Source organism: Wolffia australiana, chromosome 4 (genome assembly GCF_029677425.1).
Source record: "Wolffia australiana isolate 7733 chromosome 4, ASM2967742v1".
In the NCBI taxonomy this organism is placed as follows: Eukaryota; Viridiplantae; Streptophyta; class Magnoliopsida; order Alismatales; family Araceae; genus Wolffia; species Wolffia australiana.
The window spans coordinates 6389179-6532948 of NC_135838.1; the positions used below are offsets into that span (position 1 = coordinate 6389179).

Here is a 143770-nt window from a genome sequence, read left to right on the forward strand (position 1 = left end):
ATAGATTATATTTCATAACATACAAATAATTTTGGAAATCATTGGTACTAGTGTGTAGTTATGTGTGTTGAGGAGCCAGAAAACTCCTCTAAATGAGTCAGCCAACTTGCCACAAGGACGGCCCCGTCAGCAGTCAAATCGATAGGGACTTAACAAGATTAGCTAGTAAGAAATCAACACGTACCCCTATACTCATTATAAGATTTTGCAGTCACGATTAAATCTAAGTTCAAAGATAGATAGGATGAAAGATAGAGGGCTAGGATTAAATTGTAGATAGGAAACATATTTTCGGTCGAAATTTAAATAAATATGACCATTATAACCATTTATAACTGTCAGGATTAAAACATAGGACTAACGACTATATCTGTTATAATTGTTATAACGAATATGATTGAAAACTTTTTCTATAATTATACTTTTATACGATACTATAAATTACCAACCAATGTCAACAATAAAGTTGACGAAATACAATGATTCCCTAACCGCCATTCCTGGTGTCTTCTCTCTTCTTCCTTATTCAGCTCCTTCTCTTCTATCTCCTTCTTGATTCTCATCTATCTTTGAGATTCTTTCAATGTGTACCTACAACGATTTGGACCCATAGTTCCAATATAGAAGGGGTCCAAATCTTGGGTCTGCTATGCATGCCTGAATGTGTATAGTGTTGGGTTCTAGAGGCCTTGACATGGATGAAGACGAGGATTCCACGCAGCAGAAGACACGTAACGGAATCATAAGGGCATCGAATAAAACCATGAAACGATGTACCTTTCTGCGGAGCACATCTGTGATTTCTTGGATCTCAGAGTGAGTCAAGTCAAGCTGCTCACGTGTGCAGCCTCTATACGTATCCATGCGATCTCCGCATGTCGAATCTCTTCCTCCTCCTTGACGAGCCCCATTCTACCTCCACCGTCGTCGTTATGCCGTTTCGATCGCATCGGGCATAGAGAGGGGATGTGGGGAGAGTGGAGAAGAAGGGGAAGGCCCCTGAACAATTCTGGCCTAGGTGAATTTTGTTTAGGGCCTTCCCCTATTTATGCTAAGTGGGTATTTTTCATAAAACCCCCTAGAACTTAAGTATATCTTTCGACGTCCAAATGGCCATTTACGTGTGACCCTCTAGGCCCATGTATCAATCTATTAACGACTCCAGTGACCCAATAACCTTTATTGGCCTTCCAAATTAATTAATTATATCATCATATAGATTAATTAACATTACGATCAATTTAACCCAATCGATAGGTCGAGTCTCCGACACATGGGGTGCCAAGCTACACCTCGTGTCCTAGAAGATACAAAGGAGTGTGTATCGACTCACTTCATGGAACCTGCTCGTAATCGGTTACCGTGCATGTATAGTCCCTCATCCACTTGACCCTCCTTGGACGACTCAGGGTATGGTCAATTGTCAAACACTAATCGATCATCCGAGTTAGTACTGATGCATTCGGAAATCATCGGGGAACTCTTGTCCAATATTTCATTGCCTTGGCCAAGGACTTCATCGCATCATCTTCGTTGAGCTTTCACCTCTCATACCGAGGGTGGACGATCCCATCTTGACCACTCAATCGCCTTCGTGAACCTCTTGATGTACCCGAACTAAGACCATTTAGAATCCCATGATTAGAGACTCATTGGCCATAGTCAAAGTACAACCGTCCGTCCACAAGACGTCTTTGATGTCTCAGGTCTAAGGACCACTTACACAACTGTGACGTGAATCAACTTGATCGACAGTTTGGTATAATAAAATTCTGGGATTCGTGGGGATCAATTCAATGAACTCTTTTCACTGATGAGCACCCAATATCTATCCTTAGTGTCTCCACGCTAATGGCTACGGGACCGGCCGTACTCATCATATGAGTGAGGCTAGATAGTGCTATTCTATTCAGATACTTTGATGTCCTTATCGCGTATCCTTCGAACAGGAATGTTTAGAACACATGCTTAAAGACTAGTGATCTCTGTATTATCATATCATCATAATTCACTAAGTCTGATCATGTATTCATGGACTTCATTATAAGCATCACACGTGCACTATAATGAATATGTCGTATTAATGAACATGAAACGAGATGTGGAATGTGTGATTGGATTGCCGGCCACATATATTTTCATCATATAGTTTTTGTTGAATCCCACATTCAGTATCTGTTGATCACTAAATACCTGAATGTGGGTTATATATGTTGAATACAACATTCACTATACTGATAACTAATGCCTTAATGTTTATAGTATCCTTTGCATGCAATATTTAATGCATACAATCGATCATAACCTTTTCCTATTTCCATACTTTCCAAGGAAATAATGTAATGAGAAATATAGATTAGGATCATTTTTTGGCTTATTCATCACCTTGAATGCCCGTGTGTACCATATAGGATTTTGTATTTTAACAGTCTCTCAGTCTCAATAAATGTACCTTTATCCTATCCTTGCATACAAGATTTTATTATGAGCATTTGGTCATATTCATTACTGGGCATGCCTCAAGGTGAGACTAACCATTTTGGACTTGATACTTTTTTTGAAGAAATAATGTGCATTAATGCACGTAGGTATTTGACTTTTTTCTCTCCCCTAGCTTATTTTAATTAGCCTTCTTAAGTTGAGGTTAATAAAATTATTCTGTTTGGATTTAAATTGTACTGCACTTCTATGGAAATGCATTCTGTTTTCAACAAGTGCTATGAGAGTCAAAGTGATGGCGCGGCACCGTCCGACACCGCAAGGCCGTCACTCGAGGAGCCAGCACCATCATCAAGCCCGCCACCGACACGTGTCCAACCGACACGACAAGCCGCAGCATCGACGCGCAACCCCGGGTTCAGATATTCGGCGTGAAGACACGCCACCTTCGGAGCGTTTGACTTACTCGTTTCTTACTTTCCCTTCATCGCTTTTCATCTTTATCATCTCGTCGTAGTGAGGGGAAGAACCCATATGAGGATATATTCCCCTCCCATCTACCTTAGTGGGCCTTACAAGACCTTTTATTTTCTTTCCTTTTATTTTCCCTTTGTTGTTTAAGGGGGCCCATTTCATCCTTCCTATATAAGGGAGGGGTGGGCGCCCCCCAAGACTCACTCTTGATTCCATTTTGAAAAATTTATAACGTGTGGAATTCCAAGAGTCACGTTCGTGGAGAAGAAAGAAGAAGAAGAAGAAGAAGGAAGAGGAAGGAGAGGAAAAGGAAGAGAAGGAAGGACTGCCGCCAGCTCCACTGCCGCCGCATTATCCGCCACCGCCCTGCCGTCAGCTTCTCTGCGGCCGCCGTCTGAGTTTTCTGCCGCACGATCGGCTCTGCCGCCATCCGCCGGCCTTTCTGCCGCCAGCAGACACCTCCGCATGACCTGCTTCGCCGTCGACCGCCCGGTCTTCCAGCTGCCCGCCAGTCAACACGGCCGCCGCCCAGACGCATACGCATACTGCTTTAGCTGTACCAAGTAGGTGGAACCCACATGAAGGAGGAATCAAGGGATGCAACCTTACCATAAGGGGGAGCGGTTTTGAAGATTTGTCCACAACCTGACCTTTTAGGACCCAAGTCCTCAACTTGATTTCTCTCTTCAATTTCTATGTTTAAAGACTTCAAAAAAAAAAATTCATGTGCAACCTCTATCAGTTGTGTTGTTGTGTTTTTTTTATCAGGATGTTGACCAAGTTGGAGCAATCATGATGTACGACGCAGCACAACTTATTCAGGATTTTATATCTATCATCTCAACGGCGAGCCACACGTCCATCCCCACTGTTTGCCATTCTCTCCCTCAATTTTTATTTTCATTATTTTCTTAGTTAGGCATTGAGGACCATGCATGTTTTAGTGGGGGGGAGCTAGTTCATTTAAACTGGTCAACTATGACTTATACATTTAGTTTTGAGGAATATTATATGAATTGAACCTGCCTATAACAATAATTAACATGCCTCTACATGAATCAAAATTTTTCATCCAATGGTTTGGGAATATGTGTAGAGAAGTTAAGCTCCTAGAGCGGATCATGAGCATGTTAGAGGTGGAACATGTGATTTTGAGGAATGTGGGTTCAATTTCAAATTGGGGAGAGTGTCTAGTTGGTGATTAAATGATGGAAAGTCAAAGGGTTGAAGCTCTATGCTCCAAAGGTTGAGGGATGAGTGAATTGAGGTCCCCCCTTCCATTAGCTTGAAATAATCGATCCCACGTATGTATTGTGTCTCACCACTATCTTACTCTTATTTCATAATAGGAGTGAGTCATTCTCCAAGTCCTATGCACAGAATACATCGTCTTCACCTACCTCATTGTTCCGCACACTTCACGTTCTATCCATCACAACTTGATTCCACGACCTCATTTTTCCCGCAGATTTCGCATTCTACCGATCATCACCTCGATTCCACTACTGACGATATACCTATCTCCCAAGTATTTCTATCTTCCTTTCAATGGTATCAATCTGATATCGCCTCTTTGCCTCTTTTTCTGTCCATGATTCACTCTACATTATCTAAATCTTATTCTTCTGTCCCTTCTCTCTGGACTAATGTGATTGTTATGACACTCATGCTAGTTGTGATAAGATGTTTGGAAACCATTTAGATGATGGCAAGTGTTTAATTTTTGTCATCCCCTCTTCGATAAAAAAAAGAGAAAGCAAAAATAAGAAGAAGAAGAAGCAGAAAGAAAAAATATACATGTGAGTAAAAAACAAGAAAAGAAAAGAATTTGAAAAAAAAGAAAGAAAAAAAGAAGAAGAAGAAGAAGAAGAGAAAAGGGGGGTTTTGACTTGTGCAAATTTCTTGTGTTAATATTCCATTCATGGTCATATTGTTCTCTATCTTTGTATCATCATATTGGTCCCATCTTTTCTATCTCCCCCATTTCTTCTGAAGATCTTGGGAGTAGGTTATCTTAGGTAGCAGCACACCCATTGGACCATAAATCTATCTCATTGTTAACGCTTACCCTAACCCCTTCACAAGGTTTCCATCTTCCCTATCACAATCTTTACAAGTTCGCCATATATTCTTCTTTTTATCTTCCATATTTTGTGCTCAACAGGAGGAGGAAATGGCTTCTCCTATTCTTGGGTAGGAGAAAAGCTAATGGAGAGACAAGTACTAGGTGGCCGCCACCCCGGGAGAGAGTGATCTTACTTGCGAGAGATGTGAGGCCAGTATCAAATGAGTGAAGGGAGATTACCTTAGGAGTATAGTGTCATACCTAGCGACAAGTACACTCCCTTTTCATCTACGTAGTCATACAAACCAATGAGAGAGGAACCCCACATTCCTGAAAAGGTCGAATCTCAAAATGTCATTTAGTGTTTTATCTCAGCTTGTGATTGATGCATTTACCTCTTCCAACACTTGTTTCTTTAACCAACAGGATGAAAAAATATATATAATTCGGCAAAATACTTAAATGCTGCTAAGGGACTAGCAACGTCTAAGTAGGGGGGTATATGATAACACCCTAAATTCTGTATTTATTACATGTTATTAGCACAATTTTATGCATTTCAAGAGCTTAAAATTTAGACATTTACATGAAAATAGTGTTTTCAAGTGATTTCTGATTTTTCCCTAATTTTTTGTTAATTCTATGAATTTTAAAGGATTTATTGAAGCTCAAAATAACTATTTTTGAATGAAAATGGCAAGTTTAATATTTAATTTCGACATTTATCAGCATGGGGATGAATCAGTGAATTTTCTAGAATTTTTTACGAATTTTTAGGATTTTTCTGAGATTTATTTGAAGAGGAAATGTATTTATTCTAAGGAAAAAAGGTATATTTATAAGAGAAAAAAAGTATTTATATCATTTTCGAACTTTGAAGGGCCTTTTTGCAACGTTTCGTTGCAAAAAGACCCTGAAAACAGCTCTTGGTCGCCACTACAGGCGTAAAGATGTAATTTAAACTCTTCCAGGGTTTTATTGCAATTATTTAATGTATTTTTTAATGTTTTTTGGAGAAACCAGAGGAGAGAGAGTGCGGCAGGGGCATATACACAATTACTTTTGGGCGGCGTCCAACAGCAATTCCAGGCTTTTTAAGGACTTTTCTACAAAAAGAAGGATTCAAAATGCGCCACCCAATGAGAGAGCGACACGTCATGGCGTGTTTGAAAACGAAATGAATAAATAAATCAATTTTAAATCCAATGGATTGAATTGGGTTAAAATTGATTTATTAATAACTTTTGATCCTGAAGTCTGATTGAGGTGATTTTTTTATGGATCTGTTCGTCTTGATCTCCTCTTTCTATTTGTATGGTTGGATCATATCCAGCCTGCATTGATAGATAAATATTAATTACTAAACGGGGGTAAAATGGTGATTTTTACCATATAACCTAAGTATAAAAGCTAAATTTCGAGAGGGAGAGCTCATTCTTGATGGTTCTCTATCACAGCTGCAAGACAGAGAGGAGCCCCAGCCTGGATCAACCCTTTTGGTACTTTTTTCCTTCATTGTATTTGAACTTTGATGCATTTTGAATGAAATTGGTTAAGTTGTTTGTTTCTTCTTCTCGATTCTAATCTGAACTTCTAAATCGCTTGGCTTGAGCGGCATGTACAAGCCCTGATTAGGATTGAGAGGAGAAATTGAGGGATTTACCCAGGCATTCAGTTGCATTACCAAAGAAAAACTCTAAAAAATTTTAGTTTTTAATTCTTAGGAGATTGAATTACCCATTTCAATTCTGAATTACCAAAGTTGCAAAAACAAACCAAACTCAATTTTAAAATTCCCTTTTAACCTCTCTAATTGACCTCTTGGATCCTTTCATTAGGATCAAAGAAGCCAATTTAGAGTCCATAATTCTTCTACTCATCTCACCTCTTCTACCCCCCTTTCTAAATTCTCATCTAATTAGGGTGACTTGATCCTCATTGAAGATTAAATTCACTCTAATTAGGATTAAAACACCAAAAATATCATCAAATTGAATTTCTTACTCGCTTCCCTTGGACGACACTCGTACTTGTCACTACACATCTTAAGTAGAGTTTTTATAAATTTTATTGCTTAAGCCAAAATTCACAACGACAAGGGCTAAAAATTCATAATTTTTACCCCTATTTTCGGCTTATCAGTTATTCAATAAGGAGTTCTTGAAACAAAGAGCAGTGGCACTAGCTAAAGATTGAAGTCTAAGATGACACAAATATGTGCAGATGGTAAGCCAATCACACATTTCATATCTTGTTCCGTATTCATTATAGTCTGTGTTTGAAATTTATAATGAAGTCGATAAATACATGATTGGGCTCAGTGAATTATGATGATATGATAATACAAAGATCACTAGTCTTTAAGCATATGTTCTAAACATTCTTATTCGAAGGATACGCGATAAGGACATCAAAGTATCCGGATAGAATAGCACTATCTAGCCTCACTCATATGATGAGTATGGTCGGTCCCGTAGCCATTAGCGTGGAGACACTAAGGATAGATATTGGGTGCTCATTAGTGAAAAGAGTTCATTGAATAGATCCGCATGAATCCCAGAACTGTATTATACCAAACTGTCAATCAAGTTGATTCACGTCACGGTTGTGTAAGTGGTCCTTAGACCTGAGACATCAAAGACGTCTTGTGGACGAACGGTTGTACTTTGACTATAGCCAACGAGTCTCTGATAATGGGATTCTAAATAATTTTAATTTGGGTGCATCAAGAAGTTCACGAAGAAGATTGACTGGTCAAGATGGATCGTCCAACCTCCATATAAGAAGTGACTAGTCAAGGAAGACGATGTGATGAAGTCCTTGGCCAAGGCAATGATATCGAAGAAGAGTTCTCTAATGATTTTTGAATGCATCAATAATAACTCAGATGTTCGATTAGGATTTGACAGTTGACCATACCCTGATTCATCTTAAGACCATCAAGTGGATGAGGGATTATATGTACACAGTAACCGATGGCAAACAAGTTCCATGAGTGAGTCAATACACACTCTTTTCTTTATTCTACAGCACAAGGTGGAACTTAGCACCCCACGTGTTGGAGACTCAACCTATAGATTGGGTGAAATCAATCCAGCTTTAAGTAATCTATATGTTTATATATTTAATTAATGTGGAAGGCCAATACGGTTTTTGGGTCGTTCAAGTCATAAACTAGACTGAAAAATAGGCCTAGAGGTCACGCGCAAATGGTCTTTGGATATTGGAAGATATACTTAAGTTTTGGGGGTTTTATGAAAAATGCCCACTTAGTATAAATAAGGGAAGGCCCAGAACGAAATTCACCCATGCCAGAATTGTTCAGGGGTCTTCCCCTTCTTCTCCTTTCTCCCCACACTTCCTCTCCACTCTTGATGCAATTGGGACAGTATAACGATGATGATGAAGGGTGAAAGGAGTTTGTAAGCGTGAAGGAGGAGATTCGACATGCTGAGGATCATGTAAATACATCTAGAGCCTGCACACTTGAGCAGCTTGACTCGTCTCGCTCCAGGATCCAAGAAATCATGGATGTGATCTGTGCAGATGTTCCGCGTTTCATGATTTCAATGATGACGTTCAATTTTGTAGTGAGTCTTCTGCTACATGGAGTCCTCGTCTTCATCCAGTTCAAGGCCTCTAGAACCCAACAAAAGAAATGAGATAGGACATGAAACTTCTAAAATAACAATAGGCATGTTAGGAACTTGTACTTTTTGTTATGAAACAAGAACAATAGGGTGTGAATCTGAGATCACATTCAGTTATTAGACCAGATTATTAAGGCCAGTATCATACATGCTAAAAAATTTGATCACAATTTATTAGTCATCATCCAATTATTGGATTCTTAATTCTACATGTACATTCAATATTTGTCTACAATATCAAGCTTTTTTGCCATATACTGATGTATAGTATAGTATTATTTTTTGGGAACTGGATCTTCTTGAAAAGTGCAATTAATTGGGAATGTGCAGATTTATATATGTCATTACAATATTTGCTCTTTTATGCATGTGAAGCATGTTCGAGATCTTGAAAGGAACCTAATATTGCTCAGAACATTTGACTCTCATTTTCTGTACATAAAAAGGTACATATTTTTTGTTGAATGTGGAATTATGAAGGAATCTCATTTTTTGAGGCCCTCAAAAATATCCCAATGTATATCTTACGAATGATAACATTTGTCTTGGGTGATGCTACAATTGCATCATGTTCTCCATGAACTGAAGACATCTATAATATAGGTTTGGACATATGAGTTAGCGAGATGTGGAAAAGATTCCTTGTAAAGACTTTATTTACAGGTAATACAATACCAAGCTAGAAATGTGTGAGACTTTTGTGTTTGGGGAACAAACACGTTGGTGTTTTTAGTGGTACACACAGTAAAAGGTGAATTCTCAGTTGTGTTCACTCTTATCTTTGCGTTCCTTTGATTGTATGTTCCCATGGTGGAGCTTGCCATTTTTTGATGTGATTTTTCTAAGAAATTTGCATAAATTTCTTGAAGAAAGTATCTTCTTCAAGCAATTTATGACATTTTCCTAGAAGATAAAGGTGAAAAATCAAAGCAAGAAATACAAGAACTTGAAGACCGAGAATGGTCTTGAATTCTTCTCAAATGACTTCTGCAATCCCGATGGAGTTGAAGACATTTGAATATAACATATCTGTGTCAGGCAATGGTACCCTAGAGCACATGAAAAGAATAAGATAAGACATAGCAACAACTATCAAAGATAGTGAAATGAGAAGGTAATAAATTGATATCATGTAATAAATGTGTAAGGATAGATCATATTTAGACTATAGATACATGAGTAATGATGAGGAGAAAAGGTTAAGGTATAACAAGGATTAGAAGAGCTATATATCTGTATGCTAACATCAAATGGTCCATGTTAATTATTAGCTAAATAACTCTAGTTTATCATCTAAAATAGTAAATCACATGACTAAATGATATTTCTCTATTATTCAATAAATAGCATAAATATTCCGAAATTCTTGAATTATCATATTGTATTTGCATATTTGAGCTTTTAAGAGTAACCCTACTTGACTCATTAAACAAGTGGGATCACTGTGAAATTTTCTTAATTTTTGATTGAGATGCAAGACTTTGAAACATGATTTGCGAAAACAAAGAAAAGAGAGAACTTGGAGTTTTTTCGAAGCCATTATATAAATAGTCCTACTAGCCTCCCTATTTTTTGGGATGTCTTCCACTTCTGAATGGAAAGTCTATTGACCTTGTAAAGAAGGGTGAAAATGGGAACATGAAGTAATGATGTCTTCTCAAAACCCTGGAATTCAACCATGACATAGTTTCGTTGAATTTTTTCTTTAAGCTCCCTTTTACCTCATGATTACTTCATTGTTTAGATTTTATTCCTATTTTTTGTGAAGTGAAAAAAACTCATCCAAATCTCCTTTGGATCCATTCTTGAGTCATCTAGAAAGAAGTAGACGAATCTTGGAGAATAACATCTGCAGGATACACACCACGCTTTATCAAGGAACAAGTGGTTTGCCCTTTTCTCTTAACCAAAGTTCATCTAAGTTCACCGAGGTTCACCAAAACACAAAAGTACATTTTATAGTCTTTTATTCAGTTGAACTAAATAATATATTTCTAATAAATCATCAAAAAGTATGGGAATTTATTCATTATGTGATTGGGAGTATCCTCAGAAGCAATAGTTTAATTTAAAAATGGATATTATTTTAAAAAAATAGTGAACAAGGTGCAGTATTTTCTGATTTATTTTTGAATGTATGAAACAAATGTAGCATCTCTGAAATATTTTATCTTAAAATAAAAACAGGACAATAAAAATTGTATGAGATTTTTATTTTCCTTGCATATAAGAGGAATCATGTGGAGACATAAGTTTTGAGTTAGAGGCATAAATTTTGTCCAAAATCTTGATGAAGGGGGTGAAGAGAGAACCCATATACACTTTACATGTTCTTCTATTTTATATATGGATGACATTTTATACTAAGATTGTCCAATATATCGGAATGAAACATATAACACTGGAGATTGTCCACCTGATTATCACAAAGAACCATATTAAGATTCCTAACAAGTGAGAAAAGACATGAGTGACCTTAAATAAGAAGAAATGGAAAAGGTTAGTTCAGTATTCAACTTTTATATTATATATCACAGTAAGAATATCAACTACATTGCATCGGAATCATGCATGATGAGGGGAGTAAAGAGTGTACCCATACACACTTTATATGTTCTTCTATGTGTTGTATAGGTGATATTGTATATGAATAATGTCCAGTCTATTAGATTAAAAATAAAATACTGGATATCATCAACCTGAATATCATCAAAGCCATAATACTCAGATTCCTAACAAATAAAAGACATGGGTGACCTTAAAAAAGAATAAATGGAGCAGGCTAATTCACTATTCAACTTTAATATTAAATATCAAGGTAAGACTATTAACTACATTTCATCTCAATCGTGAAGTCAACCTTAATTTAATCCTCAAAAAATCATTCCTTTGATTCATACACATATCATTTTAAAATTGCATTTATTAGGCATTTCATAGCATGCATAAAGCAAGAATATTCTTTCTTAGGAATATCTCAAGTGTTTTTTGTATCCAGTTAAGAGAGTAGTCTAAGTGATATAGGTTTAATGTGGGAAAATGATGAAGTCAAAGGTGGTATAAGGTTTAGATATTCCCTCGGGGAAAATTTGATTACACGAAGTGTTCTAACCAGGCATCTCATGATCCTAAACTACTACTTCCACTTTCTCTACCTCCCAACTTACTTGCACATCACATCTCACGATTAAGTCAAAGAAACCTTGCATGAATGTTTTTACAGAAATGTGTAGAGTTTGTGACAATCCTCTAGCACTTATCTATAGAGTGAAGCTCTTTGTGCATTTGAGGGATATAAAACCACTTGCGAATAAGTTGCATGTCTATTAAGACAACACATGGGTTGGATAAAAAATAGCTATCTAACATAAATCATTCCCAATAAGTCGAAGGGCATTGCGGCAGAAAGTACACCAAACACCAGAAGACTAAATTTTAAAAAATTCTGACCCTTGTATTGTAGCCATTGTATCTAGAGCAGTTATCTAGAGGTTTTACTTTTTCTCTACACTATGCACCATCCTTTGTAGTGGGAGGTGGATAGGGATTTATCCTTAGTATTTTGGTGAATCCATCTCCTTGCCAATACAATATACTAACTTTTATACCGATTAGAACACTGAGATGCCAGCATGGGACTACAAAGTGACATAAAGTAAATTCTTGGGGGAAGGCCTGAACACTTAGACTCTAAAGCACACTAGATTGTACTTCACATAAATACTAGAATCACTAATGGTGAAATTTGATTTTTCTCGAGTGCTCAACTTACTATGTCACAAAACACTTTTGAGGTATTTTATCTTCTCTACGAATGGCATTGATAAAGGAGAAGCAATGTTTGAGTACTGGTGCTATATGACATATTAAAATTCATGAATGCATGTAATCATTTTTAAGGTACTATATGATGGAAATATATGTGGCCGGCAATCCAATCACACATTCCACATCTCGTTTCATGTTCATTAATACGACATATTCATTATAGTGCACGTGTGATGCTTATAATGAAGTCCATGAATACATGATCAGACTTAGTGAATTATGATGATATGATAATACAGAGATCACTAGTCTTTAAGCATGTGTTCTAAACATTCCTGTTCGAAGGATACGCGATAAGGACATCAAAGTATCTGAATAGAATAGCACTATCTAGCCTCACTCATATGATGAGTACGGCCGGTCCCGTAGCCATTAGCGTGGAGACACTAAGGATAGATATTGGGTGCTCATCAGTGAAAAGAGTTCATTGAATTGATCCCCACGAATCCCAGAATTTTATTATACCAAACTGTCGATCAAGTTGATTCACGTCACAGTTGTGTAAGTGGTCCTTAGACCTGAGACATCAAAGACGTCTTGTGGACGGACGGTTGTACTTTGACTATGGCCAATGAGTCTCTAATCATGGGATTCTAAATGGTCTTAGTTCGGGTACATCAAGAGGTTCACGAAGGCGATTGAGTGGTCAAGATGGGATCGTCCACCCTCGGTATGAGAGGTGAAAGCTCAACGAAGATGATGCGATGAAGTCCTTGGCCAAGGCAATGAAATATTGGACAAGAGTTCCCCGATGATTTCCGAATGCATCAGTACTAACTCGGATGATCGATTAGTGTTTGACAATTGACCATACCCTGAGTCGTCCAAGGAGGGTCAAGTGGATGAGGGACTATACATGCACGGTAACCGATTACGAGCAGGTTCCATGAAGTGAGTCGATACACACTCCTTTGTATCTTCTAGGACACGAGGTGTAGCTTGGCACCCCATGTGTCGGAGACTCGACCTATCGATTGGGTTAAATTGATCGTAATGTTAATTAATCTATATGATGATATAATTAATTAATTTGGAAGGCCAATAAAGGTTATTGGGTCACTGGAGTCGTTAATAGATTGATACATGGGCCTAGAGGGTCACACGTAAATGGCCATTTGGACGTCGAAAGATATACTTAAGTTCTAGGGGGTTTTATGAAAAATACCCACTTAGCATAAATAGGGGAAGGCCCTAAACAAAATTCACCTAGGCCAGAATTGTTCAGGGGCCTTCCCCTTCTTCTCCACTCTCCCCACATCCCCTCTCTATGCCCGATGCGATCGAAACGGCATAACGACGACGGTGGAGGTAGAATGGGGCTCGTCAAGGAGGAGGAAGAGATTCGACATGCGGAGATCGCATGGATACGTATAGAGGCTGCACACGTGAGCAGCTTGACTTGACTCACTCTGAGATCCAAGAAATCACAGATGTGATCCGCAGAAAGGTACATCGTTTCATGATTTTTATGGATGTCGGTCGATTCGCAAAAGTCTTCCTCTGCACATCGTTTTAATTTCTTCATCCACATCTAGGCCTCTAGAACCCAACAATTATCATGTCTAAAAATTTAAAGTATGATGCATGTGTTTGGGTTTGATTAATAATTTATTTTCATGTATTGATTCACATTCTATAAATATTTTCCTACTTTTCCTGATTTAGCATGATTTATGCATGTATAAGACAATGAATATAACCTAAACATTCAAATTTGCGTGGCAAACAAAAAGCTTTCTAGAATTATGAAAAAAAGCCAATAGCAGAAGACTCGGCCACAAGAGCTAGGGCATTTTCTAAAATCAAATAAATTTGATAAAGATAGAAAACTTGCTCAAGTATATAGTATTAGCTAGGTCATCTCCGCAGTGACTGGCCTTTAGCTGTAAATTTAATTGCTGACTTATAGTTAAAGAGAAGTAGTAATGATAATAATAAAGACAGTGAATATAGTAAATGAGTAGGCGAAGGAAATACATAATGAATGGGAGAACTAAAATAATATGTAATAGTAATTAATAGTAAATGGTGTGTGAAAGAGAGAGAGAGAGAAATAATAAAAGATATTATTTATATCATTTATAGGCATTAAAGATACTAAAGACGTAAGATATTTGAAATGGATTAATGTTATTATAGTTATGGGTGATACTAATATAGGTGTTGGAAGAAATCTAGAAGATTAGTGAGATAGATAGAATAGTAAAATACTCTTAATAGGAGGTGAGAGGTTATTCATTTAATTAATAGTAAGTTATATGTAAGCTAGTAGATGGATATAATGATAATGGATGTTAAGATATAGCGAATGGTGAAGAATATTTTAATTTTAACAAGGTTTAATAAGCTAAATGATAGGAATAGTTATTTTAATAAGAGTTAAGAAGATGAAAGGAGAAGAAAAGGAGTAGAATGACGATAGAGAGGGAGAGATTATTTAATTAGGTACAGATAAATGATTCTGAGAAGTATATATGTATGCTAAGAGTTTAAGATTAAAAGAGATAGGGGGAGAAGAAGGGATTGTTTAATTTATAAGAATGTATTTTATTAGATATAATGGTGAAGGCTACAAAATTAGATAGGATTAATAAGGTAAATATATTAATATTTATAGTATCATATGATTTATAGATAGAGCATAATGATCTAATGTGGTTTATATAGATATAATATTTATTATATTCTTTTTATATATCTTTATAAAGTAAGATTTTGGAGAGAACAGTAAAAATTGTGTAAAAATGAGCAACACATGTTTGATAAAGTACCTCAAAGAGACCACAATGCTTGAATAAGATGAAATAAGACGTTGGCTGTGATTAGGACTAGATATATGTATTCAAATATGTGACTAGGACTAGATCTTATGATGTTTATTAATCGTAATTCATGAAATTGATTTTAAATTGTATGAAATAATCCATTAATATCTCATTCGAATATTTGTAAATTTGTTATCTATTGAATTTAAGTTTTCTGATCCTAATTTTTAAGATACTTTGGATAATTTTTAAGATACTTTAAGATACAATCAGCTTATTATTTACTGAAAAAGTAATTATATCCAAGCTACAAACTAACTCCATGCATCAAATGGAACTAACGGTAATTTACATTGGGTACCTTAGAATTCAGCAATACATTTTTTGCAATAGTTCTGAATCATAAATTTTCACTTGTAATTTCCTTGAGAACATATAAACCAACGCCTATGACTTACATGGATAGTTAATCTAAGTACTACTTACATGAATCCAAAAGAATTTATGTTGATTCACCATAAGGTAACTCAAAACATACCTCTCTCATTGTTTGTCATATATTTGAATGATTAATTCCCATCTTATATTTTCTTTAAGACTTATTAACCAGCATTAAACATTTAGAGCAATATAACCAAGCTGTGTAGCATTTACATCCATCCGAATTAGCTAATGTAATTTCACATTAGGGGTTCTCAGTATTTACATGTATAATTGTTATTCACATTATTAATGCAACCCACCATGTTAGATTTTCCACAATAATTATAAACCAACATTTATTTCCTAGAACACTAGAGTAAAGTTACATACTAACACATCCAAAGAAGTTAGTGGTATTTTACCAAAGGATAGGCCAGGATTTACAAATCTCTTTATTTCTAATATTGTTAAAGCATTAATTCATCATCTCAGTTTTTCTTGAGGACTTATTAACCAATATTAATTAATTGGAATAGCATAGCTAATCTATGTAGGAAGTACACACATCCAAATGAGTTAATGGTATTTCACCCTGGACAACTTAATAATATATTCTCATAGAAATAAATGTACACCCCTTCACAGCCTATGTTATATGCAAACAACTACTTCTAGATGATGTGGAGTTTCCAAATTGAATTCAATATATGAATAATGTTTTGTAATCATTTAAAGTCACCACCAAAATGAATATCTATTTGAGAAGTACAGAAACATGAAAAAAAATTAAAATATATTATTTATCATGATTTAAACTAAAAAATCTCCTGCTAAAACAACAGCAATCACATGGAATCTTTCTCAACAGTTCCGCTTAGACGAAACAAAGCTTTGAATTATTTTGGGGTGATTAATGGATACAATCAAACTTACAAGAACAATGATATGTGCAATCCCACTCACAATATAACTCAAGAAGCTAACAAATGTGCATACGAATAATTGTACAATCCTACTGTGAGTTTAAGCATAAGACACTAAGAGAGCATTCAAAATTCTGGTTGAACTTCCTTGATCCTAGAACACATATTCAACCAACTATACCTCGAAAACTAAATCATTCTCTGAAATGCCAAGTATAGTGCAGGGACACTGACGGGACGGTTTTTCGTCCTAGGACGAAAAGATTGTCTCCTACACGAGGTTGGACGAAAACCAGGACAGAAATTCGTCCCAGGACGAACAACGGAATTTCCGTCCATCCCTTACCGTCCATCGTCCGAGACCTCCTGAGGCGACGGTTTTTTCGTCCGACTGGACGAAAACCGTTCTGTCCATTAGTCCCGGGACGAATTTTCGTCCAGGTTTTCATCCAACCTCGCGTACGGGACGATTTTTTCATCCTGGGATGAAAAAACCATCCCATCCCCGTCCCTGCACTGATTCCAGATGTCAGCAGGGATGATCTTCGTCCCGCCCGCCCCCGTCCCTGCACTGATTCCAGATGTCAGACGGGACGATCTTCGTCCCGTCCGTCCCCGTCCCTGCACTGATTCCAGATGTCAGACGGGACGATCTTCGTCCCGTCCGTCCCCGTCCCTGCACTGATTCCAGATGTCAGCCGGGATGATCTTCGTCCCATCCGTCCCCGTCCCTGCACTGATTCCAGATGTCAGACGGGACGATCCTCGTCCCGTCCGTCCCCATCCCTGCACTGATTCTAGATGTCAGCCGGGACGATCTTCGTCCCATCCGTCCCCGTCCCTGCACTGATTCCAGATGTCAGACGCAACGATCTTCGTCCCATCCGTCCCCGTCCCTGCACTGATTCCAGATGTCAGACGCAACGATCTTCGTCCTGTCCAGTCCATTATGTACATCCCGGACGATTTGGTAATATACTGCCATGCATTCTCCCCCACAAAAACATCAATAAATAAAAATCAAGCTCTTTTGATCTCTTAATTTCCACAGAATGAGTTGCAAACTTGCCCTTAAGGGGGATTTCTTCTCTTTCTCTATGAACTGAAACAGTATATGTATAACTCAGAGAAAGCCAGTATAGAACTCAGGCTTACATTAGAACCTTCCGGAGTGCTCCAGAGACTCTCTCTCCTTCTCCCTCTCCGTTCCTACAAAGCTACGAGCAAAACCCTTGCAACCCATTTCGCAAAATTCGATTTTGGAGCCGAAGCTCGTCGGAATGGCGATCATCTCCGAGGTAGAGGAAGAGGGTACCAAGCGGAACGCGACGACGTCGGGCGGATCTGAAGCGTCGCCATTGGAGGCGATCCTGCAGCCCATACTCTCGAGGAAGGGGGCAAAGGGCCTTCTGGAGCTCGTCGCAGACTTCCTCAGCCGGAAATCGGATTGCTTCAAATCTGAATCCAGCTACAAGGATCTAGTCGCTGTTCTTACCGCAGCTAAGGCTAAGGCTTCGAAGGAATCTGCTTCGGAGAAGAGGGCACCGTCTTCTTCGACTTCCGCCCCAGTTTCGGCACCGATTTCCGCTCAGACGTCGTCGTCTGGAGGAAAAGATGGTACTGTTTTGCAAGAAAAGGGCGATGGCAAAACCGCAGTGGAGAAAGATTCAGACGCCGGCACTTCGAATGTGAGAGGTAACTGTTGGTCTGCATTTGTTGGTCGAATCTTGATTTTTTTTTCTGTGGCTTTGTTTCTTGATTTCGCTCACTGGTTCGTCGTTCATTGATTCTTGTGATTGGAATCGTTTTTATTCTACTGTTTTTATGTTCTTGAAGCTTAATGTTTGAGCTTGGAATTCGTAGATTCTGGTATAACTACGCTGATGTCTTTAAAGTTAATGGAAGAATGGAAATATGTTATTTGTTTTGAAAGTTTCATTTTGTATTTCATTTTCAATCTGCATCTCTTTCGCCTCTTCTTCTTGTACTCCGACATCCAGCTGGTTAGTATTTTTTTAGTGTTCTAGTAGGGAAAACATGGCTTCTCTTCGATTAATTACAAGGGACACTGATTAAATGCCTTGTTATTTCTTCCGTTTTTTAAACAGCACAAAACTTTTGGATGATGTAAATCTTGAAGGAAATCAATGGTATTCCATATAGAAAGATGTGGAAACTTTCAAAATATCCAGATTGTATGACAGAGAGGAAGAGATGGCAGAGAGGGAATGGGGTAGATGTAATAATGTGGATAGATCAGAGATCCCAAGGATCAAGCTTTCCCCTCTTCTTGATTGCAGGCCTGCTCCGGCTCCCCGGCCTCCAATTGTAGTCTGCAACTGATTCTTGAAGTCAGATATTCAATACCCCTCCTCCTGGCTTGTGCTTTATTTATACCCTCCCGGATCTTCTCATTGACCGAGCCTTCTTTTCCTTCTTTGGTAATTCTTTTAAAAGAAGTGGTTCGTATCAATACTCTCTTTGTGCAGATGAATCTTGTAATCAAGCTTGCAGTGAGGGAAAGAATTCTGGAAGCGTTCTGCTTGTTCCCATTAGCTTCGTATGTTGGAAGATTTTGCCATTTTAGTTATACCTCTTGCCCCTGGGATGTGTTCTGAACTTGGAGACTGTCATCTTGAGTAACCTGCCATTCCCATTCAGAAGTTAGAAAAGAAGGGAGAGGTTGCAAAAAAAATTTAGGTCCTAAGGACTTTTTAAGTTGTGATCCATGGAAAACTGGATGAAAAGTGGAATTGGGAGTCTAAGGGGCCAAAATATTTAACAGACTGGGTAGGGTTAATAATTGAACGGAATTCTTGGTGTGTCACATCATCTGCAGCTTCGTCGGTGCTCATTTTTTTTTAAGAAAGGTGTTCATGAATTCACATGTCTTTAGTTTTGCAAAAAATTAGATGGATACTTTTATTTTTAAAAAAGTGAAAGGATACATACTTTAAGGAGAATGTCGTTTTCACTATCCTTCTAAAGGTTCCATAATTTTTCTATGTTTCATTTTTATCTCCGCATTTTGATTTTGATTTTGCTTCATGTTCAGCTCCAAATTCTGGGAATGGTCTGGATTTGGACGAGTACTCCTGGACTCAAACTTTGCAAGAAGTCACTGTCAACATTCCCGTTCCCGCGGGCACAAAATCAAGATTTATTGTCTATGACATAAAGAAGAACCATCTAAAGGTTGGCCTGAAAGGACAGCCCCCAATAATCGATGTAAGAGGTTTCTCTTGACCATGTCCCCACTTTTACTGCTCTTCAAGTTTACTTACTGTATAACTTTTAGGGCGTTCTTCACAAACCAGTGAGGCCAGATGACTGCTTCTGGAGCATCGGTGGGCATCCTAGTTCTATTATTCTTTTTTTATAGTTTTTGAAGCGATGAAACTTGGTTTGATAATTGATGGATGCGTGAACAGAGGATGGGAGAGCGATTTCTGTGCTCCTGACCAAACAAAATCAGATGGAATGGTGGAAGTGTGTCACTGTGGGTGAGCCAGAAGTTGATACCCAGAAAGTAGAGCCAGAATCCAGCAAGCTCTCAGATTTGGACCCTGAAACCCGCCAGACTGTGGAGAAAATGATGGTCAGTGTTTTCATATTCACGTAAATATTATAACATCAAACTTGAATAATCTTCAAAAATAATCGAACATCAATAATAGAGATAGAGATATAGGTAGAACTTTATGAACTTAAGCTTATTCCCTTTAAAATAAAATCAAACATGAATAATATTATAGCATCTCTGGAAGGTTTATGAACTTTGTCTTATTTCCTTCGTACCTGTTTATGATGGTTGGATATTTTATTTTCAATTAGAATCAAATATAGATTTATTTAGAAGTACTGATTAAATATATCTCTATAGATATCGTTTGATACAAACATCTACTCAATCACTGAAATATGACCTTCTTATTTAATTGCTGAATTTTGCCGAAAATTTAGTTACACAAATTTATGTCCTCACTGAAACCTCCATCTATTTGATCAATCTATCTGCAGTTTACCAATGAAGGTATCGGCCCACCTTTAGGATTTTTCGTACATTTAAGTGACAGCTGGTCATCTTCATCTGGAGGATTATGAACTTTGGGTTGCTTCCTCTCTATCATTGTGACGGCTTTTTTTCATCAAATTATACATACATAAAGTGGTTTAGTTATTTCAACATTGATATCCATTCAGTTAAACATCTACTCAATCAGGGAGATCCCCACTTGTATGTTTGCATGCTAAACTTTCCTGATAATTAATGACGTCATCGTGAAGATATACGCAATCTACCAATGAAGTAATATGCTTGGTGTTACGATATTTCTTTTTCAAATTAAGGCGATTTCTCACAATCATCACCTGGAGTACTTTGCTTATTCCCCCTCTCTACTTATGGCAGTTTGATCAGAGGCAGAAGTCGATGGGCCTGCCCACTTCGGACGAGGTTCAGAAACAGGAGATTTTGAAGAAGTTCATGGCAGAGGTTTTATTTCTCTGAATCAAACCCTAACTCAAACCCTAAAAATCTGTATTTTGCTGACCGGTGGTGTTTTGGGTTTTTTTTCTTTGTTGCAGCACCCTGAGATGGACTTCTCCCGGGCCAAGCTCGCATGAAAAACCCCTTTGAAAGAGTCTCTATGCCTTTTTCAGTTTCTTGGTCACCAGACATTTATCAAAGAACAAAACATAGTTTGGGGTTGAGTGGATATGAATGTCTCTTCTTCTTGGTGCCCAAGATTTTGACCATTGGGGTATTTTTTTTTCTATGATCCTTTTGTTTCCTTTTTTTAAAATTCCTTTGCGTAGATTGGTGAGAATAAAGTAGAATTAGGCATGACCCTAGTCTGGTTCTTTAGGGTTGGTTGATAGAACCCTAGCTTGACCAACCTTCTGACCTGTTTGCTTGACTGTGTTGGCTTAGTTAATTTATTAGGAGTGTAATTTTCAAATAAAAAAAATTTATTAGGAGTGTCTAGTCATACCAATGTTAGGTGTATTTAAGTAGACCCATGGGGCGGCTGGGTAACATGATAGATTGAAGAAAAGAATTTGAGAAAAGGAAAATCTTAGGCAAGGGAAGAGAAAAATAACAGGACAGTGAGTTAATCATCAAGTGAAGGGGAGAGGGCATGTCTCCTTCTTGTTATGTAGGTAGAGAAACGGATGAAAGTTATACTAGGGAAAGGTTGATGAATGGAATTTTTGTCAAAATTTATGGGCATGAGTCTTGGAAGATCAAGAAGACAATGTAGGAAAGCTGTTGAAAATACCCATTGAAATTAGCTAAAGCAACACAAATGAACAAGAGAGAGAAATTAGATGCGATGGCTTGTGTCTTTGAATGCGTGAGGAAGAAAAAATTAACTATTATTATAAATGGCCAATGTCAATTTCTCACAAAAATAAAGCTCCAATAAGACATACTTTCTTGTATAAGAACTTATGAAGTTCTTTATAAATATAACAATAGAAAGCAAACCAGTAGTAGCACTTTGGATGGGAACATGCAAAAACAATTTTCAAACGATGAGACTCGAGTATTTGAAAACTAAAACAAGTGGAAGATGTCCATATTTAGTCTCCTGAAATTTTTATATTGGTTGAGAGGATGCTTTGATTCTTAAATATCATTATTCTAAAAATATCATGATGAGTTCAGTCATTTTACCCTATGATGTGATTCACATAAAACTAGCATTAGGTGTTTGAAAACTAAAATAATAGGAAGATGTTCATATTAAGTCTCCTGAGAGTTTTATATCGGTTGAGAGGATGCTTTGATGCTTAAATATCATTATTATAAAAATATCATGATTACTTTAGTGATTTGACTTCAGGATATGATTCACATAAAATTAGCATTAGGTACGTTAAAATAATATCTTATTATCACTTGATTACGAACACAAACTTTGAAGTCGCAGGCCTAAAATTTTCAACTGGATTTTTTTTTCTGAGGGCTTAGCTCTTGAGTTTCCTAACTTTTTAAAAATGACGGAAATTATAGCAAGCTAATTTCTAGCTTTAGATCACAGACTGTTGTTTCACCTGGATTTTATAATAATATGAACTTTTGTTTCTTATTTATCTGCCTAAATGTACTGTTTATCTGATCTATAATGCAGTAGCATCAGTCAATGTTATATGCTTACTTGGTGTGACAATAAAATAAATTTGTCCCACTTGTATCCATAAAGTATCAGTTACTGCGTAGAATTTTTACCCTTTTTTGAAGACATACTCCCATATAAGTTATGCTTCGGCACTTCATATCACCACACATAAATTAAGGTAGTTTAGGTATAATATTAGTTAAAACTGATTACTCTATGTAATGTAGTTGAAGTGTATCCTACCTCATTCACCCTTTATCTAAGCAAAAAACACCCAAAATTTTTGGACGATAACAAAGTATACATCATAGAAGCCATATTATGTATAAAATAAGTATAATGGGTTAAATTCAGTTTAAAGGTTTCCATTATTTTGATTATGAGATTTAAAGGAGAAAATGAAAAATAGTATGACCAATACGAAATGATTTAGGGCTCTTCATTTATAAAATTTTAGCATGAATGACGAATGCAAGCTTTCCTAAGTTATGCTTTAAAATTTTGACTTAATATAATTTAAACAATATATCATCACAATACATGTAATCATTTAAGAGGATACAGAAGTATATTATTTAATATTTTTACACTATATTTTCACAATTTTTTTCTTGAACTTGTGACAAAGCATTCATTCTATAGGCACAGACCGCATGTTTGTCCGCAATGTTTTCTCTTTCTATACACCTATATTAATTTTATTTTAAGAAAAATAGAATTTTTCTTAGACGATCAGAATATATTATGTGATACAATAAATTGCTGAGTTGAGCTTCTAAGTAGATCCACACAATGAAAATTGTGTATCAAATGAATGAAATACACTTTATAGATTATGAATGGTGCATTATGATTTTGTATTTAAATTTTGAATGTAATCACATTTTATCAATTTCCAATAGTCGCATCTAAAGTAAATATCCATTCTCCAGATAATTTCAATGCCTTTAATGGATCCAGTAGATGATTTATTCCGATACCATGCCTAATAATCTCATGGGGACGGAAATCCTTTAGTGGAGGTTCCAGAAACAAAGCTCGGTTCCTAAAACCTAGATTGGGGTCAAATGAAACTCATTATAGTACCACGGGACCCTATACAAGACTTAACCACCTCTGGTCCCTATACAAGGCTTAAATGCCTCTGATTTTCCCTTCAAAGCCTAATAAAATGGTTTTTACCGAAGCCAATTAAAATAGGTTTTCATAAATATATTACTTTCAGAAGCATTTGTTAATGAGTGGATTAGAAAGTACAAGGTTGCTAAGAGTATCCCAATATTTGTGGGAGAAGCCATTTGATTTCCCCTTCCCTCTTTAATCTTCTTGAAATAGGACTGGGTACACAAACAATGGACTATAGAGGTATTTTTATGACCAAGAATCTTCAACTGCACCAAAATTTGTGTATTCCATTGTTTCCTCATCAAATAAAACCCAACATCTTATATTTTAAAAAAATGATTTCACAAGTTGCATTCAGTCTAACGATGGAAATATATGTGGCCAGCAAGCCAATCACACATTCCATGTCTCGTTCCTTGTTCATTAATGGAACATATTCATTATAGTGCACATGTGATGCTTATAATGAAGTCCTTGAATACATGATCGGACTTAGTGAATTATGATGAGATTGTAATACGGAGATCACTAGTCTTTAAGCATGTGTTCTAAATATTCATATTCAAAGGATACTCGAGAAGGACATCAAAATATCTAGATAGAATAACACTATCTAGCCTCACTCATATGAAAAGTATGGCCGGTCCCGTAGACATTAGTGTGGAAACACTAAGGATAGATAGTGGGTGCTCTTTAGTGGAAAGAGTCCACTGAATTGATCCGTACAAATCCCTGAATGGTATTATACCAAACTGTCAATCAGGTAGATTTACATCACGGTTGTGTAAGTCATCCTTAGACCTGAGACAGCAAAGATGTATTGTGGATGGACAGTTTTACTTTGACTATGATATACGAGTCTCTAATCATGGGATTTTAAACAATTTTAGTTCAGGTGCATCAAGAAGTTCACAAAGATGATTGAGTGGTCAAGATGCGATCGTCCAATCTCGGTATAAGAGGTGACTGCTCAAGGAAGACGATGAGATGAAGTCCTTGGCCAGGGCAGTAAAATATTGGAGAAGAGTTCTCCGATGATTTCTAAATGCATCTGTACTAACTCGGATGACCAATTTTTAGGGTTTGATAGTTAACCATACGCTAAGCCATCCTAGGGGCGTCAAGTGGATGCGGGACTATATGTACAAGGTAACTGAAGCCAAACAAGTTCCATGAGCGAGTCGATACACACTCCTCTGTATCTTCTAGAGCACGAGGTGTAGCTTGGCACCCCACGTGTTGGAGACTCAACCTATCGATTGGATTAAATCGATACGACATTAATTAATCTATATGATGATATAGTTTATTAATTTAGAAGGCCAATAAAGGTTATTGGGTCGCTCGAGTCGTTAATAGACTGATACATGGGCCTAGAGGGTCACACGCAAATGGTCTTTTGGACGTCAAAAGACATACTTAGGTTTTTATGAAAAATACCCACTTAGTATAAATTGGAGAAGGCACTGAACAAAATTTACCCAGGCCAGAATTGTTCAGGGGCCTTCCCGTTCTTCTCCCTTCTCCCCATGACTCCTCTCCACTCCTGATGCGATCGCAATGGTGTAACGACGGCGACGAAGATTGAACAGAGCTCGTCAACAAGGAGGAGGAGATCCAACGTGTTGAGGATCGCGTGGATATTTCTAGAGGATGCACACTTGAGCAGCTCGACTCGTCTTGCTCCGCAATCCAAGAAATCACGGATGCGATCCATGCAAAGGTACTTCGTTTCAATGATTGTAATGATGTCATTTGACTCTGTTTAAGTCTTCCACAACTAAATGTTTGATTTCTTCATCCATATGTAGGCATGTAGAACCCAACATCTATAACCTTCTTTGTCTCCTTAGTTGTCAATCTTTTCATTCACCTCACAAAATATTTCACAAATTCCATCAAATCTGGCCTAAAATATAGGTTAAAAAACTTAGAGCCAGTGAAGACTACAAACTTATAAAACTTAACTTTAATCTAGTCTACTTGATGATAAAATAGGTTAACCAATCCCCCCAATATATCCAAAACCTCCCAACTTGAATAGTGTTTATTCACTTACTCGATCAAATCTGGCCTAAACTAGAGGTTAAAAAGCTCAGAGCCAATGGAGACTAAAAATTTATAAAACTAAACTTAATCTATTCTACTTTCCGAGAAAACATGTCCAATGGAAAAACATGTCAGCAAGCCAATCACACATTCCATATATTGTTCCATGTTTATTGATATAACATATTCAGTATAGTGAATATGTGATGCTTATAATGAAGTACATGAATACATGATCGGACTTAATGAATTATGATGAGTTTATAATACGGAGATCACTAGGCTTTAAGTATGTGTTCTATATATTCATATTCAAAGAATACTTGAGAAGGACATCAACGTCTCCAGATAGAATAGTACTATAATCATCACTCATATGATGATTATGGCGGTCCCGTAGTCGTTTGTGTGGACACACAAAGGATAGATAGCGGTGCCCTTTAGTGAAAAGAGTACATTAAGGGGCCTCCCACTTCTTCTCCGTTCTCCCCTTAGCTCATATCCACTCTCGATGTGATCAGGATGGCATAACCACGATGGCGGAGAGGAGAGTGAACAGAGCTCATCAAGGCAAAGAGGGAGATTTGACATGCAATGGATGTGTGGCTATGTCTAGAGGCTGCACACATGAGCATCTCAACTCGTCTTGCTCGAGGATCCAAGAAATCACAAATGCAATCCGTGCACATGTGATTCATTTTAATATTTTGTTGACGCCCTCATGATTCCATTAAGTACTTCGTAGTGAATCCTTTTGAGTTCTTCATCTAAATCGAGGCATTAGAACCCAACAATGTCAACCAACCCACCTCAAAATAAACAAAAAACCTCCCAGCTTGAGTTGTATTTATTCACCAACTCCATGAAATCTGGCCGAAACTATAGATTAAAAAAGCTCAGAGCAAGTGAAGAGTACAAAAATTAAAAAACCCGAATTTCATATATCCTACTTTGTGAGATAACATGTTAACCAACTTAAATGCACAAAACATCCAAGCTTGAGTAACACTTATTCACCAACTCAATTAGATGTGTACTAAACTATAGGTTACAGTTAGACATGGTTATTCTGTTCTGTTCTTTTTAAATGAAAAAAAAAAATTGCACAAAAGAACTGCACAGGGCCTTGTTCTTTGTTCTGTTATTTTTCTTTTTTAAAAACTAACAAAATTCGCACATTCGCACAAAACTAGAACAAAATTCGCACAAAGCGAACAAAAGAACCGCACACGGGTCCGTGTTATTTCTGTTCGAATTCATTTTTGTTCTGTTCGGAAAACCGAACAGAACGAACAATTTGCACAAATTCGCACAAAAAGAACATAACGACCATGTCTAAGTTTTGTGCGAATGTGCGAATTTGTTCGAATTGTTTGTTCTGTTCTTTTTGTGCGAATTTGTGCGAATTTGTGCGAATCGTTCATTCTGTTCAGTTTTCGAACATAACAAAAACGAATTCAAACAGAACATCGCACAGACCCTTGTGCGGTTCTTTTGTTCGCTTTGTGCGATTTTTTTTCTAGTTTTGTGCGAATGTGCGAATGTGCGAATTTTGTTTGTTTTTGAAAAAAAAAACAAAACAAACAACAAGGCCCTGTGCGGTTCCTTTGAGGAAATTTTTGTTCGTTTCAAACAGTCTACTTGAGTAACATTTATTCACCAAAAACAAAAACAAAAACAGAACAGTCTACTTGAGTAACAAAAACAAAACTAACAGAACAGAACAAGCAGTCTACTTGAGTAACATTTATTCACCAACTCAATTAAATGTGGACTAAACTATAGCTTACAAAACAAAACCTCTATGCTAGAATAGTGTACGTTCCTAGAGAGATAAGAAAGAAAAACTCTCTCCTTCCCCCCCACATCCTTCCTTCCTTCCTCCAATGGCGCTGACTCCTCCCAACTCCCTCCCTCCCCACTCCCTCCCCCTCCTCTCCAAAACCCACCAACCCCCTTCTTCCCTTCCCACCCCCCACCACCTTCTCAACGCTCGCTTCACCCCCACAGCCGCGCTCCACCACCCCCCTCCAAAACCCACCTCCCCTTCTTCTCCAAACCCCGGCCTTCTCTTCCGCCAGAAACTCCTCTACTTGGAAGAAACTCTGGGAATCGACTCCTCAGAAGCCCTCTCGAGAAACCCACATCTCCGTTCCTTCCCCCTCTCTTCTCTCCACTCTCTCGCGGCTTTCCTCTCCTCCATGGGCCTCCCTTCGACCCATTCTGGCGCCGGAAGAGTCCTCTCCAGACACCCAGAACTTCTAACTTGCGACCCACAAACCCATCTTCTCCCCGTCTTCCGATTCCTTCTTGGCCCGGTGGGTCTCCCCAGAAAGGATCTTCCCTTAGCCGTTCTCCGCTGCCCTCGTCTCCTCGTCTCCAGCGTCGATTCCCAGCTCCGCCCTGCTCTCCTCTTCCTCCGCCAACTGGGTTTCGTCGGAAACCACCGAATTTCCTGTAGAACCACTCTTCTGCTCGTTTCCAGCGTCGAAGGCACGCTAATTCCCAAGCTTGAGTACATTCAAAATCTGGGTTTTTCCAGAAGAGAAGCGGCGAAGATGGTGCTGAGATCTCCCGGGCTGTTTACTTTCAGTATAGAGAGGAATTTCCGCCCCAAGGTGGCTTATTTGGTTGAGGATATGAGAAGGGAGATTGCGGAATTGAAGGATTTTCCGCAGTATTTTTCGTTCAGTCTTGAGGGGAAGATCAAGCCGAGGCACCGGCGATTGGTGGAGAATGGGTTTGGGGATATGCCTCTTGCCGACATGCTCAAGGTCAGCGATGGGGAGTTTAATGACAGGCTTGTTGAGATGCGGCTTAGATTGTTGGATGAAAGACTCTGAAAATCATGGGATTTGATGGATTTTGTACAGGGCTGTACATAGTTTAATCGATTCTGCTCGGAGGATTCTTGCTAGTTCTTGATTCTTACGGGTGTAAAAAGTTCTTTGAGGCTTCAGTTCTTTGAGAAAAAGAAATATTTATTTGGATATTTATCTTGTGAATTATGTGCTGTGTTGGATTGGGTTTTGTTCTTTGCAAAGTGCCCAAGTCTGAGGATTATTGCTGATCTTTGATCTTCATCGCTGTTGCATTGATGTGAAGGAAGTTAGTGAGGATCAACTCGTCTATTGAAGGTAATCATTTTTTCTACTATGTATTGGTTTTGTTATTATTTGTATAATGATCAACTTGGAGGATTCTTGCTGCTATTGAGCAATTTTAATGAATTGAGTCTCCGGGAATTCAGAAATATCATCTTATCTCGAGATTTCATCCTTAATGGACTCTTGAATTTTGCCTTACGACAGACTTCAAAAGTTAAAAAAAAAAGGATAAATGAAAATTTCCAATGCACGACTGGCTGTTTTGTGATTGTGGGAGGTGAAAATAGCACATCATGTAGTAAACAGTACGACTTCCTCATGAATCGTTGTTTCCAGTTGTTTAGATATTGGATGGGCATTTGGTAGATTTTTATCAGGTTTTTAAAGTCAATTTCTAGTCCTTGGCATCATTTTCTTTTGAGTTTTTTTCTGACGGATTCTTTGTGCTGTCTTCCTTAGTTTCTTGATCTTTTTTTCCGGTTTATGTAAATACACACTTCAATCTATTTTTGGCCAAGTGGGGTACGAGCGTGTTTTGGTCAAAACATTATTTTGTCTTCATCGCCAAGACAACTATTTTTTTATGTTTTATCATTGCCGATAAATGTCAGAATCTTTCAAAAGCAATGGGTACATATATGTAGGATAGGTTGGAACAAAACTACTAATACTAGCTTAGAAGAAAATAAATTCCATTAAAACAACGGGATACAACTGTTCAGCATTAAGACACTGGATAATAAACAGTCTCATACGATATGTGATGAAGATATTTGACTTGTTTTCAAATATCCAATAACAAATACAGATGAACACTTTTAAGTGTCAATTAAACGCCCCAAAGTTCTGAAAGTTAAACCAATTTATTGCTTGATTTATACTGCTTGTTCTGACTAAACCGATATAATTTTTTTTTTCAATAAAAACCTTCAAAAGTTTGTGCGACCCAATCAACCGGAACATCTGTTTCGATTTGGAGAGCCAATCAGTGGCAGAGCGATGGAGCCAAAATATTGATGGTCAAACTTCCAATCGGGTGATGATGACACACGGCAGACCTGACTCGCTGTCGAAAACCAATAACAATCTGCTCTGTCACTTACAATTTGTCATCCATACTTAATTTTTGCCCATATGGACTTAGATATTGGATGCCGATATTGGGATAGATGCTCTATTGGACATCATCGTAAATTGGAAAATCCAATATCATTATGTCATTCTCCATCTTGATGTTGGCATCTGCCTTCATCTCAGGGGTTGGACGATGATATTGGATATCAGTCTCCAATGTCAATTTGTCCAATGCCTAAAACATACATGGAAGTATGCATTTAAGCATTAATAAATGTGAATTATATTAATTACTGTTAATTTAGTTAATTAATATTAAGTGGGTTGGAAGCATTGAGGAATACCTTAAGGTCAAACTCAATACGAAAATTTATTTGCCCAGCCAAGACTCAAAATTCAATAGATATCACGTGCTCTAAAAATCAAAGTTGACTGGTCAATCTTAATGTATAGATGGTCTCACAAGCAGTACTCTGCTTTCAATAAAGGTTCTAAGAAAGTAGTCATCTGCCTCTGCTCTAACCCATTCGACATCGGTCCACATAAACGATATCAGGCAAATCTTTGATATCCATTTGATATATGTCTGCCATCCAGTACTGGCATCTGAAATTGTCTCAATTTTATCCGAGTATCTGATTGTCTGATATCAGATATCAGCAGAAATCAGAAGTATGAACACTAATTCTGACCTTGAAACAGAAATGGAACAAAAATCATTATGCCTTCCACTCTGGTATGTCTTAGGTCACTGGTGATTCATTCTTAGTTTTCAACCGTGGTCCGTCCATTCAGTCATTTGTTCTTTCCGGCACTTTGGACATGAATGGAATGAAACAGCCAACTATGTGAAGAACAAGTGACTGAAAGAACAACTATGTCCACGAGCCTTAAACCAGAGTATTGGCTCCCACCCTCTCTCTCTTCCCAGATATATAAGCAGAGAGAGAGAGAGTGAATAAGTGGGAGAGAAGGAGAGATAAAGAGGACAGATTGTTTGATGTTCGAGGTTGATCAATAAAAGCTTTTGATTAATCAGAACTAAGATATCAGGATATGTCAAGTATATTGGACAATCAGGACTACCAGTTGAAGAATTTGTGCAACAAGTGAAGAAAATGATGAGAAAAATGAGGTAAGAAAAAGAGAGAATGTGAGAGAGAAAATAGGACCAGGTTACATAGAGATAGTGAGATACATCCAAATTATAACAGTAGACTTTGGACAGAGCTTCTCTCTCCTCCAAAATCCCTTTCCCAGGCTGATATCTCTGACAAATGATCACTGTTTTCGAGCTGAGATTAGTCTCAGATGATTCAAAAGGTCCTCTCATACTAAGGATTGAGTCCAATGGCGACTCCCTTGCATTTGACTCTGACACCGATACAGACCCTCTATCAGTGGCTAGTCTGAAACATCTTGATGCATATACAAGACCCTATTAAGACTACATCAATTGAATCAATAGTTTCTCATGATTCTAACCCTAATTTGTGACCTCTCTCAACTAATCACATATTATCTCCCTTGGTGGTAAGAAAAAAAAATCTAGTGATATTCAGACTTGTTGAACCTATGATCAGATCAAATTATATGGCATCAAAGCTAATCACACTTCAATGCCTATTTTAACTTCTTAAAATAAATCATATTCACTACTGTGCATATCAATGTTTATAACGAAGTCCTAGAACATATCCAGTGATAAGTGAATTATGATGTAGTGATCATGTATCTTCAAACATATATTCCAAACATCCCTATTCATAACATATTTCATAAGGACATCTAATATATGGCTCGAATAGGATTATCTGTGGCCCTCATATGATGAGTTTGACTTATGATGTAACCATCATTTCGTGGTTGATAAGGAGGTGTGATGGGTGCTCTTTAGAGAAACTTCATAGAACCCTTCAACATCAATCCCTTAATGGTTTTATATCCAAATTTTAACCACGTTGATCCATTAAATAATTGTGTAAGTGGTCCTAGACTTGAGACACCAAGGAAGTCTTTGAGATATAAAATTATGCTTGGCTCAGATGCAGCAACAATTCTACAATGATGTTTGAATTGTCAAGATGCAATTGTTTCCCTTGGTTTCAGAGTAAACATGCTCCACAAAGAAAGAGTTCTTAAATGATTTCCACAAAGACAGAGTTATTAGATGATTTCCACAAAGAAAGAGTTCTCATAGAGGCAATGGGGACATAAATATAAGATAGGTTGGAACAAAACTACTAATATTAGCTAAGAAGAAAATAAATCCATTAAAACAACGGAATACAACTGTTCTGCATTAAGATACTGGATATTATGTAGTCTCGTACAATTAAATTTGATGAAGATGTTGACTTGTTAAGTGTCAATTAAACGCGGCAAAGTTCTGAAAGTTGAACCGATTTATTCTTGATGGATAAAACTTATTCTGCCTAAACCGATATATTTTGCGTGAGCCAATCAACCAGAACTTCTGTTTAGCCATAACTTCAATTAACCAGAACTTTTGATTAGGAGTGTCAATCAGTGACCGAGAAATTTGGCCATAATGTGGAGGGTGGATTTTCCGATAGGATGATGCCATATGGCAGACCTTACTTGCAGATAACAGATAACAATCTGCTCTGTCCCTTAACAGTTTGTCATCCATACTTAATGTTCGCCCATCTGGACTTGGATATTGGATGTCAATATCAGGACAGATGCTCTACCGAATATCATAAATAGGAAAATCCATCTCAATATTGCCATCCACCTTCATCTCAGGGGCCAGACGATGATGTCAGATATCAGTTTTTCCAACATCCAAAAAGATATATTGAAATATAATTTAACTAATTTAAAATGTGTATACATACAAGCGTTAATTAATATGAATAATATTAATTATTTTTAATTTAGTTAACCAATATTCCATGAAATCAAATGGGTTGGAATTGTTGGAGGAATACATAGTGGTCAAAGTTGACATGGAAATTTATTTTCGCCCACAGACTCAAAATTAATTGTATATCACTTGCTCTAGATCAAAGTTGACTCTTCAATCTGATTGTATTTGATGTTTTCACAAGCAGTGTCATGTTTTTGATAAAATATTCTAAGAAGTTACTCATCAGCAAATATTTGATATCCATTTGATATATGTCCGATATCCAGTACTGGCATCTGAAATTGTCTTGAGCTTTATCCAACATTAGATATCAGAGGAAACCACACTGATGAACACGAACCTTGACCTTGGAATGGAAATGGAACAAAATTCATCGCGCCTTCTGCTCTATTCTGTCATAAGGGACTGGTGGTTCATTCTCAGTTTTCACCCATCCTCCTCCCTTTCAGTCATCTGTTCTTTTTATCTTCTTTGATGGGAATGGAATGAAAATGCAGACTCTGTGACGAATCACTGACCAAAATACACTTCCATCCGTCTTATTGTCTCCTGTCCACTAGCCTTAAACTGGAGTAGTGGCTCTCTCCCTCCCTCTCTTTCTTTCCACCTAGATATATGCATCGAGAGAGAAAGAGAAAGTGTGAGAGAATGAGAGAGAGAAAGAGAAGGTGAGAGAAAGAGAGATAAAGGAGAGAGATTTTTCGATGTTGGACATTGATGAACGAAAGATTTTGCTCGATCAGAGCTAAAAATCATATGATATGTAAGTCTCTTGAATGCTCAGGACCAACAGTTCATGATCTGATCATCCGATCAAGTAGACTGAGTTTTTGGTTCAATCCCTGACCCTTGGTTTTGCCTATTGGTTTCAGGAACACTCAAGTAGAGCATAAAATAGAAGAAGAGTTTAAATTTCAGACTCTAATGGAGTTTATATCTTGAAACAGAGATGACTATCGAATATCTGGGAGTTTTAAGATTGAAGTGCATCTTTCTATAAAATGATTAAAATTTAGGTGTTGAATTTCATATAAATTGTGATAATCTTCTTCAAAAGTTGATGGTAGAAGAAGTGAGGGGTGAAGGATATGGAGTTGTATATTAAAAGAATGATTTGAAGTAATAATCAGTGGTGAAAAATGAAATTGTGGGGTTGAGTATTCTAAGTCAGAGTATGGAGAGAAGGAAAAATTGCGAGGAAAATCCAACCCATTAAGAACAAATGAGTGATAGCTGTCAGATTAAGTACAAGGGGGATGCATAAGTATAGAGATGAATTAAAAATGAGAAAAAATATTGTGGTGAATAATTTGAGCAAGAAGTGAGGAAAAGGATTATAGAAATGAGGTGAGAAACAGAAAGAACACGGGAGACAAAAATAATAATGGGTTACATAAAGACAATGAGAGACATCAAATATAACAATATAATTTAGGAAGCACTTCTCTCTCCTCTGAAATCCCTTTCCCAGGCTGATATCTCTCTCATGTGATCTCTGATCAAGCTGATATGTTTCTCAAATGATTCTAAAGGCCCTCTCTATTTAAGAATTTGAGGGCAATTTCATCTCCCTCGCATATGGCTCTGAAACCAATACAGCCCCTTTATGGGTGGCCAGTCAGAAACATCCTGATACCTGTAAAAACTGGATCAATTGAATTAGTAGTATCTCATGATTTGAAGTCTAACTTTTTAACCTCTGTCACTTAATCACATCCTATATCCCTTGTTAGTAAGAAAAAAAACCTAGAGATATTTTGACTTGTTGAACCTATGATCATAGCAAATTGTATGGCATGGAAGCTAATCACACCTCTGACTCTTTTGGGTTCTTAAAATAAATCATAATCAATATTATTCATGTTGGTGTTTATACCAAAGTCCTATACTTATCCAATTATTGGTGAATTATGATTAAATCATGATGTAGTGATCACTTGTCCTCAAAAATTTATTCCAAACATTCCTGCACATTACATATTTCATTAGGACATCAAATATATTGCTTCCCCCCATGAGGGGATAATTTACCATGTAACAATCTTTTTGTGGTCGATAAGGAGAGATTATGGATGCTCTTAGAGAAAGAGTTCATTGAATTGTTCAATGCAAATCCCTTAATATATTACACCTAATTTTTAGCCAGGTAGATACATGAAATAATTGTAAAAGTGGTCTTGAATCTCGAGACACGAAGGACATCTTGTGGATTTAAGTAGCAAATGCCCAACCAATATCCGTCCGATATCCGGTATCGGACAACCGATATCCGATATCCGCAAAAAAATGGGGCGGGGCTGGATATCGAATATCAGATATCGGTCGATGTCCGTTTGTAAGGGGTTAGACGGATATCGGTATCGGATATCGGGGGGTGAAGACGAACAGGGTATCGGATACCGGATATCGGTTTTTCGGTATCCGGATGTCGGAGACGGATACAGGATGCCGGATGTCGGTTTTCGATATCTGGATATTGGAACCGGTATCCGGATCAAATGGTTTTATTTTATTTGAATCTCAGTTAATATATAGAGTTTAAAATTTTTATTTTCTTCGATATGGGATAGCAGGATTCAAAGTTTAATGTAAACTCAGAATCCCATTATCCCACATGGAAGAATTTAGAAATCTTTCTTTGTATATATTAAATGAATCCGACATTATATTAAACGGTAAAATTATATTATAACCCATATTCGCTATATTTGTTGGCCCTAATATTTAGTCATTATTTAATATATTATCACAGCGTGGAACAAATAGAAGCGAAAATTTCTATATTCTTCCATATGGGATAAAGGGATTCAGATTTAACACCAAACCTGAATCCAGTTATCCCATATGGAAAAAAATAAAAATATGTAGCTGTATATATTAAATGTGATGACTTACCTCTTAAAAAGTTCTCTCCTGACTCCCTGGCCCACGATAAATTGACCTATCGCTGAATAATTATCAATTAATATTATTTTTAAATATACTTTCGGTGTGGATATCAAAAACCAATATCCACAACCGATATCCGATGTCGTCATCCTCCCCCCTGAGACGGAGACGGATGCCGACATCAAGACGGATATTGGAATGTACGGATACCGGAAAATTGACTTTCCGGTATCCAATACGGTATCCGTCCCGATACCGGCATCCGGTACCGGTATCGGGACGGGCAAACGCTAGATATAAGATTATGCTTAGCTCAGATATAACAACAATTCTAAAACACAGTTGAGTTGTCAAGATGGAATTGGGAGCCCCACACACCAGCAAGGAACCCTCACAATGCTGGAGTGAATGTCCTCACGTCACGATTAACGGACTATTCATAACCAGTGTAATAAATGTGTCGTTCATATCATCTACCTCCATCCTTATAATTAGGTCTAAGCTATATTATTAATTGAATTTTTAATAATTACTTGAATCCAAGTAGGCTATACATTGGCCAGCTAAATTAATTAATATTAATTTTAAGGAATAATATAATAGGTTATTATAGTTTCTATTTATAAATTATAAATCAATGAAATATATAAATGCATAGTATTATCACCTAACACATTAGCTTTTCCTTCAACAAAAAATGAGAGCTTGCTAGTCTCCAAGATCAATTTTAGTTTATCCATTTGGTTTATCATACATTAGGTTCATTACCTTCATAAATAATCTAATAAATTCTCAATTCAAGTTAAATAAGATTTTCTACTAGATTCACGTAAACAAAAAGTTTTTTATCATTATAAAAATAATAAAATTATGTATATATCAACATCTAATGGTAAGTGAGGGTTCATATCAAGGTCAATCTTTTTTAGTAATGATAAAAACACATTAACATATTTACGTACAATTTCACAACAAAAGTAAACTCCATCCATAAATTTATTTGACTTAAAATCAATATGTTTAATCAGATATTTTCAAAACCAAAGGGTCCTGAATGATTATTGATGAGCTAAAAAATAGGGTTTTAATTTGTTGTTGGTTTTTGGAGTTTAATCGGTAAAAACAAAAACCCGTACTCACTTAAGCGATGAGTAAGAATCATCTCCGCAAGGAACCGTAATGAAGTATTTAATAATCTTGAAATAAGTGATTACTGGGCATGTTCTTCAGCGAACGATGAGTGTAGCAAGTAATGAATTGCAGACCCAAAAAATAGTGTGGGAAAAAAACTTGCAGTCTGCAGCAAACAAAAAAAAATTAACATCACACGAAAGAAAATTCATCTCCTGGCCCTAAAATTCAAGTCAAATAACCCATTAACCTATCCCAAGCCCACTTCATTGTGGACCCACCAAATAAATTAATAATTAAAAGCACACCGGAAATATCAGAGACTGCAGAATTTGACCATCCCGGACTTTAATTTAATTTATAATTAAAAGAAAAAAAACCGAGACGAAAGATTCTATCTGATGATTAGGAATATTCTATCAATTTTAAAAGTTCCTTGCAGAGCGTATTTAGCATTTAAATGATTAAATTTATATTAACTAAATCGTAGAAAAAATACTGTTAGCTTTTCCATTTCGGAAGGGGTATATACATAATTCAGATGTATTAGGGGATTGCTAGGCATTTCTGCTATGCTATATATGTTCGTTTACCAGCGGCTTCTGTTGTTAACTTCTCTGCTTTTTGTTTCCTCGCCATTTCCGTCCGTTCAGAGAATCAAGACAATTTGCAGGTTAAGGGCAAGGATTTGAGAAGAGAAAGCGAGATTTTAGTTTAGATTTCGTGTCGCAGATCGAGGAGGCGGGATCTTCGTTTCTAGGTTTTCATTTTCAGGTTTGTATGTCACCTTTTCTGTTCTTTGGCTGCTGAATCAGATTTATGGGTGTTTCTGAGCTAGCTTGTTGCGTTTGAGCTTGGTTTTTGTTTTCATGTGCTTATAAATTGGGTTTTTTGTTCAAACTATTTCACGTTCAGATGCTTGTGCTGTTTCCTAAGATTTTCTTGTTTGGCAATATCATCTCGATCTTTGAATCGGATTCCTGGGTGTTTCTCAGCGAGCTTGTTGTGTTTGGGCTTATTTTATGCTTTCATTTGGTTATAATTTAAGGTTTTTGGTCTAACTAGTTCACGTTCAGATTCGTGTGGTTTACTAAGATGTTCTTGTTTTAAAATATCATTTCGAACGAGCTTCTTTGTTTCGGGGTGCCGAATCGTACTCCTGCGTGTTTCTGAGCTAGCTTTTTGCGTTTGAGCTTATTTTATGCTTTCATGAGGTAATAATTGAGTTTTCTGTTCTAACTTGTTCATGTTCAGATGCCGTTGTGGTTTCCCACGATGTTCTTGCTCGGCAATATAATATCGACGGAGCTTTTTTGTTTCTGAGTGCAGAATTGAAATTTTTGGGTCTTATCAAAGGGCTCGTTTTGTTTGAGCTTGGTTTTTGTTTTCATGAGGTTATAATTTGAGTTTTTTGTTCAAACTTAGTTTTTTTTTATTGTTCAAAAAAAAAAAAGCTTTTTTTGGTCAAGCTAGTTCACGCTCGGATGCCTGTGTGGTTTACTAAAATGTTCTTACTTAACAATATCATCTCGGACTTTCGTTTCTGTGACGGATGCAACGAAAAGCTATTGTTTTAGAGCATTCAGCTCAGTTGCTCTAAAAGAGGACGACCTTGGAACATTTGAAAAGATTCGGCGTCCGTGATGATACCTTCTTTGTATTTCTTGTGATATGGCTTCACGTTTTCCGCCTCGTTCTAATATTGGATTCGTGTATGGTTTTTTAATGAAAAATACTTGGATTTCGTGATATTTTCTTACGTATTCCTGCTTGTTTTTTTCGTGCATATGATACACTGACGTATTTTGATTCTTTTATTTACCGTTGGGTTCCTAGATACATTTTCTTCCCGGTCCAGACTTATTTAAGTAGAGGAACTCTTGTTGACATATATGGTTTAATATCATTATAGATTGTACTTACCTGATGATACTTGTTTGGGGATGAAATAAATCATGAACATTGGTTTTATTTCCTTTAAGAGGAGTCACTGAGATCGCAAGGAGAGTAGAAACGATTCATTCAGTGGCTTCTTCCTCCTATATCTACTCGTCAAATCCTAGTCAATTACCTTTTCTTCTTAGTCTTTTTCCAGTTATCGATTTTGATTTTATTTATTCGGACTTTAAATTTCGTGTTCAAATGTCTGAAAATCTAGCCTTTATTCTTAATTCGGGGTTTGCTTACAAGTTCAGCAATTTTCCCTCCCAGATCTCATGATGAATTCTGACGTCATCAATCAGTCACTTTCTATTTTCACGATAACTGCGAAACGTACTGTTCATCTGAGTCTTTTTCCCAAATATCAATTCCGATTTTATGTTCTTCTGCGATATACACTCATGTTCAACATCTGAATTACATTTTTTTCCCTAAATCTGGCCTTGATGACGAGTTTTATAGCATCCTAATCTAAGATCTTGTTGGATAATTTTAGCATAGAGATCTGGTACAAAATCTACATGTTCTTATTTCCGTCATCTCAAATGTTTCAAGGATGGCCACATCAACGGCAGCGACCCTTTCCCTCCATCCAGTCCCGTCATCTAGCGCCCAGACCGGGTCCACCTCAAAGACCCGGCCTGTGGCGTTGACCAGGGGGTTGACCTCATTCTGTGGACTCAAGGCCTTACCTTCCATCAGCATTGACCCGCATAATCGTGCCGGCCTACTTCGTTCAGTCAACGCAAGAGCAACTTTCCCAAGTCAGAGGTCAACCCAACCCATCCAACCGCGGGCCTCTACCTTCAAGGTGGCTGTCCTCGGGGCTGCCGGCGGGATCGGTCAACCATTAGCATTGCTGCTGAAGATGTCCCCGCTGATCTCGGCCCTCCATCTGTACGACATTGCCAATGTCAAGGGGACAGTCGCCGACCTCAACCACTGCAACACTCCGGCCCGGGCCATTGACTTCACCGGTCCTGCAGAGCTCGCCAGCTGTCTCCGAGGCGTTGACCTAGTCGTCATCCCGGCCGGCGTCCCAAGGAAGCCGGGCATGACCCGTGACGACCTCTTCCAGATCAACGCCGGAATAGTCAAAGCCCTCGTCGCCGCCGTTGCAGACCACGCCCCCCAGGCCTTCGTCCACGTCATCAGTAACCCAGTCAACTCCACCGTCCCCATCGCCGCCGAGGTCCTAAAGCAGAAGGGGGTCTACGATCCGAGGAAGCTCTTCGGCGTCACGACCCTCGACGTGGTCCGAGCCAACACTTTCCTGGCCCAGAAGAAAAACCTCAGGCTGATCGACGTGGACGTGCCGGTAGTCGGCGGCCACGCCGGGGCCACCATCCTGCCGTTGCTGTCGAAGGCCCGGCCGTCGGTTACGTTGACCGTGGACGAGGCGGAGGAGTTGACCGCCAGGGTCCAGAATGGGGGCACTGAGGTGGTGGAGGCGAAGGCGGGGGCCGGCTCGGCCACGCTGTCCATGGCCTATGCGGCAGCGCGGTTCGTGGAGTCCTCGCTACGGGCGCTGGACGGCGACGGGGACGTCTACGAGTGCGTGTTTGTGCAGTCGGAGCTGACTGAGCTGCCGTTCTTCGCTTCGAGGGTGAAGATCGGGAGGCATGGCGTGGAGGCCGCTATCAGTTCTGACCTCGTGGGGTTATCCGAGTTCGAGGCCAAGGCTCTCGAGGCGCTGAAGCCGGAGCTCAGGGCCAGCATTGAGAAGGGCATCAGCTTTGTCCAGAAGCAACAAGAAGCGGCCGGAGTAATGTAGGAAACATAGTCTGTGCGCCTCGGCTAGTACGAGGGTCTCTCACTTCGTCTCTCCTCTCTCGTCGTTTAATTGGTCGGATTGATCGTATTTGTTTACCACTTTTCCTTGAATAAAATGAATAAAGTGTAGAACAGTTGTAGCCCTTCTCCCCCAGTCTATCTCTCTCTCAATTGATCTGTCTTTCTACCTATCTATTTAACTATCTAACAATTTACCTATAAATCTATCTACCTACCAACCTACCTACCTACCTACCTATGTATTTATATATCTCTTTATCTACCTTTTAAAGCTACTTCCATTGATATGAATATTACAATACATTTTAAAAAATGCCATGTGTTATGGGAATTCCAGCCACAGTGGACTTTGTGAATTGGAATTTGTGGAAGCTTTGGTGAGTGCTTATGTGGAGGTTGTTGAAGACTGCTTAGCCGAAGCTCCTTCATTTTAAGGCCTCTATTTAATTTGTGGGGTTCATTTATTTTCTTGGTGAGTCTTTGGTATAATTGATAATATTAATGATCGTTTTGAAGTATGTTAAATTTTATTTTGGGACAAGTTTTTAAAGAAGTAGATATAAATTGGTGATATGATTCTGAATAATATTTGCATGATTCAAGTTATATAATCTCTCTCTAGTCTGCCTCTCTAATCTCTTTATTGTTGATTATTGAAGAGACTGTTGTCGGTATCTTGAGTTTTTAATACACATTTGATGAGAAAAACCATTGGTGTTTTCATTACTTCCCCTTATTTTCTGTACTTCAGTGACATGTTTAATAAATACCTAATTTTTTTGGTGGCATGATAATAAACGAATCTGCTTCTCTTTTTTTAAAAAAAATTCTGTCGCCTTTCAATGATTCACGATGAATTATCCAATCAATTTTTCGAGTGCATAACAATAAACTAGTATAGTTCTCTCTCTCTCTCTTATTGTTTCTCCTGACGAGCCACAATGATCTATCTATTTATTTTTTAAAAAACCATCAATCTGCCTATCTATCTATAAATATCTTTCTCAAAAAAATCTATCTATACCTTTTATCTATATACCTATTTCATCAATAAAATATACCCATATGTCTATCTAATCTATATGTGTATATAGATAAATTTATATACAAATAAATAGGTAGGTAGATATAGATATATATATAGATATATAGATAGATAGGTATATAGATAGAGATATGTAGATGGATAGATACAGAGATAAATAGATAGATGGAAGGATGGACAGATAGAGAGACGGATAGAGATATAGATAGATGGATGGATAGATAAATAGAGATATATGTGGATAGACAGATAGATGGATATATAGATTGATGGATGGATAGTTAGTTAGATAGATGGATATAGGCACATAGATAGGCAGATGGATAGATGGATAGATAGCTCGATAGCTAGATAGATAGATTAAAAGATAGATATATGCATATAGACTCATAGATAGAGAGATAGATGCAGATAGACACATAGATAGATAGATTAAAAGATAGATATATGCATATAGACTCATAGATAGAGAGATAGATGCAGATAGACACATAGATAGATAGATAGATAGATGCAGATAGATCGATAAATAGATAGATGCATATAGACACATATATAGATAGATTCAGACAGACACAGAGATAGACAGATAGATGCAGATAGACACATAGATAGATAGATATATGCTGATAGATCGATAGATAGAAAAATGCAGATAGACACATAGATAGATAGATAGATAGATAGATATATTCAGATGAATAGATAAATAGATAGATAGATAGATGCAGAAAGACACATAGATAGATAGATATATATATAGATAGATGCAGATAGACACATAGATATATAGATATATAGATAGATGCAGATAGACACATAGATATATAGATATATAGATAGATGCAGATAGACACATAGATATATAGATATATAGATAGATGCAGATAGACACATAGATATATAGATATATAGATAGATGCAGATAGACACATAGATATATAGATATATAGATAGATGCAGATAGACACATAGATATATAGATACATAGATATATAGATAGATGCAGACAGACGATATAAATCTATATATATATAGATAGATACATAAATAGATAGGTATATAGGTAGGGTCCGATAGTTCTGTACATCTTCGCATTTAGACGAATCATTTTCGTAAGTTTTTCCACTGTTATAGTACTTCCGTTATTTTCTCCTATTGTCAGGTCATAACCAACAACCTCCAAACGATCCCTATTCCCAAAAAGCCTTAAAACTAAACTAGGCGAGACACATAAATAAACCTAAAAGAGGGCAATACTGCAACTCTTTGGAAAATTAAAAACTTCAGTTATAAATTATTAGATTTTTAAATAATATGCAATATTTTATTCCTTGTTCTTGTCGGCGCCTGGTGCAACCGAAACCCTAGTTTTGGTGGCGGCGGATTCTCGATCTCCGGCGACCACGCATCGAGATTCCTCCGCGCGATCGCAAACAGTTCGTGGCGAAATCGGGAGGAGTAGAAACGATTTAAATCGACGCCCCAGGTTCGGCCGATCCTGTTCGTGCACTTCTTTTGATGTTTTTCTGGAGTTTTTCTGTAGTTTTTCTCCCCGAAAAATGGGTTAGAAATCAAGAATCATTCGATTTGATTCTTTTTTGTGTTTTTTTATTGTTATATTTGGCCGCACGATCTATTATTAAATGCGATTCTGTAATTTTTTTCAATTTTTATGCATGTAGGTTGTCGCATCTTTCTTTTCGAGTCTCGCGCGTGCTGCATTGAGTTCTTCTCGCTTGAATTTCAGCTCATCGAGTGTTGTTGCTCCCCATACATATTTATAACGTATGCCTCGTGGTGAACAGTTTCCCCTTATTTTTTTTCCGGATTCGAGATTTTGGGTTTGAACTATTGCCATGCCGTGTTCGAGTGAACGTTTCTATTATTTTTACCCTTGATCGCGAAGAGTATGGCTCTGCATTTCACTTTTCTCCTATTGAATTAACTCGCCATGTGGTGTTAACATAGTATTACAAATCATAATTGCAGATTTCCTGGTGTCCATATACTACTTGGGAAGATATTGTGGATAATAATGGAGTCCAATTCTGACGGAAACCTAATGCCAGATGATCTGAAAGGCGTCACAAACTCAAAAATTATAGAAGCTGTTAAAGTTGAAAGATCCAGCGGCCATAATAATGTCGAATTCGCCAAACCCAACGGACAGAATTCATCAGGTCTCAACCATGATGAAGAAGACGAATTAGATATTGATGTTGTGGGTTGCGCACAAGTCTCTGGTCGATTATTGGATCCGATGCGTGACGATGATACAGAGAGTGCCGAGTATTCCAGCTCATTTGGTGAGACATCTGATTCTGCTGAGGCAAATGAACGTGAAGCAAGCGATATGGAAGTTTGTTCTTCATTTCATGGCGAAAGCAGTGACTCCACTCCTTTCAACAGGGCTTTCAGGGTATGCAGGTCCGTCTGCTCTGCAAAATCACTTCCATAGATGGTTTTCCAGTTTTAGTTGCCAATCAACAAACTGTTTGAATCGGTTCTTTTTTGGAGGTTTTTGAGAGTTCTTGAGCGAGAAGTTTGAACAATAACAAAGAACGTATCTTTTTCAGTTACGCGAACCACTAATCATACACAATGTTTCCCTCTTTTAGAGAGGGTGACGATCGACCGTTGGAGGGATATGACCGTTGGAATCAACGGTCATATTTCACTATGAGTGGGCCCATTTATAGAACATGGGCCCGTTAATACAAGAGTACATGACTATTGGGCCGTATGATCTAACACCCCCCCTCAAGTTGGGTATAGATGTTGATCATGCCCAACTTGGACACCAATGCTTGGAGCTGTGGACCGGGAAGCCCTTTGGTGAGAATATCCGCAATCTGCTCCAGAGAAGGAATGTAGTGAGGTATAATGAACCCCTCGTCGATGCTTTGTTTGGTGTAGTGCCGAGTCACTCTTGCATGCTTCGTTCTTTCGTGTTGACCTGGGTTTTTTGCCATAGCAATTGCTGATTTGCTATCGGAGTACAGAGTCATTCCTCTATCTGGAAAAACTTTCAAATCCTGCAAGATACCCTTAAGCCACATGCCTTCACATACTCCCTTCTTCAGTGCTCGGAGTTCGGCTTCTGCACTGGATAAAGAGACCTCCTTTTGTTTCTTACTACACCACGTGACAAGATTCCCTCCTAGGAAACTGCAATAACCAGATGTAGACCGGCTGTCCTCAAATGATCCTGCATAGTCAGAATCCGTGTAGAGAACTACACTTGGCTTGCTTCCTCTGTTAAATAATAGGCCAAGTCCAATTGACCCCTTCAGGTAGGCTAGGATGCGATCTGCTGCACGTTGATGTGATTCCCGGGGATCATTCATGAATTGACTGAGAGAGTTGACTGCAAAAGCAATATCCGGCCGAGTATGGTTGAGATAAAGTAGCTTACCAATAAGACGTTGAAATGAAGTCTTGTTTACTGGTGTGTCTTTCTCGCTTTGTTCGGCTTTTAACGTAACATTACCATCCACTGGTGTAGCTGCTGGTCGACAATCCAGCTTCCCTGTTTCCTTTAGCAAATCAAGGATATACTTATGCTGAGAAAGTACGATCCCTGCCCGAGAGTAGGCCACTTCAATTCCTAGGAAATATGTCATTAGACCGAGTGCCTTTATGTCAAAGGATAGTGAAAGATGTTTCTCCAAATTCTGAATTTTGGTGTAGTCATCTCCAGTAATGATGATATCGTCAACATACACAATTAAAATTGCAATTTTCCCATCCTTGCCATGTTTTATAAACAATGTATGGTCGCCCTCACTTTGGAAGAATCCCACTGCCAACATTACTGCTGAAAATCTTCCAAACCATGCTCTTGGCGATTGTTTTAGTCCATATAAGGACTTTTTAAGATGACACACATTCCCTGAATTTTGGCTCAAACAATATCCGGGAGGAGGTGCCATATACACTTCTTCTTTCAATTCTCCATGTAAGAAGGCATTCTTCACATCATATTGATGGAGCTTCCAATTGAATATTGCTGCGAGTGCTATTAAGACCCGAACCGTGTTTAGTTTTGCAACTGGAGCAAAGGTTTCGTTGTAGTCAATGCCATAAGATTGAGTATATCCTTGTGCCACCAAACGAGCTTTGTGTCTGGCCACTGATCCGTTTGAGTGATATTTTAAAGTGAATACCCATCGACTTCCTACTAGTTTCTTCCCGGGTGGGAGTGGGCCCATCTCCCAAGTACCATTTCGCTTCAGTGCTGCCATTTCTTCTTCCATAGCTATCTTCCATTCTGCAGATGACATTGCTTCGGTCACATTCTTCGGAATAGATACGGTCATCAGGGCTTGAATTACTTGAGTATACTCTGGAGAGAGCCGGGAGTACGATAAATAATTTCTGACTGGATAGAGTTTCGTCTTCGTGCAGTTTCGAACTCCCTTACTTATGGCAATGGACCAACCAGCATTTCCGGAGTCTTCTTCTTCTGCCGGCAGTATTGTTGTAATTGAGTCGTCACGTGGTCTATAAGGCTCCTCCTCCTCCTCAGGGGGACTTGGAAAAGTACTTATAGCCACGTCCTGATCATAAGTTTCTGATGCTGAGGAGAGGCGTCGCTGCATACTATCATTTACTTGCTCCGAAGATTCTAGATACGCTTCTGACCGTTCCGAATGAACATGAAACATTTGGGCTTCGTCAAACTTTACGTCTGCGGTAATGAAGATCTTCCTGGAACTTGGATGATAACATTTATAACCTTTCTGGGTTGACGAATATCCCAGAAACACACATCTCAGGGCTCGATGGTCCAACTTTCCTGCATGATGAGCTTGAACATATACAACACAGCCAAACACCTTGGCTGGGAGGTTAGTTCTTAAAGATAAATGTGGAAATTCAGCAGATAAAAGATCAATAGGAGCATGATAATTTAATGTCTTTGAGGCCGTCCTATTTGACAGAATTGTGTAGACACTCTTGGGCGAGAATGAGAGAATAGAGGAAGTAGAGAGAAAGAACAGAATTTAAGAGAAAATATTCAAGTTTTTTATTACTCAAGTAGGTATATATACAGGCCGTTTAACGGCTAATTTACTGTTCATAACGGCTAGTAAAAAACTAGCCGTTATTGTCCCGATTTTAAAATCGGGTAGTGGGCCCCACCGAGCTTGGCCCAAGATATCCCTTTTATTTGGCACTCCCCCTCAAGTGCAGGAATGTATACTAGTCATTCCAAGCTTGGACACCAGATATTGCATTTGTTTAACTGGTAAACCCTTTGTAAAGATGTCTGCACACTGCTCCTCTGAGTTGACGTGCTCTGTCCTGAGAATTCCTTGCTCCAGATGATCTTGTATATAAAATCTATCAATGTTCACGTGCTTCATTCGATCGTGATAAACTGGGTCATGAGCAATGCTGATGGCAGACTTGTTGTCGCAGCGTATGATAAGTGGTGTAGAATATGTAATCTTTAAGTCATCAAGTAGGCTTTTGATCCACATTGCTTCATCAATACCCTTTGACATTGCTCTGAACTCAGCTTCAGTACTTGACTTTGCAACCACACTCTGTTTTTTACTTCTCCATGTGACTAGGTTTCCCCAAGGAATGTACAATATCCCGTAGTAGACCTGTAATCAAGACGAGAGCCAGCAAAGTCAGAATCAGTGTATAAAATAAGATCTAACTTACCTGTTTTCCTGTATGTGATGCCCAGCCCTGGTGTTCCCTTCAAGTACCTGAGAATTCTGTTAACAGCCTGAAAGTGAGAGTTTCTAGGTGAATGCATAAATTGACTAAGTACATTTACCGCATAGCATATGTCAGGTCGTGTATGTGAGAGATATAATAGTTTTCCCACAATGCTTTGATAAGAACTAATTTCGACCTTAGGGTCATCTTCACTAGTGGTTAATTTGTGATTAACTTCTATTGGAGTTTCGCTTATACGACAGTTCATATGTTTGGTTTCATTGAGAATATCTAGAATATATATCTGTTGTGTCATTATTATCCCTTTACTAGACCTTGCAAACTCTATGCCTAGGAAATACTTTAGAGGTCCTAATTGTTTAACCTGAAAGTCCTTGTTTAAACATTTTTCAAGATTCTCTATTTCTATAAGATTGTTTCCAGTGACGATAATGTCATCTACATATACTAATAGAATTGTAATCATTCTATCATCTTGAAGCTTAAAAAACATAGTATGTTCCCCATTGCTTTGTCTATAGCCAAGGCTTTTCATTGCTTGGGCAAACTTTCCAAACCAGGCCCTGGGTGACTGTTTCAAACCATACAAGGCCTTGCGGAGTCGACATACTTTACCTTGACTTAGTTGATCCTCATATCCAGGGGGAATATCCATATAAATCTCTTCCTTTAGTTCTCCATTAAGAAAGGCATTTTTTATGTCATACTGATTTAGTGGCCAGTCTAGATTTACTGCTAATGAAATAAGAATCCTAATGGTATTAATCTTTGCTACTGGAGCAAAGGTTTCTTGATAGTCAATTCCATATGTTTGTGTATACCCTCTGGCTACCAAGCGTGCCTTATACCTATCTAGACTTCCATCAGATTTACATTTTATCGTATATACTCATCTGCAGCCCACTGATTTTTTGTCCTTTGGTCGATTAACTATCTCCCATGTATTATTCTGTAGTAGTGCCTTCATTTCCTCATCCATAGCTTCCTTCCATCTAATGTTCTTCATGGCTTCAACTGGGGATTTCGGTATTTGAATGTCTTGTATTGTAGTGAGAAATACTTTATATTCAGGTGAGACCTGTTTAAAATTTAAATAGTTTACCATGGAATATGGTACAGGTTTCACACAAGTTCGTTTTTCCTTCCTTAGGGCTATTGGCCAGTCTATCCCACGGTTATCAGTTTCAATTTCAGTAATGTTACCTTTTTCTCCCCCTTCCCTCAAGTCCACAGGGTCTGTTGATTTTTCCTTCTTCTTCCTCTGATAGTATTTGGGGTATGGGGTCAATTTGTGTATCCCTTCCAGCTCTCTTGTTGTGACTCCTGTTTCATTTGTTTGATTCATATCCGTAGGTTTGATCTCATTTGTCTCAGTAAGGGAATTGTCAAATTCCTGCTCTGGTAATCTAACTTCTACACGTACTTCTTGGTCAGTATCCATATTTGGTGTTGGTGTCTCTTTACTGGTGAGTAACTGAGTTACATCTTTATGAGCTTCAGTACCATGTGGCTTGTAGTAGAAGGATGTTTCATCAAATACTACATCTCTGGATACAATATACTTTCGAGTAATTGGATGATATAACTTGTATCCTTTTTGAGTAACAGAATATCCAATAAATACACACTTCAAACCTTTTGTAGATAGCTTATTCTGTTAAAGCGTATGATTGTATACATAGGCAACACACCCAAAGATTTTAACAGGTAATCCTGTTTTTAGTCGCACATTAGGATAGTGCATTTCCACTAACTCAAGTGGGCTCTTAAAATCTAGAGTCCTTGAAGGAAGTCTATTCACTAAGTGGGTAGCTGTCATGATTGCAAATCCCCATAAGTTTGCTGGGACATTTCCTTGCACTAGTAAAGTTCTTCCCCTGTCCACTATATCACCAATTTTCCTTTCAGCAACTCCATTTTGTTGTGGAGTATAAGGACATGAAGTCTCATGTCTTATACCTTCACTGGTAACAAATTCTAGTAATCCGTTGTTTAGGAAATCTTTCGCATTGTCTGTTCTAAGTCCTTGTACTGGATCACCAAATTGTCTCTTGATCAAGGCACATAACACCTTGATATTTTGAGTCACTTCGTGTTTGTGTTTCTGAAGAAACACCCAGGTATATCTACTATAGTCATCTACACAGACTAGGAAATACTTGAATCCTAGTATATCCTGTTGTGGAGAGGGTCCCCAAACATCGCAGTGAATTATTTGGAAAGGTTTAGTTGAGTAGGATTTACTTGGTGGATAGGTAGTACGTTTAAACTTTCCTAATTGACACGCTTTGCATATCAAATTTTCCATCAAACAGTTTTTGAATAAATGCGGATACATTTGTTTTAAGAGGAAGAAAGATGGATGACCCATCCTTTGATGAATCGCCATAAGTGACTCCTTTGATGTAGCAGTAGCTACTGTTCTAGTTTGATCTCCTCCTAAGACTCCATGTTTTTGGCATGGAAGGTAGTAGAGTCCTTGTTGGACTTTAGCTAGTCCAATCCTCCACCCGAGTTCCTTATGACACAAATAAGCATCCAGATTATCAAACAGAACAGTATACTCATTTATCTTAGCTAACTGTTGAACAGAGATTAAATTCACAAATAGATTTGGAACGTGTAAAACATTTTTAAGTTTGCCAATTGGATGTATGGCCAAATTGCCTATTCCCACTACTGGAAGTAGTGTTCCATCAGCAGTTTGTACATGCTTCCCAGGAGCAAGTTTTTCATATGTCATGAAGGATTCCTTCCTAGATGACATATGGTCCGTAGCTCCTGAATCTAGGATCCAAGCAGTTGTTAGATCCTTAGTAAACAAAGCTATTTGTGTTAAAAAATCATTGTTACCCGTATTGGCCATTGAGGTGGAGCCGATGACAGAACCAGAGTGAATGATTGTCTTCAAAATTTGAATTTCCTCTATCACCTTCTGGAGGTCCTGCATTGAGGGAAGAGTATTACCAGAATTTTGTTCCTGCTGGGCTAGATGTGCTCTTGCAATGTGGGGAGGCTTTCCATGTAGTTTCCAGCATTTCTCTTTGGTATGTCCTCTCTTTTTGCAGTAGTTACAGAATATATCCTCTTTGTTAGTTTTTTCTTGATCTCCCTTCTGCTGGGGCTGACCTTTTGCTATATAAGCTGTACCTTCAATGGCTCCTTTAACAGAATTCAAACGACTTTCTTCTTGCATCACCTTGGATTCAGCCTCGTCATATGAGGGTTCATCTTCTCGGTTGTAAAGCTGACTCCTGACAAGTTCGAATTCTGGTCTAAGACCATTAAGGAACTGACAAAGGCGATTAGTTGCCTCATGGGCTCTAGCCACTGGATCAGTAGAGGGTGGACGACAATGATCCAGCTCATTGTGAATGTCTCTCAGTTTATTGGAATAGGTAAGCACATCCATGTCTCCTTGCTTGAGAGTATATGACTGGACGATGAGAGTAATTATCTTCGTCTTGTCATGCTTCTTAGAATGATTTCTATGGACGGCTTTCCATAAAGTTTTAGAAGTCGCGTATGATGTGTACCTTGTGAGCTGCTCTGAAGAGAGAGAATCAAGCATCCAACCAAATACGAATTCCTCCTCCATGGTCCATCTCTGGAAGTCTGGATGATCTTCGTTTGGAGGATCTTCAGTCAAAAGGTGTAGAAGATTGCGAGGCTTCAAGGCAGCTTGGATTGTTCTTGACCACAGGAGGAGATTGTGGCCATTGAATATATTGCACCTTGCAAGCACCGGAAGATGCGTCAGCCATCGATCCGGGACGATCAACTGGTGCCCAGATGATGTAGACGATACGGCCGGGGCCTGAATCTTCACTGACTCCTCAGTCATGGTGTAGACGCAGCGGAAGCAATTCTCTGGACGCTTAAGGTAGCCTCCCGTAGGATGCTCTTAAGCTCCAAAAAACAACAAATATCAAATGCAAGATCAGAGATCCTGCTCTGATACCATGACAGAATTGTGTAGACACTCTTGGGCGAGAATGAGAGAATAGAGGAAGTAGAGAGAAAGAACAGAATTTAAGAGAAAATATTCAAGTTTTTTATTACTCAAGTAGGTATATATACAGGCCTTTTAACGGCTAATTTACTGTTCATAACGGCTAGTAAAAAACTAGCCGTTATTGTCCCGATTTTAAAATCGGGTAGTTGGCCCCACCGAGCTTGGCCCAAGATATCCCTTTTATTTGACACTATTTATAAGATGAGTAGCTGTTGCGACTACTTCAGCCCAATAGTTCTTGGGGCAATTCCCATGAAATAACAGAGCCCTGGCTGAAGACATTATATGACCAATTTTTCGTTCAGCAAGTCCATTTTGCTGAGGGGTATTCACACATGAGGATTGGTGAATTATCCCCTCTTCTTCCATGTAATTAGTTACTTTTCCACAAAAAAATTCTGTTGCATTGTCTGATCTAAATATCCGTACTTTCTTTCCAAATTGTGTATGAATCATCGCACAGAATTTAATGATGATAGATGGAATTTCAGTTTTAGATTTCAGTAGATATACCCAGGTATATCTAGAGAAATCATCTACAAATAAGATGAACCACTTGTGATGAGATAATCCAAGAATGGAGCAAGGTCCCCATACATCACTATAGATACAATCAAATGCCGATTGAGTTCTGTGATCTGAAACTGGAAAAGATGATCGCTTATGTTTTGCAAATTGGCAACTTTCACAGTTCAAGTTATCAACAATAATCCCTTTAAACAAGTTGGGATGAGAATGTTTCAAAATGTGAAATGAGGGGTGTCCTAATCTCCTATGCAGGAGGTTGATCCGTTCTTCACTCTGGACAATATAGGTGGCTTTCTGCTCTTCGTTCTCCTCTAGTCCATCTAGCAGGAGGAGACCTCCCTTCCTCTTAACAGATGAAATTTTCCGTCCGGTTTCCTTAAGACACAGGAAACAAGAATCTGAGTCCAAAATAAATCGCCATCCAGTATCATTTACTAATTGAATTAAGGACAATAAATTAGCTTTTAGTTCAGGTACATGCAAAACGTTTTCCAGTAATTTCCCTTTGATCTCAATTGACCCTCTTCCTGCCACTTCTAATATTCCACCATTGGCAGTAAACACCTTGAGATTAATAGTTTCTAGTTCATAATTTTTAAATAGCATTTTGTGGGGTGACATATGGTCTGTCGCCCCAGAATCTAAAATCCAAGACGCAGTAGTGGATGTATTATTAGTAACTGTAGTAAAAATAAACTTCTTACCGGACTGTAGAGCCAAATTTTTGAAGAATCTTGTTCACTTCTGACTGAATAAGCTTCTGAATTTTGCCTCCTTCTTCCCCCTTCCTGACGGTAGATGGTTCCTCTCCTTCACTGGCCACATAGGCTTTCTTGTGCTGCCCTGGATTCCACGTTCCTTTCCAAATCTGCTCTTCCTTCCAGGCTAATTTTCTGCAGTCCCTTTTTAGGTGGCCTGGTTTCCTGCAATAGCCACAAGTAAGTTCTGAGGAGTTACCTTCCTGTGGAGTGGTCTTCTGATGCTGAGTTGACGATGTGGCTGCATTGTGCATGTTGGGCCTTGGTTCCCCTTTCTTGGCCAAGTGTGCTACTGAGACGGGGGTAGACGCCTCACCATCCTTAGAGTGAAGTTTCTTCCTCCGCTCTGCCCCTTGCAATTCAGAGATAGCTTCTGCTAAAGTAGGGAACCTCTCTCTGTGCAGCAATTGACTTCTAAGATTCTCATATTCTGAGTTCAACCCCATCAAAAAAGTGAGGGTTCTGAATTTGATTTCTCTGAGATAGGATGGAGAATTCTTGTCGCCTGTGGGCCAGAGAAGGTCAAGTTCCCTCCATATAGCTTTTAATTTTGCAGAATAAGAAGAAATTGATAGATTTCCCTGCTTCAATGCTTTTTCTTGTTCACGAAGATCATAGACACAATAATCACTGTGTTTCTGCGCATGACCTCTGAATTTCTTGCCATAAGTCTCGTACACAGTCGATGAGTAGATAGTCGTCTGCCTGATCCGGTTCCATATTTTTGATCATCCAGTTTGTGATAAAGGCTTCTTCAGATTCCCAAATTACCCTTTCGAGTTTGGGAGCGTCTTCCGAAGGAGCATCTTCCGTTAGGTGATTCCCCTGGTAGATAGCTTAAAGAGATCTCTGGACTAGCGTTATCCATTTCTGTCCATTAATGCCATTATATTTGATATCCAAATCTGGTAAGAACAACCTTGGCTGAGCAGGTGTCTCAGCTGTTTTAACGACAGTTGAGGAGGTGACCTCGGATTCCTTCTCAGCTATCCTGGACTTTCCCATCTAGAGATAAATAGTCGGAGCACAAAAATAGACAAAGCTTGAGTTTCGCCGTATGAAGCTTCAAGAGCAGAAACAGGAGCAAGTCTTCACTGGAGAAGGACTTCCCCTAAAATAAGCACAAAGGCTGAAAGGGTAATTCCGCCGTATGAGACTTCAAGAGGAAATCGAGCTTCCCCCAGGGCGTAGCTTCAAGAGTAAGGGTAATTCCTCTCTTCGTCTTCACAGGGCGTGGCTTCCCCAAGTCAGACTGAATAGATACTGCCGGAGGCGGGAGCTCGTGAAATCGTGAAATCACGAGGCCACACCGTCTTCTGAGATCGCCGGGCTCGCCGAGTCCGCCAAGGACGGCTGAGCTCGCCGGGTTCGCCGGTAGAGAAAAAATAGAGGTAGTTGATGCCAAAATCGCTGAGTAAGGAGTCACGGCCAAACTCGCAAGGATGAAATCGAGCTTGTCGCCGCCGCCGTACTCGCAAGGACGAAATAGAGCGTCGAGGAAGAAATCGCCGCCGTACTCGCAAGAGCTTCTCGCCGAGGTCGCCGAAGCCGAGAGAAATAGAATTTATACGAAGAAGAAAGTTGTCACCTTTTGGTGTGCCCACGATCATTGCTCTGATACCATGAGAGTTCTTGAGCGAGAAGTTTGAACAATAACAAAGAACGTATCTTTTTCAGTTACGCGAACCACTAATCATACACAATGTTTCCCTCTTTTAGAGAGGGTGACGATCGACCGTTGGAGGGATATGACCGTTGGAATCAACGGTCATATTTCACTATGAGTGGGCCCATTTATAGAACATGGGCCCGTTAATACAAGAGTACATGACTATTGGGCCGTATGATCTAACAGTTTTAAGCTGATTGGAATTAAGTCCATTTTTTTTTTGAAGAAAACAAGGAAGACCACCCGGAGCGGTGGTCAACCTGATGCTATTAAGAAATGAAGCTGTGTACAAACCATACACAAACTGACCAAAATGGTCTGCTTTCACCTCTCTCCAAACCAGAAAAATATTAGCGCCTTTAGGAATTAATTCCATTTTGAGATAATGGAATAAGTGTTCGCCGATGATGGAGAGTTTGTTATCTTTGGCAGACGATGACGGGTCTTTGTTGTCTGTGGGCAAAATCCTTTTATTTATTGTCATCGCAGCCGCAGATGAATGACGAGGACAAACACGACTTGTCGTGGTCATCTATCAGTAATTAACAGATAATTTGGATTTTTCTCATATGTCTTCTCAAGAACAAATTAGCAATTCACAGACAAATGACTATGACGATGACAAGCTTCCATTGTCATTTTCATCTCGATGAAGACAAATTATGGAGGCGATGATGGGTCATATGTAACCCATCGTCTTTGTCCAAAGTGACGGCGAACCCTATAATGGAGTCTTGAGTCTGACTGCTGAATTCTGTATTGTAGGAGGAAGAAGCTGACCCCTCACTGGCAGAGATATATTCGCGCACTAAAATGGCGATGTAACTGGCTTGAGTTGCGGATTAATGAGCTCCAAGCACGTAATATGGAGCGTAAGCGGTTCCTGCTCGCTGCCGAGAAGGAGAAATCTGTGTACTTGGCAGCCGCTCCCGCCACCGATTCTGCGGCCCGGGTGGTGTCCCTTTCTTTTGAGCATGGCGCATGCGCTATGAAGCGCAGAAGACGGAAGAGAGTTGAGGAGAGCGCAGACCCCTTGTCATACATGGCCTCCCACACTGTTTTCTCTCTCCTGGGTATCTCCTGATTCCCATTTTTTCACTTTCTGCAGGCCTTCCTGTTGCTTGCCTTTAACTTTTGTTCTTTTGTAGAGAAGGGAGCCGAAGCAGAAGGTCATTCCATTGATGATGGGCACCCTGAAAATGGTAAGTCAGTGAATGGTGGTACCAGTTGTTTGAATTTTAAACCTTGGTGGAGTACCAGTAACACGCCCTTCTTTTTAATTTATTCAGGGCTATCTGATCCGATCTTGAGAGGCCATGATGGCATGTCTGTTGATCATGACTGGCCGTCTATGGATCGGATGGCTGGTGAAAACTCGCTGGAGCTCTTGCTTCTACAGATAGAGACAGTCCAGGAGAAAGTGGTTAAGCTGAGGATGGAGCTGGACATGGCTGTTGACTGGGGGGCGGGACGGGTGTCATTGAATTCGGAAGTGGTGGCCGTGACCAATGCAGTTACCAGCCCGGGGCTCAGCCGAAGTGCATTGCTGGGCTGCGATGGTGATGGCATGCCTCCTGGCGGATCAACGCCAAACTATCTCTCGGAGTATGAAGGGGAAGACCCAGCCATGAGTGAGGGGGCCATGTCCAGCTTCGGTGATGCCACGCCCAACATCATCGAGAGCACTGTCAATCTCCTCTCTGCTGACCGAAATGCGCACATGGATGTAAGTTTCCCATCCTGTTAATCCGCTTTACTTCTTGTTTTGTCTCTGGATGGGAGAGGAGGTGAAGAAGGGGATGGTAATAATAGAGTAAGATTGGAAAGCGTTGAAAGACTGATAAAGACGACAATGGGAATTATATGAGGTGCTGTGTAAGCATAAGCGAGAATATAGAGGTAATGATGTGTATGGAGAGGGAAAGGGATAATAGAGATTGATATAGGTTTGTAAGAGAGAGGACAGGATGATGAAGATGTAGATGATAATGGAGGAATAATAGAGATTGTATGTAGATAGACCTTAATAGATTGTGGTCTCGCACATTAAAAGGAAGATAATGATGCTCAATGTTGATTGATCAATAGTTAGACAGATCAATGTAATGACGATGATGATGATGAAGGAATATGCGATTAATACGGATTGTTAGTGTGTGAGAGAGGAGATGATAGTGGTGGTTATGAAGTAATACAGCAAAATTATTTGATGAACTAATAGTTGGAAAAGAGATGTAGATAGATCAACGTTATGATGATAATGATGGAGGATAAAGTGATGTTGGTTGATTGAAAAAATAAAGAAAGTGATATTTTGTGGGATCAAGGAGAATCGTGGTGACAAAGGAGGATAACGGTATGTGTAGTTCGATCAAGAGTTAAGAGTAAAACTACTTAAAAGAGGGGAGAGAGAGAGAATGAGAGAATTACGAAGATGAAGATAGAAAAGAGAGATATATGTGGGTTATGTGTGAACATTGCAGACTGCCATGTCTTGCAGGTAGGTGATGAAATCCTGATAAGCAACAGGGCAGCAAAGGAGGAGCTGGAAGATTTTGAGAAGGTGGGAAGGGCGATGGAGAGGGGATCGGATGGAGCCAGAGTTTCGGGCTCGGAGACGAGCACGGAGACTGAGAGAACAGTCTCCGAGGAGCCCATTGTTCTCAGGCGGTGCTCAGAGGCGGCAACGGTGACCTACGTGAGACGGAGCAAGAGGCCCCGAACGGAGCGAAGGCTGAGTCCCTCCAGCTGGCACTGTGAGAAGGTAGGCCGCCGCCGGTCAGCAAAAACAAGGGAACATTCTTGACTTTCCAAAGAAAAATCGACCTCAGAAGCCATGATAGAAGGTATTCTTTCCAACCATCTCTGGTCCCTTTTCTGCTCCTTCATTGTATTTTTTTCACGATTGTGATGAAATGTGATTAAAGAATGAGCATGTTGATAATATGAAGTTTCAAAAAACTGTGGTCGGTGCCAACCTTTCCGTATATTCAGAAAATTTCCATCAGCATCATCAATCATATTTTAACTAGAATTTTAACAAGTTGATTGCTGATGTTATCATATGGCATCAACCTTTTGTGCTTCCCTTTAATCATCAATGTTAACTTCATCGCCGATGTCGGTGAGAGTTGATGATGTTGACAACTACCAAACCCTAGTCAGAAGGCACTGCTTGCGCAATCTGCTTTGTTCAGAATTTTTTTTCTTTTAAAGAAAGAAAAATCTATTTTTTTGTTTTTTTTCTTCTTCTTTCAGATATTTAGGCTCAGATTTTTGTTGGGTTGCTGGTGACCATTAAAGATGTTTTATTGATTTCATTGCTAGAGAAGATTGGTACAGAAAATCTAATTAAACTTATGTCTGGAACTCAGAAAATTGATATTATCTTCGTGTTTATTAGCTTTATTAGCTTTAGCGTGGCTAATATGCCTTTGATGTACATTTGCTTTATTGGCTCATGTCTTGAATGGATCCGGCAATTTGACAATGATCTCTCAGATTTCACCGAAGTTTGTAATCATCCTTGGATATTAATTTTTCTCCTTCAGGATATATTAAATATATCCTCTAAATTGTGGAAACTTGTTATAGAGTGTTGATGTTCTGATCTCAATTGTTATTATAATGGCCCTGATACACGGACCAATTTTACTGCTTTTTTTGAGCTTTTGTTCTAGATATTATTTTCGCATATTGTTCTGATTACTTACACATATTTGGGGTGCGTTGTGATCTAAGCAAGTGTTTCTAAAAGGCCATGCAGATTTTAAGATCTTATTTTTGATACATTCTTAAATTCTTGTGAAATATTATATTTATTAGACGCACCTTATTGTTTTTATTTTATGCGATCCATAATCTTGGAGATGAAGCTATTGAATTTCTATAAATTTTGTTAGAAAATGATGCCCATTATTACTCTTACTAAATATTGGATGAATGATGACCTATTAAATAATGAAATATACTTGTCATGCAATTAGACCTAAAATTAACTTTGAAAAACTGGAGAAAAAGTGTGACTATAATTGAATTTTTAATTACTTTGATTTATCATGAGAAAAAGTGTGACTGTAGAAGTCGTGTTTATTTAAAAATAAATTATTAAAAAATTATGCGTGGAATTATAGAAGTCGTGTTTCTTTAAAAATAAATTATAAAAAATTATGATAATACTGCATTGTATTATTTTCCGCATGAGTGCAGTAATAATTATAAATCTAATGGGTTCTGCAATTCTATTCATAGAAACATGAAAAAGGGATGTGAAAACCAACTCAGGAAGTCATCTTAAAAAAAAAAAGTCAGTGGGGATTCTCCAAGAATTGAATGGTGGTTTGTAGATGATAAGATGCCATTAGAATGCAAAGATAGATTAAAAGTCAAAAAAATGTGAAATGAATGAAATTGGTGATAAAAGATTTGACTTAGGCAGATTCCCCAAGTGTATATTCAACTGCATGTTATTTTCCGCATGAACCTTTAAAAATGCTTGCTTAGATCACCACGAACTTCAAATATCTCTAAGTAATCGGATCAAACAACCTACCTAATATAGTGATATGTGAAATATAATTGTCTCTAAAATCATGTCTCATTTGAAGATTTATGTGTTGATATAACAAAAATTTGCGGTGGAATCAACAATAATGCAAACTTAGAGAATGAAAGATATAAGATAATGTTTCAAATTTATTTACCTTCCAAGATTGATATATTACTGACCCATGTGGAAATTTGAGCCAATATTTTCAGGGTCCTATTATTTCTCTCACACACTCATCCACTCCCCTCCTATCACTTGACACCAGAGTTATGTAAAAACATATTGGAGTCAAGTTTAAGGGTGCTTTGAGATCCATCAAATTTATTCGTGTTGAATTAAGGGAAATTCATAATAAATCTAAGAGATGATGGGAACCTAACTTATAAATAAGGTTGTTAACCTTGGATGCATTTAGGGTCGAAGGTGAGTCTTTTGTGTCTCATCTTTCATTGTCCTTTCTCAACACCGAGTATATAATGTTTTTATCTCTCTCTAAACTATTTCAAAACTCTCTTCCACATAGATACACTTGTAAATCCATTATTCATCTACGTAAGTTTTATCTCTGCAATATTTTATCCCATATTCCTCTTCATATCTCTAAATCACTACTAAAAAATATACGTCTAAATCCCTATTCCGAATGGAGATGTTCCATGATCATCCTATCTTTTATGTCTATAGAGTAAAAAAAATTATATCAATATTTATTCTGATTATCAACTACTTATTATTTGAATTTACTTGTCAATGGACCTTATTTAATGGGGCGTAGACTCATACTAGGGCTTACCTTGCTACCCTGTGCAATAAAATCCTTGCTATGACGTGTAATAGATGGTTGTAAGTTCCTTGACTTCGATATATTGCTCTTTTGATCAAATCTAGGGGTTTTGAGATATATTGAATCTTGATTGATGCCTAGAGTGTACAAATTATTTAAAAAACTTGTAGCCCGAAATCAAGGTTGGATTAGGTACCGAAGTAAATCAATAAAACTTGACACAACCAAAATTTTTCTTAATCCCTTGAGTTTGCATTCTTTGATGTCAGCCTATAAATTATGGTTGAAATAAAGATGATGTTTCATATGCAGTTGGAAAATGATTTGTAAATAATCTTACACTTCTACAACATACTGATTAAATTAAAATCTAGATTATCTTTTTACCTTTGTATTCTGTATTTCAGAAGCTGAGGTCAACATCCTTTATAATGGCATGACCTTTGTGTAAATGATCTCCAAAATTTCAAGGGTAAGATGAAACAACCCATATTCCTTTCTCCTCCGATATATGATGATTCACTTAATATGGATGTCATCAAGAATTTTCTTATGTTCATCTTAAAGATGACTCTGCATTTCCCATTACTTGACTTAGATTTACCGGCCATAAATTAACTTCAAAGTGAGTTATCATCAAGCTTAATCGGATAAATAAAGTCATAAGTAAACACATCAAAATAATTCCTTATCATTTTTTTTATTCCAATTGAATCTTTAGAGATCATGTTAATCAGTCCCATTGTCGAAAAAGGCCCTCTAATTGCTGTCGTAGACCTCCGGACACTAGTGGCATATCACCACAATTAGATATTCATGTGCTACTATCCCCTTGATTGTAACTTCAATCATTATTGATTAAACCCGGCGATGCGCACACTGCAATAACAAGAGAGTAGAAGAGAAGGGAGAGTGGATTTAGAATGGAATGAGAGAAGGCCCGCAGACTAACGACGCCACAAGCAGGTGGAATGGACAACGCTGTGCACTTGTAGTAGCTCCCCATTCTGGTTGCAGGACTGGACGTCTGTGAGAGGAATTGGGTTAGGAGGGGTCAAGATGGAAAGGTGCACAAGCACACTTACATTAGTCGATAGCCAGTTTCTCCTCTTTGATATCAAACTTAAGTAAGTCTGAGTGTTGGGTGTATCTGGGCTGGGCCATTGTCCTTTGGCTTGGGCCGGGGACAACTTTGAAGATGTAAGTGTGTGTCGCATCATGACTCCCTTCTAAGTCAACCAGCTTGTCCTCAAGCTGGAAGGATGGAAATTGTTGTCACAGTTGGGTGACGGGTTCCCAAGTTGCGTGAGGACCTAGAGGCCCTAGCCGGATGGTCTGAAGGTTGTAATCCCTGCTGGAGTGACATGCCATTCATTTGCCGCAAAGTGTCCCGGTGGAATGAACTGTACTTTTTTTGCCGGTCCCACTACGCCCTTTAGGTGTTAAACATGAAACACTGGGTAAATCTATGTCTCGTGTGGCAAGTTGAGATGGTAGGCCGCCAGTCCAATGCGCTGGTGATGTGGTATGGTACGAAATATTTGTCAGCCAAAATTTTCATACAGGGTGCGAGCAAGGGACTTCATGCAATAGGGTTTCAACTTTAGGAACAAGGTGTTGCCTTCTCGAACTTGATGTGGCGATGGTGACGATCAGCTTGGAATTTCATGGTGGTTTGTGCACGTTCCAGGTGTTGGGAAAGAATTACAAATTTTGATCGCTTTGCTGAAGTACATGGTCCAAGTCATCAAATGGCATGGTAGGACTATCGTAGCGCAGGAGCTTGGTTGGTTCATCTCCATAGACTGCCTTCAATGGAGACATCTTAATGGAGGGGTGGTAGTATGTGATGTAACTTAGTTCCACCCAATGTAGCCAGGCGCTCCACCTCCTTGGTTGGTCCCCTTACAAGCAGTGACGGTAAGTCTCAACGGATCGTTTGACTACTTCAGTATGTCCATCCTATTCAGGATGATACGATGAGTTGTGCTTCAACTGAGTACCCTGAAAATTGTGAAGTTCTGTCCAAAAGTGGCTTAGAAAAATGCTACCGCGATCAAACACAATCTAGCTTCACTATCTCGGTTGCAAACTTGTTGGCTATGTCTCAGCCAAAAATGGATGGTGCAACCAGAAGAAGTGACTGTACTTGCTGAGAAAATCAACGAAGACCAGGATGCAGTCAATGCTGCCCAACTTGAGTAGGCCTTCTATGAAGTTCATCGATATGTCCTCCCAGATTTGTTGTGGTATGGGTTGGTTGCAAGAGCCTGGCTGGAGAGAGTGAGGATGCCTTTAATCTTTAACATTGAGGGCATGCATTGATGTGCACCTTGATGTTGTGTGTCATACCACACCGATAGAATTGCCCTGCCACTCGTTAATACATTTTGGGAAAACCCTGGTTTCCCCCGATGACATCGTCGTGTAGTTCATCAAGGATTTGCTGAATGATAGATTATTTTTCTGGCAAGACTAGTCAATCGTCATGAAGCAATGTGTCTTGAGCCAAGTTATATTTTCCTTGACTGCTCGGCGATGTTCGTAACCCTTGGATGATGCTCAGTAACCTAGGATCGTGCCACATTATTTTTCAAACCTCAGCCATGTCGCCCCACTTGGATAGTGAGAAATCACACAGTTGGTTGCCAGACAAGAGATATTAGCATGATAGTGCATCAACCACTTGATTTAAGCTTCCTGTCTTATACTGGAAGTAGAAGTGATAGCCCATCAGTTTAACTATTAGATGATGATTCTTACCTTGGATCTCTTGTTGCTCCAACAAGTGTACGAGGTTGCATTAGGTAGCCATAACGAATGCTTCAAACATTAGGTAGTGATGTCATTTTTTGGCTTGCTAGAATTACTAGCACCAATTCTCTCTTGTAGGCTAAATGTGTCCACATCATCGCGGCAGTGCTTGGCTGAAGAAGGCGATGATGCAAAAGTATGACACCCCGTCCACATATAAACGCATCTGTATCGATCGTGAAATGATGTGTAAAATTGGGGAGGGCGCGCACTGGTGCCGATGATAGGGGTTGTTTCAACCTGTCAAACCCTTACTAGGCTTCTACGGACCATGCAAAATTCTCGTTCTTCAACAACTGTGTTAGAGGCCAAACCTCGACTGCATAATTGATAACATGCATTTTTAGTAGCTTAAAATGACCATATTTACATATTTATTTTCATTGAATGAATTATATATGCATGTTATCTGCCTTAAAATGATTAAATTCCTTGAATTTTATGTATTTTAATTTATTTGTGGAGATTTTTTCTGACAATAGATTCTCTAAATAATACAATTTTCTGAGTTATAATATGATTTTTTGGAATTTTTTGACATTAAATTCAGAAAGATATGAATTTTCTGTCAAAATATATATTTACTTGTATTTTTGGGCCTTTCTTTTTTACTTTTCCTGGCGTTGGTGACATGGACCAATCAGAAAAAAGAAGCTATTTTGGCAATAAATGTGTTCTTTGGCCCGAGAAAGAGATGGTTAAAATAGTATTATTTCTCTCTCTCCTTTCTCTCTCTCCTTTCTCTCTCCTTGGAATAGTCAACATTGACGGCCGACGACATGGCAGCTCCACAGGACGCCACTTGTACACGTGGTGCATACATGTCACATTTCTACTTGTTTATAGGGAAAATCGCTGATGTGGTGTGTTCTGACATGACGCCATGTCAGCTGCGACAAAAGCTATTAAACAACATATTTAAATAATAAACTATCATTATTTCTTTTTTGTCTTTTCCCAAGGTGACAAGTGATGCGACGAGAGCCGTCAATTGTGAATGACGAGGAGGAATCTCAGCCAATCATCACATTTAATGCCCATACAAGAAAAAACCCTGACTGAATGAGGTTATGGTGCTGACGAGGATGACATGAGAGAAATATTTGAAGAAAATTGAAGGCTAGAAATCATCCAACTTCTAGGCTTGATATTCAACGATCCAGTACTCGGATCGAGCTAAAATTTGAAAGGTAGCTTCGTCTTTACATCATTTATCCATCCATTCAGTTGAATCTATAATTTGAGCCCCCATCTTTGTAAAAATCCTCTTTAAACTCACTTCCTCCTAGTGAGGGTGATTGAAAGCAAGTGAAATTTTGAAAGTCCATCAAATGTTTTGTGGTGTCTCTAGTGTTTGGGGAAGTTCAACAGAGAAGTGGGGAGGTTTGTCTACAGCAGGAAGATGTCGTGATCCTGTGAAAAATAGGGATCTAAGGGTAGCATTTCGCCTTACATTGAATTGTATCCAACACACTTAGTGTAACCATCTTCATCATCCATCATCTTCGCTATATAGAACTGTTGGTTCCTCTGGGCAGATGTTGGTGCCTCTTTTTGAAATTGGTGTCCTCGTCGCAAATGTAGTAAAGGTTTATCACTCGTCATGTCAGGACCAGCTTGAAGGCAAGTGTGCAGTCGATGAAGTTGTCGGATGCACTCAAGTCAATGAGAATGATGACCTCTTGACCATGATGTTCCCTTTAAGTTGGATGGAATGTGGCAGGGGCATGTTGGCAACGACGTGGAGGTTGAGTCATGGAGTCGATTGAGGTTTTCCTCAAGCGGAATTGTTTCCTCTCTTGTCTCACCTTCATCATCTGTAAGTATCCTCGTCGAGTCCTTCATGTTCATCACGATAGATATATGGAGGGTCTCGCAACATGCATGCCCAGGCGTGAAATTCTCATAACATTGGAAACATAGCCCTTGTGCTCTTCGATTGATAAACTCCTCGGTGGTAAGTCAAAATTGGTGAGGAGGTCGGGACGGTGGGTTTCCCCATGGAACGGTGGTCGGAGCCACTGGCACATGATTTCTCGGTATACCACTCACAGGCCTTGGTCCTCTGCCACTTCGCCTTACTGCTATAGACTTGAATTGAGTCAGTAACCTCTCTGCCTTAAAAGCGTAGTCGATGAGTTCTTCGGCGGAGTTTGGTTCTCTCCGATTGATGTCAACTTGAAGAGAACGGCTGTAGTGTGGAATAGAGAGCATGCATGGCCATCTCTTCAGACAGCTCTAGCAGGTAGCCCACCAGCTCCACTTAGGCAGAGACGACCTCATCCAAAAAAGCACGTTTGTTGCAACTTGAATATCTGGGGATAAGACTCTTGAAGCTATAGGCCAAATCAGTGGTACACTTGATGTTTGAAGTCGTCCCAGATAGCGAAAACCTGCTTGATCATGCAAGCTGAATCCCTCCCCTCCATGTAGGATGAGAGAACCCGAAAGCACTTCGGCGTCCCGCACTAGGTAGGCCCAAATGAGGAGATACAACACTCGAAGTCCCCATATGAGAAGGTTGGAATGTCGGTGTAACAATGGTGTTGGGCCGGACATGAAAGGGGGTTTTGGCTTTGTTATCCACACCCAACACGACAGTGATGATCGTCCTCAATGTCCTCGTCGTCATCTGACTCCATGTCTCCCAAAATATCGACTTTGTGAGTATGGCCCAACATGACAGCAGGTAGACGAGGAAGGGGGTGTTGGCCCCGAATGGGAGAGGAGTCATCTGAGGTGGACTATGTAGGGGGTTGAGGGTCTTGGGAAAGTTCTCTGCAGTGGCAACATGGTGAGACTTGTGTACCACTACCTTGGTGCACCTGACCACATTCTTGCAGAGCTAATCTGGTACATGGGGAGTTAGATCGCAATAACTCTACTCGGTGTTCCTGCTCATCAGCTCGTCGCGGAGACCAGAAGAGCTTGTTCAGATAAGGAGGTTCGAGGGCAGCACATTCTCTTGCTCATGGCACTCTCGTGGCAGTGGCAGGATAAGCCTCTCCAAGGTCAGCTGGGTTCTGTGGATCCAAGTGAGATGGGGGCCCGTTCTGCAGCATCCGACAGTAAGCCGGCTATGGCAGACTCTTCTGCTTCCAGGGAATGAATTGGATCGACTGTAGTCTTTACCGACAGGCCCAATTCCTGGAATCTTTTAAAGGGTGCCCACTCCTAACACGGCATTGGCATCAGACTCACTAGGGCGGATAGCCCCAATAATCAGGCTGAGCCTGCTAGAGTGGGCGATGGAGGACCCAACATGGTTCTGTTTTGCAGCCGGTACAGGGAGGGCTCTGTGGGTGACAACGAGCCCCAATGATGAGGGAGCTGCGCTGACCGGTATTGGTGCTCCAAGAGATGGAGGATTTGCTCGAACTGGTGTTCCAGGAGTGGAGGCAGTCTTCCATGAGGAAGAAGATGCAAACCTGACTATGATACCAGATTGTTCAAACCACTTAATTGTCACTTCTATCTTTCGTGATGAAACCCTACGATGTTCACAATGCAATAACAAGAGAGTAGAAGAGAAGGAAGAGTGGAGGGAGAAGGATGGAATGAAAACAAATTGGCACACTGATGACGACATCAAGCACACAGAATGAACAACACCGTGCACTTGTGGTAGCTCCCTGTTCTGGTTGCAGGGCTGGACATCTGCGAGAGGAATTGGGTTAGGAGAGCGCCATGATGTGGAAAGGTGCACAAGGCACTTAAAGTAGTCGAAGCCACTTTCTCCTACTCTATAGCCGACATAAGGCTGGCCCATCATCCTTTGGCTTGGGCTGGGGTCAACGTTCATAGATACGATTACGTATCGCATCATCATGTGGCCCCCAATTTCCATGACATGAGAGAAATATTTGCCACAGATTATTTGCAGCATCACACACCATCATCCATTGGGCATCATCAGACACCCCATTTTTCTGACCTGCAACAAAAAACCCTGAAAATCACCCAAAATTCAACAAAATTCAAAGAAAAAAACGTCATGGCTAATAAAAATTCAAGTCATGATAAAATGTGTGATAAACATGCAAATGATAGAAAATTAAGTGCATAATTATCGACCCAATGAAATACAAGCAAAATGTTGCCTAAAATATTCAAAGTATGACTTTTTGCAGCGCAATTGTACATCATTTTTGTGTGCTATGATAGAGATTGATCCCATAATAATAGGAATCCTGAAAATAGCCAAGAAAAACACATTGCAGATCGTTTATACAAGTTAAGTTCATTCAGAGTGGGTTTGAGTAGATCTACGAAAATGCTAAAAACATTAAACGGTGTTTATCTTTATCATGTAAAAAGAAAAAACCAGTAGATCAACCAAGAACTAGAAGCTTTTTTTTCACCAAGATACGTTAAAGCTGAAAAAAACAAAGTTTAAGCAAAATGGAAGGGAAAAAAGTAAATAGCGCCTGCCAGGGAACACGCAATAAAAGTGAAAAAAACAGGCATCATGTTCCATCTCACCAGTAATCACAGCCATCTAGAAGACCATCCTCATCTTGGCGTGACAATATGCTTAAACTTGGTTGATCTACTGGTGCAAAACTTGGTTGATCTACTTGGTTGGTCTACACCCTCGACTGCTTCACCACCCTTATCACTGCTTCCCCGGCAGGCCCAGGTAAGCGCAACACCAAGGCGAGCTTCTTGCTATGGAGGAAGACTATATATCCTTCTCACATGTGTCATGTAGCCTTCGTCTTCCCTTATCCTGAGCTTGGCCTCTGCAACTTTCACCTCCTACTCTGCAGCTGCAAAAGCTAGGAGGTTGTCACCCTGTCTTGAAGGCGTGTGTTGGAGCTCAACAGCCTGCCCAGAAAGAGTTGACGCCTGAAAGTAGCGGCTCTGAATCAGCTATGCTTTTTGACACAGAGGTATGTGCTCAAAATCCAACACCTTGGCCCCGACTTCCACTGAGCTCCACCCTGGCGGCTTATCCATCCGCTGGTTTCTCATCCTCTCTCTCACCCTTGCTGCCTCTCTCCATCTTCCTGCTCTGGCATAAACATTGGACAGTAAAACACAGTCACCTGCCTCGCCATGGCCCATCTCCACCAGCTTCCTCTCGACCTCCTCTGCCATGTTCACCTCACCATGGACGACGCAGGCGCCGAGAATAGTCCTCCAGAGAACCTCCTTCTCCTTTGTTGGCGCCATCATCGCCATCTCAAATGCTTTATCCAGCCGGCCTGCTCTAGCATAGATATCCACCATGCAACCATAGTGCTCCACAGAGGGTGTAAGCTGGTACTTGGTCTGCATAATGGAGAAGAAGTTCTGGCCCAGCTCCACGAGCCTGCCATGGCTGCATGCTTGGAGCAAGGAGATGAAGGCCGCGGCATCCGGGGTGAACCCTTGGAGCTCCATCTCAAGGAAAAGCTGCACTGCCTCGTCAGCGCGACCGACAGCGGCGAGACCACCGGCCATGGCAGTCCAGGAGACAACGCTCTTCTGCTCCATGCAGAGCCAGAAGAACTTCTCTGCTGCAGGCACATCGCCGCACTTGGCATATGCGCTGAGGAGGGAGTTGCAGGCAGGGAGAAGGCCATTTAAGCCAGCCTTGTCAAGGAAACCGTGGAGAGAGCAGGCCAAAGCCAAGGCCCCACTGTTTGCACAGGCAGAGAGCACTGAGGAGAGCGCCACCTCGTTGGGCAGGGCTCCAGCTCGCAGAGACTCACGGAAGAAGACAAAGGCTTGGTGATAATCCCCATGCATGGAGAGCCCAGAAACCATGGTGCTCCACGAGACTGAGTCCCTGGATTTGAGGTAAGTTGAGTTACATCACATGAAATTTCTCCAAGTGTCACGACTAACAGCCATGAAACAAATCCACCATCAAGAACACACTTCACTCACAGTCAATCAGAAATGAAAAATCAACCACACATAACGAATTGAACTGACATCCCATGAAATTACACCAACTAATCCAATATCAAATAACAGAAATAGATGCACACAACGATAACGATCAACTCCCAAGAATAAGGTTGTATATTCAACATAACTATTGCTAGTAAAATGCCTATAGATACACAACATAACTTTTTCTCTCTTTGTATCTATCCATCTATCTATCTATATATCTATAAATCTATCAATCAAACTGTCAATCTTTATAGCTATCTATAAATCCATCTCTCTACCTAACTCTCTATATATCCATGAATCTATCTAACCGCCAATCTACATACCTATCTATATCCATCTATATATCTTTAAAATTATCTATATATATCTATAAATGTATAATTCAATATATCCATATCTACGAATGAAAAATCTATTTATCTATCTCTCTACCCATCTATCAATCATTATATCTATCTAAAAACCCATCTATCTCTCATCTCCCTTCAACTCTCCATACCTGGCATGCTCGGGGATGAGGCGGAAGACCATCACCGCGCGAGCGAGATCACCACAAGAGCGGACGAGCCCAGCGAGGACGATATTCCAAGAGGTAGAGTCCCTCACCGGCGCAAAGCAGAAGACCCTCCAAGCGCCGGCCACGTCCCCGGCCTTAGCGTAGGCAGAGACAACGGCATTCCACGAGACAACGTTCCTCACAGGCATTTCATCAAACACCTTTAGCGCAGAACGAAGGCGACCCAGCTCAGAATACAAGGTGATGAGCGTGGTGGAGACGAAGAGGTGGGAGGAGAGGCCGTGGAGGAGGGCTTGGGCGTGGAGCTGCTCGCCATGGGAGGGCTCGGCGGTGGAGGAGGCGGCCTTGAGAGAGAAGACGAAGGTGAAGCTGTCGGGGGGGAGGAAGGAGCGGCGCATGGCGATGAAGGGGAGGAGACAGAGAGAGGAAGAGGAAGGGGAGAGGGAGCGGATGAGAGAGTTGTGGAGGAAGGGGTAGGAGGAGGGGAGGAAGGAGAGGAAGGGGAGGAAGAAGGGGAGGCCGGAGGCGGGGAGATGGAGGAGATATTCGGAGAGGAGAGGAGAGGCTTCGAGGCGGGTTTTGAGGAGGTGGGCTTGGAGCTGGTCCAGATGGGTGCGGCTCCGGCAGGCCCCCAAAAGAGAGCTCAGCCATGGCTGCATGAGTCCTCTCTCTGTCTCTATGTATACCTATCTATACTCTTCTCGTTGTATGGGGGTATATCCAGGTGGGTGCAACTCCGGGCAGAAGGGACGTCTGCCATTGCCAAACCATGTGGAAATGCCGTTGCTGCATGTACTCTCTCTCTCTTATTATATTGCTATTTCTATTTATGGGTTATATCACGGTGTGGCCTGAACTTTTTCGAAAATTCGAGTTACAGCCCTTACTTTTTTTTTGCCGTGACACAGCCCGAAGTCCCATTTGGTCCGCAGCCTGTGACGTGGAGTCTACGTGGCTGCCAGGTGGAGTTCCGGCGGAGTCCACCTAGGCGGAATCCACGTGGCAGCCGCGTGGATTCCACGTCACTGCGCGATTTGAAGAAAGAAAGATTTTAGCCCGCCCAATGTGAGTCACCCGGGAGAGAGCTGAGAAAGGCGACGAAGGAGAAGGAGACGGTGGAGAAGGAGGAAGAAAGGGCGCAAGGGAGAAGGGGCTTCCGCGCTGATCAACGCCGTCGGCGCCGGAATCGTTGTGAGCACGCCCTCGCCCTCCTCGATCGGCTGAAGCGGCCGCCCTACTCTGTCGCGCCGACGGTCCTCACCTACAACACCGTCATCAACGCCTGCTCTCGGGCCACGGAGGTGCCCTGGGATAAAGAGGAGATGGGCGAGCTAAATTCATGCTCTTCCATACCCATTCGTTCATTTGCGCTTGCTGTTCTAGGGTTCATTGAAATTTGATCTTCAATTCTTCTTCCTCGCTGATTCTTTTTTGCTTTGATCCACGAGTGATGGTAGACTGCGGACTGACTGGATCTCAAATTTCAATCTCTCTCTCTGTAGAACTCTCGCATGAAGGAGAAGGGGGGGAAGAAGAATTCCCGCGGATTGGAGCATTGTCTTCAATTTGCCAAGAAATCAATTCTCCAGACGCAGCGAATTTGTTTTCATATGTTTTTTTGTCAAATTCTGTTGGAAATTTGGTTTCTCGTGATTTGAATCAAGATTTATTTTAAGCAGTACAGTTATCCGGCGGATGGATCTGTTGATGAACAGATTCATCTTTGACTGTTTTGTTTCTTAGTTTGATTCGTCCTAGGTTTGACGCCTTCTTCCCGCGTCGCCTTTTCTCTTGGTAGATCTGTGCCTTTTCTCTTGCGGTCGTCATGGATTTAGGCTGCTTCAGGATTCCATTTCTTGCTTCTTTAATTGGTGGGTCTCTTTGCAGAGCAGATTCTTGTGAGGATTGAATCGTTGACCCCCCGGTTCCCTTTTGGCCTATGCTGCAAGATCTAATGGAAATAAAGAAGAACACGACGGATCTATTAGCCGCTGGACGGAAGAAGGTTTTTCTTGCCCCAATTCCCTTTCATGTTGCTTTTTCATTGTTCCAAGCATCAGTTTCTTGCTCTTTACGGATATTTCATGCTATTTTTCTCATTTTTTATCCTCATTTTTTTTCAGTTGCAGCAATATAGGCAAAAGAAAGATCATAAATCTCCCATGGTTTATCGAGCACCTTTGAAGATGTTGTTGCTAGAAATTACCTTGAGGAACGCCAAGCCCTCCAAAAGAAAGCAGAATCAATCAAAAAAGGAGAAACACCTCAGAATAACTTCTCCTGCCTTTCCCAGACGACTGATGATGTACATCTGATTGCGATTCTGAAATCTCATCTTTATTTGAGCAGTGTCACTAAGGATTTTCTCCAGTCACAGATTTTTGAGCTGGTCGATGAACAATAACTTAGTTCTGCTATTGAAATTTTACAGCCCCAGGATCTGGCCAAGGCGCATTACAGTTGAACATTATTTTTCCTCCTACAGATGTGAACCTGCCTTTATTTTATTCTCTTTCATTTAACGCTTTTAGATATGCACCTATGTCGTTTGAGAATTTATTGAAAAACATATTTCAAATTTCCTATCTCGGTTGATACTGAAATTTTCAGGCAAGAAAAGCAAGTGAGTTGGCTGGATTCTGTGTTCCCCACAGATAAAAAACTCCAACGTAGGAGACTGAGTTCCCCACAGCCGGGCTGCATTCTGTGCCAGGTGAGACGAACAACTATATTGCACCATGCGTTTATTATTAATAAACAGCATTTTAATAAAGTTAAACATTATTCTTGATTGGTAATTTGAATTTAAAATATGTTCTTGCTGGGTGAGAGCAGGGGACGGTAAAGGAGGCATTGAAATGACGGGGAGCATGCAGCTTATCAGCTTATCAGAGAGCTAATGACGGGGAGCATGCAGCTCGACCATGCCTGGAGGTTGACCCAGCACGGACCGGAGGTGGCCCGGAGGTGGACTGCTTGGCTCGACCCTGCCCGCCCCCTTTGATGTGCCCCGGGCGTTCAATGAGGCCATATCAATTAGTCTGCAAGTTTTATACGGAGACAAAAAACAACAGCCTAAGCGATTCTTCATTTAAGAGAGAGACTGCAATTTCCCAATGTCTTGTTAATCAAAAGAGCAGCTCAAGGAAATCTTCCTTTAAGAGAGAAAGAGATCGTAAAATTTTCAATTGTCACTAAACAAGATGTGAAAAATGAGAGAAAGCTGCAAGAATGGAGTTTGAAAGTTTTACATAGAGATAGACAACCAAACAGCCCAAGGTAGTCTTCATTAAAGGGAGAGAGACTGCACAATTTTCCAAATGTTACTGAATAGAATGCTAAAAATTAATAGCAGCCCTAGGTAATCTTTATTTACGAGAGGGACAGAGAGAAGAACTTTCAAAAGTCATTGAACAAGATCTTAAAATTGACAGAGAAAGTTACATATGGGCTTCAAGATAAAGATAGAAGATCATCGGTATTTTGAGAAGCAGTAATGTATGTCCATCTGGAGAGAGAGAGAGAAAGAAACCCACATGTAGCTAAAGAATGCGGTAAACCATGAAATCTAGAGGGAGACATAGAAAGTTACATGAATAGAAGAGAGAGCAATAAAATATGGGCTTCAAGATAAAGATAGAAGATCATCGGTATTTTGAGAAGCAGTAATGTATGTCCATCTAGAGAGAGAGAGAAAGCAACCCACACGTAGCTAAAAAAGCAGTAAACCATGAAATCTAGAGAGAGATAGAGAAAGTTACATGAATGGAACAGAGAAACCCTACCTCATGGAACTCCCGTAGCCAGGAAGAAGCTCCCAACGATTCCTGTAGCCAAGAAGAAGCCCCTTCTCCCTCACGCCCTTTCTTCCTCCTTCTCCACTGTCTCCTTCTCCTTCGTCGCCTTTCTCAGCTCTCTCCCGGGTGACTCACATTGGGCGGGCTAAAATCTTTCTTTCTTCAAATCGCGCTGTGATGTGGAATCCACGTGGCTGCCACGTGGATTCCGCCTAGGTGGACTCCGCCGAAACTCCACCTGGCAGCCACGTAGACTCCACGTCACATGCTGCGGACCAAATGGGACTTCGGGCTGTGTTGCGGCAAAAAAAAAGTAAGGGCTGTAACTCGAATTTTTGAAAAAGTTCGGGCCACACCGTGATATAACCCCTTCTATTTATATAGGTATCAATCATCAGCATATCTTGCGCTCAAATGCATCTTTTTGTTAATTGTCACTTCATTTTTTATTGGAGGGAGGGGGGTTTCCTTAAATCCCTCTGTCTCCTCTTTCTCTCATCTGACAATTGATAACACACATTTTAGTAGGTCCATATAATCAGATTACATGTTTATTTGCATTAAATTGATTATATATGTGTGTTATCAAGCTTAACATGATTAAATATATTTTTAGAATGATATGTTGAATTTCTTTAATTTTAAAGTGTTTTTAATGAGTTTTCTGAAATAACATGAATTTTTGAGATAGGATATAATTTTTCCTAAATGTTTTGGCATTACATTCGAAGAGATATCATGTTTAAACTCAAAAAATATATTTCAAACATTTTTATGAATTAATATCTATTTTTTGGAATTATTGAATGGCTCTTTGACTTTTCCAAAATCGGAGAGAGATAATCAGAGGGCTGAGAATGATCCAAATTCAAATTGTGATAACTGACGATGTAGAATAAGTTATGGGCCGAAATTTTGAGTGGAGCTTTGCTTTTCCTTCTTCTTTTCATCCATACCGTTGAATCTATAAACCCTCAGTTTTTTGTAAAAAACTATATTTGAACTCACTTCCTCCTAAAGAGGTCGATTGGAAGAGAGTGAGGGTTTTGAAGGTCCATCAAGGGTTTCTTGGTGCTTTGAATGATTGGGGAAGATCACCCAATAAGTGGAGAGGCTGATCTGCATCAAAAAAATACATTAATCCTGACTAAACGCATGGATCTAAGGTTAGTCTCCTGCCTTATATTAGTTTTTATCCTTCACATCCCTAGATCTATATCCTTTTTTTGATCATTGTCTCACTCTCGCCACCATCTTCCATCATCTCACCCAACCACAGCTACATCCAATCTTGGTCTTGACCTCGTCTCCTGAGTTTTATATAAAAACTCATCTAGTCCATCATCCTCTTCTCCATCTCACAAGCATCCATCCCTTCTTCCATCACATCCATCAGTTATGTCATTATCATTTCTTATTCCACTATTCTATTTCACCATCATCCATACACATCCACTCACATCCATTCACCCATCTCATCATCATATCTTCTCATTCATCTTCTACATCCATAATAACTTCACGTACTGATCTATCTCACTTTTTCATTTCCATTTGATATATCCACACCCTCTACCTATCCCACATATTATTATTCATATCATCATTGTTAAATAATTATTATCATTCTCTCTCTGCCTCATATTTGTCACACCACGATCCCTTATTTTATACATATCTTCTCTCATCTCTCGTGAATTATCATTTAAAGAATATTTAAGCCCTAATATCTGTCCCCTGTGGAAATGACTCATGCTCATCACTAAGTAGTTAAATTATTACTGATTTACTCAAATATCAACGACAAGTTTAGACCCTAAATTTGAGTTTATCAACAGTCCAAAGTTTGAGACTTTTTTCCATGTTCCTTCTTGATATAGTACTGTCCTAGGATTTTGCATGTGAATTTAAATTGATACATGTTGTAGTCTGTCTTTTTTACCAAAATTTTTGTAAAGGTGAGTCTTGGACATGAAAGCCCCAAGTGATTACCCATCCCACATTGCTCCAAACACAAATGGAAGTGTTACTTCCATAATGATTTATTACATTGGCAGTTGCGAACTGAGGGCATTGCTCCCACAATTTTTTTTTCTAGAGATTCTATTATGTTGTTGTCTTTTTAGTTCAAAATAAATTGCATAGGCTGTTGCAACTTACCTTACCACTATCTCAGGGTTTCCTGTTTGGCAAATGGCCATGAGACACCATCTATATACCAGTTCATCAAAGTCTTTTCCAAGTTTGGTCTTAATTGACTTACCTCTTTGGCTGGACAGTTTAATTTGGCTTGAGCATATTAAAGACCCGTACAAATTTAAAATATGTCTTTAACAAACACCCTACAGATTTACTATATTTTGACTACAAGAAAAACAGTTCAAATAATTTACCGACTTGAGAAACAGCCACAGGGCACCGTCTACTTGTGTCCACTCTAGAAAGCCTTTTTATAACTTGTCTAAGACTGTTGATCACTGTATAATACAGAGCGTTTATGTTCGTGTTGACCTCATGGAGACTTAAACATTGACTTGAGCCGATTAATGGCACACAATTACTTTTAAATTTAGTTTTTATTTTTATCCAAATACATTTATTCAATTAGATTTCGACATCAGAACACATGTAAAATAAGTACAGAATTTGAAATTTTGATTTTCTTCTCCTAAAGGTTTCTTCAAATTTCAGCTCAGAATTTAAAGAAACAAACTGCCACTCTTTTTAATGTCTGGTTCACTAACCATAAGTCACTAAATAAGGGAGGTACATAAAAAATAAATTTTATGGTTACAAAATCTTGACTCCCCAATCTTTGCCACCAAGGCTGCCTCAAATAGGCAATGCTTTTCATCCTTTTTTAACTGGAAAAGTTTTCTTGAATGTTATGTTCAAACTCATAATCCACCAGGTTATCAGGAACAAAATATTGTCATCGGCGAGAATGCTTCCCCTTTCTTTCATGCAGCCCACTTTTCCAGAACGCTGTTTGGGATATCTATGTATCTTTGATGTTGTATTTTAAACATGTACACTTTTCTTCTTCAGATTAATCTTCATTGACTTCATAACACTCCTTAAAGTTGTGCCCACATTGACTTCATAATTTGAATTCAAATCTTCATTGTTTTTGTAACCCGCTTGTAGACTTGCCCCTACCAATCCCCAAAAATAAAGTTGGCTTGATTGAGGGCAAGGGAGCGGGAGCAAGAAAACCAAGAATATCTTAAAAGGTTCTGAAAGCACTTTTGCTAGTGAGAAAGTGAACATTCTTGAAGAACAAAGGTTTGAAGTGTCATTCTCATAGCGAGGTAGCAAAGTGAAGTGCTGTAGTGGCACCAAAGCCCTATGTGCTATAATGCTGAACTAAGTATGCGTCACCTTATCTATAGAAGCAGTTAATTGACTTCTGAATCAGGATCCTAGTTTTATTGTGAGCCAAAACACCTATCTTTGAAAAACAACATGCTTATGCTCCTAAACACTTGTAAAAGCTCTAAATCAACCAAATATGTCAAAATTTGTCAGCCAAAATTTGTCACCCATTATTTATATTTATCTCTCAATCAGATAATTACATCTGAATTATTTTAAAAATCAGGATAATTATCATTATAAATGTCTCAAATAAATGACTCTCAGTTAAGTTTAAATCATTCACAAATCACTTCATTATCTATAATTTCCTTATTCACTCATATTGAATCGATCTTGCAAAGTGCCTCAGTAATTTTGGATCTGTTTCTTCGGCTTAGGAGGACCGTCATATAAAATAATACTATTTCTATGTAAAATATCGCTTATGATATTTCAATCGAAACCATAAAATGGAGTATTAGTTCTATAGCAATTTGTTGTGCAATGCAATAATAAATCTATTGCCTGTTTGCCAAAAAATAGGCATGACTTTACGAGCGATGCTACATTAATAGCGGGATCGAAGATTAATAAATAAATGTCATTCAAAAAGTAAAGATACAAGTTATTGCAAAACTAATGACCACTGGATATGTTTGGAAAAATCCCTGTGCTTTTTCTAGAAAGAAACCGGAACTACACTATTGATTTATGGCTGACTTTGTAACATGAAGTCAATAGGGCGATATCTTTGGATTCACAGACAGACAGAGATCGGGAGAGAGAGAAAATAAAAGATAAATAAAGTCTCTAGTAGAAGATAACAGAAACATACATTTATAAAAATCTTGATAGAGAGACACACACAAACAACTATAGAAATCTAGAGAGAGACACATACAATTATTTCTATATATATAGAGAGATACGGAGAGTTATATGTATTTCGCAAGAGAGAGATACAAACAGTTATATGTATCGACAGTAGGCTTTGACATTTTGGACCGGGACCTGGTTGGACCGGACCGAACCAGGACCGGCGGTCCACCATTTCCAAGGGGACCGGCCGGTCGGTCCGGATCCGATCTAAAGGTCAGGCTGGACCAGTACCAGTGTATGTTAAAAGAAATTTAATTGTTTTTTTTTTGTCAACCCTACGCTCCCGAGAGCCTTGCCTCTCCCCGAGCGCATGGAGTCGTGGGGGGAGGGGTGGCAGATGAGGAGGGGGGGGGGGGTTGGCGGGGGGCCTCGGGGGTGGCGGAGGCGTGGGGTGGCGGGCGATGGGGTGGGCGATGGGCAGTGCGTGGGACTCCGCCGCCCCCTCTTCTTTTTTTATTTCTTTATATGTTGTTCTTTAATACTTTTAATCTTCCTTTCTTATCCTTCTGGTTTTCTTTTCAAACGTTCTTATTGTTTTCTTCTTTTCTTCTCTTCTTCTTTTCATCTTTCTTTGCTCTTATCTTTTTCTTCTTCTTTTTACTATTCCTTTTTGTGTTCTTCTCTTCTTTGTTGTATTCCCTTTTACTTTTTCTTTTCTTCTGATCTTCATTACTTATTTTCTTCCTTTATTATTCTTTTTCTTCTAATTTTCATATTCCTTTCTTCTTTCTTCACTTCTGGTGTTCTTTATTCTTCTGTTCTCTTCTTATCTTCATCTTTTTTTTTCTTATCTCTTATCTTATCTTCTTCTTTTCCTCTTTTTTCTTCTTCATTTTTTCATTTTGTTATCTTCTTATTTTTTCTTTTCTTCTCCTTTTATTTTCATTTTATTCTTCTTATTTTCATCTTCCTTACTTTTTATTGTTCTCTTCTTCTTTTATTCATCTCATTTTCATTTTCCTCTTTTTTTTTGTTCTCTTCTTCTTCTTTTCTTCTTCTTTTGTAGTAGAAGAATCTTTGTTTTTCATGTTCCAGTTGGTTTTGTTTTGGTAATCTTATTTCTTATTATGTTGGTTAATACTCTTGCACTATCTCATCTGGATTCATGGATTTTCTCTTTAAGTTCCAAGTCCAACCAGCTTTGGATTCATGGATTTTGACTTTGACTCGTCAATTTGACCGGACCGGGACCAGACTGGAACCGAACAAGAGCGGACCAAAACCGGACCGAACTTCAGGTAAGGTTTAGGCCCATGCCAAAAAACCGGACCGCACTGGGACCGTCAAACCCTAATGAACAGGGAGAGATACAAGTATCTAAAGAGAGAGATACATACAGTTATATGTATTTAGAGAGAGAGGTACAGAGAGTTATATGTATCTAAAGAGAGAGATACAGAAAGTTATATGAATCTAGAAAGAGAGGTACAGTTATATGTATTGAGAGGTATAGAGAGTTATATGTATCTAAAGAGTGAGATACAGACAGTTATATGTATTTAGAGAGAGATGTAGGGACAGATATGTATCTAGAGAGAAATACAGACAGTAATATGTATTGAGAGAGATAGATACCGTTGCATGTATCTAGAGGGAGATATTATATAAATCTAGAGAGTGATACATTTAATTTTATAAATCTAGAGAGAGATGCAGACATCTATATAAGTCTAGAGAGATACAGACAGTTTTAGATATCTAGAGAGAGAGATACAGTAATATTTTTCTAAAGAGAGAGATACAGACAGTTCTAGGTATCTAGAGAAAGATACAGACAGTTCTAGGTATCTAGAGAAAGATACAGACAGTTATAGGTATCTAGAGAGAGAGAGAAAGGAGTCAATCAGCGGCTGCGCCAGACTAAGGGAAAATAGAGAAAAATAAAGGGAAAGGGACCATCGTCACTCACAAACCCTAATAAATTCCATGAATCCGTTGCCGACCCACCTCAGGAAACCTAATTTCCTCAAAAGGGTCGTTCTCAAATCTCCATCTTGACTCTTGACCCACCCCCCAACAAAACAAAACGTACAAAAACCAACGCGTGGCTTCCCACCAGCACACCGCGTTCTCTTACCAGGTCCAAGTCAAACCAAGCACAAGTTTCCAAAGAAAAATAGCAGCTTTTCTGGACTCCATCCCCGCCAACTGGTCTCCCCCTCAGCATTCAATGCTCCCCTGCAAGGAAACAGACTCGGCCCCAGTGAAGCTCCTTCTTCTTCTTCCTCTTCTGTCCCCTTCCGCTCCCAGGTTCAAACCCTAGCAACCCTCCTTTCTCTCTCTAGGTCATGCTTCTCTCTCCTCCTCGGCCATGGCTGTGGCAGTGAAGCTTCTTCTTCCCTGGAAGAAGCTCATCTCTCTAACCATCTCCGCCTTGGCCGCACTCCCCAGGTCTCTGTTTCTCTCTCTAGACCGTCTTCCAGGGTTCTGGGTCTGTGGTGTTTGTTCCTCAAACTTTCTCTCTCTTCCCAGGAAGGAAGACTGGTCAGTCTGTTCTTCTTCGGATTTGGTGGCTTGTGAATCAGAGACTGTAATCCAGGATGAAGAGGGAAGTTCCTGTTCTTGGGACTCTGATCGAGACTTGCTTGTTTCCGGTTATGATATTGGAGGGGAATTAGTGGACAGATCAGACAGGGAATTAACCTTCGATGGAGAGGGTAAGGCATGCTCTAATCAGGAAGCTACTCAAGGTGATGGAGAATTTCAGTTTGTTGGGATCAATTACCATGGAGATGAAGGTCTGCTCAACGGCGAAGACCACGGCGAAGCAGGGGGGGAATGGCGAGCTCGTTGGGAGGACGAGGACGAGGACCAGGACGAGGACGAGGAGGACGAGGAGGAGGAGATAATTGAGGATGATGAGATGATGGAGATGTTGAAGGCGGAGGCGAGGAAGGCGAGGGCCGCCGGAGCCCTCCCCGCCATCGCCGAGGACTCCGCCGACTGCTTGCCGAAGCTCTCCGAGCTGCCCCGGCCCCCGCCGCCGCCGCGAGAGGACCCCGCAGTCTCCCTCCGGCAGCTCCATAGAACTTACAGACAGAGGATGAAGAAGCTCGATGTGCTCGGATACCAGAAGCTCTCCGCCATGGGTGAGACTTCCTCCTACGGTCTAGACATGGTTGTTCTGTTCTGTTCGTTTTAAACAAACAAAAAATTCGCACAAAAGAACCGCACAGGGCCTTGTTCTTTGTTCTGTTCTTTTCCTTTTCAAACACAAACAAAATTTGCACAAATTCGATGTTCTGTTCGAATTTGTATTTGTTCTGTTCGGAAAACCGAACAGAACGAACAATTCGCATGAAAAGAACAGAACGACTATGTCTACTCCTACCCCATGGTTTTCCCTCCAATTTTCATAATTCAAATTCCCTGCGCGGATCTCTTGTGGCAGGCCTGCTGGAGCTCCAGGGAATTTCAAAGCTCTCCTCTAGTGGAGGATTCTGGCGGCGCCAATGCCGCTGCGGCGATGCGCCGTCGGAGAGCCTCGTCAAGGAGATCCGGTGCGATCTCGAGACGGTGTACGTCGGACAGCTCTGCCTCTCTTGGGAGATCCTCAATTGGCAGTACCTCAGAGCTCGTGACCTGGCCAGCGCCAGCTTCCGCAAGGTTGCCGGCGAGTTTCTCCAGTTCCATGTCCTCATCCAGAGGTTCCTCGAAGACGAGCCATTCCAAGGCCCTCGGATCCCCGGCTATGCCAGGAAGCGGTCTCTCCTCCGTAGCCTCTTACTGCAAGTTCCGCTCCTTCGAGACGACAGGAGGAAGAAGACTACGGCCCGTAGAGAGGATGATGATGATGATGATCCAGCATTCAGTATTGAGGAGCTTGAGTATGTCATGGAGGACGCTATCAGAATCTTCTGGGAGTTTATCCGAGCAGAGAAGAGGCAGTCTAAGGGGATAATCAATGGTCTCTTAGCTGCTCCTCCCCGGTTGCAGGATCCGGCTGATCAGGAGCTCGCCATCAGTGTCAGAAATCTTCTCAAGCAGGTAGGGTTCAGAGATTCAATCCGAGTGATTGAAGGAACCTTCTCACGTTGACCACTCAATCACCTCTCTTATCAGATTGGTCCGAGTCATCAAGGATAGATGATCAGATCACCTCCTTTGCCCCTGCCCCTCCCCCTCCGATTGTGCCTTGGGACCCTAAATCAGAGTGGCAATCCATCAGTCATCAATGATCGGCGATCTGATTTTCAATGATCAGTTTGAGTCATCAAGTATTAGAGGATCAAATTGGATTGCCTCCGGCCCCGGAATGATTGGATCAGGTCCCCTGATCTGATCACTCGTGGCAATCTGTCAGTCATTGATGATCGGCAACCTGATTGGTGATGATCAGCTCTTTGCATTGACTGATCTCAAGGTAACCAAATCTAATTGATTGAATTGTGATGGCATATTCTGCGATCGATTGAGGGGCCTTCTCATACTGCCCTCTCAATCACCTCGACATGGACCTGGTAATTCATGGCAACAATCAGTTATTGAAGATCAGTGATCGGATTACCGATCATAGCCTATCCATGATCATGCTGAGCAGTGATCAGATTGGCATGCTCTCTCCCTTTCATTCTCCTCTGTCTCTCTAATCCGATTACTGGTAGTTGAGGTGATCCAATCAGGTGGAATCAACTTTTGATGGCATATTCCAAAATTAATTGTGGAACCTTCTCATTCTGCCCACTCAATCACCTTGAACATAATGATTGGATTGCTCATGGCAGTCAATCAGTCTTGTCATAGATGATCACCATTGATTGGATTGGGGCCCTGGATCTGATTATCAATGATAGGCTCTTTTTCTGGATTGGACAGGGGTAACCAATCACACCAATCTACCGTTATGTCATCTATGATTGAATTGCTCCACCTTACGAGCATGCTCTCATCTCCCTGTCATTCTCCTCTTCGTCTCCCACTAATGCCATCTTATTCTTCAGAAGAAGAACGAGGTGAAGGAGGAGGTGCGGGCCGGAACTTGCCTGGTGAGGAAGCTGAGTGGACGGCGCAGATCGAATCAGGACGATCTCTTCTTCGCACAGGTGGATGTGAAGCTCGTGGCAAGGGTCCTGACCATGTCGACGATCACCAGGGATCGGCTCTCGTGGTGTCTCTGGAAGCTTCAGAAGATCCACTACATGGAGAAGAAGATACGAAGAGAGGCTTCATTCTCTCTCTTCCCTTGCTGACTCGTTGACCCATGACGTCAGAAAATGATTCAGTCAACTTTTGGGCAGATAGAAAAGATTTTGACATAGTCTTCCCTGATTTACGGCTGAGAAAATGCAGGTGAAATTTATTTGATATTAGGGTTCTTAGCTAAGTTTTCTCCTAAATTGAAAAAAAAAACACCAAAAGATATAATTCGTGGAACAAGTAAATGTAACCGGAAAATCCTCTTGACGAAGACGATGAACTTTGAATTGACCTATTATGTAAACTGGGAATGCGTGATGATAATTGAAGAAATTGAAGGAGCCCAGATAATGGAAGAAAAATTCATAATTATTCAAATTCATCGTGGCGATCATCAAAACGAAATTCCAAATCCGCCGGCTGAATTACCCTATTCTCGATTCTCACTTCCTTTTCAATTCAAAGGGAAACTTATCAAATTCGAGAATGAGGTAAAACATAATTGAAACCCCGTTGACTCGAAGTTAATCTGCCAAGTGTCGTGCATGGGACAAAAATAACACAAACACGATTGAACTGCAATAGAACGGCGAGTCACACCACGATCCTCAGATGACAACACCGCAGATCTAATTTTTCCCCTCCATTTTTTGAAGTAAGCGCAGAGATCAACAGTTAAACAGAATTGTTCAAGAACATAATGCAAGAGGACCGATCGCATTCCAAACTCTATCGCCAGAAAATAATTGTGGATCCGATCACAATCACCCTACCGCAATCGATGATTGCGTTAGAAATTAGGTAAGCGGAAGAAGATGAAGCGCACTTCGACAATCGAAATTCACGAACAAAATTGAACTTCTAGAACAAAGAATCATAAATAACGCGCGCTCGAATCCAATGAACCCTCTGCGGCGAGACCCACCGATTGGACGGCCAGATTTCCACCGATCTCAAGGCTTTCACGATCATCACACAGTAGCGTCGAATTTTCATTTTCGAATTTTCGAGAAAAGAGCGACTTGGTTCGCTTTTATGTATATACAACAGACACGTGCGAGAGGAAGAATGACGTCATCTGTTGACCGAATCACATACGTGGCGGCTCCTGAGGACTCAGCGGCGGCTCGGGGTCGATCGCAAACTGTAGGCCCCGCATTTGACCCGACTGAAGAATGAATGCCACCTCAGCAGCCGCCAGCTCAGCCGCCTCCTGCCAGGTCATTAATGCTGACTTTAGTCAACGAGTTTCGGATAAAAGTCAAAGTGTTGACTTCTGACCTGTGCCTGCCGGCGGCGCTGCAAGATGCTGACCGTCCAGGCCATGATGTAGCAGGGAAGCAAGAACCCAGCTGCCCGGAGCAAGAACAACTGCGATGGAAAACAGCCCGCGGTCATGAGAGAGAAAGAGACAACAGTAGAGAGAAAGTTCCGATTCAGTACAGAGAACGCGTCGGAGGCATCGTCGTCGTTATCGTTGGTGATGGTCAGGGCGTGCCTCAGCAAGAGAAGACCCATCAGCTGCAACAACAACCATCATCCATTTTAGGGTTCATTACATGATATTTATTTATTTATTTATTCATTTGGACAATAACATTACATGATACTTATAACGGGGAGGAGGGAGTCCGAAACGGGGTCAAGTTAATGAGTTATCGATATAAGAGAGAAAGAGACAGAAGATCATTCAACAATTCATGAAAAAAAAATCCTACTAAGTTCAACAAAAAATTTGACATTCTGAACTTGAATTAACCTTTTTTGTTTCTAAAATTTGAGAAGATAGTTAAAGATTTTAAGGATCAACTCACGATTAGAGCGGCGGAGCGGCAGAAGGAGGCGCCGCTGGCGTTTCTGGCGGCTTCGTCTTGCTCGGCTTCGAGGAAGTGGCGCTGCGCGGCAGCCATTGCGAGAAGGCGTTGATTGTCCAAGTTGAGATGGGCGGCAGAGAAGGGCCACCCGCTGCTGATTAGAGGAGAAAAGACAATTAAGGTTTTTAATGATAGTGAACAATGGAAAAAAAAATAAGAAAAAAAAGTTAAAAAAAATATTACCTGACATCGATGTCGATGGCAGCTTCGTCTGGGCTTGAAGGTGGAGGAGAAACATACCCAGGCTTGTAAGGCTGAGATTGATTTAGATATTTCATCATAAGGTAAATAAGTTTATAAAGTTGGGATATTGGTGCAAGTAGCAAAGAATGCAAGGAACATGAAGAGGGTCCTCTGAAGAATATAAATCGTCTGAAGTATATAAAATTCTATGCGAATTAGTGAAAGATTACTGACCTCATGGCAAATTTCACAAGTAAGATCCCCTTTCTCGTTGATCCATCGTTGAAGGCAAGTTTTGTGGGCATACTGCAGGGTGAGGAACAAGAAGATCGGAGATTAATGCGTGAAAAAAGAACAAGATTTTATACATTATTGGGTTGTTCTGGAGTTTTATCTTTCTAAGAAGAAAAATAAATATGCGGGCAAATTAGAAGAATGTTTAACTAGAACAATAAAAAAGAGTTACGCAGAAATTGACAAGTATAGAGAAAAATGAAGAAAAAATGACGGAGAAAAAGAACAATTTTTGTGATAAAATTACCTTCAAGCTACCACAGCAGGCACACGGTATGTCCAAATTCTTAATGCTATCTTCTTCCTGACAAATACGGCATTCCACAGCGTGAATTAACGGTTCTTCTTCGTCTACAGTAATGACCACCACTTGATCGTTTGTAACATCGCGGTTAGTCGACTTAGAAGACTCTGGAATCTCAACGATCGGCACGGGCTCAACGTCTTTGGTTTCCTCGTCATCGACGTTCAAAGCTCGGTAATCACCCATTCCAAAATTCAATTTCACCGATAAAGAACAGAAACTTCGAGTACAAGCTCCTCGAGTATCCGATTCTGCAATAGAACCATTAAGAATTCAGAAATTCAGGGCTAAATCTTCGATCTTCCGCAATCAGAAACAGATTAAAACATTAAGTAAACAGATTAGCGCGAATTCAGACCTAAATCCCACTCATGGAAGAAAATAAGGAGATGGAAGAGCCGTTATCCGCAGAAATCTAAGATCGGGGGAAAATGCAGTTAATCATCGGATAAAGATCGGATTTGCGCGGCGAAAACACGGCTACAGCTCTATCAAACAACAAAACCTAGAAAGAAACAAAAAACTCAAAGGATAACCCGTAGAACCGCTCCAAAAGAGGCGAAAATCGCGAGCAAACACTACAACAAAGAATCGAACAAGAGAAGCAAAAATCACGCAAAGAACAGATGCATACCTTGAAATCTACCGACGCTCCGGCTTCGAGAAATGGCGAAAGATGAAGCCGAAGACCTCGAGAAAACGCGTATATACTTCCCCAACCACTCTCTCTCTCTCTCTAACGTCCTGTTAACGGGGAATCCGCCGTTAGCCTGCCGACGTTAAGTCCGACGGCCGCGATTCCTCCACGAGTCACGATCGCGCGTAAACGCGGGAACCCACGGGATGTGACTAAATTCAAGATCGATCCTCACCGTCCATTCGATGAACCTCGAATCTCGTCGGATCGGAAGGCTATCCGAATGTAAACGGCGACCGCGCGTCGTGGTTGTGGATGGAGGAAATCCCCAAAAGGCCCTCGTGGTGTGCCCAAGGACGTTGACTTTTCGGATTTGACTTCTGAGTTTATTTACAGTGGATTACGTGTGTGGCCCTCATCCAGAATCATAAAACAAATTAAAAAAGAAAATTAGTTAAGAGTCAACATCCTGCCCGAGATGATTTAAACGATGTGAAAAGTTCACCGCCCTTCGGCCGAATAAATGTATTCAGTGGAACTATGTATGGCCGGCAAGCCAATCGCCCATTCCACATCTTGTTTGAATTCATTAATACAAAAGTATATCTATTATTATGCACGGTTAATGCTGATGACGAACTCCAACTATATGTTCAATGATAAGTGAATTATGATGGGACCATATTATGGTAGTTGCTTATTGTTAACCATGTATCAAAACTAAACTCATCCTTGTTTTCTTGCAGTTCCTCTATTACTTTGGATAAACAAAGGCATGAGTTTACGATCAGGGACGACCTCAGGAGCGAAGCAAAGACATGACTCAAGGTGTGACAGAGCAAGAAAATAAGAAGGAAAAGGGAGGCCACCCGGCCTTGCTAGAACAAGAGGGGGATTTTGTTTTGGATTCCGCGTGCTTGTAGAAATGAACAAATCAAAGGGTTTTCTTTACACTTAGCCACTTCTGCTCCTAAATATGTGACTCAATTATCTAATTTGCTTTTTCTCGTCGCTTCTTTGCTCTGCGCTTGCTCATAAACTTGCTCATTTCATTCTTTCTTGCTACATGAGGGTTGTGTCCCTTGACCCATTTAGTTGTGCCTCAAACACCACACTCTACGGTCTTATTTATGTTGGGATTTAGTGTTTGCAAGATCTTGTAAACGTGGAGTGAGGTTATATATCCCAATTTTTACATAGACCCTACTCATCCACACCCTAGACAAAAAGAAAATGCATGCAACAATGATACCTCAATAATTTGGGTTGTGGGCCTCAAACTGATAGGAGCTAGTTCTTGCCCCTTGATAGCATTGGGTTGCATTCATCTCCCTTATCAAATGTCATCTAAGGTACTCCATGATGTAGATGGCACCCTACTCGAGGCATTGTGCGGACCTGCCTCCAACACTATGCAATGAGCCACTCACAAGGTCAGTCAAGGACGAGGGTGCATCTTGTGCAAATAGTAACATACCAAGGATCTTGATGTGGTGGCTGTTACATGCTTCCCCAGGTAGTTTTCTACCAAATGGAGAAGAGATAAAGAGTGGGAGAATATACCATGCAGTTGGTGAGCGCATTTGCCATCTAGTTCCCCTCATGTTGATAGGGGAGAATGCTAGCAAGTCTTGTCCCATTAGTGGGTAATGTCCTTCCAATTACCTATTAAATACTAGTGGGGGTAATAACTTGTAGGGAGCATATCAACTAACAATGTTGAGTCGGATTCTTTGGCGATATAGTGAAATTTTGCTACTCACAGATGAGAACATTGTCATGTGTCTCCATAGTATCATTAGTTCAAAGACCATACAAGTGTGAACAATCAGATATGGTGCTCCCTTTGTGATCTCGGAAGATGGTGCCTTTACTGGCTAGGCGTTTGTTATCTTGACCAAACCATCCAGTTTGACCTGAAGTGAGCCCATTAGTAGTAGGTGCCAATGAATAATTTGTACCTTAGCAGTGATGCAGGTCAAAAAGGTTGAGAGGCCACCCATGCATTGTACATGGTAGGTAGAGAGTGATGCACAATAAGTGAGGCTAAGCCGTGAGTTCATTATAACTCTTGCTTGAAGCATTGGATGTTGTTTTGTGAGCTCATGGGTGAACCCAAAAATGAGAAGCATTTTGCTATTTGCAAAATCTAATAGTAGGTAGGTTATGGAAATTATGTGTTATACAAACTATCCACACATTTTGTATCTTGTTCATTATTCATTAATACGATGTATTCATTATAGTACACATGTGATGCTTAAAATGAATTCCATGAATACATGATATAACTTTAGTGAATTATGATGATATCATAATATGATGATCAACATTCTTTAATCTTGCATTCTAAATATTCATATTCAAAGTATCTAGATCCACATCAAAGTATCTAGATCAAGTAGCACTATTTAGTCTTACTCGTATGATGAGTATGGCCAATTTGATAGTCATTGGTGTCAAAACACGAATGCTAGACAATAAGTGCTCTTTAATGGAAAGGGTTCATTGAATTGATCAGTACTAATCCGTGAATGATATTATATCAAACTGTCAATCATGTTTATTCACATCATTATTCTGTAAGTGGATGGACGATTATACTTTGAATTTGACCTGTGACTTCATAATCATAGAATTCTAAACAATGTTTATTCCGATATGACAAGAAGGTCATGAAGACAACTTGGTGGTCAAGATGGGATCATGCACGCTTGGTATGAGAGGATACACTTGAAGGAAATTGATGCAATGAAGTCCTTGGCCAAAGTTGTGAAATATTACACAAGAATTCTCCAATGATTTCTAAATGCCTCAACACTAACTCGGTCATTTGAGTTTGACAGTTGACCATACTCTATCATCATATGAGCATAAAGAAAATGAAATACTATACATACAAGATAACCGATGACAGATATATTCCATGAGCGAGTCCATACACTCTTTTGTATCTTCTAAAGGACGAGGTGTAGCTTGGTCCCCATGAGTTGGAAAGTAGACCTATAGATTGGGCTAAATTGATAAGTGATGAATTAATCTATATGATGATATATTTAATCAATTTGGAATGGCAATAATGGTTATTGGATCATGATACATGGGCCTAGAGGGTCACACACAAGTAGTCTTTTGTATGTCAGAAGATATACTTAAAGTTTAGGGGTTTAATTAAAAAAATCTACTTCATCTAGACAAGGGAAGACTCTAAATGAAATTCACCTAGGCCAGAATCGTTCATGGCCCTCTTTTTTTTTTCTCTATTCTCCCTTGGCCCCTCTCCATTCCAAATGTGATATAGATGATTTAATGAAAACGATGGAGCATGAATGGGGCATGTCAAGATGAAAGCAGAAATTCGATGAGCCAAGGGTCATATGTAGGGTTCGCCTGTCCTGATACCAGTATTGGATTATGGTATCGAGATGGATGCTGTATCGGACCGAAAATCAAATTTTCGGTATCTGTTTTTTTGATATTCAGATATCAGATTTTGATATCGGATATCGGTTGCTACAGCATCGATATCCGATATCAATATCCATCTCGATGTCGTCATCTGCCTCCATCTCTCTGGGATGATGTGATATCGGATATCAAGCATGGATATTAGATTTTGATATCCAAGTTAGAGAGGATATTTAAAAATATAATTAATCCATAATTATCATCGTCGTCACGCCGACGTTCATCGTCGTCCAAGTGCCGCTCGGGCACGGGGTAGTCTCCACGTCGCGGCTCCATGTGGCGACGGGGCGGAATCAGTTCGTAACCGCAGTCATCCCAAAGGTGGGGAGGACCATCCCGAGGTGCGCGATCGATGTGCATCGCGCGATGTGGGGGTAGGGGGACATCGTCAATCCCATAGTGTCGTGGTGGAGGCGGCCGGAAGTAGTCGTCACGGTGCGCCGGCGGGTCAATCATCAGCCTAGGATCGCGTGGCTGGACGGGGTCATAACGGTGGACAGGATATTCGGTGTCCAGTGCGCGGTCATACTGTCGGACATATGGGTCCGGACGGACCGGTCGGTCCGCGTCATACCTGCGGGCGGGGTCGTCCCGCAGGTGCTGCATATCCCAAGCACGAATATCCTGGGGCTCTTGTGCTGGCTCTCTGATCAGGCACCCCTGCGGAGGGGCGTCGTCTGAATTGTGGTCGAAACCCTCATAATCATCATTGAGGTCGTGGATGAGTCTCCCTTGGGGTCCTTGTCGAGCAACCCATGACGGGCTGCGAGGTCGCCCTTGGGCGGCCGGACCCACGTCAGCTCCATGCTCGGACGTCCATTGGTTGGCGAACATACACTCCATGCGTTCCATCCTAGCAGTCATGGCGCGGAAGTAGGCTCCCTGCTCGTCCGGCAGCTCCTCTCGAAGCGGATACTGGCGTGGTGCTCCTCCCCGTCCTCGTCCTCGACCCCGTGTGGGGGTTGCTCGGGGGGTGTACTCAACAACGGGAGACTTCCCGTGGGGTCGTCGACCTACGATCGCCATGTCCTCGTAATCACTAGGCGAGGCGTCATCGAGGAATCGCTGTGAGCCGCGTGGAGAGTGTTGCGGCTCGCAGGACACACCGGGAAGTTCCGGTGGACCCGATGTACCGGGAGCACCCGTACCGTCGGGTGTGGTCCGCGTGGCATCGACATGCGGTAGGATGGGGTCAGCTACCGGGGTCGCGGGCTGGGGTCCCGAGAGGGCAGTATCATTGCCTCTCTTGTCGTGCGACGGTTCGGTTCGTCGCGGGGAGGTAGAACCTCCGCGTTGTGCCATCCGTGCAGATCGCGTCTCTACGGCCATTCTTGGGATTCCTATATGAATTTTTGAAAAGACGATGCGATGTGGATGCAACTAAATGCGGATGCGAAGTCGGAGACGTGCTGTGGGCGACCACAGCCGGGCTCTGATACCAATTTGATGCCGGACGTCGTCAAGACATCGTCCGGTCCAAATTGAGGGTAGCGGCTCGGTATCGAATCAGGATCTCGATCGAACGATGACGTTCAGCGTCGTCCGAGCAATGCGGATGGACAGGTATAAATGAAGACGATGATGAGTGAAAATCCTACTATAGTACGTGCGTGCGCCAAAGTGCGGTGTTGCCGTTCCAGAGAATGACAGGATCGCTTCTGGTGAGGTCAAACAGACCTCCCGAACCCCGCCCGAGAGGGTCGAGGGCGAGTACGTCGCCGAACGGGAATACCCCGCGAATATGCTCACACGCGTCGGGAGAACCCAACTCGTACTAGGCAGGTAAGACTCTCGAGAAAATTATTGTCGTTTTCTCAACCTGTCTCGCTCTCACCTATATCTAACCCGAGCGCGGAGGAGGCAAATCGAAAGTATACTGAAGAACGTAAGAGACGAAAGGGCAGCAGAGTAGGGGAGTACCTTTGTCGCGCTGGCGACAGATATCTCGTATCAATTGAGATCCGGAGAGTATGGCCAGGCCGTGGGGCACCGACGTATGACTGGTGCGGGAGCGGGCGAGGTGGTGGCGCAGACAGGTGGCAGGCGAGCAGCGAATTGGGTGTGGTAGGAAGAGCGGGCACCGCGCAGGGCGGCGCTGCGTGTGGCAACCGGGCGCGCAGGCAGCGCGGGGGGCAGGCGCACAGCGATGTTGGTCGATCGCGGTGAGGCGCTGGCAGCGTGCAGGGCAGGCCCACGACAGCACGGTGCGGCGCAGGCAGCACGTGGTGCGGGCGCACGGCTGCGGGTCGCACGGCCGCGGGTCGCACAAGGATCGTGGGCAGCAGCGCGCGGGAGACGGCGGCGAGCGCACGAGGCGGCAGGCGAGCAGCGAACTGGGCGCGGTAGGAAGAGCGGGCACTGCGTAGGGCGGCGCTGCGTGTGGCAACTGGGCGCGCAGGCAGCGCGGGGGGCGGGCGCACAGCGGTGTTGGTCGATCGCGGTGAGGCGCTGGCAGCGTGCAGGGCAGGCCCACAACAACACGGTGCGGCGCAGGCAGCGCGTGCGGGCGCGCGCCGACTGCGGGTCGCACGGCCGCAGGTCGCACAAGGATCGTGGGCAGCAGCGCGCGGGAGACGACGGCGAGCGCACGAGGTGGCAGGCGAGCAGCGAACTGGGCGCGGTAGGAAGAGCGGGCACCGCGCAGGCCGGTGCTGCGCATGGCAACCAGGCGCGCAGGCAGCGCGCGGGGCGGGTGCACAATGGTGTTGGTCGATCGCGGTGAGGCGCCGGCAGCGCGCAGGGCAGGCCCACGACAGCACGGTGTGGCGCAGGCAGCGGCGGTGCGGGCGCACGGCCGCGGGTCACACGGAGGGCGCGCAAGGATCGTGGGCAGCAGCGCGCGGGAGATGGCGGCGAGCGCACGAGCGCGAGGGGAGCAGGTGAGACCGGCGGCAACGGGCATAGGCGGAGCGTCAGCGGCGTCGTTTGGCGCGGGGTGGTCGTGTGCTGATCGTGAGGGCCGCCGGTAGCAAAGTGCGTAGGCGGCGGCGTTCGGCGCGGCGCGGCGCGGCGGAGCGCGTTGCGTCACAAGCGCCGCACAGGAGCGAGCACGGTGGCACGGTGACGGGCGGCGGCGGATGGGGCCGCAGGCGACGGCGGGAGGGCGGCGGTGCAAGGGGCGGCGGCGAACGGAGCCGCGGGCGACGGCGGGAGGGCGGCGGCGACCTTCTTCTCCTCTCTCCTTTCTTCCTCCCTCTTCTTCCTTCTTCTTTCTCTTCTTCCTTCTTCTTCTTCTTCTTCTTCTTCTTTCTTCTTCTTCTTCCTCTCCTCCACGAACGTGACTCTTGGAATTCCAACGTTATAACTTTTTCAAAATGGAATCAAGAGTAAGTGGGGGGGGGGGGCGCCCACCCCACCCTTATATAGGAAGGATGAAATGGGCCCCTTAACTAAAAAGGGAAAAAAAGAAAAGGAAAGAAAATAAAAGGGCTTGTAAGGCCCACTAAGGTAGATGGGAGGGGAAGATATCCTCATATGGTTCTTTCCCTCACTATAACGACGAAAAGACGAAAAGCAATGAAGGGAAAGAAAGAAACAAGTAAGACGATCCGAAGGTGGCGCGTCATCACGCCGAATATTTGAACCCGGGGTTGCGCGTCTGATAAGCTCAAAAAATGTGTGTTTATATGTCGTTATTTAGGGATTTTTTCGAGCTTAATCACTAAAATTTTTATATCCCTTAATACTTGAGTAAGGGGTCGATCCTAGGGAGGCGACGGTGAATTCAATTGTCCTCAAATCAGGGAGTAGCACTAAAGTTTTAATAGCCAAACTCCATTTACTTTTGACAGATTTAATGATCAGTTAACATCTCTTGGCAAGATTTACTACTCATCCACTGCAAAGTGGCTCAAGTAGAATTGTTTTTAGAATATTTTCTCTTTAGTCAATTAGAAACGATTAAGAAAAGGAAATTGATCCCAATAGTTTTTACCAAATGTTTTTGCTAATGATTAATTCAAACTTATCCTGGACTAGGATGCCTAAGATAGTATTTCTCACGAAGTATATATATATTTTTGATCAATTTCTTACGGATTTAGGAAGTTTAAGCAGAGTTTTATTATTTTTTTTCATTTTATACCGATTAATTTCAAATTGTAGCTATGTCCTCAAACCACAAATCGTGAATGTGATTCACGATTTGCTGAATTTCAGAGGCGAGAGATTGAAATCTTATTGATTAGATGAACGAAAGCGATTAGGAATAAAATGTTGGTAATAGATCTACGTAGAATAATCTGAAAACAAACTAAAAATTCACAAGCTAAATGAGTAACGTTGGAACATGAAAAAGAACGACGGCAAGCGTGAGCTAAATGAAAATTTTCAGAAAATTAACAATGTAATACGGTGAAAAACTTAAAGAAAGATAGACCTAGATGTACCAGAAGCAATCAGAGAGTTAGTTTGAGCTAATCCCGAGCAACGAACGCCGAGTTCTTCTCCGATTTGGTTTGAATTTGACGAAGAATTGCAGCGCCGGATCTGCGAAATTGCTGCTCCAATCCGTCTCCAAATCACCCCTGGCGATTCTTGAGTCTTGAGAGAGGCCAGGCGATCCTTCCTTCAGCTTGAAAATCAAGAACAACCCAGAAATGTCATTTTTCCGGCCTTTTATCGCCACGAAATCGGAAGAACAAGTTCTTCCGATTCCGTTAGCACTTGGATGCTTTTCGCGTTGTACGCTGGGCGTACAACGCGACGCGATTGGTTCTTAGAGCCTTTGTGTGTCTCCTTTTTGTGCGCGACACGCACAAGATCGGGTACATGCGTGTCACGCACAGAAGGGTCGCCCTCTTCTTCTGATTGGCTTGCACGGCGCCGCATGCGGAGCGCAATTTTCGCGGGCCCTGCGCCACTTAACAACATTTGAGCGCCAAAACTGGCCCAATAAGGGCCAGTTTAAATGAAACAAAAATACTTTCTAATTGGAAAATAACTGGAATAAATCCAAGAAAAAAATGTTTATTCATGCCTAAAATGATTTTATTAATTTCTAAATTTTATTTAATTTGTTTCTTTTATTTTTATTTATAGAAATAGGTCAATTAATTGTTTAATTTCATTTAAAATTCATCTTAAACACATTTAAAGTGTAAAAATTGACCAAAACATTGATTAAAAGTATTATTTAGCTTGCAATTCAACGAATCTATTATTTTTACCTAAAATGATGATAACATGCCTTAAAAATCCATGTTTTGTGCATTAAAAGCCCAAAAACATGATGAAATCAACACTTATTTTAGCTTCTATTTGCATGTTATCAGCGTCGATGCTGCGGCTCGTCATGTCGGCTGGACACGTGTCGGTGGTGAGCTCAATGACGGTGCTGGCTCTTTGAGTGATGATCCTGAAGTGTCGGACGGTGCCGCGCCATCAATGTAACTACATGATGCGATTAACCCTAGGCCAATGTACGTGCAGACCCCAACTCGTGGGGTTTGCCGAGTTCCGAGCTCTGGGGTGGGCGACCGGTGACGGTGACGGTGACCTCCTGACCCTCTTCGGAGCGACAACGGTGATTACGACGTCCAACGGAATATTTCCGTGGATGCTCGCACATAACGGACGGGCTCAAACCATACATAGGAATTCACTCAATTCGTAGTTTTCGACAGATATAATCTCTCACCTAATCTAACCTGAGCGTACTGAAGTGCAGTCAAAAATATATTGAAAGACATAATATAACTGACAAGCACGGGGAACGACATACCTCGTTGGCAGTGTCATTCGTTGTCGGCATCTTCGTCGGTGTAAGGGTTGGTGCAGGCACATGCGGTGAAGGCGTGCCGGAAGGTAGCATGGTGTAGCTCGGTAGTAGGGGAAGGCATGGTGCGAGGAGAGAGGGACGATGATGGGCGGCACAGTCGAACTGCTGACGCTCAACAGTGATTTGATACGTAACACATTTGATCCATAATACTAAATGGATGTAATTATAAAATCAGTACTACAATAAAAAAAAATTTAACGAAAATGTACGAGGAACTATGAAAATTTGTCTCCAAAAGATTTTTTTCTAAATATTTCAAGCTTATAAAGGCTGGTTCCCTATTCCGATACATCATAATACTAATGATTTAATGGTGAGCATTGAATTTTAAACATTTTATTGCTCTGCTAAATTGATTTGATTCATTGAATAAATTTCATGTGTCCCTTATGAGACCCAAAAGTTTTTACGAGAAAATATTGGGTGTAACCACTGGTATTGGTATTTTAGTTGACGTTCATCGCAAAAGTCATATCAATGATCTTGATAAAAATATATCACAACATGTTCATTATTTATCTTGAAACCTATATTTTTATTACTCGCTAGATTGATTGGATTCATTGAATAAGTTTAATTGATGGGGGACCATCGCAACGACACCGCCACGGGACGCGTTCGACCACACCGAGCCGCTCGTGCCGACGCACGTGACCCAGCATTCAAGTACTCATCGTAAGTTTTACTATTTCTCTATTTTGCTTGTTGTGATAGACGTTCGGACCTGACCATGTGTTAGGCCGCGTCCTCTCTTTTTTATGTTCCGTCTCTTTGTTTCGTGTAAAGAGGAGAGCCACGTCTTGCGACGGACCCCCTCCCCTCCCCCCCTTTTTGATTCCTTGGCCCCCTTCCCCCCCCCCCCCCCTATATAAGGGGAAAGCATGCCCCAAGGGTCTTTTAGTGAGTCTTTGAAAAAATGCAGTGGTTCCAGTTTTTTTTTTCTCGTTCAGTCTTCCTTTGATTTAACAATAGCAGGGGTTCTTCGTTCTCCTTCCACCAGCTCCCCTGGCCGTCCAGCTTCTGCTGGAGACCCTTGAGCTCCCTTCCAGATTGCTGCCGAAGGAGGTCCTCTCCGAACATCCCAGAGGTTGCCAGCCGCCGCTACCCATTTTCCCACCCCGATTGGGAAGCCTCTAGGACATTCCGGCGGCCCGACCCTGCCCGCTGACCGACTTACGTCGGCCCCTTCGTCGTGCTCGCGGCAGATCTCATCGGCGATCCAGGCTCGAACGCGCCAGTGTCGTGCCTCTCCGACCTCTTCCCACCAGTGTCGGCGGACCGGGAAACTCTCATCGTCAGGCCCCGTCACCGCTCCACCAGCGGTGATCTGCCCGGTTCCTTGCTGTTGATCGTACGACGGGTGTGGTATTCTCTCATTCGCACACCCCCGAAGAACGGTGCAAGGTACACTCCCGATCACCCCCCTTGTTTACAGCCCAATTACTCTCTACAGTGCTGTCTTCCTCTATCGCTTTCCGTTGCCGCTGGTCCGTTGATACCTGTGGTAGGTTAGCCACCGTCGTCGAGTGACAGGTTCCTCTGAGATAGACGGTCAGATCATATTCGTTGAGGGTGAACTCACGTGGGCGGTCGACGCCTTCGCGTCGCGCTTGCCGAGTGTTCCTGCGGGTCATTTGGAGTCGACCCTGATCTACCCGTCTCTTTGAATACACTGGATTGTTGCCCCGCCATCGGCCCGACCTCTTCGCTCCGGAGGAGTACTTTAAACGCGCATTCATTATATAGTTGAACACGCATCGTGCATCTGTCGGTGACGTAACAGTAGCCGTCGATCCCGGCGTCACGGTGTTACATCATATTGGTATCAGAGCCTTATGAACCCTAAAAGTTTTTGGGAGAAAATATTGGGGGTGACAACTGGTATTGGTACTTTAGTTGACGTACATCGCCAAAGTCATTGCGGTGATCTTGATAAAAATATATCATAATATGTTCATTATTTATCTTGAAAAATTATTTTAAATAATATCATTAAAATTTAATGAATCTCTTAAATAGTCCATGTTGTAGTGCTATTGATAGGGAGGATTTAAATTTTTACTAATCCTAAACCAAAACTAAAAATGAAAATAATGTCATCTAAAGATATAATTTTGAAAATTTTATAGACTCTGTTATGTTGAAGATCTCATTAATTATAAATCACCATGGAATGTCTTATTTATTTAATTATTTATTATTATTTATAATTTAGGATTATGTTTAGGAATATTTAGAATACATGTTTCAAGATAACTAATGACCAGAATATTATAGCATGTTATTAATATCACTGAAATGACTTTTGATAGACCAAAACCAGAGGTTACCCCCAATATTTCCTCCTTAAAACTTGTGGGGTATTATTAAATGAATTTCACAGTGTGCGGTTCCTAAAAGAATTCATATTAAATATATTCAATTAATTGGATCGGTTCTAGCAGAGCAATAAAATACTCACAATTTATACATACTGATATCATTTATATCCAACGCAGGTTCAGAGTTAGCGGTCACAAAATATTTCCACATTATTTTAATATATTTAATAAATAAATTAACCAAACAATGACTCAGACAAAGCTAAACTAAATGCTAGTTTTTGAATCACATATTCATACAAAATATACTCAGTTTCAAACTACGTTATTTTACTTGAATTGATAAGACTTCATGATTGAGACTACCCTTTTGAAATAATAAAATAATGTACTTAAAATAACATGTCTGTATTTATGCCTTGCATTCTTCTCTTGCTACCATCAAGGTTTATAATTAAATAAATACAAGTTAGTTTATTCATTTCTATGAGTAGGTTTCTGACTTGGTATTAATTTAAGGTCGATTCTTAATTTTCATTATTTAATGATGGCATAAACTTTGATACACAATGTATTTTGTTTTTAGATCTTGGAACCACTTCACTGTACCTTCCAGTAACATTTAGCTTAAACACTTGTCTTTAATCTTTCTTTAATACTTGTACTTTTATACATTATCTCTCCTGTATAATATGTTTCTTGGTGAATTTCACATGATTTCTTACAGTAAATTGGGCTGCATCACATGTGTCCAAGTTCTTTTTTATTGATTTTAGATTGAATTTTGATAGGTGAAATGAACCATATATTTTTACCAATAAATTAAAGAACCATCATATTATCCAAATGAAGTCATGGATGCATTATTCATATTTTTGGGTGAAAGATGGTATGGAAACACATTTTTTGGTTACAATATATTTGTGGTTTGGAATACTAAGACCATAATGCTATGTCTCATTTTTCACATTTTAGTGCACCTTGGTGCCAAGGGAATAAATTAGCCTTAAAGTTTCTCAAATCAGAAAGATATGTTGAAAGACTATTATTGTTTAAGTTGAGTTGTTTGTACGCTTGCGCTGGTTTGCTTTACCAGAAATATTGAAGAATCATCCATGGAAAGTTATGCTGATCCTCGGTTATATGAAGAGAACATACCTTACTGATGAGATTGTCAATGTGATGCAATATACTGATAGTGAGAAATCAGAAAACTTGTTGTGCTTGGTATGATAGCACATAGGAATATCTGTATCCTGTAATAACTCACCGGTTTGGCTCTATCATTTGGAAGGTAATTATATTTCCAGTATTACTATTACTTTTGAATTGTTGAGGAATAAAAAAATGATTAAATGACTTGCTAGGAAATACTTGATAAAATTGTCTATGAACATCACATCATGCTCCCCCCCCCCACCCCATTTTTTAGGTACCCAAAGAAGGTGACACTCAACGGAAAGTAACCCAAGCCAGCAGCATTGCAAATACAAATAATAACTTAGAATTACAAATAGATGAACTAAAGTTATCTGAAATCTTCATTGTACAACAAAAACTTAAGTTCTGGATACAAAATTTTCTTCGTCTCATCTTTTCAACTGTATTCCAAAAAGCCTCTAGATTCGGCAAGAACCTTTAATGTGGTTGAAGACCAGCTCACTACGGAACCTGCTCAAGTTAGAGCATCACTACAATCATCTTGGACGTTTCAAAACCTTCATTTCTACAAAAAAACTACAGTTTCAAAATTCAAAATAGGTAAACTCTGATAACCATACCAACCGTTGACTTTCTAAGAAAAAAAAAACAAATCACTCCCCCATCCTTCTGCTTGTAAGTTGTAAAGAAAATGCAATAAAATAGTCCTACATTTGACTTTGGGGATGGAGATAGTAGAGACCCAGAAATAAAACTCTTGAATTGACACATGGTCCTCACACGGTCGCCATAATTTACTGACACCCGGTTGGGCTCCATTGAATACACGCGGTTTTGTACCCAGAAACTGCAGCGCGGGATACTCCAGTTGACTTCTGTGGCGAGGTTGAGAAGGCTTTAACTTCTTTAATTCTCTTGACTTTCATACACTGGTGATCACAGAGTCACGAGGTCAACTAGCCCATCTCCAAGAAACTCCGTCTATAAATACAGCTGAAGTCTCTATCTCTCTATATCTATCTATCCATTCCACTCTCACTCCCTCTCTTCCTATCGCTCTATATTTCTGTCTTTTTCTCTTTTAATGAGGGTGCTTGTTTGAGAGCGAGGAGTGAAGATGGCGAGGACACCGTGCTGTGAAGGATCGCAGATAAAGAAAGGGCCGTGGACGCCGGACGAGGACATTCTTTTGGTGAGCTATGTTCATGAGCACGGCCCAGGGAACTGGAGAGCCGTCCCGGCAAGCACAGGTGAATTTAACTCGCTCTTCTTCTCCAAAAGACTGAGTAAACCTGAAAGCGACTCTCTCTCTGCATCGCTCTCTGATTATCTCTTTCTTTCTCTCTCTCTCTCTCTCTTTCTTTCTCTCGATCGACTTGTCTATCTCTCTGCCTATCTCTCTCTTTCTCCCTTCTCTCATCCTCTCTGTTTATCTTTCGCATCCTCGCTTCTCCCTCTTTGTCTCTCTCTGTCTCTCTCTCTCTCTTTCTTGCTCTCTATCGACTTGTCTATCTCTCTGCCTATCTCTCTCTTTCTCCCTTCTCTCATCCTCTCTGTTTATCTTTCGCATCCTCGCTTCTCCCTCTATGTGTCTCTCTCTCTCTTTCTCGCTTCTCTTTCTGTATCTTTCTCTCTTTCTCGCTTCTCTCTCTCTGTATCTATCTCTCTCTTTCTCGCTTCTGTCTCTTTGTATCTATATCTCTCTTTCTCGCTTCTGTCTCTGTCTATCTCTCTCTTTCTCGCTTGTCTCTCTGTCTGTATCTCTCTTTCTCGCTTCTATCTCCTCATCCTCGCTTCTCTCTCTGTGTCTATCTCTCTCATCCTCTCTTCTCTCTCTCTACCTCTTTCTTCCTCGCTTCTCTCTCTCTCCGTCTACCTCTCTCGTCCTCTCTTCTCTCTCTCTCTCCGTCTATCTCTGTTTTTCTCTTCCCTTTCTGTCCATCTCTTTTTTTATCGCTTCTCTCTCTCTCTCTCTCTCTCTCTCTCTCTCTGTTTATCTCACTCTTTTTCTCGCTTCTATCGTTCCCTCTCTTCCCCTCTCCTTCCCTCTCTTTCGCTACCCAAATCCCTATCTATTTATCTATCTCTACTACTTAAACAATCTGTTTTTTCAATTCGTCTCTCCATCTACTTGTATCCTTACGTGCTCCTCCTTTCTTTCTTCTTGATCAGGCCTACAACGATGCAGCAAAAGCTGCAGGCTGAGATGGATGAACTACTTGAGACCGGGCATTCGGCGGGGAAACTTCTCCAGCGAGGAGGAGAGTCTTATCGTACGCCTGCAAGCTCGTCTTGGGAACAAATGGGCAACGATTGCATCCTTCATGCCAGACAGAACAGACAACGATATAAAGAACCACTGGAATACCCATCTCAAGAAGAGGCTCGAACCCAACACAGAAAGGCTAGACTACTCCTATTCTTCTCCTGAACAAGTTCAACCGCGGCCTCCACCTTCATCAACTGGCTGTGCCTTCCCCACTGAAGAGAACATCTCCCTTCTTCTACAAAACTGGTCGAAGAAGCAGAACGATGAAGCTTTGGCTGATTATAGCAGCCTGATCGCTGAGCATCAAGAATTTAGTGGGGCTCCAGATGCTTTCAACGAGAGCTTTTTCCCTGACTCCTCCTTGCTTGACGCGTGGCTTCTTGACGACGCCCTTAGTCAACCCCTCCATCCTTATCCTTATCTTATGTGACCTAAATGTGTACTGTAGGAAGCCGATCCAAGGAATGTTCATCTTTTATGTCTATCTCCGTCTTATGGTTGCATTTGCATCATGGGCATGTATGGCTTCTGCAAGATCTTATGAATAGAGTGTGCATGTAATAGAAGAAGATTTCAGACCTTGATTCATTTAATGAAAGGGTCGTCTTTTATGCCATTGACTCTTTCTAAGACTTCTACTGCAGGAAGCCAATCTAAGGAATGTTCATCTGTTATGTCTATCTCCTTCATATGATTGCATTTGCATCATGGGCATGTATGGCTGCTGCAAGATCTTAGGAATGGAGCGTGCATGTGATAGAAGAGGATTTCAGGCCTTGATTCATTTAATGAAAGGGTCGTCTTTTATGTCATTGACTGTTTCTAAGACTTCTACTGTAGGAAAGCGATGTAAGGAATGCTTATCTTTATGTCTATGTTTATGTCTATCTCCTTTATATGGTTGCATTTGTATCATGGGCATGCATGGCTTCTGCAAGATTTTAGGAATAGAGTGTGCATCTAATAGAAGAAGATTTCAGACCTTGATTCATTTAATGAAAGGGTCGTCTTTTATGCCATTGATTGTTTCTAAAACCTGCTGACGGGGAAAATGAGTTTTAAATGATTCATGTGGGAGACTTTATCGACCTACTGCATTTCCCTTTTCTTATCTCTATACGTACATTACCATACATAGGATTCAGCAGGTTAAAGATTCATCGATTAGATCGTCAACTTTTGTCAACATCGAAGATGTTAATACGTTAACCATCCACGATGTAAAAAACTCTCTCATTTTCACTTTGACATCATCATCATTATCATCATCATCAAAGTCGCTTCATGGCTATGATAATGAGGTACTACTTTGACATCTTCATCCACCGTTAATGAGGGTATAGATACACTATCAAAAAATTAGTTATTTGTTTTATTTTGAAGTTTTTATTATCATTGATTTGGATTTGCAACTTAAGTTTTTTATTATCTCTATCTCTATCTCTCCTTTTTTCTTTCACTGTGTATCACTGCTGGATGCCGCCTGCCGTAGGGCGCCGGTTCATGTCAATTCAAACATACCTGCCCACCGCCTGCATTAAGTGTTCCCTTGCATTCAATTTCCATCTTTTTCTCTCACCCTTCCCTTATGTTTTTAACATATCTCACCCTCTTGATTTCAGTTTTTAATGTAACCAAAAAATTCGGGCGTTCATTTCATCCATACATTAATTGATTGGAATGATACTGTACTCTTATAAGTACTGAGAGCTACATAAAAAAAGAAATAATGACACGATGCTTTTAAAAAAAGGCAGATGCATTCAGTAGTTTCAACTTGAGATGAAAATGCTGATAGTTTTGAGACATGAGATAGGACAAAAAATAACATCCGGAAACTATTTTTCTTCTAAATAAACATTTCTTTTCCATAAATAATGCGCAAAGAAATATGCCAAACTTCTGGAGAAGCAATAATAATACTTTTGATGAAGCCAAAATTTTCTCATAGAGATGTGATAAAATTTAGGTACAAGAGAATTGCTATTTCTCTTAATTAACCTGCAGTTCTCCCAAAAGCTATTGATCTTGTTATGAATCACCTAGAAGTGGCAAATAGTATCTTTATGCAATAAGTCCTTTATTGAGATAACTTTAGGAGGCCATGAAAAGAAATACTTGACTTTTGTAACATAATTTCTAAGCCGTCATATAGTTTTACTCATACTTATCCCTCCTAACCTTGCATGTTCTCTTCATATTTTTTATGAATATTTCTTGACCTGGTTTTGTTTTTCACTTTCATCTTTTTTTGTTCTATGGGTTTTCTGCCACATCAATTGTTCTTAATATACCTTATAAATAGGAGGAAAATTTTATAATATAGTGTAGAATCTTAGTTTTAATAATTAAAGTACTTGCAGAGATTGAGACATGTTTAGTGGAGAAGGGCCCACTTGTTTATGTGGCACAAAATATTTATTAATCTAGTGAAACACATACTAAATGTATGGCTAGTTTTTATGGTAAATAATTTGGAGTATTATTACTTGACATTTTTGGGAGATTATGTGCAATACAGGTATCAAACTTACAACATGAAGACCATATCCAAATATTGTCTCAAACTCAATTCCAATTTTTCAGGAATGCATTTAAAGGGATCAAAGATGTCCGCAAGAGTTTCCGTTAGATGTACCTTCCATGTGTCCATTATAAGGTTCATGATTAGCTCAAGGGTGTATCCATTTGTAAATGCTAAAAACATAAACATGTTTGACAATGTCAATTCAAATATATTGCATTAAATGGATTTGAATTGAAAAATTCATCAGAGGTATTAAATCATTCAATTTTATCTCTGACTCTTGTAGCGTATTGCAATAATAAGGGCTTCAATGCGATGTGTACCCTCGACCTGAATGTGGCAAAAGGTGCCACGGAGAATGTTTAAACCTCCATGGAGGAAAATCTTCTGGGATAATTTTCCAACATTCTAATTTGTCACTCATTGTGGATGCATAGATCACAAAAAATAATTACAACTTGTTAGGTATAAGGGTAAAATGGATAGATAGAGAGAAGGAATTATGGGAGCATGTACTTGTTGAAGATTAAGGCATAGTGAATTTTAGTAAAATCCTAAATAATGTGTTTTGATCAATGTTCAAAGTGGATTATGAAGATTCAACCTATGTAAATATGTTTAGATCAGTTCATTGATATAAGGACTTACACATATAAATATATGTAACCTCATAAGGTTCAAACTACTCACACGTGCATTGGATAACTACCTTCAAGTATTCATAGATGTGATGTTTGACCATTTGGTCGATTGGAAAAATTATCAAGTTAGGCTGTGAGGTTTTTATAACATGCTGATAACCAGGTCCCATGTGGCAGGTCAAATGTCTACGTTAATACGACACCATTTAGCCAATAAAACTTAATGGTCGACACGGACTTATCCACATACTTTAAATATTTATATCTAAATTAATGGATTAATTATAAGTGAATAAAATTATTTCATATATCTAATAATTTTAAGGGATTATTTATGTTAAATTCACGAGGGAAATACAATGATTGGTTTTACCTTTTATGGATTATGAAGTGAACGGAAAAGTTGTGATTATGCCAAATTCAAAATTTCAGCTGTAATTGTTTTTATTTTTCTACCTTGTTAGAAAGGCATTTAAATCAAGTTTTTGAAAATTACAGACTTGGCCCTTCCACTTTGGAAGCCCATATAAGCAGATATAGTAGCAATGTAAAATAAAATCTTCTCTTGCCCTAGGTGAAATAATCACCCTGCAAAGAGAAATCATCAAATGTGGCCTTTTGCAAAGAACTACAGGCAATATTTTTCTGACATCATCCCAGATCCATAACATTTAGAATCCTATTTTTTGGTTCAGGTTCAAAGTTTATGGGAGAACAAGATTGTGCCTTCGGTGACCTTGTTTTTGAGATCATAATTTTGAGTTCTGTGCTTATCTTTTTTGAATTTTTACAGAAAAAGGTTATTTTTAACATCCATAAAATACATAGGTTCACTAGTTTTATTCTTTTTTTAAGAAATTAAAAGGAATACAATACTGTGACATAAGATTTATAACATTGTAAACCTTGTGTTCAACATCATCCATCAGAGATTTTCTGTAATTTTTTGAAATTTCATTTAATAAATATTTATTTTTAACATTCATCAAAATCCATACAACAGGGTAACTGAATAAGTCACAGGAGAAGAATGTGGAGCATTCCAAAATCATGAACCAAAATAAATAGCCAACGTGTGAGATGATTTACAACAGATTCACATAATGAATGATTAAAAATGAACTTCAGCTTTTGTTTAAGTTGTCCTGATTCTGTGGATAGGTTATTAATGATTTTTATTGCAGTATTCTGAAAGTTACAAGCAAGAAGAAGAGGAAACAACCAGAAGCGCTCTGGCATGCCTTCAACAAGAAATGAATTTTATTCTGAGAAAGATTAATTATACATAAAAATATAGTATGATATAGAGATAATAGGAATAAAGTTAAGAGAATCAGAAGATATACTAAAGCAAGGTATATTCAACAATAATTTAATGCTTGATCTAATATTCAAAGTATTTTTCATTCAAATATGTTTGGTGATTATTTCATATTTAAAATCCTTGGAAAAATATATTTTTTGGTATACATGCGAGTATTTGGATAATGTAAACATACCGAATTTAAGTGGATCCTACTAGTCTTTGGGGTTCAGCTAGGTGAAGGCTGAAAAAGAGGAGGCTTTAGAGGCCTAGTTGAGGAGGTAAAACATCATCACTTCGTGGAAGACTTTGGGGGTTGAAGATGATAGAGGTTCACTGATACTATATTTTCTTGGTATCCTTGTTACACATTATTTCCAAGTGGTTTTTATTAGTGGCATTCACGCAAAATTGGTTAGGCTCATCACCACTTTAGGCTGGATAGCCCCAAACATCGTTAAGGACTAGCCTAAACTGCACCAAAAAAATAACAGAGTCTAACCTATCCTGTATCTTATTATCTAATTTGATCTCCTGGAGTTCTAAAAAGCAACCATTTGTGTCCCGATCGAGTACCAAGGCCAAACACCAAGCCTTGGCTAAAGCTGCTGCTGAAGTTTTATGGCTCCTATCCCTTCTCAAAGAAGTATGCCTCATCACCTCTAGCATACCCATCATCCGGTGTGATAATATTGGTGCTACTTATCTCACTGCTAATCCTGTTTTTCATGCCAGGACCAAACATGAGGAAATTGGTTTCCACTTTTTTTGCGAGCAAGTTTCTGCCAAGACATTCCAAATTCACTTCATCTTCAGCAAAAATCATCTCGCTGACGTCCTTGCCAAGCCCCTTCCAACCGCTCACTTTTGCCATCTCTGTGACAAGTTCGTAATCTCCCCTCCACCATTGCGCTTGTGGGGGGGGGGTATTGACTAAGACGCAAACACCAAGTTGAGTCAGCATCTAAACGACCAATCAGAATCAGAATTATCAAACCACCACACTACGTGTGACACATATCCCACACCAACAACGATCAGGATCCATCTATTTGAATCAATGATGATGATTTAGCCTTAACTAGCCCTTATAATCTGGCAGTTTGGTCAGATTATAATGGCTACACCAAGCTTTCAAATGTAGTTGTCCACGAGCATAACTAAATATCAGATGTATGTTAATGCCTAGGATCCTTCTTCTTCTATTCTTCTGTATATAACAATCTGTGCATTCATCACTCTTCCTCTATCCTCTTACTTCTTCATCTCTCATCTATCTCTCTTCCTTATTATCTGAAGATTATTACTCAAAGACACTTCAACACCTTTTTCATCAGCTCCCTTTCTCTCTCTCTCCAGCTCTCTCCCTCTCCCCTTATTGCACTATCTCCCTTTCTGACTATCTCCCTCTTCCTTTCTCATTAGCTCCCTATCTCCCTCTCTCCCTCTCCCCCTATTTCACTCTCTCCCTCTTCCTCTCTCATTATCTCCCTCTTTCCCTCTCTCACCATCTCCCTATTCCTCTCTCATTATCTCCCTTTCTCCCTCTCTCTCTATCTCCCTCTTCCTCTCTCATTTTCTCCCTCTCTCAGTCTCTCAATATCTGCATCTCCCTCCCATTTTCTCCTTCTTACTTTATTTTACTTTCTTCCTTGAAGTCAAAATGATGATATCACTCTTTCCCTTTATCACCCACTTTCTCTCCCTTTCCCACAGTATTTCACTCCCTCTCGCACTTTCCCATTACCTCTCTTCTATTCCTTGTTACAGTCACTTTTCCTTCGTGTGATACCTCATTCTTTCATGCTCTCCTTCTTTCCTCTCACTCGTTCATTTCATTCTCACTCTTTAATTCTCTCCATCTTTCCTCTCACTCTCATTCTCGCTCTTTAATTGTCTCCCTCTCTCAATCTCATTCTCACTCTCATTCTCACTCTTTAATTATCTTCGTCTCTCAATATCATTCTCCCTCTCATTCTCATTATCAGTATGTGAAAAAGAATGTGCTTAGATTCAATGGAGTTGGTTAAAGATGAGGTATGCTCCTATTTAATTTAATTTATGATATTGAATTTGAATTATTGTTTGCACTTAGTGTCATCAATAAATTATTTACATTATATGGGCGATGTGTCTATGAAGGGAACAGAGGTTTGCCAAAGGGGAAAACTGTCACATGTGATGGAGTACTTTACCAAAAGTACTAATGGAGACTATAACTGCAAGCATTGCAAAAGAAGAGAGGTGATGGTGAAACATGAAAAGACTGTTAGCATAATGAAGTTGTGGAACCACCTACAAAATTCTCACATTGAAATTCATAGTAAGCTTAAGGGTTCTAGGCATGTGAAACCTGTTTTGGGTTATTTTTCCAAGGCACCCAAATTTGTTGACAGAACTGCAAGACGAATGAAAGAAGAATTGTTGGATCTGATTGTAAGCACATATATGTCGTTCTCAATTATATATCACCCTAAGTTTCATAAATTCTTTGAATTCATGACCCAAGAAAATGTAACAATTCCAACTACAAAGACAATAAGACAAGATAAATCAGAACAGTTTGAAGATGAACAATCCAAGATGAAAGAGTTGCTCCACCCAATTAAAAAAATGTCACTTACAATGGACACTTGATGTAACACGACACGCCGGGATCGAACGGCTCATGTTACACCACAAGGAGAGGAGGGCTGATCTGTAGCGTGGCAGCACAAGGCGATTACCGGGTGAACATCAAACTTCAATGACGACGATGTTAGGTGTCACTACAATGTCGTTGGTTGTGACTGACTAAATCTATCTATCGACGAACAGAGGTAGGCATCGGCGACGACGGCGGTGGCGGTTCATCCCGCGGTGGCATGTACGGCAGCAGTGGGTCCTCCAGCAATTGCTCTCCTCGAAACTACTCTAGGGAACACTAGGCGCGCGTGTGGTGCGTGTAAACACGGCAGCGGGCTCGGAGGTGAGTGCAGTGCCAAGGACAGTGATGGTGCAGCTAGGCACGGTGATGGGCTCGGAGGCGAGCGCGGTATCGAGAACCATGGCACAATTGAGAGTGGAGACGGGCTCGGAGGTGAGTGTAGTGTCGAGGACGATGGAGATGCAGCTTGGCGCGGCGACAGTCTCGGAGGCGAGCGTGGTGGCATGAAAGGCGGTGGCACAACTGGGTGTAGTGACGGCCTCGGAGGCGAGCAGATGAATGTGGACAACCAAGGCGCAGCTAGGCATGGTGACGGGCTCAGAGGCAAGCGCGATGGCACGGACGCCGGCGGCGCTTGTAGGCATGGTGATGGGCTCGAAGGCGAGCGTAGTGACGAGGACGGCAGCACAACTAGGCGCGGTGACACGACGTGTAGATAGATACAGCCCAAGCAAGCGACTGCAGCTGCACGGCTACGGCTGCTACACGTCTGCACAGTTTTGACTGCGGCTTGGCACGCGGCTGTGCGATTGCGTGGTTGAGCAGCTGTGTGGCTGCACGACTGCGCGGTTGAGGCTGCCAAGCGAATACGTGGTTGCGCAGCTGCGGGGCTACAGCTGCGACTGCTACGCAAATACGTGGCTGCGCGGCTGCACAGTTGCGGCTGCATGCTACGACTGTGACTGCGGCTGCACGACTGCACGGCTGTCCGGCTGCGCAGCTGCATGGCCGTGGACACCGGCTGCGGCCGCTACGGGCGGCTGAGACCACTGCGACCGCTGTGGCGGCTCGACAGCTGTGACGGCGGCGGTGGCTCCGGTGGCTGTGACAGTGTGGATGGCTACTGCCGCTACGGGCGGATGTGGTCGCTCTGGCGGCTGAGGCTGTTGCGACTGATGTGGCTGATGCGGCCTGCTCCGGCGGCTGTGGGCGCTCTGGCGGCTGTGACTGCTACCGCTCTGGCGGCTGCAGTCGCTGTGAGTGGCTGTGGCTGCTGTGGCCGCCGTGGTCTTTACGAGCAGTTGTGGGCACTCCGCCGGTTGCGGTCGCTGCGGGCGGCTGCGACTACTGAGAGTGCTGCGGCCACGAGGCGTGGCGACGATCGTGGCTCGCAGATCGCGAGTCTCGGCTTTCGCGACCGTGGCCGGCCGCGGCTTGCGGTTGCGGCTATCACGGCCACGGTTCGGGCGGCAGCGACACGAGCGCGCAGCGGTGGGAGGCTTTGTCACGGCCGACGGTGCCGTGGGAGACCTGCGGGCGGCAAGACACCAGCGCCGGTGATGGCAGCAGCGGCGCGCCGGCGAAGGTAGGTTGAAAACCCTGATTCTTCTCTCTCTCAGGGGCATTCTCGTAAATCTCTCAAACTCTAAAGTAATAAAAAACTCCTAAAAAATAAACTTTTAAAAAACAAAGGACTACATTTTTCAATTCTTTTTCACTTGGCTCTCTTTTTCTTTCGACGGGCACCCCCCCCCCCTCTTATAGGGGAAATATCGGCCTTCCCCTTTAGAAAATGGGAAGAAGGCCCAAAAGTTTAAAAGGGAGGGCCCAAATTAGGGGAAAAAAAAAATACACGACGGGCATGCAAAAAAACATAGACGATATGCCTTTAAGGGTGTATGGTCCCCCATCAACACTTGGACCTCCTCCAGCCGTGTTGCCATAACTGGGATTACCGTGCATTGGATTGATGATGCATGGCGACTCTATGAACGAGTGCTCACGGTTGGAGAATTAGTTGGATCTCATCAAGGTGTATACTTGGCAGAGGTATTGCACTCCGTGATGGTGGATTATAGCCTCACTCAGAAGGTATTAATTAATCATGAATTCTTTGGCTTAATTGTTTCCTGATTTATTCTCTTTTTATACTTTTTTTATATAATAACTGATAATGCTACCAATAACTTGAGCTGGAGGACGAAAATGAATGACGCTTTTGAACAGACGGAGCGGAATGGAATGGAATTACGTTCCGTTATCAGTCTGACAATTTTTTTTTGTCATTTTCGTCAGTCGTCACCGTTTCGTCATCCTCACCATTCCAGCATTCGTCCATTCTGTCAATCGTCAATTGAAGTAAACGGAACAGAACGGACGTCCGGTGATGGAATGGACGTCTTGACCCCCCCTCTTCCCCTCTTCGTCTATCGCCGCTCTCCCCCTCTTTGTCTGTCGCCGATCTCCCCCTCTTTGTCTGTCGCCGATCTCCCCCTCTTCGGCTGACGCCTCTCTCCCTCTCGCCGTCTCTCGTCTCTCTCCCTCCCTTCGTCTCTGGCCTCTCTCCCCCTCTTCGTCTGTCGCCTCTCCCCCTCTTCGGCTGTCGCCTCTCTCCCTCCCTCTGTGTCTTGCCTCTCTCCCCTTCGTCGTCTATCACCTCTTGTCCCCTCTTCATCTGTTGCCTCTCTCCCCCTCTGTAGTTGTCGCCTCTCTCACTCTCTCCATCTCTCACCCCTCTCCCTCTCTCCATCTGTCGCCTCTCTGTCTCTTGCCTCTCTCCCTCTCTCCGTCTCTCGCCTCTCACCCTCTTCATGTAAGTAATTACACAATCAACATAACTAATTGACACATTATACAAGTATAAGATTATGAAAGCAACTATGGATTTTTATTTAAATGCACATTTGAATCGGTAAAAATTTAGACTAATTTTAAAGTTTTCTAATAAATACATTAGAAAATTTGTCATTGGTAAAAGTTATGTGTCGTTATCGTCATTTTGTACATCATTTTCATCATCCGCCATTCGTCACGAATGACTAATGACTAATGATGAATGATAAAAATCCATCCATTCAGTCATCCGTCCAGCACTATGGACAATGACGGATGACAAAGTTTAAACGGATGGATGACGAAACGTCATCCATCCTCCAGCTCTAGCAATAACAAAACTATGGTTGATTGATGCCGGACGCCATCGAGGACGTTGTCTGGTCAATTATCGAGACAATGCGCTGATACCAAGATGATGCAAGATGACGTCGATGACGTAGTCCCAAGGGTAACGAGTTTTGATGCGCGGACGTCGTTGAAGACGTCGTCCATTGGATATGTATGTACAGAGATGAGACTACATGATGCAAAGACCCGTGGAGATCGCCAAGCTCCGGTCTGGGGCGGGCGACCGATGACGGTAACGGTGACCTCCTGACCCTCGTCAGAGTGACGATGGTGCCTACGGCGCCGAACAGACTGAGTCCGTGGGTACTCGCATGTAATGGATAGGCCCGGCCCGTACCTAGGGAAAACTCTCAGTAGGTTCTCTCATGTCCGTTTATCCTCTCACCAATTCTATCCTGAGCGCAATGGAGTGTAATCAAAAGATAGATGACAAAATATAAATTAACTTGGTGAGCTAGGGGAGCGAGGTTCCTCCTTGGTCGCGTCATCCCATTGTCTAAATATTTGTCGGTGCAGTAGCCGGTGCGGGCAGGTTTGACAGAGTCGTGTCGGGGATGGGCGCAACATCGCTTGACTGGCGGCGAAGACACAACGCATGAGACGTGACACTGGGGAGAGAAGGTGAGGCAGGGAGGGGGGCCCGTGACTCTGCACCGCCGGGCAGTAGTGCGACGGCACACGGGCAGCTCGGTGCAGCGAGAGCGCGCGGGTGAGGCAAGTGACCCATTGCAGCGGGGAGCGTGCGGGCGACTTGGCGCGGCATGCGTGCGCAGGTGACTCGACACGACAGGCAGCGGTGGGGCAGCAGGCAGAGCATGGCGGCTCGGCCCGGCGGGAGCGCACAGATGATGCTGACGGAATGGCGCAAGAGGCAGCACGCAGCTGACTTGATGTGGCGGCGGCTGCTGCTAGGCTGGCAGCGCCAGGGGCAGCAGCGGCGTCGAGCGGCAATGGCGACAGCGACAGCGATGGCAGTGGCGGCAGCTGCAGCGGACGGCGGGCGGCGGCGGCAACAGTGGTGACACAAGCGATGGTATCGCGAGCAGCGGTAATGCGGCCTACGGAGTGGCAACGTGAGCGGCGGCGACAGCGTCATGAGCGGCTGTGCGGCTGCAGGGCAGTGCTCAGCGATGGTGCGGCGGTGACGGGAGGGCAATGCGGCGTCGATGTCGGTAGGGGTGGTGACAACAGCAGTGGTGTTAGTGGCCTTCCTTTTCCCCCTCCCTTTCCTCTTCTTCTCCTTCCCTCTTCTCTCTCTCCTTATTCTACCTTCCCTCTCATGATTGGGAATTCTTTCCAAAAATATTCAACTTTGACCTAAAAACTTTAGGGCGCCCACTCCATTCCCTATATAGGAATGGTAATGGGCCCCTAGAAAAGGGTCCAATTGGGGGATCCATTAGAGAGGGCTCCCCCCTTAAAACAAGAAACAAATAACAAGATGAAAACAGAGGTTCGAAAATAAAAGGGGATGTGTGCGTGGATATGACCCCAACTTAAGAGCGCGGGTGTGCCTTTGCCTCCACCTTGGCATGCCAATCTGGCTGAGTGCGAACCGTCGGCTATCGATGGCAATGGTGTGGGCTTCAGCAACGTCCTTGATGGAGTGGGGTCTCTTGCTCCATCATTGATGCTTTGGAAATATCTTTGAAGAATTGTGGCTGGATGTTTACCAACAAATATCATGCACCATGTATGGCACATGTTCTCAACTTAGTTGTATAATGAGGCTTAAAGGAGCTAGGTAATCAACTTTATCATGACTTCTATTTTATTGATTCTTTTATAATTAAATATGACATACTTTTACCCATTTATAGGGGCTATAAGATCAAATGATGAGGATGATGATGAAAATAACAATTCCATGAATATATGCAACTTTCCTTTAGAAAAATTATGTTTAGGCTTTGAAAAAGTGTCATTGCAGCCAGAGCTTCACCGCAACGAGCTCATCACCATCGAAATTTATGTCGTGAGTTGGGCTTGGATAATAAAAATTTGCTCAATGAAGACATCCCCATCAGGTGGAACTCCACACATGTTATGAGATGCAGCATTGTGTAAGATGAAAGTATTAGACAAAATGGCAAGTGACTATCTGGATACAAACAAAATAAATTATTCTATCATGACAGAGGATTATTAATCGCTCTCAGTTATGAAACCAATGTTTTCCATTGCAACAATGTTACATCCAAGAAGGAAGCTTCAATTCATCCATGAGGATGACAAATATTTTAATATCAATACTGTTGTTTGTCTTCTTGACCAATTCCTCAGCTCATCAACCTCAAGTGACCAGACAAGTATGGAAGATACACCTACTACACATGGCAAACACTCAAAATTGATGATTGAATTGATGGAACGCGAAAAAATGAGCAAACGTGCAACATCAAAATCTAGAAGAGCAGAATTGTATGATCACCTCAAGGAAAGCTTCATTGGCTCTCATGAGTCTGCACTCCATTGGTGATGTACATCTGTTTCAGAAAAATATCCACACCTTATAGTGCTTGAAAAGCAATTCCTTTCTATACATGCTTCAAGTGCTCCATCGAAGTGTCTTTTTTCTATAGGATGTGGTATCATGACATTTAGAGGAGGACCCCTTTCTGCGGACGCTATATTCATCATTATGACTGTGAAATTTTGGGCATCAATGGAATGCAAAGGAGAGGGCAGTGAAGTTGAGGACATGAGAATGGAGGAAATCAAATACCAAAAAGGATATACTCTTTTTTTCCACTATAGTTTGGAATATCTTTTCTATTTTATGCATATTATTTATATTTTCAATCATCATGAATATGATTGCTTCTATTAGGTACACAATATCAAACACTTAGATGAAGTATAATAAGATGTGATGAGACAACCAATAGTAGCAAAGGGGAGCTACGTAGGAGAAAGGGAGACCACTTTCAGTGAAATGCCTAAAAATATGAACCTTTTTTTAATTCTTGATCAAAAAATACTTTCTAATTTTTGCTTAAATCATTTTCTTAATATTGGCATTCACTTTCACATTGACCAGTCAAACTGACTAGACCAAGACCGAGACTGGACCAAGCATTATGTCTATGTTTAGGTTTTTGCCAACAGCAGACTGCTATCAGACTGTCCTTCTCTACTATGTATCTTCTAGAACATGAGCTGAAGCTTGACATCCCATGGGCTTAAATACTCGACCTATTATTGATTAGGTTAAATTAATGTACAACTAATTAATCTGAATAATGACATTAATAATTAATTTGAAAAGCTAATAAAGGTTATTAAGCCACTAGAGTTGCTAACTAAATTCATACATGAGCCTAGAGGCTGACATGAAAGGGTCTTTTCGAAAGGACAAGACTTGGAAGGCAATAAAATAAATTTCACCCCAGCAATAATTGTTTAGTTTAACATCCTTCTTCTCCCTTCTTCTCAGGGCTCCTCTCCATCTTGATGCAATCCAAACAGCGTTAAAGAGATCCCATATTCTAAACAAACAGACATAGAAGCGTAAAAGAGATCGTACAAATCTTAAAAGGGAACATGTAGAGGCTGAACACATGACCAGCTCACGGACAAATCCCATATTCCTGTATAGGCAAAGGTGACTTTAACATCAAGTATAAATCTAAGTTACAATGGTGTCCAATCTAGACAAATAAACGGAAAAAAAAGAAATAGATATATATTTTTGTACAAGCCTCTGCTCTCAACGCGGCCAAACAAATAGATATAGAAGAGAGAGAGGGAGAGAGAGATGGCAGTAGAGGGAGTGCCAGCAAAGAGGGAGAGATGGCGGTAGAGAGAGAGGGAGAGAGAGATGGCAGTAGAGAGAGAGTGCCAACAAAAAGAGAGAGATGGCGGTAGAGAGAGAGAGGGAGAGAGATGGCAGTAGAGAGCGATGGCGACAAAGAGAGAGAGGAGGTAAAGAGAGAGAGAGAGATGGCGGTAGAGAGAGAGACGGCGTTAGAGAGAGAGAGATGGCGGTATATATAGAGAGAGATAGTGGTAGAGAGAGTGATGGCGGTAGACAGAGTGATGGCGGTAGACAGAGAGATGGCGATGGAGAGAGAGTGACAGCGGGAGACAGAGAGAGATGGCGGTAGAGAGAGAGAGATGGCGATAGAGAGAGAGAGAGAGATGGCGGTAGACAGAGAGAGAGAGCGGTAGACCGAGAGATGGCGGTGGAGAGAGAGAGAGAGAGATGGCGGTAGACAGAGAGACGGATGGCGGTAGAGAGAGAGAGAGAGAGAGAGAGAGAGAGAGAGAGAGCAGTCAGTCAGTCCGCGACTGCGAGGGGGGGTGGTGGGGGCCGCCGTGGTGTAGGTGGAGAAGGCGGGAGTAGGCGCCGTCGGGGCGAGAGAGGAGCTCCTGGTGGGACCCGTGCTCCACCAGCCTCCCCTCCTGCATCACCCCGATGGCGTCCATCCCCCGCACCGCCGCCAGCCTGTGCGCCACAACCACGCACGTCCTCCCCCTGACGAACCCCTCCAGCGCCGCCCCCACCGCCGCCTCCGCCTCCCCGTCCAGCGCGCTGCTCGCTTCGTCCAGCAGCACCACCGCCGGCCTCTTCAGCACCACCCTCGCCAGCGCTATCCTCTGCCTCTGCCCCCCCGACAGCTCCCCCCCCCTCTCCCCCACCCTCGTCCCGTACCCCTCCCGCATCCCGCTTATGAACCCGTGCGCGTCCGCCGCCCGCGCCGCCGCCTCCACCTCCTCCGCCGTCGCCCCCTCCCGCCCGTACGCGATGTTCTCCAACACCGACCCCGCGAACAGCGCCGGCTCCTGCGGCACCAGCCCCACGCTCAGCCGCAGCGCGCGCAGGTTCAGCCGTCGGATGTCCCGCCCGTCGATCGCCACACGCCCCGCCGTCGGATCGTAGAACCGCAGGATCAGCGCCAGGACCGAGCTCTTCCCGGCGCCGCTCGGGCCGACGAGCCCCAGGCTCTGCCCGGCACGGACCCGCAGGCTCACCCCCCGCAGCACCGGCGCCTCCGGCCTGGCCGGGTAGGCCAGCCCCACCCCCCGCAGCTCGATCTCCCCCCGGACCACCTCCCCCCCCGGGTCCGACCCCGGCTCCTCAGGGTCGATCCTAGTAGGCCGGTCCAGCACCTGGAACACGGACCGGATCGAGTCCCCCCCCCGCGCCATCTCCGGCGCCAGGCTCACCGTCTCCGCCACCGAGTTCGCCGTGATCACCAGCACGACGAAGACCTTGATGACGTGGGCGAATGAAGACTCGCCAGCTAGCACCAGGTGGGCCCCGTACCAGAGGATCAGCCCCTCCGCCGCGTAGAGCAGCAGCTGCGACGCGCCGAAGAGCGCGCCCGCTACTTGGCTGCGCCGCCGGCTGCGCCGCCGCGGCCGCCGTAGCTCCGCCGCGAACGCCCACGATATCTTCTCCTGCGCGTTGAACGCCGCCACCGTCCGCATGTTGCTCACCGCTTCCCCCGCGATCATGCTCGTCTTCGCGTGCGCCTTCGCCGTGTCCCCCGCGAACCCTTTCAGCGACAGTTGCTGCACCAGATGATTTCCAACATGATGATGATGATGATGATGATGATGGTGATTAAGTGATGTCCAGCATGATGCCCTCGAAGATTCCTCAGACGATGGTGGTCATGATGATAATGCACGGAATGGCATCTTTTTTTTTTGGAATGGCATCTTAAGGTCACGACGGTGATCTGATGCCCGCACACTATCAGAAGATGATGATGATAAAGATAATGTCCAACATGATGTCATCATCTCAGACGCTGGTGGTCATTATAATGCCCAGAACGGTCTTGAAAGTGATCATGATGATGATACCCGGAATGGCATCTTAAGATCACGAGGGTGATTGTGATGCTGCCGATGATCATGATGATGCCCAGAAGGACGATCGTGATCTTATGCACTAATATTTTGATCGTGATCATGATCCAAAGGTACCTCAGACGATGGTAGTCATGATGATAAAGCACACGATGGTGATCCTGATGCCCGCACAATATCAGATGATGATGATACAATCATGCCCCTGACGATACCTCAAGTGATGGTGGTCATGACGATAATGCACACGATGGTGATCCCGATGCCCACACAATCAGACGATGATGATGATGATGATGATGATGATGATGATGATGATGCACATGATGCCCCCGACGATACCTCAGATGATCGTGGTCATGATGATAATGCACACGATGGTGATCCTGATGCCCACACATTACCGGATGATGATGATGATGATGATGATGATGACGACGACAATGATGATGATGATAATATCCAACATGGTGCCCCCCGGCTATCTCAGCCGATGCACAATATGAGAATCACGAAGGTGACCATGATGATAATGCCCGGAATGGCGTCTTAAGATCACGAAGGTGATCATGGTGATCGTGATGCTGATGGTGATCATGATAATGCCCAGAATGACAATCGTGATCTTATGCACTAATTTTTTGCACATTATCATAATGATTATGCCAGGAAGCTGCTATGACTCTGATCATAATTTTTTGCACATGATCTTAATTCACTATAATTAAGATGATCATGGTCGTGTCTATAATGACTCTGATGATGATCAGGCGGATGTATATGTGAATGGCGATCCCTGATTATGTATATGTTATTGAAATGTAGGAAGGTGTATAAGCTCAAGCTCATGAGCGTGTACTTGATGATTTAGATCATGATCATGATGATAGTGCCGAGCAAGCTGCTGGCACGCAGGCAAGAGTGAATTACGATGATCATGATCGTGTCTATAATGATTGTGATGATGATCGGGCGGATGTAGATGTGAATGGCGATCCCTGATTATGATCATACAAGTGTATATGCTATTGAAGTGTATGACGGTGTATAAGTTCAAGCTCTTGAGCGTGTACTTGATGACTCAGATCAAGATCATAAAATGCATATGACGACAAAGAAAGATGTATATGCTTAAAGTCACGATAGAAATGTAAATGATGTTGATGACGTGTAAGATGATATCTGCAAGTAAGAATCAATACCATGTCTATGATGACCCTGATCATGATAATACATATGAATACGATGATAACTTTCATGCTTGTTATCGTGATCCTAAAAATGATCATAGAGATGTATATGGTGATGATAATGTACATTCTTAGGATCATGATCACATCTATATCGTTCCTGATCATAATGCTTAATATGTATGAGGTGATGATGGGTTTAGCTGACCTGGGCAAAGTTGGCGAGCACAAGGAGCGGGAAGGTGGCGAGGATGAGAAGAGCCACGCGCCACTCAATGGCGAAACCGACGATAAAGGAGACAAGGAGCGAGGTCATGTTCTGCAGGATGACGGATATCCGGTCAGCGGTGACAGACTTCACATCAGCCGCGTCAACGGCCAAGCGCGCCGCCACCAGGGTCGAGTTGTTCTCCTCCTCATCGAACCAGCCCACCTCATTCCTCAGAATTGCTGCCAATTTTCAAAGTTAAAAATTGTTGGATTCAACTGCTGAGCAACTGTAATAAAAACTATAGCTGACAGCAGCGGCCCTAGTTTAATCAGGATGTTAAACTTCAACACTCCCCCACAACACCTGTTGCTGGCTTATTTACAGCCCAAGCTTGCAGTGTATTGCTTATGGGGTTTGAATCTGCCTCTTGGCTCTGATACCATATTGAATTAAAGCGCTTGCCAACTGTGCTAAACGCTATAGCTGATAGTAAGGGCGCTGCTTTTCATCTTTAAGCAGGTTGTTATACTTCAAGAAAAACAATAAAAATAATAAATGACTGAATATACCTGCGAGCATCATCCGCCGCACTCTGGTGGTGAGGTTCTCGCCCATGATGCTGAAGAAATAGTGCTGCATGAGATAAGCCACCACGGCGTAGAGTCCTGTGCCTACATACACGAAGACGAATTCCCTGGCCTTCTTCTCCATGGCCTCCGGGTTCTTGTAGTAGAATACTTCGATCATGTTGCTCATCACGATGGCGAAAACCGGGCCAATGATACCGGAAAGGACAGACCCAATTGAGCCCAATAAGGCATAGGGCCACTCAGGCCCATTAAGGTTCAGAAGCCTGGAGAAGTAGTTCTCCGGGGCAGGGAATTTCCTGTCCTTGTCAGCGTTGGAGACCATCTCGATGCGGCCGTCGGCGCCAGCGCTGTACTGGTAGCTGAGGTTGCGCAGGCTGCCGGACTTGAGACTGATGGACTTTGCTGAGAGAGAGTGGCTCAGGCGAGAAGACCGAGATCGGCGGAAAGCTAAGTCTTTGGTCCTCCCCATCTCTTGGAAACGGATAAGAGAGGAGTAGGCCCCACCGTCTCCTCTGGCGATTAGATCATCGTGGGTCCCGGATTCCACAATCTGCCCGTTTTGGACGACTGCGATTGTGTCCACGTTTCTTATGGTTGAGAGGCGATGGGCCACTACGACGGTGGTCCGGCCCACCATGATCCGGTCCAGGGCTTCCTGGACCGACCGCTCTGAGCCGGAGTCGAGGGAGCTCGTTGCCTCGTCCAGGAGGAGGATCTTTGGGTTCTTTAGAACAGCCCTTGCTATGGCTACTCTCTGCTTCTGCCCTCCTGAAAGCTGAATTCCCCTCTCCCCCACCTGAAATTTAGTCGTAATTTAACATCGCCAAAGTATATTATAGGATGCTTCCCAGGAAGAGAATTTAAAAAAATAACGGTTATTTCAAAGGGCAAGGTAGAATAAAGGTTGCCCACAAAAATATTAAAATTATGGATCCCCACAGGGTAGAATTGTCATCGTAAGGTTAACATGATGTGAGATAATCGTCATCATGCTGTGTTATAATTATAAAAAATAAAGACAATGAATAAGAAGATGAAGGTTCTGTTTTATTCCAGAAGATTATTCATTCGTAATTTCAGGTGTAGGACTGTCGGATTCCTGGAAAGGGTAGTTTTTAATCTAAATAAAAGAGGAATATTTCCGTTTATTGTCAAGGGGGAAGTACCTGAGTGTGGTAGCCGCTGGGAAGGAGGGAGATGAAGCTATGGGCGTTGGCGACGGTGGCGGCCGCTTCGACCTCTGCCGTAGTGGCGTTGGGTTTTCCGAAGAGTATGTTTTCCAGTATGGTTGTGGCAAAGAGAGCTGGTTCTTGATTCACCAACCCTATTTGGTCACGCAGCCATGCTAACTGAAGTGTTTTCAAATCCACGTTGTCCAGAAGAACTTGCCCTGAATCGAACGGAACCAACACTCTTAATTTAACATGAATTCTTCTATGAAAACGAAAAAGCTCACTAATTTACAATAATAATCATTAATTACCTTGGTTAGGGTCGTAGAATCTCTCGATTAGAGAGACGACGGTGCTCTTGCCTGAGCCGCTGCCACCGACCACCGCCACCGTCTTCCCCGCCGGAATAAAAAGACACAAACCGCGGAAAACCATGACATCCGGCCGTGACGGGTAGCTGAACGTCACGTCTCTGAATTCGATCGTCCCGTTGACGTCAATCAAACGCTTCCCCTCACCAGGATCTCGACCGATAGTGGGTTTCTGACGAATTATCTCAAATAATTTAAGCCCGGCCAATTTCCCTTTGGTGAATGCCCCCAGGTTCGAAAACGACTGTCCAAGACTCCTGTAAAATAGGATTTTTAGATAAATAAGCTTTCAGACGTATTTGATGAAATAAGGTTGAGTTGAGGGATTTACATGCCGCCAACAATAGCAGAGAAGATAGCGGTGAAGGCCTTTCCTCCATCCGTCTGCCCATTACGAATAAAGACGCCCGCATACCAGAAAACTAAAGCCCAAGACATACAAGCAATGCCGTAAGTGCAACCAATCCCCAGTCCTTTGGCCATTCCCGCCTTGTATCCCAGCTTTAACGTGTTCTGTATAGCTTCTGAATACAAAGCCAAAGTCTTGGACTCACCCACGAAAGCATAAACTGTTCTTATCTGTGCAATGGCCTGCAAATACAGAATTCACATAAGGGAAAGAAAAATATCAGAAGAAAAAATACACATATAGGGGGGAAAATTTATGAGAACTGAAATTAAGTGTGTTATCAGCCCAGGTACCCCCACGTATCACTTGTTGGGTTCTGTAAGAACAAAACAGCCCTTAGAACTAGGATTATAGACATAGTTTTAACTAGAGTCTAAAATCAGCTATTTCAGTAAGAAATTAGCCATTTTTCTAAAATGGTGTGTAGCATTAACCTGCTCTGCAATCATGCCGGCGTTGGCGTAGGAATCTCGGCTCTTGGAACTGAGATTTGTGTGAGTGTAAGCGTATAAACCTCCAGCAAAGGCGATGCCGGGGATGACAGCCACGCTGAGCAAGGCCAGGCGCCAGGCAGAGGCGAATCCGACGACTAATCCGGCTAAGAATGTCGAGAGGTAGTGGATGAAATTGCCCACCTGATCATCCATGGCGGAGACTTTGAGAAAATGTTGAATTATTGGTTTTCTGGGTTTTCAATTTTGAATTCTTGAGGTTAATGGGTTATTGCTAACCTTCTCGCTGATGGCATCTTGGACGAGTAGAGTGTCAGTCGAAACGCTGAAAACTATCTCCCCCGTTCGAGCGTCCGTGTCGAAGAATCCGACGTCCTGTTGCAAGACAGCCTCTAGGAACCGCTTCCGCAGCGCGATCACCTGCCTCTCCCCCGTGTACATCCAGCATGATATTTCTGCAAGAATAGATTCAATCCGAAGTTAATTCCAGCATCATGTTCCTGCAAAAACAGATTCAATCCGAAGATAATCCAAAGTTAGTTCCGGTTGACATCTCTGCAGAAACAGTTCAATCTGAAGTTTATCCGGCTTGATATTTCTCCAAATATAGAAGGTTAATCTGAAGTAATTCCTCCATGGCAATCCGGAGAAAATCGAGTGCGATGCTTCCGCAAGAACAGATTCAATCGTGAGTTCACAGAGATGCAAATCAATTTGAGTAACTCCGCCATGACATTTTTGATGGGACAGATTCGATCCAGAGTTTGTCCGCCATCAAGTTTACCACCAGACTAGATTCCATCCGGAGTTCAAATGGCTAGATATTTATCAAAGAACAGACTCAAGCGGACTTCACGAACAGAGATTTAATCCGAAGTTATTTAAGCATTAGATCTCTTCAAGAACTGAGATTCAGTCCAAGACAATACAGTATAATCCGCCGCAAGAACAGATTCACTCAGAACTGAATCCAGATGTTGCATCACCATAAACGCATTCAATCGAAAAGAAATCCCAATTTCGGAAATCCCGGCACTGTCTCTACCAAACTGACACTGAAAACGAAAATAAAAATGCCGAATCCCTAATTCTCAACACAAAGAAGACAAAAACCACCGCGTTCAACAGAGTTAAGCGTATTACCAGCGTAGGAAGAAACGCAGACGACGAGACCGAGGTAGAGGAAGTAGAGCGCGTACTGCGGCAAAGATGAAGAAATCAGAACGGATCAGGCCGGACAACGGAGGGAATTCGACAATGCAAAGAATATCTACCTTGGAGACCTCCTCCATCATCTTGCGGAGATCATCTTGATTCTTCCCGAAGCCATTGATGAGGTTTCCGAAGAGCAGGAAGAAAACCGGCATGGCCGCGCCGTGGATAACCGCCCCGAGGCTTCCCCCGGCCATTAGCAACCAGTCCAGCCGGTCAGCGAACGAGAACAGCCGGTAAAACGGCAGACTCGTCTCCTTCTTCTTCTCCGCTTCATCTCCGCCGCCGGTCATCCCTCCTTCCGCCGCCGCCTCCGCCACCGCCTCCGCCACCGCCTCGCCGGAGATCTCGCCGGGGCTCGAGCTCTACGGCGGCGATGGATCGTAGAGAGGAAGAGAGAGAAAGAGAGAGTTTTGCATGTGAAGAGACCTGGAGATTACATGCAGCAGCGGAGAGATGAAGGTGGCGTCAGAGAGAGGGTAATATCGTCAATCTCTTGCGACAGGGGGTACGTGGCAGACGCTGATAGCGTTACCCGAGTGAATGGTGGGACTCCCGAGGTGTCAGATTCGCCCAACCGCCAGAGGAAAGAGAGAGAATAACCTGCCACTGTTGAGACGATATTACCCTTCAAGTCCGTCTTTTTTAACCTACCTTCTCGAGGCTTATTTCTCTAAAGAAGAGAGTCTAGCCCGCTGACATTTCTCTAGACACCGCGGTGAGCCTAGCGTACCTCTCACCTCCCGCGTGCTCGCTCTGTCTTCTCACTCCTCTGCCACTCTCACTACGGAATCTTCTCTCTTACTATTCTCACAGTCAACCGCGTTGACCGAGAAAGTAATCCTCATCCGTCGGATGCGCGGATCGGAGGAGGGTACGATCGTATTTCTGTTCAAAGCTATTAGTTTTTTGGGTATTTCAGGCGGTTATTTATTCGCCTAGGATGTGTTCTTTAATGTAGAGCTTTGTTCGGATCGCGGGTGAATTAAATATGTTTCCTCCTCTGCCCCTGCGGTCCCGGCCAGCCAGATGATGACAGCGCTAGCCCCGAGGCGCTGAGCCCCGCTGTCCGAAAAGGGGCTTTTTTGCAAATTCTCATACTTATTTTATCCATAACTGTTTTATTATTAGTTTTAAGCTTTTTTTCCGAGTATGTACGCACACGGGTAAGAGAGCGGATCCTCTTCGCTTTTTTGACAAGCCTCAAACCGAACTGTCTGCTGACGTCATTCCAGCTGTGAGAGCTCGGAGAAGGACAATTTTGCCAGACCCACCTCGCTTTGAATATAATTGCGCTTCTGTCTTGCTGCTTTTTCCCATCACTAAAAAGCTGGTTTATTTTGAGATTTCCTTGAAACTACGTTAAATTTTTTACTCTACATGGTTCCCATCGTAACTTAAAACCGACGTGGACGATCCGACGGCCGCGATCGGCGAACCGCGGCCGGATGCGACGAGGAAGCGACACGTCATCTGCCGCACTTTTATTGTCCTCCCGAAGTCACGTCCCTCACGTGACTGACACGTCAGGCGCTGTCGGCGGCTGACGTGGACAGAATCACGGCAGTTCATTTCAAATTAAATGAACACTTTCAATTCAAGCTCGCTCCCGCCATGAAGAACAGACTGCCGAGAGGTTCAGATCTTCGTCGGTCGACGAAGATCAAGGCGTTCCAAGAGCGGAAGATCAAGGCATCGGATCAAGATCCTTGGTAATGATTCGTTTTTCTCGATCCTCGCCTAACTCCGTTGTTTATTTGCCGCAATTGCAGCCGGCGAGAGCGGTGGTAGACCTGTCAGAGCTTCGATTGTAGATCGCGTCGATTCCTAGTGTTCGGCAGAATAGCGATCGCTGATTTTGATCGAGTGATAGCAATCAAGGCGCCGCGGGAGCCGGGCTCATCGAGGCCATCTGCACCTGATAATGAATGAATGAATGAATGAATTAGCGTTAGATTGTGCCCGCACTGTCACGCACTATTCATTATTCAAGAATCAAAAGCAGAGGAAACGAAATGCCATTTCGTTCTGGATTAACAGCTCGGAAGTTCTGTCATGAATAGAATTACACTGTTAGACGCATTAGATATTCTGCCGGCCTAAACTGTCTTGTCTATCATCAGGTCATCTGCTTTCGTTGAGGATGCCAAGCTTGGAGAGACCTCTTCTGTTACGTTGCACGTCTAATCTGAGGGCAGAAAGCGCAGACTTGCAGCATTTGTCCGCCGGATAGCAGTAAAATTTCCTTGGGAGGATCGTGGACGAAGGATGGTGGTAAGTGCGCCGCCTAATCTTCTCGATAGTGAGATCGAATCACACGGTGGGTCCGATCCATCTTCTGATCTATCGTGTTTCTGAACCAGAAGCACATTAACGCGACTTTCTGACGCGGTGGGCACAATCTCTCTCTCTCTCTCAGTCTATCTCTCTCTATATTATCTCTCTCTTTCTCTCTGTCTCTCTCAGTCTATCTCTCTCTATATCTCTCTCTCTGTCTCTCTCTCTCAGTCTATCTCTCTCTATATATCTCTCTCTCTGTCTATCTCTCTCTATCTGTCTCTGTCTGTCTCTCTCTCCCTCTTTCTCTCTATCTCTCCCTCTCTCTCTATATATATCTCTCTGTCTCTCTCTCTCTCTATCTATCTCTGTCTGTCTCTCTCTCCCTCTTTCTCTCTATCTCTCCCTCTCTCTCTATATCTCTCTCTCTCTGTCTCTCTCTCTCTCTGTCCATCTCTCTCTATCTCTCTCTGTCTGTCTCTCTCTCCCTCTCTCTCTCTCTCTCTCTCTCTCTCTCTCTATCTCTCTCTCTCTGTCTCTCTCTCTCTCTGTCCATCTCTCTCTATCTCTCTCTGTCTGTCTCTCTCTCCCTCTTTCTCTCTATCTCTCCCTCTCTCTCTATATCTCTCTCTCTCTGTCTCTCTCTCTCTCTGTCCATCTCTCTCTATCTCTCTCTGTCTGTCTCTCTCTCCCTCTTTCTCTCTATCTCTCCCTCTCTCTCTATATCTCTCTCTCTCTCTGTCTCTCTCTCTCTCTGTCCATCTCTCTCTATCTCTCTCTGTCTGTCTCTCTCTCCCTCTTTCTCTCTATCTCTCCCTCTCTCTCTATATCTCTCTCTCTGTCTCTCTCTCTCTCTGTCCATCTCTCTCTATCTCTCTCTGTCTGTCTCTCTCTCCCTCTTTCTCTCTATCTCTCCCTCTCTCTCTATCTCTCTCTCTCTCTCTCTCTCTCTCTCTCTCTCTCTCTCTCTCTCTCTCTCTGTCTCTCTCTCTCCCTCTTTCTCTCTATCTCTCCCTCTCTCTCTATATCTCTCTCTCTCTCTGTCTCTCTCTCTCTCTGTCCATCTCTCTCTATCTCTCTCTGTCTGTCTCTCTCTCCCTCTTTCTCTCTATCTCTCCCTCTCTCTCTCTCTCTCTCTCTGTCTCTCTCTCTCTCTGTCCATCTCTCTCTATCTCTCTCTGTCTGTCTCTCTCTCCCTCTTTCTCTCTATCTCTCCCTCTCTCTCTATCTATCTCTCTCTCCCTCTCTCTCTATCTATCTCTGTCTATCTCTCTCTATCTATCGGTGTCTATCTCTCTCTATCTATCTCTTACTATCTATCTCTCCCTCTCTCTCTCCCCCTCTCTATCTATCTATCTCTCTTTATCTATCTCTGTCTTTCTCTCTCTCCCTCTCTATCTATCTATTTCTCTTTATCTATCTGTCTTTCTCTCTCTCCCTCTCTATCTATCTATCTCTCTTTATCTTTCTCTGTCTTTCTCTCTCTCCCTCTCTCTGTCTATCTCTCTCTTCCTCTCTCTATCTATCTCTCTTTATCTCTCTCTGTCTATCTCGCTCTCCCTCTCTCTCTATCTATCTCTGTCTATCTCTCTCTCCCTCTCTCTCTATCTATCTCTGTCTATCTCTCTCTCCCTCTTTCTCTATCTATCTCTTTCTGTCTCTCTCTATCTATCTGTCTATCTCTCTCTCCCTCTTTCTCTATCTATCTCTTTCTATCTCTCTCTTTCTATCTGTCTATCTCTCTCTCCCTCTTTCTCTATCTATCTCTTTCTATCTCTCTCTCTATCCATCTCTCTCTCCCTCTCTCTATCTATATCTCTCTTCCTCTCTCTCTCTCTATCGCTCTCCCCCCTCTATTCTCTCGCCCTACCCTCTCTCTCTATCTCTCCCTCTCCCTCCCATCTATCTCTCGCTCTCCCTCCCCTCTATCTGTCTATCCCTCTCTTCATCTCTCTCTCTCTCCCCTCTATCTCCGTTTCCCTCTCGTTATCTCTCTCTCTTTATCCCTCTCTTTATCTCTCTCCCGCCCCCTCTCTATCTCTCTATCCCTCTCTTTCTGTCTATCTCTGCGTAATCTCTCTTTCTTTCTCTTTGTTTCTCTCTCTCTATCTATCTCTTTGTCTCTCTCGTTTTCTCTCTTTCTCTCTCTATATCTGCGTAGTCTCGCGCTTTCTCTTTGTCTCTCTCTGCGTACGCTCTGCGTTCTCTCTCTCTCTCTCTTTCTCTCTTGCGTTATCTCTTCTTCTATCTCTCTTTCTCTCTGAGTAATCTCTCTCTCTGTATTTCTCTCTTTCTATTCCTCTCAATGTCTCTCTACCCTTGTCTATCGCTCTCTGACTCTTCTTTATCGATCTCTCTATCTCGTCGCTATCTACATCTATCTTTCTATCTCTCCTTATTTATGTATCCCCCCTATGTACCTCTCTGTCGATCTATAAGGTCTGTATTTATATCGCTGCATCCCTTTTAAATCAATCTCTATCGCTCCCTTTACATCTCTCTATGTATCAATACTCCCGTCTGTCTGTCTATCTATCTTTGAGCACTTTACCTGTGACCAGTTTAGTCTAACTTTATCAGCATTGTCTATTGCGCTCTCCTTTTTAAACCCACTCCTACTTTATTTGTCCATGGTGGTTTATTTCTTCATTCAAGTCAAACCATGTCCATCCATCATGGACAGCCCCACTCCAAAGTCAGATAATCTTGAGCCCCTCATGCCATTTACATCTCTCTTTGTATCAATACTCTTATCTGTCTATAAGTCTCTGCGCACTTTACCTCCCTGTGACCAGTCTAGTCCTACGTTATCTGCATTGTCTAATGTGCTCTCCTTTTCAAACCCACTCCTACTTTATCAGTCCATGGTGGTTATTTCTTGATTCAAGTCAAACCATGTCCATCATGGACAGCCCCACTCCAAAGCCAGATAATCTTAAGCCCCTCCTCGTGCCATTCCTTCCTTGTATAGTTTGGCTCTTCGTCGCTCCAGTGCGCTACTATTCCATCTATTCCGCGCATTGGAGCTTCATGACACGCTTGACAATGTACATTCCTATTCTGGATGCTCATTTAGGCACAGAAATAATAATTTTGGGCATCTGATCCCTCTATGGTGCTAGGTAGTGTGCTTCGTGCATGTTTAACTTTGGAGCTCTCTAATGATATCCACAACTATACTAAATGGAGCAGTGGCCAGTTCAATTCACTATCTTGATCTATATAGGCCAGTATGATCTAATAGGTAAAATTGGACTAGAATCCTCTTAAAAACCTTCTTGATCAGAGTTACAGAATTGATCCATCTGAGTTTATTGAAAGACTCAGTCAACCCAATTGTCAACCAACTCTAAACATCTGATATTGAGCACACCATCCTGATTGGATCAAAACTAGGCCTAATTTGAGGACTTGTCGCTATAGGTGATGATGGAGGACCATCCTGGAGACGGCATGACGGGAAGTCATCAGCCACGCCGAGCAGCTCGAGTCGACACCCCGCGTAAGCATCTCTATCTTCCCTTGTCTTTTGATTTCATGGATTGGGCCAATATTGGGCCTCACCTTTATGTTTACTTTTAAAATTTCAGTTTTATTTTCAAATTGTAAGGAGAGGCCAAACCATGTCTCGCGACGGTTCGTCCTCTCCCCACGTTCACTTGGCACCTATCCTCACTATATAAGGGGATAGCATGCCCAAGGAACATTTGAGTCATTTGTTGAAAGAAAGTTTATCAACCCTTGCCTCCACCCTACCGTCCTCGCCCACGTTGAGATCACTCCATTGAGTAGAGCCCGCGTCCCCCACGTCGAGATCACTCCGTGGGCACGCGTTCACGTCTTCGTCGAGATTACTCCGAAGAAGCTAAAAGATTCAAGAAGTCGTCTACGCCTGGGGCTACCGGATCCTTCATCGAGATCACTCCGGAGGAGCCAGCAGTTCAAGAAACGACGTCGACTCGCCCCGCCCCAAGGGTACACTGAATTCCATCAAGGGAATTCCCAAGAACTTCCAAGAAACCCCATTTCTTGGGACATTTCTTGAGCGGTTCCTGTTCAAGAAGGCCTATCTTGGGTTCAAGATTTGCCCCCCGTCACCCGCCCTGTCTCCGTTGCTGCCCACCGCCGCCGGCTCCTGTCCCGCCAGCCTCCTCGCGCCATCACGCACGCTCCCCGCCGAATCCACGCGCGTCCACGCTCGCAGGTCACCCGCTCTTGCGCGCCTGCCCGTCCAGCGGTGTCCGCCCATCACCGCTCTTCCGAGCGCCGCCCCTCGGTCCGCTCACGCTCCTACCGGCGACCACCGACGTGCATCCGCGCGTTCCTGCGTGCAACACGCACGGCGAGCCGCCAGCCCTGCGACAGCCGTAGACGCCGGCCGTGCCCAGCCGGCTTCCGCACGACCAACGCCGGCCACACCCCTATGTGTTTCTGCGCCTGTGCCTTGTGCACCCGCGCTTGCACGCCCGCGCATGCGTGCCGCGCGCCCGCGCCTGCGCTTGTGCGCCGCACGCCCGCACTTGCGCCCGCGCGTCGCACTCCCGCGCCCGCACTTGCGCCCAACGTGTCCGCCTTCGTCCGCAGACGATCCCGCATCCGCACTCACTTCGGCACACCCAATCAAGCTGACCGTCACATCACGTCTGCCTGACCAAGCCATCCGCTCGTCGTGATTGAACTACATCAGTGCCAAAATGAAAGCTACGTCGTGGACTAGTGACAATCAAGGTACTTTCTCGCCTCCCCTCCATCCTTTCCAGTATTATTATCTCTTCCAGTGTCGTCCTCCGCTATCTCGTCCGCTGCCAACTTTTCAATACAACCTTCGGATAGGTTAGCCACCTTTGTTGAGAATAGGAACTTCTTGTGGTTGATAGGATATTCGTTGACTTGAACGCCGAACATCTTAGGGCCGTCAAACGCCCCCCCACCGCTTAGCCGTCTAGTTGGTCAGTAGGGTCATTGGGAGTTTGATCTCGGATCAATATCTTCCCCTTGATCGGCGAAGGTCTTCTTCCCTGTTTGTGAACGGCCGCGTCTTGCTCATTCGACGTTTTCTTCATCGTCATATATTCATATCATTCCGAATTTACCCAACTTTTCTTTGTGGCGTAATACGAGCCGACCGATCCCGGTAGGTCGTATTACATCAGGTGATCTCCATATCCAGATTATTGGTTAGGTTGAGATATTAGCTTAAGTGAAGGATTCAGCAGATGTCTTTGACGAATGGCAGCATTAACACGCCTACAGCTCGCCCACGGTCTCCATTCATTATTCGTGAAACGACTCCTCATCATGGACTTCCCAGTTTCGACCCTACCAGGTACTATCGTTCCTCTCCAATAAACTTGCAGCTCAATTATTTCTTTCAGTGCCAACATTCCATCTTGCTCCTCTGCCTAAGAATACATCGCAACATTGGAATAGCCACCTACTTGCAAGAGGTAGGGAATTCTTGAGACCAGGGTCAATATAAGTGGAGGTAGTGGAAATCTTCAGACATCTCGTTGTCCACTCACATCGTAGGTCGTCTAGTTGGTCCGAGTGGGTCATTGGGATTCTGATTGCGGCTTAGCCCCACCAATCCTTAATTGATCGTTACCCTAGTCGACAGTTAACCCGTATTCTCATTACATTTTTCATCGTACCTTCATTCATCGAACTTGTTGCATCCCTCTCGCCATTTCCTATGTCGTAACATCAGATCCTGTGGCCATCAGTCTGGAGACAACACAAACAGATCTAGGTGTTCTTTACATAATGAGTTCACCAAAGTAAGCTGTATGAATCCTTTATTGTTTTATACCTAATCATAAACTAAGTTGATTAATTTCATTATTGTATAAGTGGTCTGTTAACTCAAGACACACACTCAAGACACACACACATCTTTTGCATTTATGCGTTGACTAAGATGTATTTCTCTAATCATAGGATTAAAACACTTCTTAACTCAGATATGACAATAAATACACAAAGGTGATGAAGGACTATACATAAATGCGAACCCATGACTGTAAAGGTTCCATGAGAGAGTTAAAATTCTACTATACATCTTCTAGAGCACGAAGTGTAGCTTGGCACCCCACAAGTTAGAAATCTATAATCTATCGATTTAGTATCAATCCTTGATTAATATATATATATATATATATATATATATCAATATTTGATAAAGTTGGAAAGTAAATATTATTGGGCCATTAAAGTGTTTAATCCTATTGATATATAGATTAAGAGGGTCACACACATAAGATTAAAGGATGGCAAAAAATACAATTTATTTATAAGAATTTTATAAAAAAATATTATATAACTAGATGGGAAATTATTTTAGGTGTCCATGCCAGCCAAACCTGCCCCCCTTTTATTTTTTATCTCACTATCCACTCTTCTACTAGACCGTCTTAAAGGTGAGAATATCAACTAGATATTCAAGAACAGTTTGGGAAGAAAATAAGAGATCAATAGCCCCTTGATCACATGGTCATTTCTAGAGATGGGGCATGTCAATGGCTTAAATACTCTCTCCCAATGATAATTTATTCAATAATTTGAATAAATTATTATTATAATTATTATGAACTTTTTTATTATTTTATAAATTTAATTCCAATAAAAACATAGTACAACTAATTTACACTAATATACATGAATTTTTTGGAATTTGGTGAATTTTCGTGTGTAAATTAATCTAAAAATAAAAAAATACCTTATGTTCAGTTTTTTGATTCAGTTTGGCGACTCAGCCAAGTAACCAAGTCAACTAGGTTGCACAACAAGGTTGAATCTTAAGTAACCAAGTCAACTAGGTTGCACAATCTGTGAGGAACAATTCTGGGATCTGTCATTTTTTGTGATGGGAAAATGATGAGTAACAGCCAGCAAGTGAATGAATTGGGAAGCCATGTGTGATCAAAAATAATGAAATTTGTCTACAAGAGGAATTTTGAGGTGTGGTTGGTGTTAAAGGAAAGTTTGGATCTAGGGTATCTTAATTGTTAATAAACTAGTAAAAAATTTTAAGAAAACTTGTGAATAAAAAAAAAGAATGCTCTACATTAGTTGTCACGACAACGAGGTTTCAAAGTGATGATCCTTTCATTCTTCTCCATATCAACAGATCCAAGGCTCAATGTTTGCTCAATTTGACACCTCATATACAATGGATCCAATAAAATTTATCCTCTAAGGCCACTAGTACTTATTGGGACATAGTTCAAAGAAAGAGATTAACAAGTGCCCTAGTTCTCCTAGCACGTTCATCTGATTAGGGGCTTGAAGGGCTGAGATTGATGGAATCTTAGTTCATGTCTATGTCCTTAATGGAGTCATTTAAAGAAAATTTCTTGAGAAGATCCGCATTTCTTCTCTTTATGTCTAGTTTCAAAATTAGGTCTTAGTCAAGTTTCTAACTCCTCTCCTTGAGTAATAGGCCTTTATTTCAAGCCCAAATCATGGCTTGGACTTTCTCCTATGGTCAAGGTTTTGGCGTGGGCTCCACTTACTCTCTCATTTGCATATATAAATTAAAATATAGTTCACCTAAGTATTAAATTTCACATAGACCTGAATAAAATAGAAAAGTGAATCCACTTGATAAAAAGAGTTCAAGTGGGTTAGTCTATTAAATCGATGAAATAAAAGGAATTAGGACATAAATAACTAATTCATGATTTTGCATTTCAAAAGTAATAAGTAACATATGAATGGAATCTTGTCAACTGGCACATCAAGAAATAAAACAAGGTAACTTGTTTGGGTAGATAAATGGATTTTCTTGTGGAGTCTCCAATGCAATCTGTTATTAATTGATGCCTGTAAAGTCATATACAGATCCACTCAAGCCCTTCATGAACATGTGAGACATCTATTATGATGAAGTGATATGAGTTTTAGGAATAAGACCTATGAGGACCTTCTCATATACATTGTGATTATCAACCTTCATGCACATGTTTGAAAACAAAAAATTGGCATTAATTTTGTCTTTTCAGGCTTCTGATGTATATAACAATAATTAGAATTTTCCTTACGAACATAGAGTAAGGGTTGAATCCACGATGAGAAAATATCAAATGAATTTTAAGTTTTAATTTATATTTTCTTCGGATTGTTATGACATCTTCAAAAGGCCTTTTAAATAAAATAAACTGGGGGAAATTAAAATTTAATTCTAAGATGATGATAAAATAAATTTATTTCTTTATTAAATAGTTTTAACTTTTTATGGAATTTCCTAATGAGAAATAATATTAAATCTTATTATGTTGCCTTGATCGTCACCGTCGTAACAACAGTGGGAAGGAATCGGGTCGAGTAGATTGAGTGGAATGGAATTTTATCATCACATAATTTCAATGGAGATGGCTGCATATGTGCATCAATGAGCACTAGAATGCGAGCGATGTAGATTTACTATCATTAGTTGTGATAAAAATGGAGACACGACAGTGATAAGCGGGGCAAGGGGTGAATAGTACAGGTTTACAATCGTTCGTGGTGGATATATGCCAACAAGAAGTGGAGTAAGTGGTAGCATGTGTGATCGTGTAAACATAAGGCTATTATCAAAAATGATAATCTGGGGAAAAAATGACAAAGTTGTGAGTTTTAAGAGAAAATATTGAGAATCATTCATCACCATCAAGTATATGTCTTCAAAATGTCATACTAAGCTTGTCATCATGTACCAAATGGTCCGAGTGGTGCTTTCTCTAAATGAGTTTTGATGAAAACGTCATGCCCTCAATCCTTTGCTCTTGAGAATTGAGAACGGACCAAATGAGATAATGAATAAGCATATCATTCCACTAATCATGGTAAGGAAAAAACTTCAAGGGTGCATTATTCAAAATTATGGAGGGTCTATTTATAGTTTGAAGAGCATGGATGGATAGATGAGGTAAAGATGGCACTAATTTCTCAATTTTACCCATTTGAAGTTGGTGAAATATAGGGCCTTCATTTATCTCTCTCATTAAGACATAAAGCCAATGTGGGATGACATCATCAGTTTTCTCAATGATTCTACACATTGTTTCAATTACACAGGTCTTTTTTGTGCTTAGTTCCCCAATGGTTGGTCTAAAATCTATGCATTTGATGAAACATAGACACATGTTCTCAATTTCTGAAAAAAAGGCTCTTGATGATGGGCTTTATTTTTCATGTGCCCAATCTCATGGTGTCACATATACAGGAAAAGCTAAAAATAATAATAGGAATTTTGATGGCGCGGCACTACCCGACATCGCAGACTCGTCACGCGAGGAACCAGCACCGTCATCGAGCCCGCCACCGACACATGTCCAGCCGACACGACGAGCCACTGCATCGACGCGCCATGACGACGCGCCGCCTCTATCGCCGGAGCACTCGACCTATCCATATCTTATTTTCTATCTTCGCTTGTTTCATTTTCATTTTGCCTTTGTAAGGAGGGGAAGAACCCATATGAGGATTCCTTCCCCTCCCAGCACTCTTAGTGGGCCTTAACAGGCCTAGTTTATTTTCTCTTGTTTTGTTGTTTAAGGGGGGGCCCATGTCATCCTTCCTATATAAGGAGGGAGCCCCCCCCCAAAGACACTCTTGAATTTTATGAAGTTATAACGTAAGAATTTGAAGAGTCACGCTCGTGAGAGGAAGAAGAAGAAAGAAGAAGAAGAAGAAGAAGAAGAAGAAGAAGGAGGAGGAGAAGAAGGAAGGGGAAGAAGAAGAAGAGAAGAAGGAAGAGAGAGAGGAGGAGAGGGTCGCCGCTGCCTCGCACCGTCGCCGTGACCTGCCGCCCCCGTTGGGCCGCGTCTCCGCCTGTCGGATTCGCTGTCACCACCGAGCTCCGCCGCCGCTCGCCGAGTTCTGCCACCACCGCGCGGCCTCCATCCGCTGTTCGCCGAGCTCCGCCGTTGCTCGCCGTGTTCTGTTGCCACCGCGCGCCTCTTAACGCCGTTCGCCAAGCTCCACTGGTCCCGCGCGCCGGATCCCTCCTTCCCGCGCCGTTCCACGCTGCGAACGCGTGCTCGCGCCGCCACGCATTGCGGCGCCGCGCCGGGCGACCCACGGCGCCATCCAGCGCGTCGCAACGCCCACCCGCCGTGTCAGCCTGCCGCTGACAGATCTCCCGCGTACGCCCGTCGTCTGCCCGTCGTCCGCCCTGGGCTTGCCGATGCTGCCCCGCCGTGCAGCAGCCACACCGTGCCCCACTATCGTGCGCACCGGGTCTCCCCGCCCACGTCATCCCTCTCTACAACCAGCGCTTGCCCGCGCCCGCCACGCTCTGCGAGCGTCCGCGCCGGCTGACGGTCTGCGACACCTTCCTGCATGCCGCGATGCCCGCCCGCTGTGCCCGCCCGTCGCGAGCTCGACCGCCGCGCTGCCCGCGCGCTGTGTTGCCTGCGTGCGCGCCGATTGCCTGTCACGGCCGGCTACACGCTGGACCCTTCCGCGCACTCACGCCTCTGCACACCTCACAGCACGGCGCCACCAGGCACAACTGCTCCATGCCCTGCACGCGGGTCCTCGTCCGCTCACCGGTGGACGCCTGCGCCGGCGCCTACCTTCGCCCCGCACCAGACACTCGTCGACACCAATAACCCCGCCTTTTCTCTCCAGATCTTATTGACACCAGATATTTGTCGCCAGCGCGACGAAGGTACTCCCCCTTCTGCTGCTCTTTACGTCTCTTACGTCCTTCAGTGCTCTTTCGATTTGCCTCTTCCGCGCTCGGGTTAGATAGGTGAGAGCGAGACAGGTTGAGAAAACGACGAATACTTATCGAGTCTTACCTGCCCGGTACGAGTCGGGTTCACCCGACGCGTGTGAGCACTTTAGCAGGGTTTCCCCATTCGGCGATGCACTCGCCCTCGACCCTCTCGTGCGAGGTTTGGGAGGTCCGTCTGACCTCACTCATAACGATCCCATCAATCTCTAGAACGGCACCCAACGCTCGTCGGCGCACGCATGTACGACACGTAGGATCTCATACGTTCACGTCATCATTCATACCTGTCCACTAGCATCAGTCGGACAACGTTGATCGTCGTTGTCCGAACGAGATCTCGATTCGATACCGAGCTGTTACCCTCGGTGTCGACCGGATGACGTCTTGACGACGTCCGGCATCAAAGTTTTGCACATTACATGTACCTTTTTACTGTCATAGAATCACATAATGCCACATGTCTTCACTCATGAATATATAGTTGATTCATTTAAATACTATTTCTCCATTTGCCAGGTGTTCTGCGCATCAAAACACATTGACATCCAAATTCGCGCATGCATTTTATCATTTAAAATTTATATTATTTAAACTGTGGTAATGATGAATAAATATTATTCCATGCATTAATTCACGTATTAATTTAATTGTGATACTTATCAAGAATTTAATATGAATTATGCATGATTAATAAAATGAATATAACCTCTACATTTTAAGGGCATTTTAGTATTTGATTTGTGTTGGTAAGATAATTCTTAAAGGAAAAGAAAGAAGAACATAATGCGAAAAAATGGGGTTTTGAAGTAGCCATGAGAAGCACATTAAAATCCGCTAGCACCTAGGCATCTGTAGTCTTGCGCAACTATGCCACATTTGCAAAGGCAGTCGCAGCCATGCACAACCGCAATGGCAAAGGCGGCCACAACTGTGCAAACTACTGTAGCGGCCCAAGGCTATCTCAGGCAAGAGGTGTGGGAATAAAAAGATGCATGGAGCTCATGTACGTGGGGGATATGATACTTAGAATTTGCTTTTAATTACCTTTAGCATTTATAGTGGCTTTCGATATATAATTTTCTTCCAAATGGAATACTCTTGTTATGATTTCATAGAAGTGTGTCGAGCCCTAGGCCAATGGAATGTGGCTTTCCGGCCATCTCGAGAATAATAAAAAGAATAAGGATATACCAGGCTCGTGGCTGTCCAGCCCTGAAGCCCAAATCAAAGGGGGCCTTCTTTAAAATGATTTGATTTAATCTTGACCATTGATCCTCTTTAAGAATATCAAATGGTCACGATATGTTCCCATATTTTAATATCTCTACCATTCTCTTTCAGGTGGTGAATCAGCGATGAGTGTTAATGCAAACGAATGAGGAAGGGCCGGCTGGCAATGAAGCTGACTAGATGGTGCTGACTGAGTTGAGGACCACCAGAACTTAAGGGGGTCCACAACTGCAATTTAATCGTAGTCATTGAACCCTCTATGGCAATGAATGAATGACCAAAGGTCAAATTTGTCTCTTTCTATCCCTGGCCATCGCCAGTGTCATCAGTGAGTCATTTCTGGTGATAGGAAGGCGAATCTCTGTTTAGTGGCTGCTAGAAAACATCATTGAGTAGTCCCATATAAAATAGGGATGACCTTAGTGAACTCTCATCCTTTAAAATCTGACATTACATGATGGGAGGTTCGTCTTTCTCACAGATTTTGAAACTAGTTCTTGAAAATTAAAAGGGGGAAGATCCTCTTTTTCTTTTCATTTCCTTTCAATTGTTTTGTTTAGAGGTGGTAACGGGCCTGGACCTAAGGAGATATCATTGAGATAGTGATAAAATATGAGAGATATTAGTGACAAACCTGGAGGACCACCCCGCCAAGAGCTGGAGGTTTGAAGCCGACAATAACCATTCCACACATCGCTGAGATCTGGTAATTCATGAGTCATATTTTTATAGGTCACACTGACGTTAACGGAAAATGATAAAGCATAAAATAGTAACAAAACATTATATATGAATATTTGAATAAAATAATTAAATCTCTTTTTTAAAAAATAGATAACTATTACCTCACTTAGGCATTTCGTCAAATACCTAGAATGCCTTCAATTACTTGATACTTTTCACTTCTCTGTCCTTTTATACAAATTTTACCCCACTAATTTCCTCTTTACATTTTACTTATCCATCTCCAAAGATATCTTCCTATATTTTCCTCATATGGAATGTAAATAATAAGAATAAATTCTTATTAGTATTATTACCCTAATTTCTTTTATCACTCCATTCTAATTCTTTACTAGTTCTACTTCTAATAGCCAATATTTGAGGGTAAAACCTTGCTCTCTGCTACAGGTCTTTGAGTAAGATTAATAAATTATAAATATTATTTGATTGAACTGAATTCGATAACAGCGATATATTACACATAAATTTTCTTCATCATGCATTTGTTGAATGTTTTTCTTAATTTTTATGTCGATTGAGCTCTGTGTTTGTTAAAAAGTAATAATAATTAAGTGTATTTGAGAATTACCGCTTATTAGTTGACCCTGACCAATGATTGGCCGATAGCAATAATTTGTTGGGATCTAAATGCATTGGATCATGACACTTGGTTGAGATGTTTAAAGAGAATATATTTAATTTCAAAACCCATGAAATATTGTTTAAATCCATAAATATATTTATATTTATATGTAGGCAAATATTTTATTCCTTAATTCAACATCCAAAATTCCATAAAAATACCATAAAATATGGAAAATATCATAATATCATTCTAAAAACCTAATAAAAGTATAAAAAATTACAAGTATATGTTTCCTAATTTTTAAAATTATTTTTAATGAAATTAATATCATAACATTATTTTGAAATAACATAAAATAAATAATATCATAGATGGATTTGAAAATTTTATTCAATAATTTAATATCTAATACTACACATTTATGATAATTTAAATAAAGAGTAAACATGTATAATAAATTAATTTAATATAGGTGTTGTACAAATGTGTGAAATAAGTGATGGTGGCCTCACAATATTCTTAAAATTTCATTAATTCTAATATAGAAACAAAATCAGACTAAACAATTAAGTTTTATAAAATTTTATGAGATTTAATTTTTTATACCTTGATTTTATATTGATTCCCCAAGGAAAACCTAAAAATAATCCAACTTAAATTTATAAAAAATTAAATATTATAAAATTTTATTTGTGCTAAATGAAATTAAAAATAGTTTTGAGACATATTTTCAAAATAAAATCTCTTTAACAACATATAATGATCAGTTAATTTCCCTCTGATTCAATTGATAGATTATGAATTAGTTTTTCATGCTAATTTGTTCGTCATCTAACAAATGTGAGGATATCTGGTTGTTCTCAAGATAAATTCTTAAAAAATGGGAAATATTTCTGAAAAAATCAAGAATTGGAAAAGAAATTACTCATTTTCATTAAATCTGTGGGGAAATTTTTGATTAAAAATGGTTTTTGGGGATATATTGATCCCCAAACATAATCATGGTACTTGACTTTTAGGAATTTGTACACTTAAAGTGCTTAAAGTTCATTTAGATATGATTTACCAATAGTTTAATTTCACTTAGTAAAACTGGAGTACATTTATTGGTGTTGGGGACAATTCAAAAACAATTTTTATTTCAAATTATTATTTCAATCATACATTTTATGAATCATTTTTCTAGATGAGTTACGGATGGAATCAAAACCACACACTAAAATAGGTACTTTAGGGCATTTTAATCACCCCAAGTAAAAATGAGGCTATGGTAGGAGATATGGGGATAATGTTATGTCATTATCTATTTATGCTATTTTTATATTCAGAACTTATTTCAAACGCCAACGTACTTGCAACAGAAAAACTCCAGTACTCATATGGGTCTCATATTAAAACTCCTCTCTAAGAAAAAAAAACTCGATAAAAACTCTGAATTCCCTCAACTGTTAACCAACATAGGTGATCTTATACTGAAAATAAACACATAGGTCTCATGTTTCAGAAATAACTAGAGCCTATCACCATGAAATAAGAGAGAGAATTGATACATTTATATTGGAGACTTTTATATTATATTTCAATCAAAATTAATAATTTTTTTCACGTTCTTTTCTTGATCGTTGGTTAAGAACTTCAAGCTAATACTTTCTACAGGGTTGAGTAAATTTTGAGCTGAGTCAACTCTGAAATTCTGCATTTGCACTCCTTTAAAGTGACCTATCAAATAAATACCTTGATCCAGTAGTCTATTGGCCCATCAGCTCACTCCTACAGCCCTCTACTACATTGAGACACTCTCACAATGCGGAAACTCACTATGCCACTCTAATAAGCCCATCAGCTCCATTAAATTTATTCAAATTAATTTGGATAGTATCACAATACCAATATTCCACTTGATTCAGGGCATCATCAACTTCTAAATCATTAATCCAAAGAAATGATTAAAGACTGGGATTGTTAATTATTTTCATATAATTGGTCAATAAACAATCATTAAACACTGGTCTGGAAATTTATCTTTAAAATCATGATATGCAAAAATAATTTTATTGCATCATTAAAACTTGATCGTATAATGTTTCACATAATTTCCATTATGAGTTAGCAATGACATTGAATTTACGCATCAAACTCATTGAGAATGATGTTGTAATATTGTGCGCAATAAATAATGACTGTCAAATATCTTCTCCATGAAGGCACTGATGAGAAGAAACCTATGTATTGTCATTATCTGTAGAGATAGGTTAAGAAGCTAATCATTGTTCTCCAAATCCATGAACATAAAAATCATCACCGGAAAAGGTTTTGGGATGGAGAACTCTGAGAGAGGTCCAATTTACCCTGATAATAAGATTCATCATTTTCACCATTCGATGTGCAAGGCCTAAAGTGGCCCAAGCTCTAATGATGCAAGACGAGGGCGGACAGAGAAGGTGGCGATTGTGAAGATGAGGGAAACAGACTGTTGACGGCAGAACGATGTCGACGACGACAACAACTCGTCACAAATGAGAGAAGGAGCGCTGGGAGTGGGCACAGCGGCATCACGCATACGCAGACGACAGCGCGGGTGGCAGCGCGGGCAGCATGGCCGGCGACACGGCGTGGAGCAGCATGAATCATTGGAAACCCATTGTCACCCTCGGTGCGACATTGTCACAAAAAGCTGGAGGTCGCTCCAGCAGGTGCCCCATGGTGTTTCTCTCTGAGTCATCATCACAAACAGTTGGGCGCGGTCGACCAGGATGCAGGCTGGGGGGGTTTTTCCCTCTGAGTCATTGTCACAAACAGTTGGGGGATGCTTGACCCGCGGTGTGAGGCAGCGGCGCAGGATGCGTGGGCGGCGGCTCAGGATGTGCAGCCGGCGGCTCAGGCGGCTCGGGCAGTGGGGGAGACACAAGCGGCAGCTCAAGCGATGAGGAGACGCGGGTGATGGCTCGTGCAGCGCCTCAAGTGGCGGCATCGGAGGTGCTGGTGGCAGTTTGGGTGGAGGCTAGGGATGTGCGGTCGGTAGCTTCGACGGCTTGAGTGACGGCTAGGGATGTGCGGTCGGTGGCTCCGACGGCTCGAGCGATGGCTCAGGATGTGCGGCCGATTGCTCGGGCTGCGGGGGAGACGCGGGCGGCGGCTTGGTTGGCGGTTCAAGCGGCGGCTCTGGCGACGCAGGCAGCGGCGTAGGAGGCTTGGGCGGCGGTTCAGGCAGCAGCTCTAGCGGTGGCTCTGGCGGCGCAAGAAATGGTGGGGGAAGTCAGCTCAGGATGGAATCGCCGCTGGTGACGCAGGACGGTGGCACGGGGCGGAGCTACGGATGGCGGCGCAGATGTTGTGTGCAGATGGGGCTGGGTAGGGGGAATCCAATTTCCCCGCTAAGGTGGATCCACGAGGCCCAACAGGGAGCTGAAGCGGATCCATTATGACCCGAAAAAAAGGCTTGGACAATGCTGGAGTTGGGCACGCAAGATCGGATCACCCCCAAGGGTGGGTTCGCAAGACCCACTAGCGAGTCGTATCGTATCTGAAAGCAGACAGCCATGAACATTAGGGTTGGATGGTTGTGCCGCCAGAGGAGATGAGGTCTCGGTCAACGGCAGAGGGGTAGAGATAGTGGGAGCCATGGAGGAGACTATGGGTAATGATGCCGATGGCTGAGGTGGCCGTTGAATTGATGCCGACAACACTTGAAGCGGCTCTGGATGATTCTCGCCATGACTGACGGGAAGCTCATTGGGGACAGTGGGATGCCTCATGTGTGCTTAGACCCTGTCCATGTTAGACTCAAAATCCTGGAGGGTATCATTAATCTGCTGAATTCCTTCGAGTACGACATGATATGCTGCTCGGTAGAACGAAGAATCTGATAGAGATTTATCCATTAGAATCGTGCGCTCTGATACCAAATTGATGCAGGACAACGGTGGACAGAGAAGGTGGCAACTGTGAAGATGAGGGAAACAAACTGTTGATGGTAGAATGACGTCGGCGACGGCAACAACTCGTCACAAATGAGAGAAGGAGAGCTTGGCGGGGGCGCAGCGGTGGGGGGACGTGGTCGGCGACGCAACGGCGGCGAAGCCCACAAGGTGAAGATGAAGGCTTACTCTATTCAACATTCACCACCGTTTTCCTCAAGGGAATGGGCTTTATAGTGTTCTCCCTACGTTTGGAATTACAAAAAAAAAAGTCCAAACTATTAAAAGAAAATAAAAGGGAATAGAAGGAGAGCTATCTTTGAGAATAAAAAGCCCTTGTTGTTCCCCACCATCTAATTATTATGAGCATTTAAAAATGTGAGACTTGTTATTGATGTCTTGAGAATGCAAAATGAAATATTTATAGTTCATGGAGAAGATGAATTGAAACTCAGGGCTTACTTAAAACTGAGTTTTTAATGATATCCAAATGATAGAAATAATTAGATGGTGGGGAAGTATTACATAAAAATAGGGCGCTAGCATTTTGCGCATAAATTTGCACTTCGCTCCGTCGCTTTTGCTCATACGTGCCTTTGGAACTTTCTTGACTTCGCTCCTAGAGTCGCACCTTTGAGTCATGCTTATACAACAGGGAAGTATTACATAATGGAAAATTTCCACTTAGACCAACTTAATATATGATGATGACAACTGAGTACATCACTATAGATAAATCTTCCAAGGAGAAAGGGTGATTGAATTGGTCATACTATAAAATTTCATTAGAAGTTAAAATAAATATTTGGGTGTATCCACTTAATCCCTGAAACATAAAACCTCTTCCTTTACCTTGGAAGCCCAGTTCATGCTCCAACATCATCATTACCTCACCTCGATTGCATGGAGAATGGAGAGGGGCCAATGGGAAAAAGGATACGAAGGGAAATAGCCCTGGAAAATTCTGGCTTGGCTGAATATTTTCAGGGCCTTCCCTAATTTGTATTATGTGTATTATGTATAAAAAGTCCAAAATTTAAGTATATCTTATGACGTCCAAAAGACCATTTATGTGTGACCCTCGCAGCATATGTATCAATCTAGTTAATGATTTTAATGGCTAAATAACCTTTAGTGGCCTTCCATATTAATTCTCTACATCATCATATTAATTAATTTATAATTTATCAATTTAATCGAATGGATGGATTGAGTCTCTAGGCTGTGGGGTGCCAAGCCACACATAATGCTCTAGAATTTGAAAGGAATGCGTGTTGACTCACTTGTGGAACTTGTTTGTCATTTACTACCGTGTACATATAGTCCCTCATCCGCCTAATGCTCCCAAGAGGCCTTAGGATATGGTCAACCATTAAACCCTAATTGATCATCCGAGTTAGTACTGATACTTTCAGAAATCATCAGATAATTCCTCTCTAATATTCCACTAACTTTAGTGAGGACTTAGTCATATCATCTTCCTTGAATCTTCTCCTCTTATAGAAGGGTGAAAAATCCCATCTTGAGCACTCAATCATCTTAGTGAACTTCTTATTGAAAGAAAGCTATGCCAACTAATAATTCTATGAATATGAACAAGTATTTCATATTCAAAAGTAAAAAAGTCCATCCACAATACATCTTTTTGTCTAAAATCTAAGGATCACTTACACGAAAGTGACATGAATCAATCAGATTGATAATTTGTTATAATACCATTCAATAGTTACAAAGGATCAATTCAGATAACTCTTTCCACTAAATAACATGCATTATCTATCTTTAGTTTCTCCACACTATTAGCTAAGGAACCGGTTTTGTTCATCATAAGAAGGAGACTAAATAGTAATATTCTATATGGATAATTAGATGACCTTTTCAAATAGGACATCATAATTTCAACTCCTTCAGATAATAATATTTAAAACTAATGCTAAAAGACTAGTGATCTTAGTAAAATGATCTTATACATAATTCACTAAGCCAGACCATGTATTCATAGACTTCATAATTAGCATTACACAATTACAATAATGAATACATAATATTAATGAATAATGAATGAGAAGTGAAATATGTAATTTGCTTTCTGACCACGTATATTCCCATTATGTTATCCCTGAAGTCTCTTTATTTGAACATTTATGCATCATGGACTCCC

The 143770-nt window shown here is 41.6% G+C and overlaps 9 protein-coding genes and 1 long non-coding RNA gene across 15 annotated transcripts; 7 read left to right on the forward strand and 3 right to left on the reverse strand.

The window, feature by feature from the left end:
* Nucleotides 1-17703: 17703 nt before the first annotated feature.
* On the forward strand, nucleotides 17704-21314 carry LOC144701731 (protein BOBBER 1-like). The gene is made up of 6 exons (XM_078573474.1): nucleotides 17704-18262; nucleotides 19623-19795; nucleotides 19866-19914; nucleotides 19999-20165; nucleotides 20979-21062; nucleotides 21155-21314. Exons 1-6 carry the CDS (start codon nucleotides 17848-17850, stop codon nucleotides 21191-21193), a joined length of 927 nt encoding a protein of 308 aa, XP_078429600.1. The 5' UTR covers nucleotides 17704-17847; the 3' UTR covers nucleotides 21194-21314.
* A 6393-nt stretch (nucleotides 21315-27707) lies between these two features.
* LOC144701732 (transcription termination factor MTEF1, chloroplastic-like) lies at nucleotides 27708-28874 on the forward strand. The gene has a single exon (XM_078573475.1). It carries the CDS (start codon nucleotides 27753-27755, stop codon nucleotides 28707-28709), a length of 957 nt encoding a protein of 318 aa, XP_078429601.1. The 5' UTR covers nucleotides 27708-27752; the 3' UTR covers nucleotides 28710-28874.
* Nucleotides 28875-37567: 8693 nt separating this feature from the next.
* On the forward strand, nucleotides 37568-40821 carry MDH (malate dehydrogenase). Its single transcript, XM_078573476.1, has 2 exons — nucleotides 37568-37734; nucleotides 39457-40821. The coding sequence occupies exon 2, from the start codon at nucleotides 39458-39460 to the stop codon at nucleotides 40673-40675; it is 1218 nt and encodes a 405-aa protein (XP_078429602.1). The 5' UTR covers nucleotides 37568-37734; nucleotide 39457; the 3' UTR covers nucleotides 40676-40821.
* A 2244-nt stretch (nucleotides 40822-43065) lies between these two features.
* Nucleotides 43066-57354, forward strand: LOC144701734 (uncharacterized). Its single transcript, XM_078573477.1, has 6 exons — nucleotides 43066-43229; nucleotides 43733-44170; nucleotides 55176-55483; nucleotides 55559-55612; nucleotides 55700-56136; nucleotides 56911-57354. The coding sequence occupies exons 2-6, from the start codon at nucleotides 43779-43781 to the stop codon at nucleotides 57214-57216; spliced, it is 1497 nt and encodes a 498-aa protein (XP_078429603.1). The 5' UTR covers nucleotides 43066-43229; nucleotides 43733-43778; the 3' UTR covers nucleotides 57217-57354.
* Nucleotides 57355-66112: 8758 nt separating this feature from the next.
* LOC144701735 (pentatricopeptide repeat-containing protein At1g74630-like) lies at nucleotides 66113-69740 on the reverse strand. 5 transcript variants are annotated; one of them, XR_013581098.1, is made up of 5 exons: nucleotides 68946-69740; nucleotides 67472-68330; nucleotides 67040-67405; nucleotides 66300-66506; nucleotides 66113-66214 (listed from the first exon to the last, which is right to left on the reverse strand). XR_013581098.1 is itself a non-coding variant. In XM_078573478.1 (3 exons), exons 1-3 carry the CDS (start codon nucleotides 69620-69622, stop codon nucleotides 67316-67318), a joined length of 1626 nt encoding a protein of 541 aa, XP_078429604.1. In that variant the 5' UTR covers nucleotides 69623-69740; the 3' UTR covers nucleotides 66898-67315. The 5 variants fall into 5 exon arrangements, 1 of the variants encoding a protein (XP_078429604.1); XR_013581099.1 differs by having other exon boundaries at nucleotides 66113-66491; XR_013581097.1 differs by having other exon boundaries at nucleotides 66113-66506.
* Nucleotides 69741-79136: 9396 nt separating this feature from the next.
* Nucleotides 79137-82465, forward strand: LOC144701737 (uncharacterized). Of its 2 annotated transcripts, XM_078573480.1 has the most exons (4): nucleotides 79137-79387; nucleotides 79469-80085; nucleotides 80388-80983; nucleotides 81937-82465. In XM_078573480.1, exons 1-4 carry the CDS (start codon nucleotides 79308-79310, stop codon nucleotides 82183-82185), a joined length of 1542 nt encoding a protein of 513 aa, XP_078429606.1. In that variant the 5' UTR covers nucleotides 79137-79307; the 3' UTR covers nucleotides 82186-82465. The 2 variants fall into 2 exon arrangements, with proteins under 2 accessions (XP_078429606.1, XP_078429605.1); XM_078573479.1 differs by having other exon boundaries at nucleotides 79137-80085.
* A 646-nt stretch (nucleotides 82466-83111) lies between these two features.
* On the reverse strand, nucleotides 83112-89918 carry LOC144702484 (uncharacterized). The gene is made up of 9 exons (XM_078574545.1): nucleotides 89448-89918; nucleotides 85422-85557; nucleotides 84731-85038; nucleotides 84424-84495; nucleotides 84190-84260; nucleotides 83947-84100; nucleotides 83576-83653; nucleotides 83414-83503; nucleotides 83112-83345 (listed from the first exon to the last, which is right to left on the reverse strand). The coding sequence occupies exons 1-9, from the start codon at nucleotides 89916-89918 to the stop codon at nucleotides 83223-83225; spliced, it is 1503 nt and encodes a 500-aa protein (XP_078430671.1). The 3' UTR covers nucleotides 83112-83222.
* A 9237-nt stretch (nucleotides 89919-99155) lies between these two features.
* On the forward strand, nucleotides 99156-101047 carry LOC144701738 (transcription factor MYB60-like). Its single transcript, XM_078573481.1, has 2 exons — nucleotides 99156-99406; nucleotides 100329-101047. The coding sequence occupies exons 1-2, from the start codon at nucleotides 99274-99276 to the stop codon at nucleotides 100853-100855; spliced, it is 660 nt and encodes a 219-aa protein (XP_078429607.1). The 5' UTR covers nucleotides 99156-99273; the 3' UTR covers nucleotides 100856-101047.
* Nucleotides 101048-114321: 13274 nt separating this feature from the next.
* Nucleotides 114322-122592, reverse strand: ABCB19 (ATP binding cassette subfamily B19). Its single transcript, XM_078573483.1, has 10 exons — nucleotides 122216-122592; nucleotides 122085-122139; nucleotides 121221-121396; nucleotides 120924-121124; nucleotides 120412-120671; nucleotides 120021-120337; nucleotides 119704-119927; nucleotides 118517-119333; nucleotides 117945-118186; nucleotides 114322-116243 (listed from the first exon to the last, which is right to left on the reverse strand). The coding sequence occupies exons 1-10, from the start codon at nucleotides 122444-122446 to the stop codon at nucleotides 115002-115004; spliced, it is 3765 nt and encodes a 1254-aa protein (XP_078429609.1). The 5' UTR covers nucleotides 122447-122592; the 3' UTR covers nucleotides 114322-115001.
* Nucleotides 122593-123764: 1172 nt separating this feature from the next.
* On the forward strand, nucleotides 123765-128499 carry LOC144702585 (uncharacterized). The gene is made up of 3 exons (XR_013581261.1): nucleotides 123765-123865; nucleotides 124277-124427; nucleotides 127854-128499. It is a non-coding gene; the product is annotated as an uncharacterized LOC144702585 (long non-coding RNA).
* Nucleotides 128500-143770: the final 15271 nt, after the last annotated feature.

Bases quoted from the DNA above. Each gene is read 5' to 3' on its own strand.
- LOC144701731 (XM_078573474.1), top strand. From the start codon at position 17,848: ATGGCGATCATCTCCGAGGTAGAGGAAGAGGGTACCAAGCGGAACGCG. The intron at 19,915-19,998 runs GTGGGCATCCTA...ATGCGTGAACAG, and splicing joins TGACTGCTTCTGGAGCATCG to AGGATGGGAGAGCGATTTCT. The intron at 21,063-21,154 runs GTTTTATTTCTC...TCTTTGTTGCAG, and splicing joins TGAAGAAGTTCATGGCAGAG to CACCCTGAGATGGACTTCTC.
- LOC144701732 (XM_078573475.1), top strand. From the start codon at position 27,753: ATGGCGCTGACTCCTCCCAACTCCCTCCCTCCCCACTCCCTCCCCCTC.
- MDH (XM_078573476.1), top strand. From the start codon at position 39,458: ATGGCCACATCAACGGCAGCGACCCTTTCCCTCCATCCAGTCCCGTCA.
- LOC144701734 (XM_078573477.1), top strand. From the start codon at position 43,779: ATGGAGTCCAATTCTGACGGAAACCTAATGCCAGATGATCTGAAAGGC. The intron at 55,613-55,699 runs GTAAGTCAGTGA...TAATTTATTCAG, and splicing joins TGATGGGCACCCTGAAAATG to GGCTATCTGATCCGATCTTG. The intron at 56,137-56,910 runs GTAAGTTTCCCA...CATGTCTTGCAG, and splicing joins ACCGAAATGCGCACATGGAT to GTAGGTGATGAAATCCTGAT.
- LOC144701735 (XM_078573478.1), bottom strand. From the start codon at position 69,622: ATGCAGCCATGGCTGAGCTCTCTTTTGGGGGCCTGCCGGAGCCGCACC. The intron at 68,331-68,945 runs GTATGGAGAGTT...CCTCAAATCCAG, and splicing joins CTCATCCCCGAGCATGCCAG to GGACTCAGTCTCGTGGAGCA. The intron at 67,406-67,471 runs GTGTTGGATTTT...CGCTACTTTCAG, and splicing joins CAGTGGAAGTCGGGGCCAAG to GCGTCAACTCTTTCTGGGCA.
- LOC144701737 (XM_078573479.1), top strand. From the start codon at position 79,308: ATGGCTGTGGCAGTGAAGCTTCTTCTTCCCTGGAAGAAGCTCATCTCT. The intron at 80,086-80,387 runs GTGAGACTTCCT...CTCTTGTGGCAG, and splicing joins CCAGAAGCTCTCCGCCATGG to GCCTGCTGGAGCTCCAGGGA. The intron at 80,984-81,936 runs GTAGGGTTCAGA...CTTATTCTTCAG, and splicing joins TCAGAAATCTTCTCAAGCAG to AAGAAGAACGAGGTGAAGGA.
- LOC144702484 (XM_078574545.1), bottom strand. From the start codon at position 89,918: ATGGCGATCGTAGGTCGACGACCCCACGGGAAGTCTCCCGTTGTTGAG. The intron at 84,101-84,189 runs GTAATATTTTTT...TCCTCTAATCAG, and splicing joins GCCATCGACATCGATGTCAG to CAGCGGGTGGCCCTTCTCTG. The intron at 83,504-83,575 runs GTACTGAATCGG...TTTCCATCGCAG, and splicing joins ATGCCTCCGACGCGTTCTCT to TTGTTCTTGCTCCGGGCAGC.
- LOC144701738 (XM_078573481.1), top strand. From the start codon at position 99,274: ATGGCGAGGACACCGTGCTGTGAAGGATCGCAGATAAAGAAAGGGCCG. The intron at 99,407-100,328 runs GTGAATTTAACT...CTTCTTGATCAG, and splicing joins AGCCGTCCCGGCAAGCACAG to GCCTACAACGATGCAGCAAA.
- ABCB19 (XM_078573483.1), bottom strand. From the start codon at position 122,446: ATGACCGGCGGCGGAGATGAAGCGGAGAAGAAGAAGGAGACGAGTCTG. The intron at 122,140-122,215 runs GTAGATATTCTT...TCTTTGCCGCAG, and splicing joins TGATGGAGGAGGTCTCCAAG to TACGCGCTCTACTTCCTCTA. The intron at 120,672-120,923 runs GTTAATGCTACA...CTGTATTTGCAG, and splicing joins CCGGCATGATTGCAGAGCAG to GCCATTGCACAGATAAGAAC.